We start from the raw sequence: 127,221 nt of genomic DNA, 5'->3' as shown, positions 1-127,221 counted from the left end.
GAGATATGATTTAACTGAATTATGGATGACAGATGGATGACGGACGCCACGCCATGGCAACAACTCATCAGATTTACGGCCAGATGCGCTAATGATTTAATTATACTTAAAAAAAGTTCTGCTACAGTGAATCATGTACTCAAGTGCTGTAATGAGAGTACATGTAGTTTGTTCCATTCCTATAATAGTATATCAGAATGATCCGATCATCCAGCTTTTATAAAACGGCAAAGTTCTCCTATTCCTGCTTGTTTGATTCATTTGTCTCAGCTATAAAGATATACACATTAACACAGGACGGCTTAACTTCATCTGTCTTTTAGTACACCTCTGGCTGCTCAATGGCATCACGAATCGAGCATCTTGCCCAGCCGAAACCCAACCTACTCAAATTCCCTGACAGGTAGGACTCCCTAACAGGTCATATACCTTGAGAATAAATACAGTAAACTTACAGGGCATGCACACTTGTCGTTATAACCCTGGTTATGAGGAGGAGCTTGTTTCCTTCGGAGGCAGAAAATCAAGACAAGAGGAGCTCCTCGTGAGACTTAACTGCATTAGCCAGGTTGTTATATTGTAACATTGGAATATTGGCACTGAATTATTTAACAGTTATTCCATGAAATCGAGTCGTACATGAGCTGGTAGTTGACGAGGCGCATAGCACCGAGTCGGCTATAAGCCACGTATGACGAGATTGAACGGAATAACTGTTTTATTCTGTCCACGTTCACTGGATTTTGAGAAGCAGAGCATTTTTATTTTTACTTTTTGCAAATTCGATAAATAAAAACTTTATACAAAACGTCCGACAAATCATTTCCGCTTAGAATGTAAACAAACCGGCGAAATGACAGCAGCAATTTGTGAAAAATGCTATGATAATAATTCCTTAAAAAAAAAAAAGATGGGGTGGCACGGTGGTGTAGTGGTTAGCGCTGTCGCCTCACAGCAAGAAGGTCCAGGTTCGAGCCCCGTGGCTGGCGAGGGCCTTTCTGTGCGGAGTTTGCATGTTCTCCCCGTGTCCGCGTGGGTTTCCTCCGGGTGCTCCGGTTTCCCCCACAGTCCAAAGACATGCAGGTTAGGTTAACTGGTGACTCTAAATTGACCGTAGGTGTGAATGTGAGTGTGAATGGTTGTCTGTGTCTATGTGTCAGCCCTGTGATGACCTGGCGACTTGTCCAGGGTGTACCCCGCCTTTCGCCCGTAGTCAGCTGGGATAGGCTCCAGCTTGCCTGCGACCCTGTAGAACAGGATAAAGCGGCTAGAGATAATGAGATGAGATGAGAAAAAAAGATGCGCTCTTACCATCAAATACTTTCATTCCAAATTTTGTTACTTTCTTTTTTTTGTATTTTTGGGGTTTTATTTTCAAATATTTTTTATTTCGTCCTCGGTTTGTTCAGCAAAACGCTCCGCCATTTTGTTTTTCTCTACTCACAGTATATGAGCTGATATCCTAGTAGTAGAGTAGCCAATCAGAGCACGTGATTGCTCATATAGAGTGAATGTCTCATCTCATTATCTCTAGCCGCTTTATCCTGTTCTACAGGGTCGCAGGCAAACTGGAGCCTATCCCAGCTGACTACGGGCGAAAGGCGGGGTACACCCTGGACAAGTCGCCAGGTCATCACAGGGCTGACACATAGACACAGACAACCATTCACACTCACATTCACACCTACGGTCAATTTAGAGTCACCAGTTAACCTAACCTGCATGTCTTTGGACTGTGGGGGAAACTGGAGCACCCAGAGGAAACCCACACGGACACGGGGAGAACATGCAAACTCCGCACAGAAAGGCCCTCGCCGGCCACGGGGCTCGAACCCGGACCTTCTTGCTGTGAGGCGACAGCGCTAACCACTACACCACCGTGCCGCCCCTTAGAGTGAATGTGGATAGAATAATTTCAGATACCTGTTGTTGACTGACAGCACTGGAACTTGATGTGGTTGTGTGTTCTGAGATGCTTTTCTGCTCACCACGGTTGTAAAGAGTGATTACTTGAGTTACTGCAAAACTGCCACTCAGTAGTTTTTTTTTTTTCATCTCATCATTCTGTATAAACTCTAGAGACTGTTGTCTCATCTCATTATCTCTAGCCGCTTTATCCTGTTCTACAGGGTCGCAGGCAAGCTGGAGCCTATCCCAGCTGACTACGGGCGAAAGGCGGGGTACACCCTGGACAAGTCGCCAGGTCATCACAGGGCTGACACATAGACACAGACAACCATTCACACTCACATTCACACCTACGGTCAATTTAGAGTCACCAGTTAACCTAACCTGCATGTCTTTGGACTGTGGGGGAAACCGGAGCACCCGGAGGAAACCCACGCGGACACGGGGAGAACATGCAAACTCCACACAGAAAGGCCCTCGCCGGCCCCGGGGCTCGAACCCGGACCTTCTTGCTGTGAGGCGACAGCGCTAACCACTACACCACCGTGCCGCCTAGAGACTGTTGTGTGTGTGAAATTCCCAGATCAGCAGTTTCTAAAATACTCAAGCCAACCTTTCTAGGACTAACATCCATGACACAAAGACACTAAGATCACATTTTCCTTATTCTGATGTTTGATACGAATGTTAAGTGAAGCCCTCGTCCTGTAGCTCCATTCATTTACGCATTGTGCTGCTTCCACGTGATTGGCTGATTAGCTGGAATGACCAGGTGTCCATGTGTTCCTATTAAAGTGTCTGGTGATTGTATGTCTGTATTGGTCTTGTGTTTGCAGGCGGTCTGTATACTGGTTGGATGAACTTCCAGCAAAATCAAAGCGCTCCACCACTGCATTTGGTAAAAACATTTCTTTTAAGAAATGAAGACTTTCCTATGCTATATTGTACTCAATTATACTGAAACAATTTGTCAATTGTTCTTTTAACAGTCATATCGAACTAAAAGGGGATCTTATCACCGTCATTAGGTTCATGTGCCAGTTTTTCCAGATCATTTAAACGTAGCTTACAGGCTTAAAACATAACAAATGACTGGTTTTCACTTTAGAAACCTCATTAAATTAAGTGTGTGTCTGGGAAATCATCTTTAATCAGATTATTGCTGAATAAAAATAATGGTTAAACTGTAATGTGTGTGGTTTTTTTTTTTAAGTGTTGTCTGTGTCTCACGGCAGAGCTCACATCACGTTGGTCCCAGCTGTCAGAGAGGAAAAAGATTATTACTCACTATGAGGACAACAGGTAACTGTACAGCATACTGTATAATACATGCATGGCATAGTTTGTCTAATTTCCAGAATCAACATGAGTTTAATTGAATTTCAAGGATGGATTTGACTTGGCAGTTGCTAAGGAGTGGAATAGGAAAAAGAGGAGTAAGGAATAAAACAAATGGGTGTGCTTTAATCAGAAAACCTACAGTGGTGCTTGAAAGTTTGTGAACCCTTTAGAATTTTCTATATTTCTGCATAAATATGACCTAAAATATCATCAGATTTTCACACAAGTCCTAAAAGTAAATAAAGAGAACCCAGTTAAACAAATGAGACAAAAATATTATACTTGGTCATTTATTTATTGAGGAAAATGATCCAATATTACATATCTGTGAGTGGCAAAAGTATGTGAAACTCGAGGATTAGCAGTTAATTTGAAGGTGAAATTAAAGTCAGGTGTTTTCAATCAATGGGATGACAATCAGGTGTGAGTGGGCACCCTGTTTTATTTAAAGAACAGGGATCTATCAAAGTCTGATCTTCACAACACATGTTTGTGGAAGTGTATCGTGGCACGAACAAAGGAGATTTCTGAGGACCTCAGAAAAAGCGTTGTTGATGCTCATCAGGCTGGAAAAGTTTACAAAACCATCTCTAAAGAGTTTGGACTCCACCAATCCACAGTCAGACAGATTGTGTACAAATGGAAGAAATTCAAGACCATTATTACCCTCCCCAGGAGTGGTCGACCAACAAAGATCACTCCAAGAGCAAGGCGTGTAATAGTCGGCAAGGTCACAAAGGACCCCAGGGTAACTTCTAAGCAACTGAAGGCCTCTCTCACATTGGCTAATGTTAATGTTCATGAGTCCACCATCAGGAGAACACTGAACAACAATGGTGTGCATGGCAGGGTTGCAGGGAGAAAGCCACTGCTCTCCAAAAAGAACATTGCTGCTCGTCTGTATTTTGCTAAAGATCACATGGACAAGCCAGAAGGCTATTGGAAAAATGTTTTGTGGACGGATGAGACCAAAATGCAACATTTTAGTTTAAATGAGAAGTGTTATGTTTGGAGAAAGGAAAACACTGCATTCCAGCATAAGAACCTTATCCCATCTGTGAAACATGGTGGTGGTAATATCATGGTTTTGCTGCATCTGGGCCAGGACGGCTTGCCATCATTGATGGAACAATGAATTTTGAATTATACCAGTGAATTCTAAAGGAAAATGTCAGGACATCTGTCCATGAACTGAGTCTCAAGAGAAGGTGGGTCATGCAACAAGACAACGACCCTAAGCACACAAGTCGTTCTACCAAAGAATGGTTAAAGAAGAATAAAGTTAATGTTTTGGAATGGCCAAGTCAAAGTCCTGACCTTAATCCAATCGAAATGTTGTGGAAGGACCTGAAGCAACCAGTTCATGTGAGGAAACCCACCATCTTCGGTTGGTTCAGCAAAACACACCGCGATTTTGTTTTTCTCTACTCACAGTATATGAGCTGATATCCTAGTAGTAGAATAGCCAGTCAGAGCGCATGATTGCTCATATCCAGTGAATGTGGATCGAATAAATGTGCATTTTTCATGACCAGACATTAGTATGTTTGAGTAATTGCGCTTGAGGGAATAATAACAGCTGTTGTAAAAAAGTAACTGTTGAGCATGAATAGAGTTTGAGGGGAGAAACGGTGTCTGTGTTTTCAGGAAGAGGAATGAAAGTGAATAAAAAATACAGTAATGGGAGGGATCATGAAAATCATATCTGCTCCAGAGCTCATGCACATTAAGAGTTGAACAATCTATCCAGCTCTCTAACCTCCTCATCTGGACAATCTGCTCACAAAGATCAGCTTCCAATGTTCAACTTTCATGTCTCGAGTAAAGTAAAGCTCTCTCTCTCTCTCTCTCTCTTTAGAGAGTCTCCTGAATGGAAGGTGAGCACAGCTGCATTGAAGGCTCATCCCTCTGAAAGAGTGTGTTCACTCGCTCAACCCCGTCCACCTGCAGCTGGCTGGCAGCCTGATCGCCCCCTGTTGTCCACAGTGAGTCTTCACAGTTCTTTATACTTCTCCGTACACACAGTATTGTAACTTTTCACCTGCTTCTACCCCCCCCCCCCCCCCCCCCCCCCCGATTAAGGATCCACACAATATTGCTGTGCTGCTTCCAAACGAACCTTAATTACTGCCTCACAAGAGCTGAAAAAATAACGAACATTTCCAACTATTTACAATTAATATTTACAAAATAATGATAACAATCCTAATCATAAACATGATCTACAAACAGAGACCCTCCACAGCATTTCTTCTCTTTTTTATTTAATTTATTTGTGTTTGTGTTTTTTTTTTTTTGCATTTGTAATGACATTTTTTTTTTTAATTTCAATTATGGTTTTGTTTACAGGCAGCAGTACCGCAAGGTGCAAACAGTCTCCTAACATACAGTGGTGCTTGAAAGTTTGTGAACCCTTTAGAATTTTCTATATTTCTGCATAAATATGACCTAAAACATCATCAGATTTTCACACAAGTCCTAAAAGTAGATAAAGAGAACCCAGTTAAACAAATGAGACAAAAATATTATACTTGGTCATTTATTTATTGAGGAAAATGATCCAATATTACATACCTGTGAGTGGCAAAAGTATGTGAACCTTTGCTTTCAGTATCTGGTGTGACCCCCTTGTGCAGCAGTAACTGCAACTAAACGTTTCCGGTAACTGTTGATCAGTCCTGCACACCGGCTTGGAGGAATTTTAGCCCGTTCCTCCATACAGAACAGCTTCAACTCTGGGATGTTGGTGGGTTTCCTCACATGAACTGCTCGCTTCAGGTCCTTCCACAACATTTCGATTGGATTAAGGTCAGGACTTTGACTTGGCCATTCCAAAACATTAACTTTATTCTTCTTTAACCATTCTTTGGTAGAACGACTTGTGTGCTTAGGGTCATTATCTTGCTGCATGACCCACCTTCTCTTGAGATTCAGTTCGTGGACAGATGTCCTGATATTTTCCTTTAGAATTCGCTGGTATAATTCAGAATTAATTGTTCCATCAATGATGGCAAGCCGTCCTGGCCCAGATGCAGCAAAACAGCCCCAAACCATGATACTACCACCACCATGTTTCACAGATGGGATAAGGTTCTTATGCTGGAATGCAGTGTTTTCCTTTCTCCAAACATAACGCTTCTCATTTAAACCAAAAAGTTCTATTTTGGTCTCATCCGTCCACAAAACATTTTTCCAATAGCCTTCTGGCTTGTCCACATGATCTTTAGCAAACTGCAAACGAACAGCAATGTTCTTTTTGGAGAGCCGTGGCTTTCTCCTTACAACCCTGCCATGCACACCATTTGCTGTTCAGTGTTCTCCTGATGGTGGACTCATGAACATGAACATTAGCCAATGTGAGAGAGGCCTTCGGTTGCTTAGAAGTTACCCTGGGGTCCTTTGTGACCTCACCGACTGTTACACACCTTGCTCTTGGAGTGATCTTTGTTGGTCGACCACTCCTGGGGAGGGTAACAATGGTCTTGAATTTCCTCCATTTGTGCACAATCTGTCTGTCTGTGGATTGATGGAGTCCAAACTCTTTAGAGATGGTTTTGTAACCTTTTCCAGCCTGATGAGCATCAATAACGCTTTTTCTGAGGTCCTCAGAAATCTCCTTTGTTCGTGCCATGATACACTTCCACAAACATGTGTTGTGAAGATCAGACTTTGATAGATCCCTGTTCTTTAAATAAAACAGGGTGCCCACTCACACCTGATTGTCATCCCATTGATTGAAAACACCTGACTCTAATTTCACCTTCAAATTAACTGCTAATCCTCGAGGTTCACATACTTTTGCCACTCACAGATATGTAATATTGGATCATTTTCCTCAATAAATAAATAACCAAGTATAATATTTTGGTCTCATTTGTTTAACTGGGTTCTCTTTATCTACTTTTAGGATTTGTGTGAAAATCTGATGATGTTTTAGGTCATATTTCTGCAGAAATATAGAAAATTCTAAAGGGTTCACAAACTTTCAAGCACCACTGTACTTTATAAGCTGTTCTTCATACTTCATATGACCCTACAACATATAATATGCATGTACAAGTCTTGTTTTTAACCCATTCAATTCTCGCAGTGATCAGGGTTGGGTTTTTTTTTTTCATTTATCTTACGTGCTTTTTTTTTTCAGGAAAAGTCACCTATAAACTAAGTAGGATTCATAACAAGATTTTAATGTAGGTGCTGCAAGCACCAAGCATGCCCTTGAGAATGAAGACGTCTGCCTCAGAGCTGTATAAATGATGCAGCTATCATATTTGGTCCATAAATTTTTTAATAGGCTTATTATTGATTTTTCTGACATTTTAATTAGCTTTTATTGGTATGTTTATTATTCTCACACAAGATATAAGCATCTAACCACAGTAGCTTGCTTGCTTGCTTGCTTATTTATTTATTTATTTATTTATTTATATTTGTCAGGGGCCATGTACAACAGACATGAGAAAAGATGTATTGCACCAGAGTATAGCGTTTAGCTAATTTCCATCCGTAGTCCCTGCAGCAAGTAGACACAAGAACAATAGGTAGGGGAGGGCAGGTAGACACAAGCAAAATACTACACTCGGAAAGGGAGGTAAACATCAAACAGCATACACAAAAAAAAACAACAACAACTCAAAGCAACAACATAAAGTACAATAGAAAAGATAGACAATATGACAAATTATTATACACAGGTGCCACTTTTTCCATGGAATAAAAACACGAATTCTATTCCCTTCTAGTGGGTTTACTGATGGCATGTGATATTGTTATTATATCGCTTATCCTCCATGTATTACGCCACTCTACCCAATGGAGAATGAGCGTGCAATATTCTTACAATATTGCACGTTGTTAAGACAACATGACGTCACACATTGGAGCTCATGCAAAGATCCAATGACAAAACTTTGCTGCTGCGCATGTGCACAATAATTTCTTTGTCGGCTGGGAAAGAGAGAAGACGAGACTAATCCAGTACTAGGTTTAAGCACTAAATAAATAAACTGAAAATTGCAACTGAAGACGTGCTGAACACCCAAAAGGCTACCAAAACTTCATTAGATATTCTTCACACATATTTACAAGAGAAAAACAGACCAACGGACATCGAAAAACTGGAAAAGAGACACGTCAGAGATGTAAAACTTCTGCACTAGCGACTGACTGTGACAGTTTGTAAACAAACATGGCCGCCAGGTTTGCGTCGTTAAAAATGGAAGATTTTGAGAGAATTTTGGCTGCTAGGTCGCTCCGTCGTATGTAGTTCTCTATGTTGATTTTAAAAGTTACTAAGTAAATTACACAGGAAAGATAATAATAATAATAATAATAATAATAATAATAATAATAATATTCAGCTTGACTACGCTAGCATTGGCCTGCGTTAACACTACACCGGCGAGAAGATAACTGGACTGCCACAATAACAGCACCGAGTCGCGGGTAAGCTCGCGTTGGCCTTCGAGAATGCTGATATGAAGAGTGTGTGTATGTATAATAATAATAATATTGGCTGGCTTTTTTTCATGGTCTATCAGATATATTCCATTCAGCTATTCGTCTTCAACTCATTCAATATCATGCTAGCTGAATGGAATATATCTGATAGACCACTCAAAGCCAGCCAATATTATTTAAACAGCATAACAATACCCGTGACCCTATTCCCATTTCCTAACTACTCCACCCACCCTCCCTCCTCACTCAAAAGAGCACATTTCTAATCCTACACCCCCCAGCCTCCCTTGATACCCCGCAAGGTGCAAACAAAAATGCAGAGTATTTAAAAAGTGTGTGCCGTGCGTTTATAAAAATGTGCATCATATAAAAATGTACAGTACATCATTAGATTAGATTAGATTAGATTAGATTAGATTAGATTAGATTAGATTAGATTAGATTAGATTAGATTAGATTAGATTAGATTAGATTAGATTAGATTAGATTAGATTAGATTAGATTAGATTAGATTAGATTAGATTAGAACTTTACTGATCCCTTTGGGAGGGTTCCCTCAAGGAAATTAAGATTCCAGCAGCATCATTACAGGATAAACAGAGAATAGAAAATAGAGAAAAAACTTCTAGATAAATTAAATTAAGTATTTACATATACAAATATAAAAATAAGATATGGGGAAGAGGGGAAAAAGGAAATAAAAAAGGGGGGCCAGTAGGAGAGATATTGCACTTTATATTGCACATTTATATTGCACATTGTCCAGTATTGCTTATTGTTAGGCTAGGCTACTGCTTCTTCCCGTCCTCTGTCCTCCTGTTACCCCTCCTCCTCCCCCCAGAGAGGAGCTGTACAGTATGATGATGTGAGGGACAAAGGATGTTTTAAGTCTGTTCGTCCTGCGCTTGGGAAGGAGCATTCTGTCACTGAACAGGCTCCTCTGGTTGCTGATGACGGTGTGCAGAGGGTGACTGGCATCGTCCATGATGTTCAATAGTTTGTCCATAGTCCTTTTCTCTGCCACCATCACCAGAGAGTCCAGCTTCATGCCGACCACAGACCCGGCCCGCCTGATCAGTTTGTCCAGCCTGGATGTGTCCTTCTTGGATGTGCTGCCCCCCCAGCACACCACGGTGTAAAACAGGACACTGGCAACCACAGACTGATAGAACATCCACAGGACTTTCCTGCAAATGTTAAAGGATCGCAGCCTCCTAAGGAAGTATAGCCTGCTCTGTCCCTTCCTGTATAAGTGATTGGTGTTGCAAGTCCAGTCCAGCTTGCTGTCCAGCCACAGCCCGAGGTACTTGTAGGAATCCACAGCCTCCACCTCGACTCCCTCGATCAGAACTGGTCGTGACCTTGGTCTGGACCTCCCAAAGTCAATGACCAGCTCCTTGGTCTTCGAGGTATTGAGCTGCAGATGGTTCCTGTTGCACCACACAGCAAAGTCCCTCACCAGGCTCCCATACTCCTCCTCTCTGTCGTCACTGATACACCCAACGATGGCTGTGTCATCTGCGAACTTCTGAATGTGACACAGCTCTGAGTTGTAGCAGAAGTCCGCAGTGTACAGGGTGAAAAGAAGAGGGGCCAGCACCGTGCCCTGGGGTGCTCCGGTGCTGCTAATCACAGTGTCAGACGTGATGTCCTTCAGCCTGACGTACTGTGGCCTGTTGGTGAGGTAGCTGGAGATCTAGGTGACCAGGCAGGGTTCCACTCACATCCTGTTCAGTTTGTGTGAGGGACAAAGTGTATAAGTGATTGGTGTTGCAAGTCCAGTCCAGCTTGCTGTCCAGCCATAGCCCAAGGTACTTGTAGGAATCCACAGCCTCCACCTCGACTCCCTCGATCAGAACTGGTCGTGACCTTGGTCTGGACCTCCCAAAGTCAATTGGCTCCTGAAGGCGGCCTTCTTCATGTTGAGGACAGCTTTGACTTCCTGTGTTACCCATGGCTTGTTATTAGGGTAACACCATACAGTCTTAGCGGGGGAAACCACATCTGCACAGAAATTGAGATAATCCGTCAGACAGTGTGTCAGCCCCTCTATGTCCTCACAGTGTGGGCTAAGCAGCACATCCCAGTCCATGATGTCATAGCAGTCTCTGAGGGACTAGTTGTTGCAGGCTGCCTTTGGATCAGGGGGGTGTACTTTGACTGTAGACAAACCAGGTTGTGGTCAGACTTCCCTAGTGGGGGCAGAGGTGTGACTCTGTATGCATCCCTCACATTAACATACAGCAAGTCAATTGTCCTGTTGTTCCTTGTTGGACAGTCCACAACCTGGTAAAAAGCAGCCAAAGTAGAGTCCAAAGTAGCGTGATTAAAGTCCCCAGAAATGATCATAAATGTCTTAGGGTGCTGTGTCTGCAGCCTTGCTGTGACAGAGTGAATCCTCTTACATGCAGCGGCTGCGTCAGCCCTCGGAGGGATATAAACACAGATGGTGATCACATGACTGAGCTCCCTCGGCAGATAATATGGCTGCAGGCTAACGGCTAGCAGCTCCAAGTCCAGGCAACATAGAACTGTCTTTATGGAGATATGTCCCGGGTTACACCAGCGGTTGTTCACGTAAATGATGAGTCCCTCACCTTTGCCTTTCTTGCATGCTTTAGTGTCTCTGTCAGCTCTCACAGCAGTGAATACCCGCAGGTCCAAGTTAGCATCCGGTACAAGGTGTGTTAGTCATGTCTCCGTAAAGATAAATAAGCTGCTCTCCTGATAAATCCGCTGGTTGTTCAGTGTGGATAGCTCGTCGGCAGCGAGTTCACATTCCCCATGATAACGGAGGGAATGGATGGTTTGTAGCGCCACCGGTTGTCTGCTAGCCTAGCCTTTAGCTTAGCTCCGGCTTTGTAGCCCCTGGGTTTCCTCCTCAGCTCCGCTGGGATGGGGTGTTGTATTCTGGCTCGGCCCATTGTTTTCAGGGCCAGCAACTCCTCTCTCGAATAAACGAGAGTGGGCTAAGCAGCACATCCCAGTCCATTATGTCATAGCAGTCTCTGAGGGACTAGTTGTTGCAGGCTGCCTTTGGATCAGGGGGGTGTACTTTGACTGTAGACAAACCAGGTTGTGGTCAGACTTCCCTAGTGGGGGCAGAGGTGTGACTCTGTATGCATCCCTCACATTAACATACAGCAAGTCAATTGTCCTGTTGTTCCTTGTTGGACAGTCCACAACCTGGTAAAAAGCAGCCAAAGTAGAGTCCAAAGTAGCGTGATTAAAGTCCCCAGAAATGATCATAAATGTCTTAGGGTGCTGTGTCTGCAGCCTTGCTGTGACAGAGTGAATCCTCTTACATGCAGCGGCTGCGTCAGCCCTCGGAGGGATATAAACACAGATGGTGATCACATGACTGAGCTCCCTCGGCAGATAATATGGCTGCAGGCTAACGGCTAGCAGCTCCAAGTCCAGGCAACATAGAACTGTCTTTATGGAGATATGTCCCGGGTTACACCAGCGGTTGTTCACGTAAATGATGAGTCCCTCACCTTTGCCTTTCTTGCATGCTTTAGTGTCTCTGTCAGCTCTCACAGCAGTGAATACCCGCAGGTCCAAGTTAGCATCCGGTACAAGGTGTGTTAGTCATGTCTCCGTAAAGATAAATAAGCTGCTCTCCTGATAAATCCGCTGGTTGTTCAGTGTGGATAGCTCGTCGGCAGCGAGTTCACATTCCCCATGATAACGGAGGGAATGGATGGTTTGTAGCGCCACCGGTTGTCTGCTAGCCTAGCCTTTAGCTTAGCTCCGGCTTTGTAGCCCCTGGGTTTCCTCCTCAGCTCCGCTGGGATGGGGTGTTGTATTCCGGCTCGGCCCATTGTTTTCAGGGCCAGCAACTCCTCTCTCGAATAAACGAGAAAACTGGCTCCTGGTTGCGTGTTAAAGTTAAAAATATCCATGTGATATAAGTAAAACAGGCGGCACGGTGATGTAGTGGTTAGCGCTGCCGCCTCACAGCAAGAAGGTCCGGGTTCGAGCCCCGTGGCCGGCGAGGGCCTTTCTGTGCGGAGTTTGCATGTTCTCCCCGTGTCCGCGTGGGTTTCCTCCGGGTGCTCCGGTTTCCCCCACAGTCCAAAGACATGCAGGTTAGGTTAACTGGTGATTCTAAATTGACCGTAGGTGTGAATGGTTGTCTGTGTCTATGTGTCAGCCCTGTGATGACCTGGCGACTTGTCCAGGGTGTACCCCGCCTTTCACCCGTAGTCAGCTGGGATAGGCTCCAGCTTGCCTGCGACCCTGTAGAACAGGATAAAGCAGCTAGAGATAATGAGATGAGAATGAGACTTTATCATTTGAAGGGATATTTTAATGATCTGTAGCCAGTGTTTGTTTTGAATATCTATGATAAAGATGATTTATAATGTCTGTTCCCAGAATAAAGCCGTTTGGAGAGAAGCAACAGGTACCAACCAATAATCAGTTGCGGGTTGTCAACACACAGACAAACCACATACTTTTCATTTCCGACGCAAACTCGCCTCTGGCATGTTACACCCCAAACGTTTCCCAATGCTTTTTGTAATATTTGGCGAGATTCTCCTTACGTCTGCCAAAGTCAATAAAATGTGTGCTCAGAGGAGGAACACCAGTTTGTGTGGCCAAAGCTTATAAACAGGAGCAAAACAAAAAAATAATTGGCCCAATGCCATCTCTATTCACCTGTTCATATTGTTGCGTGATAGTAAAGCAAGCTCCCCATCTGGCACTAGCATTCAGGTGTTCGAGTGTACACAGGTTTTGGAGGTGTAGCTGGCAACAGATAATAATCAGCCGACAACTATGCAATAACCAAATGGACTGTGCTGCTCCGTGCATCTTTTGCAAGAAACTGAACATTAGAAGTTTTGACTCTTGATGTAAAAAAGCACTGTGAAAGTATTTTGAAGTGCTTTGACATTATTCAGACATACAGTGGTGCTTGAAAGTTTGTGAACCCTTTAGAATTTTCTATATTTCTGCATAAATATGACCAAAAACAACATCAGATTTTCACACAAGTCCTAAAAGTAGATAAAGAGAACCCAGTTAAACAAATGAGACAAAAATATTATATTTGGCCATTTATTTAATATTTATTTAGTAGCTCTGTAAAAAAAAAAAAATTGTGTGATTTTTTTTTTTTTTTTGAAATGTTGTTTTATGGAGCTAAGAAGAATAGTGTTTAGGTTGAAAAGCAAACAATAACGACAGAAAAAAAGAATAGCGTGCCTCATCCACATCATGTTAATCTGCTCAATCTGAATATTCTCTGGTGGAAAGGGCAGCACTCTGAGTATGATCTGTAAATTATGACTGACATTTCCATATCACTACACCCAGAGTTCATATCTGGTCTCTCTCGCACACTGAATTTTTTTTTTTACAGAGCTACTTCTCCACATAACCCACAAAATGCATACACTGTGCACAGAGCAGACTATCTCTGCAAGGATCTTGAAAACATTTAAATAATTAAGTTATTCCACAAAATCGAGTCATACATGAGCCGATAGCCGACGAGGTATGTAGCACCGAGTCGGCTATCCTTGACTTGCAAGTGACATCAAAGCAAAATAGAAACCTGGATGTCAGCCATGTTGGTGGATATACAAACGAGGGGTCAAGCGACATTCCATACACAACATAGTCACACGTGTGCAACTCTCTTTGTTTTTCCACTGCTTTTGCGTTCTTTTAGCTATGCCATATCTTTGTGCAGTATATGGTTGTGGTCACAACGGTACTCATGACCGTGGCACACTCCGATTTTTTAGAATTCCGTCCGTGATTCGGAAAGAGGGCGAGGAAACTCTGAGGCTTAGTACGGAGAGGAGACGACACTGCATTTTATTCAGTGCATTTTCCAGATGTTATTAGATCAATTAGATACTAATTACTTTATTTGTATTTATATGTAGAAAGTGTTTTGATTTTATTTTTATTGCTTTTTTAAAATCTTCTGGCACTTTTATTTTCATAGATTTCGGTGACTTGACATTCAAAGCACAATAAGATTGTATTATTGACACAATAAAGATACAAAATAGTTCAAGACACAGCTCATACAATCATCATATCTTGTCATACCAATGTCTAATCCATGCGATGGCAGCACTGTTGCAAGATTTAAAGTCCTCTTCTGAACATATAGGTCCTTGGGGGCAATCATGGAGGATGTGATGCATGGTCTGAGGAGTTATGCCACGTGGGCACCCAGCGTCTGTGGAGAAACCCCATCTGTGGAGGGAGTCCCCAGTCTTCCCCACTCCTGCTCGTGCCCTATTTAAGGTCACCCACTCCTTTCTTCCTAGGACTGACCCACCAGTTGAGGGGCAGATCCCAAAACCTTGAGGCAAACACCTCTAACACTCTGCTATTCCACTGCAGAAGATTGCTCACCAGTCTGGGCAAGGACGTGCCATGCATACAGAACTGAACAAGTCATGCAGGACAATCAGTGGGACACTGAAAGCGACACCAACATCAACATTATATAGATTCGCTGGGATACCACCACCAAACATTCGACTTGAACCCATCATGAAAGTCGAGAAATGCAAACTAATTACAAAGAAGCGCAGGACGAACTATTCATAAGACCCGGAAGCTGAATAAAACACTGCAAATTATATTAGACCTTAACTATTATGAGTAAAAGCCTCTGAATGTTGCTGACTGAGAGATAAATAACTGTTGGGCCATGTGTCACTGGTGTCCCGGATGTGGTTAGAGATTATCTTTGTCTCTCCTGGAGACTGCTTTATCTAATCTCAGGAAAATATTATGGGTTGTCAGCTTGGCAGCGATGATCTTGAAGACAGTACCATTGTGTATGCACTTGCTACTAAGCCACCTTAAGTATCAGCCTCCTTGCGCTGACCTGGTTCCTTCAGTTCAGGTTGTCACTTGGTTCAGAGCCTGTTTTGGCACATTTGAACAGTGGCCTAGATGTTGATATTAGCATTAACAGATGTGGTTCAGGTAGGCAAAGTAGGCATATAGTGCAGCCTATTATACAGTATGGATGTTGGTGTAAACAAATTCCAGTGTGTTCAACCCACAAGTCACAGCTCTCTTTCCTAACCACTGACTTCATACAACCCCGATTCCAAAAAAGTTGGGACAAAGTACAAATTGTAAATAAAAACGGAATGCAATAATTTACAAATCTCAAAAACTGATATTGTATTCACAATAGAACATAGACAACATATCAAATGTCGAAAGTGAGACATTTTGAAATTTCATGCCAAATATTGGCTCATTTGAATTTTCATGACAGCAGCACATCTCAAAAAAGTTGGGACAGGGGCAATAAGAGGCTGGAAAAGTTAAAGGTACAAAAAAGGAACAGCTGGAGGACCAAATTGCAACTCATTAGGTCGATTGGCAATAGGTCATTAACATGACTGGGTATAAAAAGAGCATCTTGGAGTGGCAGCGGCTCTCAGAAGTAAAGATGGGAAGAGGATCACCAATCCCCCTAATTCTGCACTGACAAATAGTGGAGCAATATCAGAAAGGAGTTCAACAGTGTAAAATTGCAAAGAGTTTGAACATATCATCATCTACAGTGCATAATATCATCAAAAGATTCAGAGAATCTGGAAGAATCTCTGTGCGTAAGGGTCAAGGCCGGAAAACCATACTGGGTGCCCGTGATCTTCGGGCCCTTAGACGGCACTGCATCACATACAGGCATGCTTCTGTATTGGAAATCACAAAATGGGCTCAGGAATATTTCCAGAGAACATTATCTGTGAACACAATTCACCGTGCCATCCGTCGTCGCCAGCTAAAACTCTATAGTTCAAAGAAGAAGCCGTATCTAAACACGATCCAGAAGCGCAGACGTCTTCTCTGGGCCAAGGCTCATTTAAAATGGACTGTAGCAAAGTGGAAAACTGTTCTGTGGTCAGATGAATCAAAATTTGAAGTTCTTTATGGAAATCAGGGACGCCGTGTCATTCGGACTAAAGAGGAGAAGGACGACCCAAGTTGTTATCAGCGCTCAGTTCAGAAGCCTGCATCTCTGATGGTATGGGGTTGCATTAGTGCGTGTGGCATGGGCAGCTTACACATCTGGAAAGACACCATCAATGCTGAAAGGTATATCCAGGTTCTAGAGCAACATATGCTCCCATCCAGATGACGTCTCTTTCAGGGAAGACCTTGCATTTTCCAACATGACAATGCCAAACCACATACTGCATCAATTAAAGCATCATGGCTGCATAGAAGAAGGGTCCGGGTACTGAACTGGCCAGCCTGCAGTCCAGATCTTTCACCCATAGAAAACATTTGGCGCATCATAAAACGGAAGATACGACAAAAAAGACCTAAGACAGTTGAGCAACTAGAATCCTACATTAGACAAGAATGGGTTAACATTCCTATCCCTAAACTTGAGCAACTTGTCTCCTCAGTCCCCAGACGTTTACAGACTGTTGTAAAGAGAAAAGGGGATGTCTCACAGTGGTAAACATGGCCTTGTCCCAACTTTTTTGAGATGTGTTGTCATGAAATTTAAAATCACCTAATTTTTCTCTTTAAATGATACATTTTCTCAGTTTAAACATTTGATATGTCATCTATGTTCTATTCTGAATAAAATATGGAATTTTGAAACTTCCACATCATTGCATTCCGTTTTTATTTACAATTTGTACTTTGTCCCAACTTTTTTGGAATCGGGGTTGTATTTGCATGGATGAAAAAGCCTGCAGGGTGCCCAGTGTGGCACCAGGTTGACCGACAGAGATCACACAATAATGCCTTTGTCTTCTGTTGTGATTGTCCTCTGCCCTGATGAAGGCTGAGTCATCTGCATAGTTTTTATCTTAAGCACAGCTAAATAAAACAAGTGACGTAATATTCAGCCAATCCCTGGTTTGATCCTGAGCTCAGGTTAATATTTGTGTGGTGTCTCACATGTTCTTCCAATGCCTCTGTGGGTTTCCTTCAGGTTTTCTGGTTTCTTCCCATTTCCCAAAAACATACATGTAGGTAGATTGGTGACTCTAAATTTCCCATAGGTGTGAATGAGTGTGTAAATGTGTGAGCATGCTGCTCAGAGATGGACTGGTATACGACTGTTGGCCTGTGGGTCTGCACTGACTACTTAAAAAAACAAAACAAAACAAAAAATTAATATAACCCTTTAAACTCACTTTAAAAAAAAATAAGATTCTGTCTAATTGAACATTTTAAAACCTTTTAAAACATTTTAACCCCATTAATATCTATTTGGATAAGATCAAAAATGCAAAAAAAAAATACAATTTGTTCATTAATAATAATAATAATAATAATTATTATTATTATTATTATTATTATTATTATTATTATTATTATTATTATGGAAAAGGTTGGAAGAGCAGACAAATTTATTTTGAATAAAATATAAATCCAATTTTATTCAAAATAAAATTAATGAATAAATAAAATAATGACTAATTAATAAAAATAAATAAACATAATAATCTCATCTCATCTCGTTATCTGTAGCCGCTTTATCCTGTTCTACAGGGTCGCAGGCAAGCTGGAGCCTATCCCAGCTGACTATACGGGCGAAAGGCCGGGTACACCCTGGACAAGTCACCAGGTCATCACAGGGCTGACACATAGACACAGACAACCATTCACACTCACATTCACACCTACGGTCAATTTAGAATCACCAGTTAACCTAACCTGCATGTCTTTGGACTGTGGGGGAAACCGGAGCACCCGGAGGAAACCCACGCGGACACGGGGAGAACATGCAAACTCCACACAGAAAGGCCCTCGCCAGCCACGGGGCTTGAACCCGGACCTTCTTGCTGTGAGGCGACAGCGCTAACCACTACACCAGTGGTTTTCAAAGTGGGGGCTGCCAGGGGGCGCTAGGGGGACCTCAGAAAATTGGAGGGACGATGATAAAAAAATTGCGGAAAAAATATACTTTTTAAAAATAATAATTATTAAATATATTGTAATTAGTTTTTTAATCATTATTATAAAATATAATTATTAATAATAATACATCATATCGAAACATTATTTCCCATGCTCATCTCTCCGATTGCCTGTGACGTTGCGGTTTGCGCCATTTATCAAGCTGCTTTGCTCCTCAAACTAGCGTATTGCTAGCGCAAAATGGACAGGTTTTTGAAGAAGAGACCGAAGGAACAAACCAACAGCCCTGCTGTGGAGGACACTGCTGCGAAAAAAACTAAGAAGTCCTGGCCAACTAAAATCCGAAAATATGAGGCAGCATACATTAAGTATGGCTTTACAGCCATACAGAAAAATGGCCATGATTGCCCGAAATGCGTCCGCTGTCTGGAGACCCTGTCGAATGAGTGCTTAAAACCTTCGAAGCTTCAGCATCACTTGGTACAAAAACATCCGACAGATGCCGAAAAAAACCAGTAGATTTCTTCAGACGCAAAGAAGAGCATTTGGTCAGGCAATCTGCTGCATTCACCCAGCAAGCTACTGTCCCCGAGCGGGCCCTGAAGGCATCATTTTTAGCCTCGTACCACATTGCTCGTGCTAAAAAACCTCACTCAATTGGAGAAGATTTGATTTTACTAGCCACCAAAGACATTGTCCGAGAATTGCTTGGTGAGGATGCTGCCAAAAAAAATCGATGCTGTCCCACTCTCTGATAACACCGTGAGCCGACGGATTGGTGACATGACTCAAGACGTATCTGCTCAGCTGTTGGAGCAGGTGAGAGCCAGCGAATACTTCGCACTTCAGCTGGATGAGAGCACAGATTTATCCAATGAGGCCCAACTGCTTGTGTCCATCAGATTTATTTCACAGGAAAGATTTGTGGAGGAAATACTATTTTGTAAAGCACTTGAAAGAAGAACTACTGGGAAAGACATTTTTCAAGTTTTGGACGATGACATCGAGTCTAACGGATTGGACTGGACCCGTTGTGTGTGTGGGTGTTCGGACGGAGCCGCGGCAATGACCGGGAAGATCAGTGGAGCGACCGCTCTCATTAAGCAGAAGGCCCCGCATGTAGTGGCCACACACTGCATGCTCCATCGCAAGGCACTGGTCGCAAAAAGGATGGATAACGAGTTGAATCAGGTACTACAGGAGGTTATACAGTTTACTGTTCAGTGCGAAAATATTTTTTTGTTGAAAACATGTTAGTTAATAATATTCTTATGCTAAACAAATGTAACAATTATTGACTATTGAATAAAAGTAAGAGAAAACATTCTAAAAGTTGATGTTTCTTTACATATTTTGTAGCATTGCCTGTGGGTTTGCAAAGGGGGTCCCCGGCTAGAAGCTAATGCTGTTTGGGGGGCCTTGGCATGGAAAAGTTTGGGAACCCCTGCACTACACCACTGTGCCGCCCCATTATTATTATTATTATTATTATTATTATTATTATGGAAAAGGTTGCAAGAGCAGACAGAAATCCTTGGTAGGTTTTAAAATGATATTCAAAATAAAATTAATGAATAATTACAATTATGACTAATTAATCAAAATTAAAAAATGAATAATTTTATTATTATTATTATTTGTATTTATTTATTTATTTAGATTAGTCATTAAATTACTTATTAGTCATGAAATTAAAAATAAAATTACTGAATAAATAATAATCATAATAATATAATTTTGATTAATTATTTTATTTATTCATTAATTTTATTTTGAATTTCATTTTAAAACCTACCAAGGATTTCTGTCTGCTCTTGCAGCCTTTTCCGTGGCTGTCTATGTTACTTGTTCATCCAGGATGATGTTTGTCTAATAAAATATTATGAAACAAAGTACACTGTAAAAAATAGAATTACGCTTTGTTCAAGTAATTCCATATTCACAGTTGAATGGACAAGAAAATATGAATAATTATTAACGAACAGAAAAATCCACATCAAACTGATAGGGTGCACCTCAATGATGTGTAAATATACAATAGTGAATAATCTGAATTGAAAATACATAATTGTCACAGGTGTTTATTCAGCGCATGCTCTTAATGACCAAGACATGTGGTTTCCTCTCCCAAATGCAAGGGCTGGGCAATGTGGTTCTCTCCGCTTGAAGTTCATGTTGTCGTGGCTCAGGTGGATAAGGCGCCATACCATAAATCCGGGGGCCTGGGTTTGATTCTGACCTGAGGTCATTTCCTGATCTCTCTCTCTCCTGTTCATTTCCTGTCCCTACACTGTCCTATAAAGGTAAAAAAAATCTAAAAAAAAAATTTGTGATAACCTCAATTGCCTTTTTGTACTACTGTGAATGCCACTGTTCAGCAAAAAGAGAAATCTATGTTGGCAGAATGAGGAATTGAAAATTGACTTAATTAAGAATTCTTAATAAAGATAACAGTGTTATCATAGTTTGGATTATCATGGGCACATCGTTGGCAAAACATAAAATTCTTAATGCAGACGGTTGCCTTGAAATTTCAAGTATTCTCAACTATTCTTTTTTACAGTGTACACCTGTGATTTTTTTTTCCCCAGAAATTAGACTGATATCTTTTGACATTACTCTCCTGTGGGATTTCTCTTAAAGTATGCTCCAGTGATGAACTGTATATGGTTAACTGTCCCTTTTTTTTTAAATTAAAAAATAATGCTTTTTAAGCTTTAGTGTCTGTTTTGGTCTAACATTTACAAGGAGCAGATCCACAAGACTAACAGCAGCACTAATTTTCACTTTTTCACTCAGCTGTTGCTCTCTCTCTCTCTCTCTCTCTCTCTCTCTCTCTCTCTCAGTTTGGTATGGGAGTGAGAACTAAGGCTAAAGCGAGTCCCCGGATCTGCCAGCTTGCTCATCCAAAAAAGACAAGAATGGCATTGGCTCCATCATTCAACAGCACTAATAGCAATTTGACACTTCCTCCACAAGCCAAGCCTTCTTCTCGTATACATCTCCTGGCCAGTGAGTTCCTGTCGTGTGAATCCTGATCATGCTGTTTAACCGTTTACAGAATTAATTATTAAATATACATAAAATTAATGTGTTTTCTTACTTAATATGGTTTCATTTATAACTTTTTTTTATTTAAATAGGGTGGTTGGTAATCGATGCCATATGGCAACAATGTGCAATGGTGGAAAGTGCTGTGAAATCAAAAATTTTCTTAAAAATCTTAATTGTACTCAATGAAATTCCTAACCAAATATTTACACTAGGCAGCACGGTGGTGTAGTGGTTAGCGCTGTCGCCTCACAGCAAGAAGGTCCGGGTTCGAGCTCCGTGGCCGTCGAGGGCCTTTCTGTGTAGAGTTTGCATGTTCTCCTCGTGTCCGCGTGGGTTTCCTCCGGGTGCTCCGGTTTCCCCCACAGTCCAAAGACATGCAGGTTAGGTTAACTGGTGACTCTAAATTGACCGTAGGTGTGAATGTGAGTGTGAATGGTTGTCTGTGTCTTTGTGTCAGCCCTGTGATGACCTGGCGACTTGTCCAGGGTGTACCCCGCCTTTCGCCCGTAATCAGCTGGGATAGGCTCCAGCTTGCCTGCGACCCTGTAGAACAGGATAAAGCGGTTAGAGATGATGAGATGAGATATTTACACTAGTTAAATAATATAAATCCATCTGTAATTTGGGGTGTGTGGCAATAATAACATGGTAATAACACAATGACAGTTCCAATCTGGACCACAGTTTATTTGCAAACTGGCAAACAGTTACAATGTCATAGAAGACTAAAAAATGTCTAAAAGTACAAACACAATATACAATTATAAATAATGCTTTTTTTAACTTAAAAACATTATCAAAAGTTGTAAATATATTCTTACAGTATCCTTGTTCTATACAAGTCTATTATAATCGGCGTCAAGCATCTCCTGAATAGGGAAGTGCTACAAGCATTTCCTGGTCATGTAACCTGACAAATATTTTTCATAGCAAAAGGAAGGTCCCCATTTTCACAAATAATAAGAAGAAACCTTTATTTGTCACATGCACACTTCAATTCATCCTCTGCATTTAACCCATCTGAAGCAGTGAACACACACACCCAGAGCAGTGGGCAGCCACACTACAGCGCCTGGGGAGCTACCTTGCTAAAGGGCACTTCAGCCCAAGGTCACCCCACGTCAACCTAACCGCATGTCTTTGGACTGTGGTGGAAACCGGAGCACCCAGAGCAAACTCACGCAGACACAGGGAGAACATGCAAACTCCACACAGAAAGGCCCTCGACGGCCACTGGGTTCGAACCCTGAACCTTCTTGCTGTGAGGCGACCGTGCTAACCACCGTGCCAACCTTTACTACTTAAAGTAGTAAAACAAAGGTTTTCAGGTACTGCCTATTAGAAAAATGAGTAATTGTTGCCATATGGCAACATCATGCAGCTCTGTCACTTTATTAAACATGTCTGTGAAGGTTCCCCGTCATCCAGGTCATAGTAAACTGGAGGTGCTAAAGAAGGCAACTTGACTTGCTTGAAATTCTTGAAGACGTTTCACCTCTCATCTGAAAGGCTTCTTCAGTTCTGTCTGACTAGTGAGGAGTTCCAACCTGGAACGACCATCGCTGAACAGAGGAGGTGGTCTGAGACACCACTTATGAGCCACCTACAATGCAGCCTTTGGCACACTTCCCAGAAAACTGAATACACATCCACACCAAAACTCAGCTGACTTCAATGACTCACATGATGGCAGAGAGAGCAAACAACCCACAAATCACCCTAACGACTTTCTAGGCTGCTAACACAGTTCACACCCAGCACCCAGTGACTCAGGCTACATCCACATGACAACGGCAACGAGATTTTTTTTTTTAAATATCGCGTCCACATGGGCAACGGATCAGTAAAATATCAGGTACATATGGTAATGCAACGCTTGCTGAAAACGATGCAATACACATGCCACACCTCTACGTGCGCTGTAAGACGGTCCCATCGGAGACACCAGAACAATAGAAGAAGTAGACGCATGCACATAAACCCCTTCTTCTGTAGCATCAGCCACATAAAGTTTTGATTATTAATCAGTAGCGTAAAACGAAAGACGTGGAAAAAGGAATGAATGGGGGTAGATGGAAGCCGGTACGCCAACATTCCGATATCCTCCAGAATTCTTTAATGGTCCAAAATAAATTGAATGCTACACGTTGATGGATTACTTTGTTCTTCTACGCCCTTTTTGAGGAATGTATTGTCGGACTTAAACCAACATCTGAAGAGGTGAGATCGCTCTTTTTTTTTTTTCCTATTTTTGCTGGCGGAATTGTTTTTGGAAAGCAGTGAAAATATTTTGTAAGCGCGTTTCATGAACCAAGTTATAGGATTTGTTGACAACTCGCATCGAGTTCATTACATTTCTACCCGGCGTGAAGCACTCACAGTCATGTGGTTGTGACATCATCGTAAACAAATCCGTTCTACTCATCCAGACGACTTCGCAACGGCGCCGTTGCCAGATTTTTCCACTCTGGAACCTGTTCTCAAAAGATTTCGTTTTGGGGCACCCAAAACGCCGGTGCCGTGTGGACGCCAGGCCGAAACGATAAACAATTTTATCAGATTCACCTGAATCCGTTGCCGTGTGGACAGGGCCTTACACCTACAGGATGACTCAATGACGCAGGTGTCCTCAACAACTCTCCTTAGGGTGGCTTTTGATCCACTAGAGGAGAAAAACCTGGAACTCCCCATGAGTCAGACAGAACTGAAGAAGGAGATGAAGCGTCTTCAAAGATTTCAAGCAAGTCCAGTTGCCTAATTAAGCACCTACAGTTCACTCTATTAAACATATAAACTTCTCAGACAGGTTTATATATTTGACAACAGTATTAAACTTTGAAGATGAGTCAGCGTATTTTGCAACTGGGAGAATAACGCGACCATCAATGACGGCGTAGCTCGCTCCGGCCCCATCTAGTCCAGAAGGAAAGATCTAAAGTGGGCCACCTTGCGCAATAAATGTCGCAAGCTATATACACTATATACAAGCTATATACAGTGGTGCTTGAAAGTTTGTGAATCCTTTAGAATTTTCTATATTTCTGCATAAATATGACCCAAAACATCATCAGATTTTCACAAAAGTCCTAAAAGTAGATAAAGAGAACCCAGTTAAACAAACGAGACAAAAATATTATACTTGGTCATTTATTTATTGAGGAAAATGATCCAATATTACATACCTGTGAGTGGCAAAAGTATGTGAACCTTTGCTTTCAGTATCTGGTGTGACCCCCTTGTGCAGCAATAACTGCAACTAAACATTTCCACTAACTGTTGATCAGTCCTGCACACCGGCTTGGAGGAATTTTAGCCCATTCCTCCGTACAGAACAGCTTCAGCTGTGGGATATTGGTGGGTTTCCTCACATGAACTGCTCGCTTCAGGTCCTTCCACAACATTTCGAATGGATTAAGGTCAGGACTTTGACTTGGCCATTCCAAAACATTAACTTTATTCTTCTTTAACCATTCTTTGGTAGAACAACTTGTGTGCTTAGGGTCGTTGTCTTGCTGCATGACCCACCTTCTCTTGAGATTCAGTTCATGGACAGATGTCCTGACATTTTCCTTCAGAATTTGCTGGTATAATTCAGAATTCATTGTTTCATCAATGATGGCAAGCTGTCCTGGCCCAGATGCAGCAAAACAGCCCCAAACCATGATACTACCACCACCATGTTTCACAGATGGGATAAGGTTCTTATGCTGGAATGCAGTGTTTTCCTTTCTCCAAACATAACGCTTCTCATTTAAACCAAAAATTTCTATTTTGGTCTCATCCATCCACAAAACAATTTTCCAATAGCCTTCTGGCTTGTCCACATGATCTTTAGCAAACTGCAGACGAGCAACAATGTTCTTTTTGGAGAGCAGTGGCTTTCTCCTTGCAACCCTGCCATGCACACCATTGTTGTTCAGTGTTCTCCTGATGGTGGGCTCATGAACATTAGCCAATGTGAGAGAGGCCTTCAGTTGCTTAGAAGTTACCCTGGGGTCCTTTGTGACCTTGCTGACTATTACACGCCTTGCTCTTGGAGTGATCTTTGTTGGTCGACCACTCTTGGGGATGGTAATAATGGTCTTGAATTTCCTCCATTTGTGCACAATCTGTCTGACTGTGGATTGGTGGAGTCCAAACTCTTTAGAGATGGTTTTGTAACCTTTTCCAGCCTGATGAGAATCAACAATGCTTTTTCTGAGGTCCTCAGAAATCTCCTTTGTTCGTGCCATGATACACTTCCACAAACATGTGTTGTGAAGATCAGACTTTGATAGATCCCTGTTCTTTAAATAAAACAGGGTGCCCACTCACACCTGATTGTCATCCCATTGATTGAAAACACCTGACTCTAATTTCACCTTCAAATTAACTGCTAATGCTAGAGGTTCACATACTTTTGCCACTCACAGATATGTAATATTGGATCATTTTCCTCAATAAATAAATGACCAAGTATAATATTTTTGTCCCATTTGTTTAACTGGGTTCTCTTTATCTGCTTTTAGGACTTGTGTGAAAATCTGATGTTGTTTTGGGTCATATTTATGCAGAAATATAGAAAATTCTAAAGGGTTCACAAACTTTCAAGCACCACTGTATAGAAGCTATATGCACCCTAGGAATACCGACCTATTTGCCAGAAAGAATCCAAAATGGCGAGGAATTGACTGAGAAGAAGTGATTTTTGTTGATCTACTCATTAAGGCTTAATTAGTCCATAACTTCATTAATAATTGTAATTCAGCAAATCTGGGTAGAAGTTATATACCTCCTAGGTACCTTCATGCCAGAAAGAATCAAAATCAGTGAAGAATTGAGGGAGAAGATGCGATTTGTGTGGAAACTGCTCATTAGGGTTTAATTACTCCATATCTTCATTATTAATTGCAATTATGCAAATCTGGGTAGAAGTTGTATGCACCCCAGGCAGACCTACCTTCCTGCCAAAAAGGATAAAAATCGGTGAAGAACTGAGAAAGAAGAAGCGATTTTCGTGAAACGTGGACGACACCGGATGGAAGATACATGATGACATCAGTTCATTGGACTGTTGGCTGGATGAGCTAATAATGTTTCTTTTTAATGTCTGAAGGAAAATATTACAAACTATGAAGTCACATGTTTTGTGTGTTTTCAAGTCTTGGTGATATCACTGATGGAGGTTCTCCCTGTAAGAGAGCAAGGCTTGTGTGTGCATGGTTGTGTGTGTTAAGGTTTGTAAATGCCTGCAAGACAAAGCACTGTGCACCACCATTTCATTTGCATGAAATTCATTAACACACACACCCAGCTGTTAGCAATCCAAGTGGTGCAATTCACATTGAAATTGACCCACCTCAAAGCTGGGTTAGACAACATGAACCACAAATCAGCATGGGTATAACCCTAGTTGGCCACTCAGAACGAAAGCGGTATTAATCAAAGCACTATTAGTCAAAGGTTTAGATCTGGAAAGAGTGGATGGCTTGGAGTTTAATGGTTAGAAAAGCAGCTTTGGGACCAAAAGGTTGCTGGTTTGATTCCCTGGACCAGCAGGAATGACTGAAGTGCCCTTGAGCAAGGCACCTACCTAACTCCAAACTGCTCCCCAGGCTGCTCTGGGAATGTTGTACATTGCTCTGGATAAGAGTGTCTGCTAAGTCGAGTTTATTTGTGTAGCGCTTTTAACAATAAACATTGTCGCAAAGCAGCTTTACAGAATTTGAACGACTTAAAACATGAGCTAATTTTATCCCTAATCTAATCTATCCCCAATGAGCAAGTCTGTGGCGACGGTGGCAAGGAAAAACTCCCTCAGACGACATGAGGAAGAAACCTTGAGAGGAACCAGACTCAAAAGGGAACCCATCCTCATTTGGGCAACAACAGACAACATGACTATCACGTTAACAATTTTAACAAAGTCAGTTTTGTTGATGTTATAAACTCTTCATTGATGGAGTGCAAAACTGTTCATGACAACTGCAGTCCTAAAGTTAGCAAGTCAACTGTAGTCCTCAGGCATAAAAGCATTACTGTAAGAGTCCAGAGCGTCCTCCAGGTGTGACTTTCAACTGTCCACATGGGGCCGTCCTCCATAGGAGCGATGCGATGAAGCTCCAACCAGACATAGGGCACCAGGATGGATCAGGTAGGTCCGAGGAGCAGAAGAGGTCAGCATCTTGATCCCAGGACCGACATGTAACTCAGAGGGACAGATGGGGGGGGGGAGAGAGAGAACACAGGTTGTTAGGTATGCCCCATGTCACCTGAATAAGTAGGAACAGTATACATATTGCTCTGAGTACAACCAGGGACTCCGGCAAAACTAACTATGACAGCATAACTAAAAGGGGAGAGCCAGAAGGTAACACAGGCATGAGGGAGCCCCGGGACATAAAGCAGCCAGCCACTACACCGTCAACAAACTCGAGTGAGCAAGCGAGTGGGGACTGACAGCATCCACACATCCCAGTTTACCAAAACACTCTGTCTGAGGACCCTCCAGATCTACACCTTTACCTCATAAACACCATTAACAAAAGGCTTGACTAAACAAATGTGTTTTCAGCCTAGACTGAAACGCTGAGTCTGTGTCTGATTCCCAAACATTACTTGGAAGGCTGTTCCATAACTGTGGGGCTTTGTAAGAAAAGGCTCTGCCCCCTGATGTAGCCTTCACTATACGAGGTACCAGCAGATAGCCTGCACCTTTTGATCTAAGTAGGCGTGGCGGGTCATAGAGGAGCAGAAGTTCACTCAGGTACTGTGGTGCGAGACCATTCAGTACTTTAAAGGTCAATAGTAGTATTTTATAATCAATACGGAATTTGATTGGGAGCCAGTGCAGTGTGGATAAGACAGGAGTGATGTGGTCATATTCTAGCAAGAGTCCTTACTAGAACTAGAAAATATGACCACATCATGCCTGTCTTATCCACACTGCATTGGCTCCCAATCAAATTTCATATTGATTATAAAATACTACTATTGACCTTTAAAGCACTAAATGGTCTCACACCACAGTACCTGAGTGAACTTCTGCTCCTCTATGACCCGCCACGCCTACTTAGATCAAAAGGTGCAGGCTATCTGCTGGTACCTCGTATAGTGAAGGCTACATCAGGGGGCAGAGCCTTTTCTTACAAAGCCCCACAGTTATGGAACAGCCTTCCAAGTAATGTTTGGGAATCAGACACAGACTCAGCATTTAAGTCTAGGCTGAAAACATATCTGTTTAGTCAAGCCTTTTGTTAATGGTGTTTATGAGGTAAAGGAGTAGATCTGGAGGGTCCTCAGACATGGAGTGTTTTGGTAAACTGGGATGTATGGATGCTGTCAGTCCCCACTCGCTTGCTCACTCGAGTTTGTTGACGGTGTAGTGGCTGGCTGCTTTATGTCCCGGGGCTCCCTCATGCCTGTGTTACCTTCTGGCTCTCTCCTTTTAGTTATGCTGTCATAGTTAGTTGCCGGAGTCCCTGCTTGTACTCGGTGCAATATGTATACTGTTCCTACTTATTCAGATGACATTGGGCATACCTAACAACCTGTGTTTTCTTTCCCTCCCCCCCACCCCAAATCTGTCCCTCTGAGTTACATGGAGTCAACAGGAAATCTTTTGGTGGAGACCTCGACTGGCTATCGTAGCCTGCAGGGAATCGGCCATCAGACATTCTGTCGCATGTCCCAGACCTGGTGAAATGTAACTGAATTGTCTTGGCCAGCCCTAAGGGTTCCATCTGCATCTCATCATTGCTGAGGAGTGTGCTCCCATCACCCAATCAAGCATCCAGCCAGAGCAGGTCATGATATATTTTACCATATTAACATGCCATTGTTGTGTGTTATGCCTGATGTAAAGACTCTCGTCTCTGCGAGCCTACCACACAGATTTAATACTTGTCATTTTTAGGGCATACCTAACAACGTGTTTTCTTTCTCTCTCTCTTCCCCCCCCCCCCCCCCCCCCCCCCCCCATCTGTCCCTCTGAGTTACATGTTGATCCTGGGATTGAGATGCTGGCCTCTTCTGCCCCTCGGACCTGCTTGATCCATCCTGGTGCCCTGTGTCTGGTCGGAGTTTTATCGCACCGCTCCTGTGAAGGACGGCCCCATGAGGACAGTTGAGGGTTATACCTGTTAAAACTGTTAATATTATAGTCAGGCTGTCTGTTGTTGCCCAAATGAGGATGGGTTCCCTTTTGAGTCTGGTTCCTCTCGAGGTTTCTTCCTCATGTCGTCTGAGGGAGTTTTTCCTTGCCACCGTCGCCACAGGCTTGCTCATTGGGGATAGATTAGGGATAAAATTAGCTCATGTTTTAAGTTGTTCAAATTCTGTAAAGCTGCTTTGCGACAATGTTTATTGTTAAAAGCGCTATACAAATAAACTTGATTTGAAACTTGATTTGATATTTTCTAGTTCTAGTAAGGACTCTTGCTGCTGCATTTTGAACTAACTGGAGCTTGTTTAGGCACTTATTGGAACATCCAGACAGTAAGGCATTACAATAATCCAACCTGGAGGTAACAAAAGCATGAACTAGTTTTTCCGCGTCATGTAGTGACATTAAAGTTCTTATCTTAGCAATATTTCTGAGACGAAAGAAAGCTATCCGGGTGATGTTATCAATGTGAGTTTTGAATGAAAGACGGGTCAATAATCACTCCGAGGTCTTTTACTGCTGCACGTGAAGAAACAGAAAGGCCATCCAGAGTTACTGTGTAATCAGAAAACTTACTTCTAGCTGCATGTGGTCCTAGTACAAGTACTTCAGTCTTGTCAGAGTTAAGCAGAAGGAAGTTAATAAGCATCCAATGTCTAATGTCCTTCACACATTCCTCAATTCTATTAAGCTGGTGTCTCTCATCAGGTTTTGCAGAAACATACAGCTGTGTGTCATCAGCATGTAATGTAATACATGAATCTAAAAATATGATTAGTAACTACAGTGTAAATCAGATAATATACTGTATGTGATATAATTATGTAATAATCAATTTACAGTAGCGATAATTATACATCCAATAACTGATATCAGTGAATATCAATGTTTATTGAGAGAGTTCTGTGTGTCAATTTATATACAAAGGCAGGTTGTCACATGTGACAACATATGGCAACTTACCCCAAAGCCTTTGTGACTGCTTTCCCCAAACTGACATCTGTGCTAATAATAATAATAATAATAATAAGTTAAATTTATATAGAGCCTTTCAAGAAACCCAAGGACGCTTTACAATAGTAGACAAAGAAAAAATAAATAAATATATAATAAGGAAAATAAATAAATAAATAAATAAATAAATAAATAAAAAGTCCACCAAGTAGGGTCAGGATGTAATTCCCGTGGTGTAGCAGCCACAGTCCCACCAAAAGGCACACGAAAACAAGTCCCACATCTCCAGCACCGCCGCTGCGACGCCATCAGCAACATCGCTCAGAACACCACGCCATGGATCCACAAAGCGAGCAGAGACACTCCGCCACGCAAAGCGCTGGTGTGTCCCAAACCGCCTGCACAGCTGCCGCGACACCACTAAGCAACATCGCTCAGAACATCACACCAAGCGTTAAAGCACAGAGCACTGGACAACCAAGATGTAAAATGAGCAACGAGCTCACTGCAGTCCATAGCTGGGAGCGCAGGCATCACCCACGGCGAACCAAGGCCTGGAGGGAACCGACACCCAAAACTAGGTCCGGAGCTACACCACAACCGGCGGACAAAACACTCAAACAAACATCAAACTACACAAACACACAGAAAAAAAATAGAAAAATAAATAAAATAAAACAAAAAAGCTCCGGTGAGAAGCGGCAGCCAGAACGCGCACGACGTACTCTCAACCGGAAACGAAAAAAAATTTATTCTATCCACATTCACTGGATATGAGCAATTGCCTGCTCTGATTGGCTACTCTACTGCCAGGATATCAGCCGTGAGTAGAGAAAAACAAAATGGCAGAGCGTGTTGCTGAACCAACCGAGGACGAAATAAAAACTCTACTCGAAAACAAAACCCCAAAAAATACACACAAAAAAAGCAACAAAATATGGAATGAAAGTATTTGAGGGTAATAATGGATCTTTTTTTTTTCAAGAATTATTATTATCGCGTTTTTCACAAATTGCTCCTGTCGTTTCGCCCGTTTGTTTACATTCTAAGTGGAAATGATTTTGTTGGACGTCTTGTATAAATTTTTATTTGTCGAATTTGCAAAAAATAAAAATGCTCTGTTTCTCAAAATCCAGTGAATGTGGATAGAATAAAACAGTTATTCCACTCAATCTCGTCATACATGGTTTATAGGCGGCTTATAGCGGCTATCGACTCATGTACGACTCGATTTCATGGAATAACTTTTAACTATATCTTAAGGCTAACTTAATATAGGACTGCAACTAAAATATCATGTTAGTAAAAATAGCAATTTGAACATTTGAAAGTCACAACTTGTGCTCACCTCAGATTAGAGTGACTGACCACATTTGAACAGGAAATTGACCTCAGAACATGACGTCATGCAAAACGTTTGAGTTAGAGGTATGGACAGTGTGACAACTTGCCCTGCTCTCCCCTATTGATGAGACAATTTCAAAAATTTCCCATCAATAGCTTCACAATTTCTGTTTCTTTTTTTCTCTTATGTTTTGTTAGTTCCTAAAAAGGAGCATCCTCATTACCGTCCAGATCGACCTGTGAGCTCACACGTGCCAAAGTCCGTCCTGGAGGCTGGAGCCAGTGAGAGGCTGCAGGTGCTGGCCAGACCAAAGCCGCGCAAACCTCTTATTGAGGGATTCGACCCCTATAAAGTGAGCTCAGCTGCTCGTGCTGCTACTGCATCCCCAAGAGTACAGGAACTATCACTGCCCGTGGCACGCAGATGCAGGACGAAATCAGTCCAAGACTAATAGAAGCATAAACGTGTGTAATATCAATGCAATTAATGCATTCGTCTCTGTTATATTAATCAGTGTCAAAGCAGCTATTATTATAAGAGCAATAAATGTATGAAATATTACCACCAGGTAATTCAGTCTTCATATTCATTAGTGACTAAAGCAACACTCACATCACTGTCTAGGCATGATTTTAATTTATACTTTGGATTTATATACACAAATTAATTATAACCATGCATCATGGCTTTGCCAAGTAAGAGGAACGACGAGATTAATTTTTTTTTCTTTTGACTGGAATTGGTTTTAAGAGAGGGCAGCACGGTGGTGTAGTGGTTAGCACTGTCACAGCAAGAAGGTCCTGGGTTCGAGCCCAGTAGCCGACGGGGGCCTTTCTGTGTGGAGTTTGCATGTTCTCCCCGTGCCTGCGTAGGTTTCCTCCAGGTGCTCCAGTTTCCTCCACAGTCCAAAGACATGCAGGTTCGATTAATTCGTGGCTCTAAATTGACCGTAGGTGTGAATGTGAGTGTGAATGGTTGTTTGTCTCTATCACGGGCGCAGATAGAGGGGGGGACGGGGGGGATTCGTCCCACCCAGATTTAAATTCACCTCGTTCGGTCCCCCCCACTTATAGGGAGGAAAAAACGTCTATGCTGTCTTTCTTTGCATAAGGCAAACCTCACGGAAAAATCAAAAGACTAATTACCATTCGGTTTATTGAGGTGCACAGCAGTGTATACATAGTTGCAACTGCGCAGACTGCACAGGTTGCGAGCTCGAGCTTGGTTGCTATGGTTACCCACAACAAGTTTGACAGGCATATCGGGGACAGCTCCAAATTCAGGACCCCAACACGGCATGATAAAGGGTGCCAAAAGGCAGAAAACGATTGCATCGTTTTTAAAAAAAAAAAAAAACTGTAAGTAAACTGTGCCTTACTTTATCATATCACCTTGCAATTTTTTGATAGTCTGTTCAAAGTAATGTCGTAGTGAAAGTAAAATCATACGGAGTAGAGATGCCTTTCTGGTAGCCCCTTCTTTCGGTGGTAGCCTGTAGATACAGTGCTCAGAAGGCAGTTTTAATGTTTAATCTGGCGTTCCCTGCCATAATTTCAGCGAGCATATTGCTTCATAAGGAAACTTTGCGAAGAGTTGTTGACTGACTGCCGCTCACGCAACACACAGGCATAGTTAGAAATTCAGGATGCACTGGTTTACACTTTACACACACACACGTAGCCCAGCCTCTCGCTATGTTTAACAGTTGGAACTTAGCGGTTTTAAAACTAGTTTTGCAATTTCTGTGCGTGATGATAATGTGTAAACTTTGGATTTCCATAGGCTATGTTAAAATGTTATCATTGTCCTGGCCTGCAGGTAGTTCCTGGTGATGGCAGTGAGGGAGGTGAAATAACATGTATACACACTACCGTTCAAAAGTTTGGGGTCACCCAAACAATTTTGTGTTTTCCATGAAAAGTCACACTTTTATTTACCACCATAAGTTGTAAAATGAATAGAAAATATAGTCAAGACATTTTTCTGGCCATTTTGAGCATTTAATCGACCCCACAAATGTGATGCTCCAGAAATTCAATCTGCTCAAAGGAAGGTCAGTTTTATAGCTTCTCTAAAGAGCTCAACTGTTTTCAGCTGTGCTAACATGATTGTACAAGGGTTTTCTAATCATCCATTAGCCTTCTGAGGCAATGAGCAAACACACTGTACCATTAGAACACTGGAGTGAGAGTTGCTGGAAATGGGCCTCTATACACCTATGGAGATATTGCACCAAAAACCAGACATTTGCAGCTAGAATAGTCATTTACCACATTAGCAATGTATAGAGTGGATTTCTGATTAGTTTAAAGTGATCTTCATTGAAAAGAACAGTGCTTTTCTTTCAAAAATAAGGACATTTCAAAGTGACCCCAAACTTTTGAACGGTAGTGTGTGTGTGTATATATATATATATATATATATATATATATATATATATATATATATACACACACACACACACACATATATATACACAAAATGGAATCATTTGCTGACAGCTCAGTCCCCCCCAGTTCAAAAATCCTATCTGCGCCCCTGGTCACTACGTATGTGTCAGCCCTGTGATGACCTGGTGACTTGTCCAGGGTGTACCCCGCCTTTCGCCCGTAGTCAGCTGGGATAGGCTCCAACTTGCCCGTGACCCTGTACAGAATAAGTGGCTACAGATAATGGATGGATGGTTTAAAGAGAGCACTATTCATTAATTTGCAGTTTGCAGTCTTTTCAGTCTCATCTAGGCTTTAGTGCAAAAAGATATGGTCTCAATAAATCAGTTCATGAAAAGGAGAATGAAATGGAGGCCATGGATTTGATCATCATGTTACTGTAAGTGTGAATTATTAAACATATATTATTTAACATTATTTTACAGCAAGATCCTAATCTTTGGTCATCTTATTTAATGGATCAAATCCAATACTATAGGCTATAATAATCACCTGAGTATAATTTGCCAATAATCGTGACGTCAATACACATGACCTATAAGATAATTTGTAATTAATATGATGTGAATATTGTAATAGTGGCCTTCTGTGCAATTCTGTGAATAATTTACCTTTTAGGTTTATTTATAAAGAAGCAGTTCACACACTTCTGAATTGTACCAGTTATACCATTATATCTGACAGCACTTGGTGGAGCACAAAGTGGAAGACAAGCATCAAAACAGATAAGAAATCTAGGTCATGTTATTAATGTGCAGGATGAGTCTGTATTCATCCAACTACAGTAGAAAACATACCAAAATAAACCCATTAAACTCCTGGGAGCTGTATCTGGGTCCAAATTCACTCTTTTAACTAAAAACGTTTCTTATTAGCGTCACTGAAGTTACTGAATAATAGGAATAGTAATAATAGCTGCGGGGCGGCACGGTGGTGTAGTGGTTAGCGTTGTCGCCTCACAGCAAGAAGGTCCGGGTTTGAGCCCTGTGGCCGGTGAGGGCCTTTCTGTGCAGAGTTTGCATGTTGTCCGCGTGGGTTTCCTCCGGGTGCTCCGGTTTCCCCCACAGTCCAAAGACATGCAGGTTAGGTTAACTGGTGACTCTAAATTGACCGTAGGTGTGAATGTGAGTGTGAATGGTTGTCTGTGTCTATGTGTCAGCCCTGTGATGACCTGGTGACTTGTCCAGGGTGTACCCCGCCTTTCGCCCGTAGTCAGCTGGGATAGGCTCCAGCTTGCCTGCGACCCTGTAGAACAAGATAAAGCGGCTAGAGATCATAGCTGCTGCTTTAAAGAGAAAAAAAATCTACCCTGGAACTTAAATACATGCATATTTAATGAAATTGATTCGTATGTGAGCTGATAGCTGACGAGGGGCGGAGCACCAAGTTGGCTATAAGTCATGTACGACAAGATTGAGTGGAATAACTGTTTTATTATATCCACATTCATTGGATTTTGAGAAACAGCACTTTTATTTTTTGCAAATTCGATCAATAAAAACTTTGCACAAAACATCCGACAAAATCGTTTCCGCTTAGAATGTAAACAAACCAGTGAAATGATGAGCAATTTGTGGAAAATGCTATAATAATAATTCTTGAAAAATTTAAAAACGATGCGTTCAATATTTTTATTCAATATTTTGTTGCTGTTTTGTATTTTCTGGGGTTTTCTTCTTCTTCTTTAGGGTTTTTTGATGGTTGGCAAATCAACTTAAAGGTCCATTAGTGCCACTGACTGGGCTGGAGTGTAGAACAGGAGATATGGGGGGGGGGGGGGGGGGGGGACAATATTCTTTTAGCTATTTCTGTATCTTTTAAATACTTGATGATAATTTTTTGGGTTTTGTTTTTGAGTAGAATTTTTATTTCATCCTTGGTTGGTTCAGCAACATGCTCTGCCATTTTTTTTCTACTCACGGTATATGAGTTGATAGCCAAGTAGTAGAGTAGCCAAAGAGCATGCGATTGCTCATATCCAGTCAGAGGTGGACAAAGTACCCAACTTCATTACTTAAGTCAAAGTACAGATCCCACCGGTCAAATGTTACTCTGATACAAGTGAAAGTTGTCCAGTCAAATTTTTACTTAGTACTGAAGTATTTGCTTTTAAAAATACTTAAGTATTAAAAGTACATTTTCTGTCAATGCATCATTGTATTATTGCCACAACGCTTACAAAACCTAATGCCGTTACCAAAGACAGAAATGTGAATTCAGAAAATGAACGCATGCCGTGCCATCATGGTGGTTTAATGTTAAGTCAGGGATGCTCCAATTGACACGCTAGCAAACTCTTTTCAAACTCGGAATCATATTGGATAGCTAATGCTCTTGGAAAAGAAAGATTTCTACATTCTGTTTATTTGGCAAGATTATGCTAAAACATATTTCTGAAAGGACTTCAGATAAGTTAACATTATTCGTGTTAGCGTAACTCCGTTTTTACATGCTAACTAACGGTGTCCAAGTTAACTAGCTATGTGTAAACGTTAGCTGTGGACAAGGCGATGGTAACTTGGTGGGCAAATCCATAGAAAGTCATTTGACGAACCAGACTGCATAGCTACGTTTGCAATGTTATCGCTAGCTCTAAAAGCACAGACAACTTCATTCCAAGCTTTCTTTTGGAATAAAACTTTTATATACCTCAATATGTTTCTGCAGGTTGGACAGCGAGTTTTTGTAGGCCGTGATGTGGTTCGGTTTCAGCAAACAAAGCAAACATTTAAAACGAAACATATCTTTAATCCTTTCTGAAAACTGAAACATGGGTTCATGGGCCATGGGTGTGTGTGCATTCCCCAGAAGAACCGCCTCCTTCCATTCTGCCATCAACTGATCGTGTTCAAATAATACTGTTGAGAAATCATTGAACTAGATTTCATCCAGTCTATGGATGTGACGTGACCCTAGTGATTGCTGATCAGCTGTCTCAGTGTCACCTGCAAAAAAAAAAACAATCGTCTTTTCGAAAAGAAAAGAAAAAACATCCACTTTCAAAGCTGCTTCATAGTAACGAGGACCTTGATAGAAATGTCGTGGAGTGAAAAGTACAATATTTGCCTTTCAAATGTAGTGAAGTTAAAGTCTCATCTCATTATCTGTAGCCACTTTATCCTGTTCTACAGGGTCGCAGGCAAGCTGGAGCCTATCCCAGCTGACTACGGGCGAAAGGCGGGGTACACCCTGGACAAGTCGCCAGGTCATCACAGGGCTGACACATAGACACAGACAACCATTCACACATACGGTCAATTTAGAGTCACCAGTTAACCTAACCTGCATGTCTTTGGACTGTGGGGGAAACCGGAGCACCCGGAGGAAACCCACGCGGACAACATGCAAACTTCGCACAGAAAGGCCCTCGCCGGCCACGGGGCTCGAACCCAGGACCTTCTTGCTGTGAGGCGACAGCGCTAACCACTACACCACCGTGCTGCCCTGAAGTTAAAGTCATAAGTTAAAAAAAAATACTCAAGTAAAGTACATATACTCAAAAAGTGTACTTAAGTACAGTACTCAAGTAAATGTACTTCGTTACTGTCCACCTCTGTATCGAGTGAGTGTGGATAGAGTAATAATCTTTAATAATTATAGTGTGATCTTCAGTAGCATCCAAGATTTATTTTGTAATTACTTTTTTAGTTTAAACTTTTTTGGATAATGGAACTTTGGATAATGGTTTTCTGTGCTGATTTAGGGATTTAGCCGTTGCTTCATCTTTCCTTAACCCTTTGGTGACTGACCCCTTGAAAATGGTTCCTCCAGGAACGATGACATTTCAGTTGTCAAGACAACGGAAAAACTAAAATACAAAAACAGAAAGATACGTCACAATGCTCTTGTGCACAAAACAAAATGCTCTTGTATTTGTATTTTAGTTTTTCCGTTGTCTTGACAACTGAAACGTCATGGTTCCTGGAGGAACCATTTTCAAGGGGTCAGTCACCAAAGGGTTAAAGTGGTTGATGCAGCAGCGCTTTAGTCCTTTACTCTGTCCAGCTCTCTCACCTCTTCATATACACTCCGATCATACAGATATGGTTCCAAAGCTTCAAATTTCATGCATTCCCAACAGCACCATATTTGTCATCTTATAGAAGTCTAACTAGAGCTATAGAAGATGCTGGTCATTTGGAAGAGAAATCAAAATACATATGAAATTTACTGAACATTTTTCAAATTATTAGTCTATTCGGGCGGCACGGTGGTGTAGTGGTTAGCGCTGTCGCCTCACAGCAAGAAGGTCCGGGTTCGAGCCCCGTGGCCGGCGAGGGCCTTTCTGTGCGGAGTTTGCATGTTCTCCGCGTGGGTTTCCTCCGGGTGCTCCGGTTTCCCCCCCAGTCCAAAGACATGCAGTTTATGTTAACTGGTGACTCTAAATTGACCGTAGGTGTGAATGGTTGTCTGTGTCTATGTGTCAGCCCTGTGATGACCTGGCGACTTGTCCAGGGTGTACCCCGCCTTTCGCCCGTAGTCAGCTGGGATAGGCTCCTGCGACCCTGTAGAACAGGATAAAGCGGCTAGAGATGAGATTAGTCTTATTCATTTGCCAGAGTGTCTTTCCTTTTTGGTCATTATCAAGCCAATGGTGAATTGTTGTCTTGTTTAGAACATGGCAAATGGAGAAGAAGAAAAAAAGAAAAGCCAGGTGGGCACAAATCTTTTAAACTTCTGGATCTCAAGGCTGTCACAACAAAATCAAAAAGTAAGCTATCTATGTGCTAAAAAAAAATCGTAATTGCCTCAGGTACAATATTCACAAGGACTAGCTCTAACAAAGGACCAATTGTGCTGTGAATTAATGGCTCTCAAATGGGTGAAAACACCATATGCTCCCATTATATGACAGTGAATGAGATATTGTGAAAAGTAGAATAATCACACTTTTTCTCAGAACACTGTGCCAGTACTCTGAAATAAAATGTCAAACTTGATGCCAAATCAATGAAACAGCGATAATACAGTTTTTATGTACAGTATACAGTTTTAGTTCTTTGCTTGAATGCTTGTACTGAGCTGTGAAACAAAAGTATCACTTCATTTATAATAGCATAAAGTTTAAATTGGCACATGAAGTTAAAAAACCGGTTTTGTATTCCCCTAAAATAGTCACATGAGCAATATAAGGAGCAAAAAAACAAAGAGCTCTATTACGGTAATTTGCACAACACAAAGAGAATCTAGATAATATTAGATATACCATTATGCATTGCGTTTTCTTGTATTTTATTCGAAAGCAGTGAACAACTCTAACTGCGTAATCAGTTACAATCCTGTAAAATAATAAAACATCCATCTATCCACCATCCGTAACCGCTTATCCTGTGTAGGGTCACAGGCAAGCTGGAACCTATCCCAGGTGACTATGGGCGAGAGGCAGGGTACACCCTGGACAAGTCGCCAGGTCATTGCAGAAATAATAAAACAGTATTTGTAAATTGACTGCAATTTTCAGAGTGGAAGAGCATGACATTATGACATTATCTCATCTCATTATCTCTAGCCGCTTTATCCTGTTCTACAGGGTCGCAGGCAAGCTGGATCCTATCCCAGCTGACTATGGGCGAAAGGCGGGGTACACCCTAGACAAGTCGCCAGGTCATCACAGGGCTGACACATAGACAACCATTCACACTCACATTCACACCTACGGTCAATTTAGAGTCACCAGTTAACCTAACCTGCATGTCTTTGGACTGTGGGGGAAACCGGAGCACCCGGAGGAAACCCACGCGGACATGGGGAGAACATGCAAACTCCACACAGAAAGGCCCTCGCCGGCCCCGGGGCTCGAACCCAGGACCTTCTTGCTGTGAGGCGACAGTGCTAACCACTACACCACCATGCCACCCCATTATGACATTATAATTGCTCATAAAGAAGCATAGTGCAGCATGGTGGTGCTTTGGATAGCATTATGGCTTCAGGGGCCTGGGTTCAATCCTGAGCTTGGGTAGTACCTGTTCAGAATTTTGCATGTTCTCCCCATGTTCGTCTGGGTTTCTTAGAAAATGTCTAAGTTGCTAGATACTCAGTATTACAATATAACTGCTTTTCTAAATAGTATCACAACAGCCCTAAATGGTCTGGCATACGCCATAGATATTAGAAAGAATAGACCAATTTGCTCATGACTAATATATATTGAGTATTTGGGGTTTTTTTTTTAAAGGAAAAAGAACAGTGCATCACCACTCGTTCATATTTTAATGTGTATTTATAATTACACATTATATAATATAATTGTATATACACATACAGTGGGCGGCACGGTGGTGTAGTGGTTAGCGCTGTCGCCTCACAGCAAGAAGGTCCTGGGTTTGAGCCCCGGGGCCGGCGAGGGCCTTTCTGTGTGGAGTTTGCATGTTCTCCCCGTGTCCGCGTGGGTTTCCTCCGGGTGCTCCGGTTTCCCCCACAGTCCAAAGGCATGCAGGTTAGGTTAACTGGTGACTCTAAATTGACCGTAGGTGTGAGTGTGAATGGTTGTCTGTGTCTATGTGTCAGCCCTGTGATGACCTGGCGACTTGTCCAGGGTGTACCCTGCCTTTCGCCCATAGTCAGCTGGGATAGGCTCCAGCTTGCCTGCGACCCTGTAGAAGGATAAAGCGGCTAGAGATAATGAGATGAGATGAGATACACATACAGTACTGTGCAAAAGCCTTAGGCACCCTATTTTTAGGACAAACTTTGTTATAGATTTTCAGTTTATCACGTCTACTGTACATGATCAAGGGAGTGCAAAAACATTTTCTGTAACCACCGATGTTTTACAGGAGTGGGTGGTTAACCCTCTGCCCAACCCCTAACCTGGAGGACCAGTGACTGCTCTTCATCTAGCTTCTCTCTCTCGACCAATCCAGCGAGATTGGACCTACCAGGAGCATAAGCCCCCGCTGGTATAGCTCTTAGGATCCTCGAGACACACAAGCTTCACCACCACGACAAGGTGTCAGTCACGGCGAAGAGTTGGAGCGAGGCGGCAGTAGCTGCAAAGGACAGAAAGGAATGGAAGATTTTTGCAAATGCCCCAAGCGACACTGTTGGTGCAATAGGAATTAAAGAACGTTATTTTTTTAGATTTCAAAATATTAGTGGTGGCACGGTGGTGTAGTGGTTAGCACTGTCGCCTCACAGCAAGAAGGTCCTGGGTTCATGGCCAGCGAGGGCCTTTCTGTGCGGAGTTTGCATGTTGTCTGCGTGGGTTTCCTCCGGGTGCTCCGGTTTCCCCCCCCAGTCCAAAGACATGCAGGTTAGGTTAACTGGTGACTCTAAATTGACCGTAGGTGTGAATGGTTGTCTGTGTCTATGTGTCAGCCCTGTGATGACCTGGCGACTTGTCCAGGGTGTACCCCGCCTTTCGCCCGTAGTCAGCTGGGATAGGCTCCAGCTTGCCTGCGACCCTGTAGAACAGGATAAAGCGGCTAGAGATAATGAGATGAAAATATTAGTTTTCCAGCACAAAATTAAACATTACAAAAATATGGTTGCGTGTCCATAAAGAAAGCAGCATATTGTGTAAGAGACCACTTTTTCAGGCAATAAATTAAATAAAAATAAAGGCTGCTAAGAGGCAAGTGTGACCGTCAAAACCTCTAGAAGAACTGTGGCTGGTTTTGCAAGATGCTCAGTAAAACCTATTAGCTCATTTCCTTATAACACTAATTGAACCTGAGACGACTATTTGTTTGAAAGAAACTGGATGTTTCTACGTTAAAAATACTATATGGAGCAGTAAACAGTACTAAATGAAATAAAGCCAGTATTTGGTGTGACAACCCTTTGCTTTAATAAAAAAAGAAAAAGAAATAGATTGTACTCTGGAACAATTAGTGTACTTTTATAAGGAAATTAACTGGCAATAAGTTACTGAGCATCTTATAGAACCAGCCAAAGTTCTTCTGGACATTATGCCTTTCACATTTGCTTCTTATTTTTCCAGCAAAACTCAGCAGCCTTCATGATATTTTTGTCTTTCTTTCCTGACCTACAGCCATTGTTTTATGTAACATTTAATTTTGTGCTGGGTGTTTAGGTGGTGTAGTGGTTAGCACTGTCGTCTCACCGCAAGAAGGTTCTGGGTTCGAGCCCAGCAGCTGACAAGGGCCTTTCTGTGTGGAGTTTGTATGTTGTCTGCGTGGGTTTCCTCACACAGTCCAAAGATGTGCAGGTTAGGCTAATTGGTGGCTCTAAATTAACCGTGAATGGTTGGTTGTGTCTCTGTGTGTGTCAACCCTGCAATGAGCTGGTGACTTGTCCAGGGTGTACCCTGCCTCTTGCTCATGGTCAGCTGGGATAGGCTCCAGTTTGCCCTGTGACCCTGCATGGGACAAGCAGTTACAGATAAGACAAAACAAACTAAGGTTTGGAAGTCTAAAATGTTTTGTACCAACTCATTAATGGAGAAGTTTGTACTAAAAAATAGCGTGCCTAAGACTTCTGTACAGTTGGACTGTATGAGGATAATTGTAATCATACACTACAATGTGAGATGATTCAGTGGTGGAAGTGATTGAATCAATGAAAGCTAGTTAAGCTTGTGGTGATGGTGGTTATTTAAACAAGGTTTTGAGTTACAGGTCAGAGGGTTGTGTTTTCACGTTCCAGCACTGGCAAGCTGCCATGGTTGGGTCCTTGAGCAAAACCCCTTAACCTTCTGCTTAGTATTTATCTTGACTCAATTGTACGTTGCTTTAAAAAAAAGCATCAGACAAATGAGTAAATGGATGTGTTATTCGATACTGTGGAAGATATTGCAGTAGTTTGTTCTAAATACAGTGGTGCTTGAAAGTTTGTGAACCCTTTAGAATTTTCTATATTTCTGCATGAATATGACCGAAAACATCATCAGATTTTCACACAAGTCCTAAAAGTAGATAAAGAGAACCCAGTTAAACAAATGAGACAAAAATATTATACTTGGTCATTTATTTATTGAGGAAAATGATCCAATATTACATACCTATGAGTGGCAAAAGTATGTGAACCTTTGCTTTCAGTATCTGGTGTGACCCCCTTGTTCAGCAATAACTGCAACTAAATGTTTCCGGTAACTGTTGATCAGTCCTGCAACACCGGCTTGGAGGAATTTTAGCCCATTCCTCCGTACAGAACAGCTTCAACTGTGGGATATTGGTGGGTTTCCTCACATGAACTGCTCGCTTCAGGTCCTTCCACAACATTTCGAATGGATTAAGGTCAGGACTTTGACTTGGCCATTCCAAAGCATTAACTTTATTCTTCTTTAACCATTATTTGGTAGAACGACTTGTGTGCTTAGGGTTGTAGTCTTACTGCATGACCCACCTTCTCTTGAGACTCAGTTCATGGACAGATGTCCCAACATTTTCCTTTAGAATTCACTGGTATAATTCAGAATTCATTGTTCCATCAAATGATGGCAAGCCGTCCTGGCCCAGATGCAGCAAAACAGGCCCAAACCATGATACTACCACCACCATGTTTCACAGATGAGGTAAGGTTCTTATGTCATAATGCAGTGTTTTCCTTTCTCCAAACATAACGCTTCTCATTTAAACTAAAAAGCTATTTTGGTCTCATCTGTCCACAAAACATTTTTCCAATAGCCTTCTGGCTTGTCCACGTGATCTTTAGCAAACTGCAGACAAGCAACAATGTTCTTTTTGGAGAGCAGTGACTTTTTCCTTGCAACCCTGCCATGCACACCATTGTTGTTCAGTGTTCTCCTGATAGTGGACTCATGAATATTAACATGAGCCAATGTGAGAGAGGCCTTCAGTTGCTTAGAAGTTACCCTGGGGTCCTTTGTGACCCCAAAAATCTCCTTTGTTCGTGCCATGATACACTTCCACAAACGTGTTGTGAAGATCAGACTGTGATAGATCCCTGTTCTTTAAATAAAACAGGGTGCCCACTCACACCTGATTGTCATCCCATTGATTGAAAACGCCTGACTCGAATTTCACCTTCAAATTAACTGCTAATCCTAGAGGTTCACATACTTTTGCCACTCACAGATGATATGTAATATTGGATCATTTTCCACAATATATAAATGACCAAGTATAATATTTTTGTCTTATTTGCTTAACTGGGTTCTCTTTATCTACTTTTAGGACTTGTGTGAAAATCTGATGATGTTTTCAGTCATATTTATGCAGAACCATAGAAAATTCTAAAGGGTTCACAAACTTTCAAGCACCACTGTATGTTTCATTATTTTACTGTAAACTTAAAGTATTTTACTGGATGCAGAATCACTGTACATTTTACTGTAAATGTTTTACAGTGTGGATTTTAAAAAAAATGTTTGGAAAAAATATTGGGTCCTGGATGATATGAATAACTACGTCCAGAATCCCTGAGAACTTGCTTGTTGGCTTGCTATGGTTGGTATTGATGGGAATTTGAGCTCTTTTCAGCTTTTCAGTGAGTCGAATCATTTGGTTCAGCTTGCCATTAAGAGCAGACTCTGGCCTCCTAACCAGTTAATTACCATTAAAAAAAACTGGATAAAGTTTGTGATATTATTGCATAGTTCCCAGTAAATTGTTTCATGACCCTTACTGTAACATTAACCTACTTTGCATTAAAATCTATCTCAGCAGGGCGTAACAAATGTTCCTGACTACAAGTACATTGCATTAATGGTATTTAGCAGACACTTTTCTCCAGAGTGATGTTCTACATACCCTGGGTAGCAGTTGGGGGGCTAGGTGCCTTACTCAAGGGCACTTCAGCCATACCTGCTGGTTTAGGGAATTGAACTGGTGTCTTTTGGGACCCAAAGCTTCTTCTCTAACTATTAGGCCATGGCTTCCCCAAAATACTACAAGTACTTATACAAGTGTACTTGTATAAGTACTTGAACCTTCTTGCTGTGAAGCGACAGTGCTAACCACTACACCACTGAGCTGCCAGAATGGAAAAAAAACAACCAGAAGAACTAACCACTACACCACCCCAAGTCTTTGAATTGTGAAGGAAACCAGAGCACCTGGAAAGAACATGCAAACTCCACACAGAAATACCCCTGTCAGCCACTGGGCTCAAACCCAGAACCTTCTTGCTGTGAAGCAACAGTGCTAACCACTACACCACCAAGCTACCAGAATGGGAAAAAAAATAACCAGAAGAACTAATCACTCCAAGTCTTTGAACTGTGAGGGAAACCAGAGCACCTGGAAAGAACATGCAAACTCCACACAGAAATGCCCCTGTCGGCAACTGGGCTCAAACCCAGAACCTTCTTGCTGTGAAGCAACAGTGCTAACCACTACACCACCAAGCTGCCAGAATGGAAAAACAACAACCTGAAGATCTAACCATTATGCCACCCCAAGTCTGAACTGTGAGGGAAACCAGAGCACCTGGAAAGAACATGCAAACTCCACACAGAAATGCCCCTGTCGGCAACTGGGCTCAAACCCAGAACCTTCTTGCTGTGAAGCAACAGTGCTAACCACTACACCACCGAGCTGCCAGAATGAAAAAAAAAAAACACCCTGAAGAACTAACCACTACACCACCCCAAGTCTTTGAACAGTGAGGGAAACCAGAGCACCTGGAAAGAACATGCAAACTCCACACAGAAATGCCCCTGTCGGCAACTGGGCTCGAACCCAGAACTTTCTTGCTGTGAAGCAACAGTGCTAACCACTATACCACCAAGCTGCCAGAATGGAAAAAAAACAACCTGAAGAACTAACCACTACACCACCCCAAGTCTTTGAACTGTGAGGGAAACCAGAGCACCTGGAAAGAACATGCAAACTCCACACAGAAATACCCCTGTCAGCCACTGGGCTCAAACCCAGAACCTTCTTGCTGTGAAGCAACAGTGCTAACCACTACACCACCAAGCTACCAGAATGGGAAAAAAAATAACCAGAAGAACTAATCACTCCAAGTCTTTGAACTGTGAGGGAAACCAGAGCACCTGGAAAGAACATGCAAACTCCACACAGAAATACCCCTGTCAACCACTGGGCTCAAACCCAGAACCTTCTTGCTGTGAAGCAACAGTGCTAACCACTACACCAAGCTACCAGAATGGGGGGGGGGAACCCAGAAGAACTAACCACTACACCACTCCAAGTCTTTGAACTGTGAGGGAAACCAGAGCACCTGGAAAGAACATGCAAACTCCACACAGAAATACCCCTGTCAACCACTGGGCTCAAACCCAGAACCTTCTTGCTGTGAAGCAACAGTGCTAACCACTACACCAAGCTACCAGAATGGGGGGGGGGGGGGGGGGGGGAAACCCAGAAGAACTAACCACTACACCACTCCAAGTCTTTGAACTGTAAGGGAAACCAGAGCACCTGGAAAGAACATGCAAACTCCACACAGAAATTCCCCTGTCAGCCACTAGGCTCGAACCCAGAACCTTTTTGCTGTGAAGTGACAGTGCTAACCACCCCAAGTGTTTGAACTGTAAGGGAAACTGGAGCAAACATGCAAACTCCACACAGAAATGCCCCTGTCAGCCACTGGGCTCGAATTCAGAACCTTCTTGCCATGAAGCAACAGTGCTAACCACTACACCACCAAGCTACCGAAACGGGGGGAAAAAAACCAACCAGAAGAACTAACCACCCCAAGTCTTTGAACTGTAAGGGAAACCAGAGCACCTGGAAAGAACATGCAAACTCCACACAGAAATGCCCCTGTCAGCCACTAGGCTCAAACCCAGAACCTTCTTGCTGTGAAGCGACAGTGCTAACCACCCCAAGTGTTTGAACTGTAAGGGAAACTGGAGCAAACATGCAAACTCCACACAGAAATGCCCCTGTCAGCCACTGGGCTCGAACCCAGAACCTTCTTGCTCTGAAGCAACAGTGCTAACCACTACACCACCAAGCTACCGAAACGGGGGGAAAAACCAACCAGAAGAACTAACCACCCCAAGTCTTTGAACTGTAAGGGAAACCAGAGCACCTGGAAAGAACATGCAAACTCCACACAGAAATACCCCTGTCAGCCACTGGGCTCGAACCCAGAACCTTCTTGCTCTGAACCGACAGTGCTAACCACTACACCACCAAGAACGAAAAAAACAACCTGAAGAAAAAATAAAACCGCACTGTCTCTGCTTCATTCATTAAATGTCAATTTTAACTCCCTTTCTCTCTCTCTCTCTCTCTCTCTCTTATATATATTTCTGTGCTGCCAAAACGGGGGAAAAAACAACCTGAAAAACGCTTTCTCTAAATTTCCCACTACTTAAAAAATATGGAACTGGCAACACTAGTCAACACGTGCAAGTCAGTGAGACTGACCAATCACTGATCAGTATGCAAATATCCTCCCTCTCTCTCTCTCTCTCTGAATTGTAAATATTATAAATACTGCATTAAGCACTTAAAATGCAGTGCACATGGTGATGTTTTGAACTTAATTTACTTCTTAACTTAACACATTCTGAGCGTCTTTTCGGAAAGCCAGTCTTCCTCAGGTAATGTTTTGTTATGCAAATGAGAACTAAGTAGCTTAATTAATATACATATGACCCAAGGTGAGGTAGGGAGTTGGAGTGAGTGTGTGAAACAGCTTAATTCAGTGAAAGTGTTCTGTTCAGAAGAAGGCAATGTGTTCTCAGAGGATCATGAGGATTTCTGCAGCCCCTGCTCGCCCCCCAGCCCGCTGTCTGTGACCGGAAACACCGCACTTCTCTTTCTTTATTCTTTAAGTAAGCTGTGTGAGATGCGACGCATGCTTACTCATAACAAAGTTCTGCGGATGTGACAAGAAACCTCCTGGCAAGGCGAATTGCTCTGTGTGGGTTTAAATGAAAACCCACCCTTTTCTTTTGAACTAGACTATTACAGAAAGTTCTGCAACCCTACACAGCTTTTTCTTTCTTTCTTTCAGCTTGTTTTTTTCTGTTTTGGCAGCACAGGAAGGAGAGAGAGAGAGAGAGAGAGAACTCATACCTAGAGGTGGAATGGAGAGAAAGAATCACACCTGTGAGACCATTTTTTCCTGGATATGCAAGTTCTCCATGCTTTTGTTTACAGGTAAGAAACTGCCCAGTACTCCAGGTAAATATACTGTTCCAGACCAATACAACATTTAAACAATATCAGCTGTTTTTTTTTTTTTTTTCATGGTATATCAGGTATATTCCATTCAGCGAGCATGATATTGAACAAGTCGAAGACGAGTTCAATATCATGCTCGCTGAATGGAATATATCAGCATGCAAAGCTGTGGAGGACCTGCCTCCAGTAGGTCCGGGGATGACCTGGAATTTTGTAGATATAAACACAATTCATGTACGGGCCCCAGAGAGGTCCCTGGGGGCGCACAACATCCACCCATCCCCTCCCTCAATGCCTTTCGTGTTACATTTATCAACACAAGTTCTCGACAGATCTTCACTAAACTTGGCACAGGAGATGGCCACAATTTGGCAGAACTCAGAAATTCCATATTTGGGCCTCAGATGGTCCCCGGTGGGCCGTTGGGTGGTGGGTGTTTGGATTTTTGTTTGTCTTGGGTTAACGTCACCATTTCTCGATGGATCTTCACCAAATTTGACATGGAAGTCTGGGGCCGGGCGGCACGGTGGTGTAGTGGTTAGCGCTGTCGCCTCACAGCAAGAAGGTCCTGGGTTCGAGCCCCAGGGCCGGCGAGGGCCTTTCTGTGTGGAGTTTGCATGTTCTCACCATGTCCGCGTGGGTTTCCTCCGGGTGCTCCGGTTTCCCCCACAGTCCAGAGACATGCAGGTTAGGTTAACTGGTGACTCTAAATTGACCGTGAGTGTGAATGGTTGTCTGTGTCAGCCTTGTGATGACCTGGCGACTTGTCCAGGGTGTACCCCGCCTTTCGCCCGTAGTCAGCTGGGATAGGCTCCAGCTTGCCTGCGACCCTGTAGAAGGATAAAGCGGCTAGAGATAATGAGATGAGATGAGAAGTCTAGGGCCAACCCAGAATTTTGCAAAACCCTAGCAATGCTCGGGTAACCTGCTAGTATAACATAAGGGCTATAGAATGGAATCCTTTTGATTCATTAGTTGGGGTTTAACCCAAGGTAACTGGCAGCACGAGTTTGTGATCTCAGAATCTGAGACTGAAATGTGCATAAACCTGTGCTTGTTGCTTGTTTGCAAGCTCTGGCTGTGACTTAATTGTGTGAAAGTTCATATTCAGAGGTACAGTACTGTCCAAAAGTCTTAGGCCCATGTAAAGAAATGCTGTAGACTAAAAATGTTTCAGTATTAAAAAATACTGTAAACAGCAGTAAGCCATAAGAAATGAAACAAAGCCAATATTTGGTGTGAGACGACCCTTTGCTTTAAAAAAAAAAAAGTAGTCTCAGGTACAATGTGTGCAGTTTTATGCGGAAATGAGCTGTAGGTTTTACTGAGCATCTTACAGAACCAGCCACAGTTCTTCTGGACACTTTGACTGTCACACTCGGTTCTTCATTTTGCACCAAAACCCCAGTAGCCTTCATTATGTTTTCTTTTTCAATCGGAAAAATGCTGTCTTATGTAATATGCTGCTCAGATACAAAAAAAAAAAATTCCTGTAACATTTAATTTTGTGCTGAAAACCGAACATTTGGATTGTAAAATATTTTTGTACTGACTTGATAATGTAGAAGTCATAAAATAGAAATTTATAAAGTTTGTATGAAAAAAAAAAAGGGGGGCCTGAGATTTTTGCACAGTACTGTATGTTTACGTAGGCCGGCTTGTGAACCTTACACTTATATCCTATGCACTGACTATCTCGCCTTGTGTAACACAGAACGGCATTGTTACTGTCGCAGAGTGGGTACTGCATATGTATGTACATGTGTGTGTACGCGTGTCGGGGTGTTACACTAGAAATTAGAGGTGCACTTGGAGAGTGCAGACCTCCATCATGGACAAATGCTGCAACGTTAGCAAAAGTGAAACTTCAAGCCGCACTGGGAGTCGGAGCCATTCCAGAATTGATTTGGTTCTTCCTTGGCTCGTGCTACATTTTTTTTTCTTCAAGATTAATGCAACTCAGACTGGTAGTTTTTGCGCAATCCTGTTTACAGTCTGACAACCAAACTGAAAGCGTAATCTCCTTAGCGGAGGTAATTAAACTGCGGTGACGAGCACATTAACGGGCAACCCTAAATTTCAGAGCACCCTGACTGAAAAGTCAAGAGACCCAGGGGCGCAGATACGTTTTTTGAACTGGGGGGGACAAAGCTGCCAGCAAACCACCCCCATCCCCAACATGTGTTGTGCGAGGAATATACTCTGATGCCCTCAGGGCGGCGACATTACTCAGCTAAGACAAAAAAAACATCACTCCTTCATCCCTGCAACCGTTAGCCTAGGCCTACTAATAAATAAAGAGTAGGATTAGAGCACACCTGTGATGTCTGGTGCTCTCATGTGCTATTTACCACTGACACAACAGGATGTCATGTGGGTTGAATGTGTGTGTTAAACATAGCGAGAGGCTGGGCTACGCGTGTGTGTGTAAGGTGTAAACCAGTGCATCCTGACTTTCTAACTATGCCTGTGTGTTGCGTGAGCGTCAGTCAGTCAACAACTCTTCGCAAAGTTTCCTTATGAAACAATATGCTCGCTGAAATTATGGCAGGGAACGCCAGATTAAACATTAAAACTGCCTTCTGAGCACTGTATCTACAGGCTACCACCGAAAGAAGGAGGCTACCAGAAAGGCATCTCTACTCCATACGATTTTACTTTCACTACGACATTACTTTGAACAGACTATCAAAAAATTGCAAGGTGATATGATAAAGTAAGGCACAGTTTACTTACAGTCGTTGTTTTTTGAAAAAAATAAAGATGCAATCGTTTTCTGCCTTTTCGGTTTGGCACCCTTCATCATGCCGTGTTGGGGTCCTGAACTAGGAGGAGCTGTCCCCGATATGCCTGTCAAACTTGTTGTGGGTAACCATAGCAACCAAGCTCGAGCTCGCAACCTGTGCAGTCTGCGCAGCTCAACCAACCGAATATCAGTCTTTGTTTTGTTTGATGTGAGTTGTTGCAACTATGTATGTACTGCTGTGCACCTCAATAAACCGAATGGTAATTAGTCTTTTGATTTTTCCGTGAGGTTTGCCTTATGCAAAGAAAGACAGCATAGACGTTTTTTCCTCCCTATAAGTGGGGGGGACCGAACGAGGTGAATTTAAATCTGGGTGGGACGAATCCCACCCGTCCCACCCTCTATCTGCGCCCGTGAAGAGACCCCATAGCACCAGCAAAAGAAAATCTCTGGTGCTGCTTTTAGTTGTTGCCATTTTATGGAAGGATATTTGTAGTAGAAAGAGGTTATTCAAAACCTTACAACAGTCTTTCTGTTTTGAAGTACAACCTCATAAACCACATATGTAACGATTCAAAGAACTCTTGAGAAACTTCTTTTCGAAGAAGGAAACTTTTAAAATCCCTGTATCAAGCTCTAAAAATCTACAGACTTTATTGAGGGTCAAATCTGTAAGGCTTAATATGTACAAATAAAAAATCACAGAATTGTCCAAGTGAATCATATAATTCTGTGGTCATGGATGTACAGTATATGTATGTTGTTATTTGGTTTGCTTAAAAATCCCCCTGTATGAATTTTCTTTTATTTTTTGCCTTTTCCAGTCTCCGCTCCAGAGCCCAAAATTACAGGCTGTGAGCTCCTGGAGCACGCGAACATCACCTGTTATTGGACTGCGCACAATTCGGAGAACATCAGTTATGTGATGCGGGTTAACACGTAAGAGTCCATGTTCCCCTTATCCATGAAATGATTTCATTTTACAATTATCGAAGTGTATGATATACATTTATAATCTACATGTTCATACAAAACTACAAAGCTTCACAATCTAGAGAGCATTGGTTTGGTTTAAGACTCATAAAATTTGTCCAGCTTAATTGTGACATGCTTGGTGTGGAAGAAGCAGAAATCTGGTTTGGCAGCATTCTCTGTCAAAGGGAAACAGGCTCTCACGAAGGAGTGTCTGTAACGCTTGTTTTGTCTTTGATAAGCACATGATGTGGAAGCCTTGTCTCTTTGGTTCATCTCAAATTGAAATTGAACTTATTTGAAGTCCGATCTCCAACATTACACTCAAATCATCCTCAAAATGAACTCCGTTAACTGATATTTAATACAGGCCAGGATCAAATTTTGAAGTTAATTCAGAATTGCATCTTATTTTCAAATAATTGATTCCAATAATTGCACGCAGAGCACGAGGGAATTAAGCAGTAAAACGCATGGAGGCATGTTTTAGGACAGTAAGCAATGACCGAGTGGTATCATGCAACCTGACACAAAGTGGAGTTTCTGTTAGCATCCAAAAGTTGATTATTTTCCATGTATGTGCTGCAGTGTTTTATTCCTCTTATACCATAGCCAGAGGTGAGTAGAGTCATTAATAATGATGATGATGAAGATGACTGAAGTAGAAGTAAAAGTACTCATCAAAGTAACTCATCAAAAATTACTGCTCAAGTAGTGAGTAACTGCATATACAACCCCAATTCCAAAAAAGTTGGGACAAAGTACAAATTGTAAATAAAAACGGAATGCAATGATATGGAAGTTTCAAAATTCCATATTTTATTCAGAATAGAACATAGATGACATATCAAATGTTTAAACTGAGAAAATGTATCATTTAAAGAGAAAAATTAGGTGATTTTAAATTTCATGATAACACATCTCAAAAAAGTTGGGACAAGGCCATGTTTACCACTGTGAGACATCCCCTTTTCTCTTTACAACAGTCTGTAAACGTCTGGGGACTGAGGAGACAAGTTGCTCAAGTTTAGGGATAGGAATGTTAACCCATTCTTGTCTAATGCAGGATTCTAGTTGCTCAACTGTCTTAGGTCTTTTTTGTCGTATCTTCCGTTTTATGATGCGCCAAATGTTTTCTATGGGTGAAAGATCTGGACTGCAGGCTGGCCAGTTCAGTACCCGGACCCTTCTTCTACACAGCCATGATGCTGTAATTGATGCAGTATGTGGTTTGGCATTGTCATGTTGGAAAATGCAAGGTCTTCCCTGAAAGAGACGTCGTCTGGATGGGAGCATATGTTGCTCTAGAACCTGGATATACCTTTCAGCATTGATGGTGTCTTTCCAGATGTGTAAGCTGCCCATGCCACATGCACTAATGCAACCCCATACCATCAGAGATGCAGGCTTCTGAACTGAGCGCCGATAACAACTTGGGTCGTCCTTCTCCTCTTTAGTCCGAATGACACGGCGTCCCTGATTTTCCATAAAGAACTTCAAATTTTGATTCGTCTGACCACAGAACAGTTTTCCACTTTGCCACAGTCCATTTTAAATGAGCCTTGGCCCAGAGAAGACGTCTGCGCTTCTGGATCATGTTTAGATACGGCTTCTTCTTTGAACTATAGAGTTTTAGCTGGCAACGGCGGATGGCACGGTGAATTGTGTTCGCAGATAATGTTCTCTGGAAATATTCCTGAGCCCATTTTGTGATTTCCAATACAGAAGCATGCCTGTATGTGATGCAGTGCCGTCTAAGGGCCCGAAGATCATGGGCACCCAGTCTGGTTTTCCGGCCTTGACCCTTACGCGCAGAGATTCTTCCAGATTCTCTGAATCTTTTGATGATATTATGCACTGTAGATGATGATATGTTCAAACTCTTTGCAATTTTGCACTCTCGAACTCCTTTCTGATATTGCTCCACTATTTGTCAGCGCAGAATTAGGGGATTGGTGATCCTCTTCCCATCTTTACTTCTGAGAGCCACTGCCACTCCAAGATGCTCTTTTTATACCCAGTCATGTTAATGACCTATTGCCAATTGACCTAATGAGTTGCAATGTGGTCCTCCAGCTGTTCCTTTTTTGTACCTTTAACTTTTCCAGCCTCTTATTGCCCCGTCCCAATTTTTTTGAGATGTGTTGCTGTCATGAAATTTCAAATGAGCCAATATTTGGCATGAAATTTCAAAATGTCTCACTTTCGACATTTTGATATCAGGGTTCTCGCCAGCGCTTTATATGGTTGCGGCCCGCTACGCTAAAATTTCAGACCGCAACGGTAATTTCCCCCCGCTACGCTAAATTTTTAATATAGCGTAACGGTTGTTTTCAGTTGTTCATCACCATCGCCAAAAGTTTTTTTTTTTTTTCCTGCGCACTTGAGCAGTTTTCAAGGTGTCAAAATCAGCCTACGTTTGTTAGGAAACCCATGCCTGGAAATCAGTTCCGAGAGAGAGAGAGAGAGAGAGAGAGAGATCCTGGCGATAACTTTCTCTTGAACTGGACTTCGGTGAATGACAATGGATGACGGACCCCCTCGCAAAAAAAGAGACATTCGCTCTTTCTTCACAGTTAGAAATGTAAGTGCACCACTTCTACAGGTTTTCCATCACGCTTGAAAACTTAACCCAAAGCCCTTTGATGAATGAAAACGTCTACTTTGTAAGCAGGTTTAGCAATATGACAGGGCGCACGTATCGGATGATTAGCGCTAATTTACTGGATCCCACTGTGGCTAACATTAACACACTGGTAATCTGCCTGCATGCCATCCATCGTTATATTTCTATAAGGAGACAGGCACAAGAGAGGTTGGAGGAGATGAAGGAAAGGACATAGGAGGCAGAGGAAAGGAGGTAGCAGATAAACGGGCAGAGGATGGAGGGAATGGCTAGGAGGAGATTAAATGTCATTTAATAGTTTTAGATTATATATTAATTATTTATTAAGGGGGCTGGGTGTATGTTATGCCTGAATGAAAATGCAATTTGTTTTTTTTTTATTTTTATGTGCTCAGGCATTTCTTAATTTCTTAATACAATAAAACATTCATTATCTCTTTGGTTGTGTCTGAGTTTACATATCTTTTGACAACACCCTTTGTAGTTCAGTGAAATACAACAGTAGGTAACACATTGCCAAGATCCAAAGATGTAACAATTTTCCATCAAGGATATACAACATAAAAAATGCAATTTATCCCCTCCAGGAACGTCAAATATGGCCAATTTTGGGCATGATTTTTCAAAATCTCCGCACCATCCCCCCGCTCGGTCGCTACGCTCCCTCGCCATAACCCATTACGCTAAAAAAAAATCCTGGTGAGAACCCTGGATATGTTGTCTATGTTCTATTGTGAATACAGTATCAGTTTTTGAGATTTGTAAATTATTGCATTCCGTTTTTATTTACAATTTGTACTTTGTCCCAACTTTTTTGGAATCGGGGTTGTATTATATTTACCAGCTGGGAGGTCCGTATCGTGAAATACTGTGACCGAGGTCTTGAAAGTACTGAGCGAGGCCCTCTGGGCTGAGGTCAGTATTCAAGGCCGAGGTCACGATATTTCACCATATGGACCGACCTTAATCTGGTAAATAATTTTTTTTCCTTTACCAAATTCGAACAGAAAACGAGAGCGCCCGAAAGGGAAAACCGAGCCGAGGTGAGATGCCATTTTGAATCCTCATTCACAGCTGTAATGCAAATGGCTTCCTCCTCGGTATACAAGTGCACTTCCATGGCAGGAAAAAAAACTACATTTTGCCACCTATGTAGTCCCCTATTTATACAAAATTGAGTCATTTAGGATTCAGCCATGTTTTTGCTCGGTATTAGCAACAGTTACAGGTTTTTAGCTTTCTCCTGAAGTGTTTTCTTTTATTTCTTCTTTCTCAGGGTAATAAAACGTGCTTTCGCTGTGAACACTGTCGTTATCACTATCCATGCTGTAAAATTAATGCTATTCTCTTGAGAAATGTGAAAATAAATGTTGACAAAAATTGCTACTATGTTTGTTGTTGTTGTGAACGAGCGAGTCACCAGAGGTCCATAACTGGGGTCCGTATCATAGGATACAGACCTGCTCACCAACCAAGCAGAGCACAGGATTTGATGGAAACCAGACCACGAAAAAAATATGATATATAATATACAGACACGAGTGTTTTTTGGGAAATACGCCACTCGTATTTGTCATACAAGCTACATCTGGGACATGGAGAACCAAAACTATGGCATAAATCTATATATGTCAGTTGCGAGGAACTCGATGAATTGTTTTGATAAATTTGGGTACTTTTTGTTTGTGAATGTGTCTATATAATAAAAAGAACATCACTCGTTGGCTTGAAGATATGAAGTTTATCTTCTCATGTAAAAAAACTTCTCGTGTTAAACTCACATTTTTTCATACAAAATACATCATGGATCTGAGTGAAATATTTTCCGCTATTTCACTCCGATGACATCACTCCCAGTGTTTTCCCGCTGACTCGACGCGCATTGTCAAAATGGTGAACCGGTTCAAAATTAAACTTCTTTTGATTAACTTGCGTATTTTTGGGATATAAAGAATATTATATGGTGGTGTGAAGATATGAAATTTATCTTTTCATGTTGAAAATATTTTCACTTATTCGCTTCGCTCACTCGTGATATATCCATTCACCTCTTGAAGATAAACTTCGTATTTTTGTGCCACCATGTAATATTCTTTATTACATTCAAATGTATCAGAACATCAGTTATGCTTGCCTAATGAGCACAACATAAAATCTGCTCGTTCAAGTACTAAATCATATTCCTAATGAAAATAATAATTAAATGTTAAAAATAACACATTTTACATTTACCAAATGTCATAAATTTAGGCAATTTTGCCACAGGTTAGTTTCATAAATCTTCCAAACGAGCTGAATGGTAGTAGCAGCTCTTCCATTTTTTTCTGACTGCAGATAAACACCCCCCAACCACTGGCCTGAAATTACTGTTGTAACACACTGGATATCACACTTTCTTTTGTTTATCATAGAGAATGTTAGGCTAATCGACATTTCCATCTGTGGCAGCGGGGGCGTGGTCAAGCGCCGGTCTGTGACAGGAGGGCGGAGTCAGGGAAGGTAAGTGGCAGAATCACTACACCTGACATGAATTAACCTGTTTGTGTGTGTCTTCCCAGTGACTGCGCCCTATTTAAGGAGAGAGAGCGAGAGCAGAGGGAGCTCTCTCCCCAACCAGACGACTTGAGTGTGTGCGTGTGTGGCTGAGAGAGTAAAATTTGCACTGAAAAGTGAAAATAAAAGAGTTTTGTGAACTCAGTTCTGGCCTGCCGTCCTTCTGTGCTCCACCCACCCATACGAACTGCCACAGTGGTGCTGAAACCCGGGACCACTGTGGCAGTTCGTATGCGTGGGTGGAGCACAGAAGGACGGCAGGCCAGAACTGAGTTCACAAAACTTTTATTTTCACTTTTCAGTGCAAATTTTACTCTCTCAGCCACACACGCACGCACACACTCAAGTCGTCTGGTTGGGGAGAGAGCTCCCTCTGCTCTCGGTCTCTCTCCTTAAATAGGGCGCGGTCACTGGGAAGACACACACAAACAGGTTAATTCATGTCAGGTGTAGTGATTCTGCCACTTACCTTCCCTGACTCCGCCCTCCTGTCACAGACCGGCGCTTGACCACGCCCCCGCTGCCACACCATCATTTTAGGCTCTTTGGGTCATTAAGATAAAGGTGACGATATCTCTTCCTGAATGATAATACACATGGTGACACATACAACCAGCACCAACAGTCACTGTCTACAGTGGTGCTTGAAAGTTTGTGAACCCTTTAGAATTTTCTATATTTCTGCATAAATATGACCGAAAACATCATCAGATTTTCACACAAGTCCTAAAAGTAGATAAAGAGAACCCAGTTAAACAAATGAGACAAAAATATTATACTTGGTCATTTATTTATTGAGGAAAATGATCCAATATTGCATATCTGTGAGTGGCAAAAGTATGTGAACCTTTGCTTTCAGTATCTGGTGTGACCCCCTTGTGCAGCAATAACTGCAACTAAACATTTGCGGTAACTGTTGATCAGTCCTGCACACTGGCTTGGAAAAATTTTAGCCCATTCCTCCGTACAGAACAGCTTCAACTCTGGGATGTTGGTGGGTTTCTTCACATGAACTGCTCACTTCAGGTCCTTCCACAACATTTTGATTGGATTAAGGTCAGGACTTTGACTTGGCCATTCCAAAGCATTAACTTTATTCTTCTTTAACCATTGTTTGGTAGAATGACTTGTGTGCTTAGGGTCGCTGTCTTACTGCACGACCCACCTTCTCTTGAGATTCAGTTCATGGACAGATGTCCTGACATTTTCCTTTAGAATTCGCTGGTATAATTCAGAATTCATTGTTCCATCAGTGATAGCAAGCTGTCCTGGCCCAGATGCAGCAAAACAGGCCCAAACCACAATGTTTCAAAGATGGGATAAGTTTCTTATGCTGGAATGCAGTGTTTTCCTTTCTCCAAACATAACGCTTCTCATTTAAACCAAAAAGTTCTATTTTGGTCTCATCCGTCCACAAAACAGTTTTCCAATAGCCTTCTGGCTTGTCCATGTGATCTTTAGCAAACTGCAGATGAGCAGCAATGTTCTTTTTGGAGAGCAGTGGCTTTCTCCTTGCAACCCTGCCATGCACACCATTGTTGTTCAGTGTTCTCCTGATGGTGGGCTCATGAACATTAACATTAGCCAATGTGAGAGAGGCCTTCAGTTGCTTAGAAGTTACCCTGGGGTCCTTTGTGACCTCCCCAACTATTACATGCCTTGCTCTTGGAGTGATCTTTGTTGGTCGACCACTCCTGGGGAGGGTAACAATGGTCTTGAATTTCCTCCATTTGTACACAATCTGTCTGACTGTGGATTGGTGGAGTCCAAACTCTTTAGAGATGGTTTTGTAACCTTTTCCAGCCTGATGAGCCTCAACAGTGCTTTTTCTGAGGTCCTCAGAAATCTCCTTTGTTCGTGCCATGATACACTTCCACAAACATGTGTTGTGAAGATCAGACTTTGATAGATCCCTGTTCTTTAAATAAAACAGGGTGCCCACTCACACCTGATTGTCATCCCATTGATTGAAAACACCTGACTCTAATTTCACCTTCAAATTAACTGCTAACCCTAAAGGTTCACATACTTTTGCCACTCACAGATATGTAACATTTTTGGATAATTTTCCTCAATAAATAAATGACCAAGTATCATATTTTTGTCTCATTTGTTTAACTGGGTTCTCTTTATCTACTTTTAGGACTTTTGTGTGAAAATCTGATGTTTTCGGTCATATTTATCCAGAAATATAGAAAATTCTAAAGGGTTCGCAAACTTTCAAGCACCACTGTCCATGGCACAATTGTGCAAGTTGGCAGGTTCACCCGATGCCCTACTGCAAATGAGTTCAATGCCACTGGTCTGAAAAAGCTGTTGTAAATCTGCAGCTCTGCAGTCAGACCCTTCTCAATGGATTTGGGAATTTGATCCCACACACTTCCGTGCTGATGTAGCCATCGTAGAAGCTGTGAGCGTGTGAATAAAAGCAATTTAATAAATTACTTAAAAGTAGCACAGAAGTGTGTGGTCTATCATAACTGAGTTTAAGCACATTTTTACAGTTGTATAAGTACTCGAGTAAGAGAGTGAAATGTATTATGCGTTAAACTACTCCTATAAGTACAATTTACTGGAAGAATTTACTTAAGTACAGGGCGGCATGCTGGTGTAGTGGTTAGCACTGTCACCTCACAGTAAGAAGGTTTTGGGTTCTAGCCCAGCGGCTGGCGAGGACCTTTCTGTGTAGAGTTTGCATGTTTTCCCCATGTCTGTGTGGGTTTCCTCCGGGTGCTCCAGTTTCCCCGACAGTCCAAAGACATGCAGGTTAGGTTAATTGGTGGCTCTAAATTGACCGTAGGTGTGAATGTGAATGGTTGTTTGTTTCTATGTGTCAGCCCTGTGATGATCTGGCGACTTGTCCAGGGTGTACCCCGCCTTTCGCCCGTAGTCAGCTGGGATAGGCTCCAGCTTGTGCGTAACAGGATAAGCGGTTACGGATAATGGATGGATAGATACTTAAGTACATATAAAGGAGAAACATAGCATGTTACTACCCACCTCTGACCATAGCAAAAATACTTTCCTCAGAAAACTTAAACTTACAGCTTTACCTCTGACTGTTACAAAGCACTGACACTGGAGACTCCTTCCAAAAAGATCTGAGTAAACATCTCCTCACAGAAAATTTCACCTATTAACAATTACACACTGTTTAAAAATCTGAACAAATTGTGTGTAAATTGTTACGATAGAAACTATAATGTATTAGAACAAGGGCATTAATATAAAATTTGCAGCAGCAAATATTGTCAGAACCACTGTTCTGTATGGAATAATACACGACATACTATGCAGCACGGACTGGAGTGTGTTATTCAACTTATACCACAGCAATTTGCCAATGATAACATTGTTTAATTTATTTATGTATGATACTAAAGCGGCTAGAGATAATGAGATGAGAGAGACGTCACACAGTTTAATGGGTTACAGTTAGATTTAACGTTATGGAACATCCGAGAGACAAGTTAGTTCCTGTTCTAACTTTTGTTATAGCAGCAATAAACTTTTCTTCCCTAATCAGTCTCTTTTTTTTTTTTTTTTTTCTCTCTTGCATGCTCAAACATTTGTCATTTTACCGACAAACTGGAAAGCACAAGCTCCTTTGTCTTGAAGACTTTCTTATGCTGTGAAACTTTGTAAAGCACTGTATTACACTCCAGTCTTCTCACAAAAACGTCACTATATCAACAATTATACACCCATCACTTATAACATTATGACCAATGACAGGTAAAGTGAATAATGAACAATTATTCCATGAAATCGAGTCGTGCATGAGCTGATAGCCGACAAGACACGTAGCGCCGATTTGCCGATAAACCATGTACGACGAGATTGAGTGGAATAACTGTTTTGTTCTATCCGCATTCACTCGATTTTGAAAAACACAGCATTTTTATTTTTATCTCATTATCTGTAGCCGCTTTATCCTGTTCTACAGGGTCGCAGGCAAGCTGGAGCCTATCCCAGCTGACTACGGGCGAAAGGCGGGGTACACCCTGGACAAGTCGCCAGGTCATCACAGGGCTGACACATAGACACAGACAACCATTCACATTCACACCTACGGACAATTTAGAGTCACCAGTTAACCTAAAGGCCAATTTATGCTGACAACGCAGTCCTCGCAGATGGCGTCGCAGATGGCGTCTGCGTAGCCCCCCCCTCGCAGACGCTCTGCACGCACCTCCCAAAAATTGTGACCACCGCAGAAGCCTCGCAGACAGCGTCTCAGACAAGAGGGCTCTGATTGGTCCACTCTACACCCGCTGTACACGCACTTCCGCTTCCCTACTTTCCCGGTTTGTTTTGTTTTCACTACCGCCATTTTTAAAAACACGAGCGAAGATGGAGCAGCACGAAGAGCGGTTGATCGAGGACGTGAGGAAGTACGTACATCTATACGACTCCAGTTCTAGTCATTATAAGTAACCGGAGGATAAACACTCCACTAACCACACCCACCAACTACTCCTAGCGATTTCGCGACTTCGCGCCCCCTTGCGTTGTGGCGGTGAATAACATCGTGCACGCCTATTACTCCCCGCTCAACGATAAATTACAACTGTCTGCAAAAAGCTATCTGCGAAAGCCTTGTCGCAAGAGCATGCAGAGGCCCTAACCTGCATGTCTTTGGACTGTGGGGGAAATCGGAGCACCCGGAGGAAACCCACGCGGAGAACATGCAAACTCCACACAGAAAGGCCCTCGCCGGCCCCGGGGCTTGAACCCGGACCTTCTTGCTGTGAGGCGACAGCGCTAACCACTACACCACCGTGCTGCCCTTTATTTTTATTTTTTGCAAATTTGATAACTAAAAACTTTATACAAAATGTCTGACAAAATCATTTCCGCTTAGGCGGACTTCTTAAAAACCTATCAATAGCTGCATGAATTGACTTTAGTGTTGTTATTTTGTCGAAAGTGCCGTCTTGCTGTCGTGCCGAAGTATAGAATAGCTTTAGACATTTATTTAATTCTTCCTTGAACATTTCAGTTATGTAATTTTCAAACTTCTTTGAGCTTTTGAACCAGTCTAAAAAAAATTCAACAAATTTTAATGCTTAAAGATGATGAATGTAAATAAACCGGCAAAATGACTAGCAATTTGTGAAAAATGCTATTATAATAATAATAATAATTATTATTATTATTATTATTATTATTATTGAAAAATGGAAAAAAAATACGTTCTCACCATCAAATACTTTTATTCCATATTTTGTTACTTTTTTTGGATTTTGTTTTCGAGTAGTTTTTATTTCGTTCTCGGTTGGTTCAGCAACATGCTCCGCCATTTTGTTTTTCTCTACTCACGGTATATGAGCTGATATCCTGGTAGTAGAGTAGCCAATCAGAGCGCATGATTGCTCATATCCAGTGAATGTGGATAGAATAGCATTGATTATCTCCTGTCAAGGGGTGGGATATATTAGGCAGCAAGAGAAGAGTCAGTTCTTGAAGTTGATGTGTTGGAAGCAGGAAAAATGGGCAAGTGTAAGGATCTGAGTGACTTTGACAATTGTGATGGCTAGATGACTGGGTCTGAGCATCTCCAAAATGGCACATCTTGTGGGGTGTTCCTGGTATTCAGTGGTTAGTACCTACCAAAAGTGGTCCAAGGAAGGACAACCGGTGAACCGGAGTGTCGAAGGCACATTGGTTCACATGGGGCACGAAGGCTAGCCCATATGGTCCAATCCCACAGTCACACAAACTGCTGAAAAAGTTAACGCTGGCTAAAACAGAAAGGTAAAATGATAACCTATTAGAAAAAACATGCTTTAATATTAACTGATTGTTCCTATTACAGCCGGAACTACTTTCCATGCTACGTTGTTATGCAAAAACGCTGCTCACCTTTGACCAATCAGAATCTGATCATTCAGCTACACTGTGGTATAAAAAATCAATCACCACTTTCTGACTGATCAGAATCACGAATTGAACAGTGCTGTGGTATAAAGAGAGAATGATACTTTCACTCATCTTCTGCAGCGTAGAAGCGAGTGAGTGTATACATGACTGAAGAGCAGAATTAATCATGTTGCTCTGTTTTGTTGTTTTTTTATCAGGTCCAATTGTATGAACAATAAAATCTCTATGGATTCCTGTCATACCACGTACACCCAGTGCTCGGTGAAAATCGGATCGGTGTCTCATTGCTTCTGTGTGGACCTGCTGGTGTTCACTAACTCCACATCCATCAGATTACCACCTTACTGCTTCAACGGGATTAATGAAGGTATTAGCTCAATTCTTACAGACGTCAATTATTTCCTGAACTTTGATCTTATCTGTATAGTTTCTAGTCACTGAATGTCTTTTGTTTGTCCTGTTATGCATCATCTTTCTCTCTTTCTTTCTTTCTGCCTTCTGTAACTGACACTTCATTCATGTAATCATCACATCTACCCACCCACATGATTTCATTGGAATTCAAAGCTTAAGTTACTTTAAGTATGTTATGTCATTCTTCTTTCACCTCATGACACAGTCAGTTGCAAATTTTCCGCAATATATACAGGTAGTCATCGACTTACGACCTATGCGACTTACGACCGATCGAATTTACGACTGTCTGGTTATGACTGGCAAGTGTTTCCCAGCTGAGCGTACGACAGTTTCCGCCCCAGCTCCCGGCAGCGCCTCTCGCCGCGTACAACAGTTTCCGCCCCAGCTCCAGGCACATGCGCAGTCTCTCTCGCGCTCCCTCGCACACTCTGTCATATAGTTTCCGCCCCAGCTCCTGGTTTATGAAACGAGCAAATGCTCCCGCCAGCCCGAGCGCTGCAACAGCTGATGATGACGTAGACGACCCACAGCCGAGCACCAGTGATGCCAGCGGTCACTAAATTTTGTATTTTGCTACTGTATGTTTTACATTTGTATTTTGGTATGTTTCAAACTAAAATGTTTTCTATTTTTCATACCTGTATTTCGTATTTTTTGTTTTGCACATATTAAATTAATTGTACTGTACGCAGTGTAGTACGCAGTGTTTGACTTAAACCAAATAATGAGCCAAGATAATGAAATAAGAAAATGTTGATAAAATAAGACTTTAAGATGATTACAATATCATTACACATCACAATATACTTACGTTCATTTAACATAGGCCGACTTACGACCAGATCGGTTTACGACCGGTCGGTTGTAACCAAACGCAGTCGTAAGTCGACGACTACCTGTATTGTTATGCTAGGAGGAGGGATTTAACAAACCATGCATTATCTCTTATCATTTTAATTTTGCGCAGTGAAGATGTACACACCGCAAATCACAACGCTTGCCACATTGCCGGAAAATTCCACGTGTCTGAGGCTGGAGTGGAAAGAGCCGCGATCTGAATATGTGCAGTCCGAGAGGAACCAACGTATCCTACAGATAGAGTACCATACTCCTCAACAGGTAAGAACAGCCAAGAGGTATTTGTTCAATGGAAAAATAAATCCGAATTTGAAATTTATGTCTATATTCAAAGGTGTACAGTGGGGCAAAAAAGTATTTAGTCAGCCACCAATTGTGCAAGTTCTCCCAGTTAAAAAGATGAGAGAGGCCTGTAATTTTCATCATAGGTACACTTCAATTATGAGAGACAGAATGGGGGAAAGAATCCAGGAAATCACATTGTAGGATTTTTAATGAATTAATTGGTAAATTCCTCGGTAAAATAAGTATTTGGTTACCTACAAACAAGCAAGATTTCTGGCTCTCACAGACCTGTAACTTCTTCTTTAAGAGGCTCCTCTGTCCTCCACTCGTTACCTGTATTAATGGCACCTGTTTGAACTCGTTATCAGTATAAAAGACACCTGTCCACAACCTCAAACAGTCACACTCCAAACTCCACTATGGCCAAGACCAAAGAGCTGTCAAAGGACACCAGAAACAAAATTGTAGACCTGCACCAGGCTGGGAAGACTGAATCTGCAATAGGTAAGCAGCTTGGTGTGAAGAAATCAACTGTGGGAGCAATTATTAGAAAATGGAAGACATACAAGACCACTGATAATCTCCCTCGATCTGGGGCTCCACGCAAAATCTCACCCCGTGGGGTCAAAATGATGACAAGAACGGTGAGCAAAAATCCCAGAACCACACGGGGGGACCCAGTGAATGACCTGCAGAGAGCTGGGACCAAAGTAACAAAGGCTACCATCAGTAACACACTACACCGCCAGGGACTCAAATCCTGCAGTGCCAGACGTGTCCCTCTGCTTAAGCCAGTACATGTCCAGGCCCGTCTGAAGTTTGCTAGAGAGCATTTGAATGATCCAGAAGAGGATTGGGAGAATGTCATATGGTCAGATGAAACCAAAATAGAACTTTTTGGTAAAAACTCAACTTGTCGTGTTTGGAGGAGAAAGAATGCTGCGTTGCATCCAAAGAACACCATACCTACTGTGAAGCATGGGGGTGGAAACATCATGCTTTGGGGCTGTTTTTCTGCAAAGGGACCAGGACGACTGATCCGTGTAAAGGAAAGAATGAATGGGGCCATGTATTGTGAGATTTTGAGTGAAAACCTCCTTCCATCAGCAAGGGTATTGCAGATGAAACGTGTCTGGGTCTTTCAGCATGACAATGATCCCAAACACACCGCCCGGGCAACGAAGGAGTGGCTTCGTAAGAAGCATTTCAAGGTCCTGGAGTGGCCTAGCCAGCAGCAGCGCCTACTATACGTCTAAAGCCCATAAAGTCTATCATCAAGTTTTTGATGTAAAGGCCAACAAAGTTAAAATCACAGAAATGGAGTGCTATTTTCTCAATCCTTTAAAATGGACCTAAATAGTAGCATTTAGTAACCAGCTCTGTCAATTTCAGTTCCTTCTGTGCATTATTCCAGGAGAAAGAAGCAGCATATTTAAAAGCGGCGGCACGGTGGTGTAGTGGTTAGCGTTGTCGCCTCACAGCAAGAAGGTCCGGGTTCGAGCCCCGTGGCCGGCGAGGGCCTTTCTGTGCGGAGTTTGCATGTTCTCCCCGTGTCCGCGTGGGTTTCCTCCGGGTGCTCCGGTTTCCCCCACAATCCAAAGACATGTAGGTTAGGTTAACTGGTGGCTCTAAATTGACCGTAGGTGTGAATGGTTGTCTGTGTCTATGTGTCAGCCCTGTGATCACCCTGGACAAGTCGCCAGGTCTACCCCGCCTTTCGCCCGTAGTCAGCTGGGATAGGCTCCAGCTTGCCTGCGACCCTGTAGAACAGGATAAAGCGGCTAGAGATAATGAGATGAGATATTTAAAAGCTTTTTTGCCTAATTCTGTTCTGAACAAACACCTGTAGAATAGTGTGAGAGTGCAGGCCATACTGATTTTGGTCAGGGTCGAAATGATCCCGGGAACTCTGGGCAAAACGTAGGAAAACATCCAGGATGGAACACCAGACTGCAGGGCAACATGCAGACATACTGTACAATCACACACTTATTCACACCAAGGGGAATTTCAACATCGTCATTCCGTCTACTGGCATGTTTTGGGAGGTGGGAGGAAACCTGGGACACGGGGAGAACGTAAACAGACAGTAACTCAAGCTCAGGATCAAATTTGTGCAGCAGAAATGCATTCGTAATATCATATTTATATATTTAACAGTTATTCCGGGCGGCACGCTGGTATAGTGGTTAGCGCTGTCGCCTCACAGCAAGAAGGTCCGGGTTCGAGCCCCGTGGCCGGCAAGGGCCTTTCTGTGCAGAGTTTGGATGTTCTCCCCGTGTCCGCGTGGGTTTCCTCCGGGTGCTCCGGTTTCCCCCACAGTCCAAAGACATGCAGGTTAGGTTAACTGGTGACTCTAAATTAACCGTAGGTGTGAATGTGAGTGTGAATGGTTGTCTGTGTCTATGTGTCAGCCCTGTGATGACCTGGCGACTTGTCCAGGGTGTACCCCGCCTTTCGCCCGTAGTCAGCTGGGATAGGCTCCAGCTTGCCTGCGACCCTGTAGAATAGGATAAAGTGGCTAGAGCTAATGAGATGAGATGAGACAGTTATTCCACAAAATCAAGTCAGACATGAGCTGATGGGCAAGTTGTACATGAGCCATGTACGACAAGATTGAGTGAATAACTGTTTTATTCCATCCACATTCACTGGATTTATGAGAAACTGAGCATTTTTATTTTTATATCTTGCAAATTCGATAAATAAAAACTTTATACAAAACGTCCGACAAAATAATTTCCGCTTAACAAACCAGCGAAATGACAGTAGCAATTTGTACAAAATGTGATAATAATAATTCTTGAAAAATAAAAAAAGAATTATTCTTACCATCAAATACTTTCATTCCATATTTAGCTTTTTTTTGTATTTCTTGGGGTTTTGTTTTCAAGTAGTTTTTATTTCATCCTCGGTTGGTTCAGCAACACGTGCCGCCATTTTGTTTTTCTCTACTCATGGTGTATGAGGTGATATCCTAATAGTAGAGTAGCCAATCAGAACGCACGATTGCTCATATCCAGTGAATATGGATAGAATAATTAATTATATATTTAATACTGGTGGCACGGTGGTGTAGTGTTTAGTGCTGTCGCCTCACAGCAAGAAGGTCCGGGTTCGAGCCCCGTGGTCGGCGAGGGCCTTTCTGTGCGGAGTTTGCATGTTCTCCCCGTGTCCGCGTGGGTTTCCTCCGGGTGCTCCGGTTTCCCCCACAGTCCAAAGACATGCAGGTTAGGTTAATTGGTGGCTCTAAATTGACCGTAGGTGTGAATGTGAGTGTGAATGGTTGTCTGTGTCTATGTGTCAGCCCTGTGATGACCTGGCGACTTGTCCAGGGTGTACCCCGCCTTTCGCCCGTAGTCAGCTGGGATAGGCTCCAGCTTGCCTGCGACCCTGTAGAACAGGATAAAGCAGCGAGAGATAATGAGATGGGAATGAGAGATGAGATTTAATACTGCCCATAAATGGCCTTCTGGTTTTTTAGTTTATATAATTTGCCTCAAACGGGTACAGTATGTCAGGGTGAAATATTGTGGTTGCAGCAAATTGTCAGACAGTGACACTAAATTGTACAATCCAGAACAGTTCCTCATTCATTTGAACGTTGCACAAGAAAACCTGACTTCTGTTCAAAGTCAGAATCAGCACATAAACTTTCCAGCAGCACTGGAAAGTCTGTAGTTAATTCTATGTTCTGAATATGACCGTGCATAATTTCAGTATGTGTAATTAGCTCCGATTACAACTCTTTTCAAAGTTTTTAAAAAGCTAGAAATGAACATGATTTAAAGAACACAGTCTTCACGATCTTATCAGCCGTGTTGCGTAACTGGCACATGGTGAAATGTCACTTGGTTTTCATGTCTTGTTATGAGTATGTAATGTTTATAGTCCTTGCAGTGCAATGGAAAATGCAAAACCCAAACTTGCCCGGGATATGTACAGGTCATGTTTCGAAAGGTTTGTGTTTTGAGTGAAACAACCCAAGTATAAATAAGATTTTTAAATCTCGGCAGTTGAGTTTGGTTATACGCAAGTACTTGAGTTGAAGCCTGATCATCTTATCACTTATCTCAGATTGTTGATGTTCATGGAAATGATAATAAGTTGTAGATAATTTGCTTCTCTAATTTAGAGAGAAGTTAAAACGTCTCTGTGCACCAGACCATCCCATAAGTCACTAACCAATAAAATCAGCACATAATTAATCTTACTGATTATATTCATGTAGGTAAAATTCCCAGTATTGTTTCTTCATCTTATTAATGTCTCCCACCTTCATAACAAAAAGAAACCATCAATTCGTGCTTTCAAGAGTCGTAAACTTTGCTGTCCATTTCAGGTCTACTTTCCCAAAGTGGACGTTGTTCTTCATGACTGGCAGAAAAACTTGTGTGACTTACATCCAGGAACGAAGTACTTGGTCAGGGTTCGAGCTCAGGACTCGAGGGCAAAGAAACACTGGAGTTCCTGGAGTAGCTTTGCAGAGGCCACCACAGCAGAGGCTGGTGAGGAGCAGATAGATGGTGATCAAGCAAGGTGTGTGCTTATAAAAAAAAAAGAGAGAGAGACCGAAAGAGAGAGTGATAATCTATGTATTTGTTTGTATCTCTCAGCCCCACTGGCTGCCCCAGAGCTGTGGAGACACATCCAGCCAGGAAATAGGCGTGGACAAAGACGTATCACATTGCTCTGGAAGGTAAACCCATATTGTCATCACTGCACATCTTGAAAAGGAAAATTTACCGACATTTTCTTATTAGGAATTGTCAAAAAAGTATAATCCATAATCATTACATGTAAGTGATAACGGGAACCAAGTTTTTTCATGGGTATTACGCAACATCAAATGTAACTAATAAACAAATAAAATGTGATGTCATTTACACATCTTTAAGAAAATATTGTAATCATTGGCAAATCCATCCGGTATAAGGAGAATCAAACACTCTGGGATGTGCTGTATTTGGAAAACAATAATCAATTTTAAGTTGGTAATGCCTTCCTATAATAATATACCCCCCAGTATACACTACCGTTCAAAAGTTTGGGGTCACTTTGAAATGTCCTTATTTTTGAAAGAAAAGCACTGTTCTTTTCAATGAAGATCACTTTAAACTAATCAGAAATCCACTCTATACATTGCTAATGTGGTAAATGACTATTCCAGCTGCAAATGTCTGGTTTTTGGTGCAATATCTCCATAGGTGTATAGAGGCCCATTTCCAGCAACTATCACTCCAGTGTTCTAATGGTACAATGTGTTTGCTCATTGCCTCAGAAGGCTAATGGATGATTAGAAAACCCTTGTACAATCATGTTAGCACAGCTGAAAACAGTTGAGCTCTTTAGAGAAGCTATAAAACTGACCTTCCTTTGAGCAGATTGAGTTTCTGGAGCATCACATTTGTGGGGTCGATTAAATGCTCAAAATGGCCAGAAAAATGTCTTGACTATATTTTCTGTTCATTTTACAACTTATGGTGGTAAATAAAAGTGTGACTTTTCATGGAAAACACAAAATTGTCTGGGTGACCCCAAACTTTTGAACGGTAGTGCATTTTATTTCTTTCTTATGGATTATTATAATAAAAAATAAAAAGGAGCATATTTCTGTATGCACATTCACTGGATATGAGCAATCACACGCTCTGATTGGCTACTCTATTGCCGCTTTTCCACTACAAACGCGGCTGAGTTGGGCTGAGCCGTGCCGTGCTGAGTCGAGCTGAGCGGGGCTGTTGGAGTTGCATTTCGACTACAACCGCGCTGAACCGTGCTGGCTGGAAGTGGGTGGACACATTGGGTGGAGTTAGCGAAAGTGGGTGGACGTCACGTGATGTCGTTAAGCAGCGCAAACAGTGACATCAGTGATCTTTTAAGCGGTAGTCTCACGACCCGAATAGTAAACAATAAACATGGAGGACATGGAGTCGTTCGTGTTGCTGGTCTTGGTGCTGTGGCTTGTTGTCACCGACAACGCCAACTGATACTGGCAAGAGCGTATAGATGAGGCGAGGCGCATAAGGCTTCAGAAATTCTCGTAATTCGTAATTCTTCTTCTTCCGGGTTTACGGTGTTTACAGATCCCAGCGTGCTCGCGGGGCGTGTGTGGGCATGTGAGGACACTCCTCCTCACCAATCAGTGCACAGGGGAGTGTCTCCTCACGCCCCTAGCCTCAGTCGGCACGGTTTGGCTCGCTTCAGCCCCACTCCAAAACGGTGCGAGTTTTAGGGGCTAAGCAGGGCTGAAGCGAGCTGAGTCATGCTGGTTTTTGGTAGTCGAAACGCGAGCCGTGTCGGGCTGAAGTGAGCTGAAGCGAGCTGAAGTGAGCTGAAAAAGGGTAGTGGAAAAGGGCCATATTACTAGGATATCAGCTCATATACCGTGAGTAGAGAAAAACAAAATGACGGAGCGTTTTGCTGAACCAACCGAGGATGAAATAAAAACTCTATTCGAAAACAAACACCCCCAAAAAAGCAACAAAATCTGGAATGAAGGTATTTTGATGGTAAGAACGTATCTTCTTTATTTTTCAAGAATTATTATTATTATAGCATTTTTCACAAATTGCTCCTGTCATTTCGCCGGTTTGTTTACATTCTAAGTGGACTTTGCAAAAAATAAAAATGAAAAATATTCTGTTTCTTAAAATCCAGTGAATGTGGATAGAATAAAACAGTCATTCCACTCAATCTCATCGTACATGGCTTATAGCCGACTCGGTGCTACGTGCCACGTCGGCTATCAGCTCATGTACGACTCGATTTCATGGAATAACTGTTAATCAAACACTCTGGGATGTGCTGTATTTGGAAAACAATAATCAATTTTAAGGTGGTAATGCTTTCCTATAACAGCACCCCCTGGTATATTTTATTTCTTACTCATGGATTATTATGTAACAAATTAAAAATAAAAAGAAGGAGCATATTTCTATGTATTTTGACTTTTTTTCCTAGCTTGACGTTGTCTTCTTCAACTAGCAGATAATTTTACTTGTTTCAAGCCTTTATTTCTAAACAGAAAACTATTATCTATCAGTAGCAGTTTTTGTCGTAGCTAGTAGCTCCTTTCTAACAATGCCAAGCTTGAAATGAGTGAAAATGTCTTTTTTTTTTTTATGATACAGTAAGGTATTTCAGCAGGCAGATACTCCACTCGCAGGATGCTTTTTTTTTTTTTTTTTTTTTTCGCACCATTCTGTGTAAATTCTCGAGAATGTTGTGTGAAAATCTCAGATCAGCAGCAGCCAACCTGGTACCAATAACCATGACACAGTTGAAGTAATAAAAATCACATTTTCCCTCATTCTGATGTTTGATGTGAAAAATCTGCAAAGATCTTGACTTGTACCCGCCTGATTTGCTTTTGCATTGCTGCCACGTGATTGGCTGATTAGATAGCGTCACGAATGTGCAAGTGTACAGGTGTTCCTAATAAAGCGGACGATGAGTGTATAGTACAGTACTGGATATTCACTTGCTAAAATAATCTTTTGCAGTGACACTAAACTAAACGTGACTATATCACACAGTTCTGGATAGGAATGGCAGCGTATATGAAGTTAGTACACCTTGGGTATATATATTTTAAATTAAACAGACACATAAATGTGAAAGTGCTAATATGGAAGATGGGTTTAAAAATCTTTAAACCTATGTGGGCAGACAGCTTCCATAAATGGAGTTAAAAAGCATGGCAAGCTTTTTTTTTCTTATTTTTCTTTTTTACTTTTGGCTTCCTGACCTTGTTGATAGTTTGGAAACTTGTAAGCCACTTCCGTCGCTCGAAACCACATTGGCATATCAGACCTTGATGAGGCAGTGAATTAAACTGGGGACAGAAACAGAGCAAATGCGCTGCACTTTTAATATATTTTGAAATAGATGAAGCATTTGGACTAAACGTAGGGTAAAATTGCACAAACGATACACCATTGCTGACAATGCATGCCTTAAAAACATCACATTGCATGACATGGCACTTAAAGATAGCTGCAGAGCTCAGACTTGCTCATCCTTCTATCTTTTCTTTGCTGTTTAATCTAACTATCCCCTCTTGTTATCAGTATAATGAGCACTGTAAACAAGTTTGCTGATTCTTTCATATAGGCGTAATTACCTGTGCAGTTGACTCATCTCTTTAGTGACTCCCATGAATAATAACACCTCAGTTCTCATGTAATAAATGTTTAATGAGGCTGGGTGCAGAGTTGTATTTTGTTAATCTATGTTGATAATTGGTATTATTATTATTATTATTATTATTATTGTGAAGTCAGTTTCTGAAGGAAACATGAACATGAGGTGAGGTGAGGCATCAGGAAACAGGCCCTGCGATGCATACTAGTTTATGTGGGGTGCAGAAACCAAAGAAATGCCCCCCCGCAACGTAGTCATTTCTGCAGCCAAAAAAGCCAGCAGATAAGTCATAAACCTTTCTTGGTTTTTGTGGCATGGCCTCATTATATAGTATGAAGCTTGTAGTAACGTAACAAACTGGATAAAGGGACTAATTTTAAGACTTGACTAATTTTCTACATTGTGGATAGATTTAATATCACTACCCTTTCTTTATTTATTTTTTTCTTTTTACTGATTTTTACACTGTGGTCTGTGTCGTAATACAGTGACCACATTCCTTCCCTTTTTTTCGTCTTCTTTATTTCTTTTAAGCATGTATCTTTATTCAGAGTGTGTACTGGTTGGGACACACACACACACTTTTAAAACATTCAATGAAAGAATACTTCTATCATTAGGATTAAAATTAGTTTGATTTTAGATTGGCCAAATAAGAATTTGATGGAGACACTCATAAAAACCAACAAAAAAAATAAAATTTAAATAATGATGAATTTTTCTAAATGTACTAAATCAGTAAAGTTTGGACACACACTCCTCATTCTTTTTTTTTTTTCTCTGTATGCTGAATAGTTTCTGCATTGTAGAACAATACTGAAGACATCGAAACTATGAAATAACTTATGGAAGGTATACAGAATTATGTGGTAAACAAAAAAAAGTGTTAAAAAAAAACAAAATACGCTTTATATTTTAGATTTTTCAAAGTAGCCACCGTTTATCTTGATGACGCGTCGCACACTATTGGCATTATCTTAACCAGCTTCATGAGCACCTGGAATGCTTTTCAGTTAACAGGTGCCTCGTCAAAAGTTAATCAGTGTAATTTCCTGCCTTCTAAAACAGTAAATAGTAAACAGTAAATAGTCCTAATTGATAACTGCAGTAATCCGTATTATGTCAAGAATCGCTCAACTAAGTAAAGAGAAATGGCATCCATCGTTACTTTAAGACATGAAGTGTCTTTTTAATTAATACAAATAAATGTAAAAAAAAATCATTAAATTAGAAGGCGTGTCCAAACTTTTGACTGGTACTGTATACTATATTGTATGTTTTTAAAGAATAGATTAGTATGTAAGGATTGACACACACAACAATTGTGCTGTTATACAAAAACAATTTATTCCATGTAACAGCACGGCCCAAAGCATGATTTTCCTGTTCAGCACCATCTGATTTGAGATTTTAGCCATGCTGTGGTATACACTACCGTTCAAAAGTTTGGGGTCACTTTGAAATGTCCTTATTTTTGAAAGAAAAGCACTGTTCTTTTCGATGAAGATCACTTTAAACTAATCAGAAATCTACTCTATACATTGCTAATGTGGTAAATGACTATTCTAGCTGCAAATGTCTGGTTTTTGGTGCAATATCTCCATAGGTGTATAGAGGCCCATTTCCAGCAACTCTCACTCCAGTGTTCTAATGGTACAATGTGTTTGCTCATTGCCTCAGAAGGCTAATGGATGATTAGAAAACCCTTGTACAATCATGTTAGCACAGCTGAAAACAGTTGAGCTCTTTAGAGAAGCTATAAAACTGACCTTCCTTTGAGCAGATTGAGTTTCTGGAGCATCACATTTGTGGGGTCGATTAAATGCTCAAAATGGCCAGAAAAATGTCTTGACTATATTTTCTATTCATTTTACAACTTATGGTGGTAAATAAAAGTGTGACTTTTCATGGAAAACACAAAATTGTCTGGGTGACCCCAAACTTTTGAACGGTAGTGTAAATACCAACATACTGAACAGAATAGAATTTTATACAGTATACTCCAAATTGGGGATCAGATCATTGTATTTGATTGTACTGGGTAATCTTTCTCTTTATCAAATTATCGGATTTAAAAGGGAATTGGGCAATACAAATCATTTTAGTTTATATCTGTAGTCTTAAAGCCATGAAAACTGAACTTTTTAGACACCGGTCTAGTCTGGTCCTGGATATGATCATACACTGAGGTGATTTTGGATCGATTAGGTCTTTTGAGGGTGGTGCAGTGGTTAGCACTGTCACCTCACAGCAAGAAGGTTCTGGGTTCAAGCCCAGTGGCCGACAGGGGCCTTTCTGTATGGAGATTGCATGTTCTCCTCATGCCTGCGTGGGGTGCTCAGGTTTCCCTACAGTCCAAAGACATACAATTAGGTTAACTGGTTGCTCTAAATCGCCCATGAATGTGTAAGTGCGCAGAAAGGAACTAGCCACCCTACTGCTACAATTCTAGTCAAGTCAACCAAACATGGTTCACCTCAAGCCTGGATTGGGTTCAGCGGTGATGACGATGAGGTCTTTTAAAAAGACAGGCTTTATTGTCAATATACACTGTATTTTCTCACTGAGCACTTTATTAGGAATACTATACTAAGACTGGACAGGGCCTCCCTTTCCTCCCAGCCTCAATTCTTCATGGCATGGATTCCACAAGATGCTGGAAATCTTCCTTTGAGATTCTGGTCCTGATTGTATCAGGTAATTCCTGCAGATTTTTCAGGTGCTGCGAATCTCCCATTCTACCACATCCCACAGGTATTCCCAGTGACTGGGAAGGCCACTGAAGAACCCTGAACTCATTCTCATGTTCATGACACCAGTTTGCGACAACTCTTGCTTTGTGACATGGTGCAATATCATGCTGGAAGTAGACATTAGAAGATTGGTAAATTGTAGCCATGAAAGACTGGTATTAACAGGCCCAAAGTGTGGCAAAAATCATTCCCTGCATCATTACACCACCTCCACCAACATGGACTGTTGACAGAAGGCAGGTTGGATCCATGGATTCATGCTACTGGCACCAAACTCTGACCCTACCATCTGTCAGAATTTTCAGACCAAATTCATCACATTTTTCAAGTCTTCAGCTCTTCAGTTTTGGTGAGCCTGTACCCACTGAAGAATTAGTTTTGTGGTGTTGGCTGACTGAAGTGGAACCTGATCTGGTCTTCTGCCATTGAAGCCCATCTGCCTCAATAATTGGAATCTTGTCTTCTGAAATGCTTTTCTGCTCATCACAATTGTACAGAGCGGTTATCTGAGTTACTGCAGCCTTTCTGTCAGCTCAAAAAAGCCTGTGTGTGAATTAATATTCAGTACTACATTTTCTTTATCAGTGCATTTCTTTGTTTCTTTAAATTCATTTTATACTGTGGTTTATTTCATAATACAATGACCACATCCCTTCCCTTTTATTTTAGTTTCCTTTCTGTCTTTTTACGTCAACAAGGTATTTCTGTCTAAAGAACTGCCACTTACCAGATGTCTTTTCTTTATTGCATCATTTCCTAGAGTATGTTGTGTGCGAAAATTCTGGGGAATCAGAATTTACACTCACCAGACACTTTAATAGGAACTTGTACTTGATTCTAAGATTCCTGTTCTTGGGTGGCAGGAGTGGAACCCAGTGTGCTCTTCTGCTCTTACACTACCGTTCAAAAGTTTGGGGTCACCCAGACAATTTTGTGTTTTCCATGAAAAGTCACACTTTTATTTCCCACCATAAGTTGTAAAATGAATAGAAAATATAGTCAAGACATTTTTCTGGCCATTTTGAGCCTTTAATCGACCCCACAAATGTGATGCTCCAGAAACTCAATCTGCTCAAAGGAAGGTCAGTTTTATAGCTTCTCTAAAGAGCTCAACTGTTTTCAGCTGTGCTAACATGATTGTACAAGGGTTTTCTAATCATCCATTAGCCTTCTGAGGCAATGAGCAAACACATTGTACCATTAGAACACTGGAGTGAGAGTTGCTGGAAATGGGCCTCTATACACCTATGGAGATATTGCACCAAAAACCAGACATTTGTGTTAGGGTTTTGCTGGGATTCAAACTTGGGTTCCAAGTTCCCAAACCCCCACTAGGCCACCAGGGGGATGACTCAAGTGCAGAGGCGTAGGTAGAGTATCAAAAAACAGTTTATTTACAATATTTACAATCCGATGGAAAAAACAAAAAGAAAATCCAAAAGCTCAGATGATGACCAAAAATAAAAATATCCAAAGGTTCAAAGTCCAAAAAACAAAAAGAAAGGCAAAAATGCTGAACGCTCAGAAGATCAAAAAATACAAAAACATCAAAAACACAAGGGCACAGGCAAGATACGTGGGACAGAGGAAACTAGCACTAGACAACATAGCATAAAGACTCTGTGACTAGGGGAACAAACAGAGGGGTATTTATACACAAACTAATTAAGGAACAGGGCGGGGCAGGAAACAGGCAGTCAAGACAAACACAAAACACAGTGGCGGCCTCTAGAGGCCAAAACAACCATGACAAGATAAACATAACAGCGGCCTCTAGAGGCCAAAACAGTCCCAGTCCTAACAATTTGCAGCTAGAATAGTCATTTACCACATTGCTAATGTATAGAGTGTATTTCTGATTAGTTTAAAGGGATCTTCATTGAAAAGAACAGTGCTTTTCTTTCAAAAATAAGGAAATTTCAAAGTGACCCCAAACTTTTGAACGGTAGTGTACATGCCAAGATGCTTTTCTGCTCACCATGGTTGTAAAGAGTTGCTGTGAGCTGCTGTATCCTTCCTGGCAAAAAAGCTTGAACCAGTCTGGCCATTTTCCTCTGACCTCTCTTATCCACAAGACATTTCCACCCACAGAACTGTCGCTCGTTCAGTGTTTTTTGTTTTTCGCACCATTCTGTGTAAACTCTAGAGACTGTTGTGTGTGAAAACCGCAGGAGATCAGTAGTTTCTGAGATACTCAAACCAGTCAATCTGGCACCAAAACCCATGCCGCAGTGAAAGTCACACTTTGAGATCACAATTTTTTCCCATTCTGATGTTTGAACATTGTGAACATTAACTGAAGCGCTTGATTTGTGTCTGCATGGTTTTATGCATTGTGCTGCTGTCAAGGGACTGGCAGATTAGATCACTGAATAAAACAGCAGGTGGATGGGTGTACCTAATAAAGTGGCCTGTGAGTGTATAATCTCATCTCATTTCATTATCTCTAGCTGCTTTATCCTGTTCTTGTCCAGGGTACACCCTGGACAAGTCGCCAGGTCATCACAGGGCTGACACATAGACAACCATTCACACTCAGATTCACACCTACGGTCAATTTAGAGTCACCAGTTAACCTAACCTGCATGTCTTTGGACTGTGGGGGAAACCGGAGCACCCGGAGGAAACCCACGCGGACACGGGGAGAACATGCAAACTCCGCACAGAAAGGCCCTCGCCAGCCACGGGGCTCGAACCCGGACCTTCTCGCTGTGAGGCGACAGCACTAACCACTACACCACCGTGCCACTCAGTGTATAATACTACTGTAATAATAAAAATAATTATAGAAATACTAAAGTGCTCAGTGAGGGTACAGATGCCGCACATGAGCACAGTTGTCTTTTTAGTCCGAGTTTTGAACTGAAGGTTTTTTTTTTTTTTTTTTTTTTTTGTCAGCGTGACTGAAACTGCCCACAAATTAGATGTTTTGGTTTCAGTGGCTTGGCGATGTTTGTATAAATGAGAGCTGTCCAACAAATCACAGTGGTTTTCAGTAAAGTTTACTATGTGCAGCTAAATGTCTCTTCTGTCTCAGCCTGTCCAGTGGCCACACACTAATGGCGTGATCCTACGCTATGCCGCATCATGCTGGGACGAGCGGGACTACTGGGACTGCGGTCATCTTGATTCTTGCAACACTTCTTGCATCCTTTTTGTCTCTCCTCGTGCCTGTAACTGCAACCTGACTGCATCTAATTCAGCCGGGACATCACCATCAGCTCACATATACATACCTGGAGACAAGGACGCAGGTACGGTATGGTATACTGTCATCAGGAACTCAGAGAGGTGTAACATAAATGTTCTGCTATCTAATTATGGCTAAAGAAATCAGCTGCCCATTGGTGGAAATTGGTCTTAAAATCAGGGTGTGCGCAGGTCCAAAAAATTCTTAATTTTTCCGAAATTACATTTTATAATATTAAGGCTTCAGTAGACCCCTTCGCAGTAAACGTCATTCATACGTAAGCGGAAATTGCGCGCGCAGCCTGGACCCAAAAAAGACTCGGAAATGCCTAGTTGTTGTGTTGTCGGGTGTCAGAATCGTAGCAGTGATGGGGTTAAAATGTTCAGAATTCCAGCAGGATCTCACCCATTCCAAAAAAATCGCCGATGTCTATGGCTACAAGCCATCAAACGTGTAGACTGGGATGAAAGCACTATCAAAAATGCGCGGGTTTGCAGCGCCCACTTCATCACAAGTAAGATCAGGCTATTTATTAAATCTTTCTTTTTTATTCTTTCTAGTCTTCGTTTATTGATGTAGCAAAATACTTTGGTAACGTTTGTCTGATTAGCTGGGTCATAGTTACACAATGTAATGAATATTGTTAGCATGTTAACTTAGCTTTGCATGCAGTTCTGTTTGTAGGAGAGGTCTCGCTTGACTCAAGCAGTCCAGATTTTGTGCCATCGTTATTTGTGTATGCCGAAAATCACAATTTTAAAGCAAGGATGGAAAGGTAAAATTGTGTGCCCTCACTCTAAATGCCAACTTACAGTACGTTGACTGCTCTAACCGAGCTCCCGCCCCGTTCAGTTTCATTTCTGCTCTCTGCCTCTCGCTTTTTACGCAGCTCTGATTTCTCTTAGCTGCACTCTTTACACTATCATTCCTTTCATGCCATTACCTCCTGCAAATTGCTGTTTAGTGTTGGTATTTGCTGTTGTAGCTAAAGCCACATTGCCATCACATCACTGGCATAATTTGATTAAAAGAAAATGAATATGAATGTCCCATTGTTAATCAAGTTGTACATGCCCGCACATAACATAATCATATGCGTCTAAAGACTTGTAGGCACGAAGTTTTTCGTGGGTGTACACTGAAGCCTTGTCAATAAGGTACGAGTATATATCTGGCCATTGTATACCAGGGAACTTACTAACATCATCCGTCCACTCTTTAATTAAATACGGATCCGGTAGGCGATGTCCACTTGTTAGAGTTAACTTATTTATGTAGCATTCTCGATCTTGTAACGACAATTGTTTGGCTTAATCTGACAGCTCATAATGCCGGTCTATGGGCAGCGCCATTGTTTCTGGGTCCAGGCTGCGCGCGCATCCTGGCAACGGTCGGTTTTTTTACAAACATGCGAAGGGGTCTATAGGTCTTAAACTGTCTTAAATGTGAAATTGTTTGGTCATGAATTTTACGCTTTGGACAGGTGTCTCTTACTTAACTTTCCTTCGTGTCGTTTATGTAAAAAACAAACAAACAACAAACCAGCTGGTCGCTCATGCAGCACAGAGACGTGTAGCTGAGCTAAAGTCGGTGTGCACAAACACAGTCCACATGGCTAAAGGCAAATTTAATGTAAATTGGCTGGAGAAAAGCGAACACTTGTGCTAGCTAAGACCAGTGTCGGCAAATGACTCTGAAACCCACTGCATACTGTGCCGTAAAATATTTAAACTCTGTGCAATGGGTATCAATGCAGGCAAATTGCATATGCAAAGCAAGAAGCACAGAAGCAATGCTAACACAAGTCAGTTTTCTAGTGCCGAATTTTGCTGGCCAGTTTATACAGATAAGTCTACTTTACCTTGTGCTAATGCCATGAGAAAACATTCACAGCCGTCATTATCATCATCATCAGCAGCAGCATCTGACATTTGTACTATTTGTGATTAGACACCGACACTAAGAGCAACCATTTCTCATACAGATCAAATGGAACTGATGATATACTGTATTTTAAGCAGTGTCCCAGAGTTGGAGTGTTTTAAGCACAAGTTTCCATGAGGAAGAGATAAGACGTTATTTATTATTTATGATTTATTATCTGAGTGTGTTTAACCACTCAGAAAAATGGCATCAGTCTCCATGCATGGACCCAGTATAAACTGGAAGTTTCTAGACCTTTTACAGCAGAAACAGGCGAAGCAATTTCATGGAATTTTAAGAGCAGGGGTTCTGCTTTGAAAGAAGATTGTTTCAAACACACAAATAGCATGTACACTACCGTTCAAAAGTTTGGGGTCATTTTGAAATGTCCTTATTTTTGAAAGAAAAGCACTGTTCTTTTCAATGAAGATCACTTTAAACTAATCAGAAATCCACTCTATACATTGCTAATGTGGTAAATGACTATTCTAGCTGCAAATGTGTGGTTTTTGGTCCAATATCTCCATAGGTGTATAGAGGCCCATTTCCAGCAACTCTCACTCCAGTGTTCTAATGGTACAATGTGTTTGCTCATTGCCTCAGAAGGCTAATGGATGATTAGAAAACCCTTGTACAATCATGTTAGCACAGCTGAAAACAGTTGAGCTCTTTAGAGAAGCTATAAAACTGACCTTCCTTTGAGCAGATTGAGTTTCTGGAGCATCACATTTGTGGGGTCGATTAAATGCTCAAAATGGCCAGAAAAATGTCTTGACTATATTTTCTATTCATTTTACAACTTCTCATCTCATCTCATTATCTGTAGCCGCTTTATCCTGTTCTACAGGGTCGCAGGCAAGCTGGAGCCTATCCCAGCTGACTACGGGCGAAAGGCGGGGTACACCCTGGACAAGTCGCCAGGTCATCACAGGGCTGACACATAGACACAGACAACCGTTCACACTCACATTCACACCTATGGTCAATTTAGAGCCACCAGTTAACCTAACCTGCATGTCTTTGGACTGTGGGGGAAACCGGAGCACCCGGAGGAAACCCACACGGACACGGGGAGAACATGCAAACTCCGCACAGAAAGGCCCTCGCCAGCCACGGGGCTCGAACCCGGACCTTCTTGCTGTGAGGCGACGGCGCTAACCACTACACCACCGTGCCACCCCATTTTACAGCTTATGGTGGTAAATAAAAGTGTGACTTTTCATGGAAAACACAAAATTGTCTGGGTGACCCCAAACTTTTGAACGGTAGTGTATAATGAAGCAATATTGCACAAGCAAGAGTGCTGGTGGGTAATATCACTTTCACAAAATCGTTCTATAAATAATAAATGAATTTCGAGTAACTAAGTTCATTCACAGTATGGACAAATTTTGATTATTTGTGCTCTGATAGTGAAAATAGTTCCCACAGAAGCCACAGCCGGACGCGTTGCCATTTCATGAATTTTATGTAGGAAACACAGAGTAGCCGAGTGAGAAATGATTCTCTTCATCCAAGCTTTCTGTTGAAATTCTGATGCTTTCAATACTTTTGGTGCTTCATTTAAATAGGCCAGTTATTTTGTTTCTTCGACTTGTATGAAAGTTGCACTCAGCGCTTGACATTTGGGCATAATTGCTTATCTTGTTAGCAGGAATATTTGTCCTCCAATTAGCAAGATAGATAACAATACGCTAGAGAACTTCTGTAATTATGGAAGTATTTTATTGAACAGTTTTTGCCTCAGGGATATTGCCTTAGGTTAGTGACTCATGGAACTTGTGACTCAGAGTTAGCATGAATCACTGAATGAGTTATCTAGCCCAGTTTTTTTTTTAAAGCATGATCAATAAAATATCTTCAAAATAGAGCTCCAAGCCCCTGAAAGCATCAGTTTCAATGCTTTGGATGACTTCCAGCTGAAGGTGGAATGGACAGCGACAGCGAACCAATCAGAGTCCAGATTTGTGGTCGAGTGGTTTCCAATCCCAAACACCACAGTGGTTGGTTTATACTGGAAAATCCTGAACGGCTCAGAAAAAAGCTTTATCATTACAGGTGTGTAATTCAGTATATAGATTAGAGTCTGAATACTGATATATTTTATTTCATATTTATATTATATAAGTTAAAAAAACATGATTCTGGATCGCTATTTGTATGTATGTATGTATGTATGTGTGTTTTAGAAGGAGTTCATCCTGAGATCCCGTATAACGTTTCTGTTCGAGTTCTTCATAATAACACAGCTGGAGCGGCAAGATTTGGCATTGCCTTTACCAGACAAGGAGGTTTGTATTAGACTTGCACAAAACGTGCACAAGACAGGATTTATGACATTAAAGCTCGGGCAACGGTTTTAATTTTATGCACATTTGAAACTTTATATGTTAAAAAACCCTCTGTAATTTTCTTCTGGTCCCAAGAAGTATTGTTAATAAGTAATAATTAAAATAAGTTAGCGCGGATCATGGCGAATTTCTGTTCGGGTATTTTCATGACCACTCGGCGCGTGACGTCATTTAAAACAAACAAACCGCTTGAGTTGAGTCCACTTCCGTTTACTTACATTGCTGTTCGGCTTGAGTGCAGACGTGCGTTCAGGAATTTCCAAAGAAAAACCATGCCTTATTGTTGTGCAGTGAACTGGAACAACGGGACCGGTTCAGGAAGAAGTTTTTTCCGAGAGAGGTGAAGAGGCGGAGAGAGTGGATTGGCTTTTTCTGAAAAAGAAGAGGCGGAGAGAGTGGGTTGGCTTTTTCCAAAAGAGGACACGAGGCGGAGAGAGTGGATTGTGTGCGTGAAGCCAGAGGGTTGTTTTTTTCCGGAAGAGGAGACGAGGCGGAGAGAGTGGATTGTGCGCGTGAAGCCAGAGGGTTGTTTTTTTTCCGGAAGAGGAGACGAGGCGGAGAGAGTGGATTGTGCGCATGAAACAAAATCAAGCTGTCAAAGAAGAAACGGACCAGCAACGCTCAAGCAAAAAGGAGAAGATTGGAGGTAAACATTTTTACTTTTGCTTGCAATTGACAAGTCAAGAATCCTGAGGGATCCTGTACAGGTAGTCGTCGACTTATGACCTATGCGACTTACGACTGATCGAGTTTACGACCGTCTGGTTATGACTGGCAAGTGTTTTCCAGCTGAGCTAGCTGAGTGTATGACAATTTCCGCCCCAACTCCCGGCAGCGCCTCTCGCCGCGTACAACAGTTTCTGCCCCAGTTCCAGGCACATGCGCAGTCTCTCTCGCACGCCCTTGCGCACTCCGTCATACAGTTTCCACCCCAGCTCCTGGTTTATGAAACGAGCAAATGCTCCCGCCAGCCCGAGCGCTGCAACAGCTGATGATGACGTAGACGACCCACAGCCGAGCACCAGTGATGCCAGCGGTCACTAAATTTTGTATTTTGCTATGTTTTACATTTGTATTTTGGTATGTTTCAAACTAAAATGTTTTCTACAGGGTGTCTCAAAAAAATGTACTCACACTTTAACTGTCCCTAACATGCTGCCTTTTTTGTGTTGCAGGTGTAATTAATTAATCACAGCATGGACTTCTTTTTGTGGGGATATCTCAAAGACAAAGTTTATCGCACCAAACCAAGAACAATTGATGCATTGAAATTGGAAATTGAAAGACAATGTCGCGATATTCCTAATGACCTGTTTCGTGACGTTTGCGAATCCCTTGGTGCGCGTTATCAGCATTGTCTGGACAATAATGGTCATCAATTTGAACATTTGCGAACATGATTCTTCAATTACATTTGTCTTCTGTATTCGAAGCTATTCCATTTCACTCTATGTTCATAAATAAAGGTTTTCTCGTCATTCAAAGTGTGAGTACATTCTTTTGAGACACCCTGTATTTTTCACACCTGTATTTCGTATTTTTTGTTTTGCACATATTAAACGAATTGTACTGTACGCAGTGTAGTATGCAGTGTTTGACTTAAACCAAATAATGAGCCAAGGTAATGAAATCAGAAAATGTTGATAAAATAAGACTTTTAAGATGATTACAATATCATTACACATCACAATATACTTAGGCCGATTTACGACCAGATCGGTTTACGACCGGTCATTCGGAACCAAACGCAGTTGTAAGTCGACGACTACCTGTACAATCATTGTGGAAATGAGACAAAGGGATATTTCCTCGCTTAGAGTAGGCTATAAATAGTATAATGCTGCTAATGTGGCCTACCGGCGCACTAAGTAATCGTTACCTATATCCACTAGGGAGGGCGGTTTAATTATTCTTCAAAAGGGCTCTTATTTAGTATTACGATGAAAGTAAGAATTTATCATAATTACCAGGATAAATCGTTTGGGTGCGAGTCTTGTTGAGGTCCGGGGTCACCGCGATCAGAGTCGGCCGAGTCGCTGTCTGATTCCAAGGCTGCACGGTCAAACCAGTGAGCCACATTCACCGATTGCTTCGCAATGGCCATAGGTTCATACATGTATGGCTTCACCTCTCGATATTCAATTTGGAGAGTTCCTACTTCAAAATCGCTCTCGCTTTCAGACATTTTACACAACCTCTCACGACCAAAGTCTGTACACGTGTGCTCAGTTCGCAAGTAAACCCAGAACTGCTCCCAGTCTGTTTGGCTTAAATGACGTCACGACGACTGTCCCCTGGTGGTGAAAGTGCGCATAAGTGAGATGTAAACAAACCTTCAGAAATTGGGCAAAACAGTATATTTTAACCATTTTATTCAATTTTAGGGTGCAAATTAGACACTAGGAAAATTGAATTCGCCTTTTGGGTCGTTCTTCTAGACAATGTTGTGCTGCTGTGACACTGTAATTTCCTGTAAAGGATTATTAAAGTATCTATCTATCTATCTATCTATCTATCTATCTATCTATCTATCTATCTGTAAAGTTGATATTCTACGTTTCACATCCGACCCTTGCCTATTACCTTTAAACGAGAGAACAGTATGTGTTTCATGGTGAGGTGAAAGGATAAAAATGTGTGAACTAAATTTCCAATTTGTGACTCATCATGCTTCATCTGGCAGTCTATACAAGATTATTCTGACATTTAGAACGCGTGAAAATGCTTGTTTTTACTGAATATCTCATCTCATCTCATTATCTCTAGCCGCTTTATCCTGTTCTACAGGGTCGCAGGCAAGCTGGAGCCTATCCAAGCTGACTACGGGCGAAAGGCGGGGTACACCCTGGACAAGTCGCCAGGTCATCACAGGGCTGACACATAGACACAGACAACCATTCACACTCACATTCACACCTACGCTCAATTTAGAGTCACCAGTTAACCTAACCTGCATGTCTTTGGACTGTGGGGGAAACCGGAGCACCCGGAGGAAACCCACGCGGACACGGGGAGAACATGCAAACTCCACACAGAAAGGCCCTCGCCAGCCGCTGGGCTCGAACCCAGAACCTTCTTGCTGTGAGGCGACAGCGCTAACCACTACACCACTGTGCCGCCCTTTACTGAATATACAGTGGTGCTTGAAAGTTTGTGAACCCTTTAGAATTTTCTATATTTCTGCATAAATATGACCTAAAACATCATCAGATTTTCACACAAGTCCTAAAAGTAGATAAAGAGAACCCAGTTAAACAAATGAGACAAAAATATTATACTTGGTCATTTATTTATTGAGGAAAATGATCCAATATTACATATCTGTGAGTGGCAAAAGTATGTGAACCATTGCTTTCAGTATCTGGTGTGACCCCCTCGTGCAGCAATAACTGCAACTAAACATTTCCGGTAACTGTTGATCAGTACACCGGCTTGGAGGAATTTTAGCCCATTCCTCCGTACAGAACAACTTCAACTCAGGGATGTTGGTGGGTTTCCTCACATGAACTGCTCACTTCAGGTCCTTCCACAACATTTTGATTGGATTAAGGTCAGGACATTGACTTGGCCATTCTAAAACATTAACTTTATTCTTCTTTAACCATTCTTTGGTAGAACGACTTGTGTGCTCAGGGTCATTGTCTTGCTGCATGACCCACCTTCTCTTGAGATTCAGTTCATGGACAGATGTCCTGACATTTTCCTTTAGAATTCGCTAGTATAATTCAGAATTCATTGTTCCATCAATGATGGCAAACAGTCCTGGCCCAGATGCAGCAAAACAAGCCCAAACCATGATACTACCACCACCATGTTTCACAGATGGGATAAGGTTCTTTTGCTGGAATGCAGTGTTTTCCTTTCTCCAAACATAACGCTTCTCATTTAAACCATAAAGTTCTATTTTGGTCTCATCCATCCACAAAACATTTTTCCAATAGCCTTCTGGCTTGTCCACGTGATCTTTAGCAAACTGCAGACGAGCAGCAATGTTCTTTTTGGAGAGCAGTGGCTTTCTCCTTGCAACCCTGCCATGCACACCATTGTTGTTCAGTGTTCTCCTGATGGTGGACTCATGAACATTAACATTAGCCAAAGTGAGAGAGGCTTTCAGTTGCTTAGAAGTTACCCTGGGGTCCTTTGTGACCTCGCCGACTATTACATGCCTTGCTCTTGGAGTGATCTTTGTTGGTCGACCACTCCTGGGGAGGGTAACAATGGTCTTGAATTTCCTCCATTTGTACACAGTCTGTCTGACTGTGGATTGGTGGAGTCCAAACTCTTTAGAGATGGTTTTGTGACCTTTTCCAGGCTGATGAGCATCAACAACACTTTTTCTGAGGTCCTCAGAAATCTCCTTTGTTCGTGCCATGATACACTTCCACAAACGTGTTGTGAAGATCAGACTTTGATAGATCCCTGTTCTTTAAATAAAACAGGGCGCCCACTCACACCTGATTGTCATCCCATTGATTGAAAACACCTGACTCTAATTTCACTTTCAAATTAACTGCTAATCCTAGAGGTTCACATACTTTTGCCACTCACAGATATGTAATATTGGATCATTTTCCTCAATAAATAAATGACCAAGTGTAATATTTTTGTTTCATTTGTTTAATTGGGTTCTCTTTATCTACTTTTAGGACTTGTGTGAAAATCTGATGATGTTTTAGGTCATATTTATGTAGAAATATAGAAAATTCTAAAGGGTTCACAAACTTTTAAGCACCACTGTATAATTTATAATTTTTCTAAAGAAATTTTCACCGACTTTAAATGTAGTGCTTTTAATGGCTTTGAATGTATTGCTACAATGCAGTGTTTCATCATGCCTATGACTCCACAGGCCGTGTGTGTGTGTGTGTGTGTGTGGGGCAATAATCATGATCAAGTGATGAAGAGAGAAGTAATACTAACACTTAATCAGAAAGCCACAAACCTGCACTTAAAATACTAGTATATTGAAATATATTAAGATATATTAAAGAGTGTTTCTCATCACTGCTTTAGTGGGCTGGGATTAATTTCGATGTTTTGCTCTTTTGATCACTGTAATTTTGATATCCACACCAAGCCACAGAATCAAATGGACTATCTAGCTAATAACAAATGTTATACAGAGAGAGGGTTTTGTTGTTGTTGTTGTTTTGCCTACACTCCCAAACTAATTGGATGTTCACAGCAAGCCTAGTTTATTCTTTGATGTCCACGGATTGTCCACTAGGGAGCAGAAGCCAAGCCTTTATTTGTTACATGTACACTCAAGCACAGACTTAAAGCAGGCACGCAGAACCTTTATTTTTAAATAACTTTCTGAGTGGATAGTATCTCCATCCTTGACTCTTGTATGCTGCATAAATGGGAATAACAAATATATATTTTCGAGAGTTAAAATCGACCGCAAAGTTGCCATTCGAGCTGCCCCACTGAGCCAGCCAGCCCTGAGTGTGTGACGTCCCAGCGGTAACCGGTTTTAAAGCCGAGGCCTTTTACAGCTATAGACCAAAGTCATATAAATAAAAATTAATGATGAAAGTAAGTGTGGCAGCGGGGGCGTGGCCAAGTGTCGGTCTGTGAATGGAGGGCGGAGTCAGGGAAGGCAAGTGGCAGAATCACTGCACCTGACGTGAATTAACCTGTTTGTGTGTCTCCCCCAGTGACCGCACCCTTTAAAAGGAGAGAGAAGGCAGAGAAAGGGAGCTGTCCCCCAACCTGGACGCTTGTGTGCGTGTGTGAGAGTGAATAGAAAAGCTGAAAAGCTAAATAAAAGAGTTTTTGAGAACTCAGTTCTGGCCTGCCGTGCTTCTGTGCTCCACCCACTTAGAACCCTTGCTACAGTGGTGCCGGGACTCGGAGTACAGAAGAGAACAGCCCCATGGAGTCCTCCCCCTTCAAGGACCTGGTCCATGCCCTCGCCATGGCCCAACAGAGCCAACACCAGGCGCTGGTCGCCCTCCGGAAGGAGCAAGAACAACGGTTCAAGGTGCTGGCGCAGCAGGAAGCTCACCAGGCATTCCGGCACCTGCTCGCATTGGCAGGGTCTGCCATCACCACCGGCGTGGACCCTCCCCACCTCACCCTAATGAAGATGGGCCCGCAGGACGACCCCGAAGCCTTCCTCGCTCTTTTTGAGCAGGCAGCAGAGGCGTGGGGTTGGCCGGTGGAGCAGCGCGCGGCGCGCCACCTCCCCCCTGCTAACGGGCGAGGCGCGGCTGGCCGCGCTACAGCTCCCTGCCGACAGCCGGCTGGTCTACGCCGACCTCCACAGGGCTGTCCTCCAATGTGTGGGGCGCACACTGGAACAGCAGCGGCAGCGCTTTCGCGCGCTGCGCTTGGAGAAGGTCGGACAGCCGTTCGCGTTTGGCCAGCAGCTCCAGGATGCCTGCCGGCGGTGGCTGAGGGCCGACAACCGCGACGCCGAGGGAATCATCGACCTGGTGGCGCTGGAACAATTCATCGCCCGACTTCCGGGAGGAACCGCGGAGTGGGTCCAGTGCCATCACCCGGCGTTGCTGGGTCGGGCCATCGAGCTGGCGGAGGACCATATGGCGGCTGTTCTGGCGGCAGGACAGCGTGTCTCCTCCCCTCTCTTCTCTCTTTCCCTCTCCCCCTGTTCCTCGTCCTCACCCCATTCCCCCACCGGGGAGGCGGGGGCCGGCTCCACCCCAGCCAGCCTGCTGCACCCGCGGTGCCCTACTGTTTCCTACTTCCGTGTCTGTGTCTCCCCCCCCTCAAGTGAGTGAGCTCCGAAACACCGGTGCAGAGGGAGAGCCTGGGCCGGTATGCTGGCGCTGCGGGGAGCCGGGGCACCTCCAGCATCAGTGCTCGGCAATGGAGGTGGGCGTGGTGGTCCGGATCTCCGACGCGCCAGAGACCGCCCTCCACACCCTCATGCACTTAACCCAGAAGAATTTGCAGCAGGCCCAAGAACGTCAAGTCCATCTGTACGACAGGGGCACGCGCCTTAGGGAGTTCACACTGGGAGATAAAGTACTCGTGTTGTTGCCCACGTCGAGCTCCAAATTGATCGCCAGGTGGCAAGGACTCTTTGAGGTCACACGGCGAGTTGGGGACGTCGACTATGAGGTGAGGCGAACGGACAGGGGTGGGGCGTTACAGATTTACCACCTCAATCTGTTAAAACTTTGGAACGAGGAGGTCCCCGTGGCATTGGTGTCGGTGGTTTCAGAGAAGGCGGAGCTGGGGCCGGAGGTTCAAAAGGGAAAATTGACCTCGCCCACCGCTCCGGTCCCCTGTGGAGACCACCTCTCTCTGACCCAACTCACGGAGGTCGCCAAGTTGCAGACAGAATTTTCTGACGTGTTCTCGCCCCTGCCCAGCTGCACCCACCTCATAGAACACCACATTGAGACGCCCCTGGGGGTAGTAGTGCGCAACCGCCCTTACAGACTGCCTGAACACAAAAAAAAAAAGTGGTTCAGGAAGAACTCGAGGCCATGCTCAAAATGGGCATCGTCGAGGAGTCCCACAGTGACTGGAGCAGCCCGGTGGTCTTGGTTCCCAAGGCCGACGGGTCGGTCCGGTTCTGTGTGGACTATAGAAAAGTCAACATGGTGTCTAAATTCAATGCGTACCCAATGCCTCGTATTGACGAGTTGCTCGATCGACTAGGCATGGCTCGTTTTTATTCGACACTGGATTTGACAAAGGGATATTGGCATATCCCCTTGACTCCGCTATCCCGAGAGAAAACGGCCTTTTCCACACTGTTTGGCTTACACCAGGTCGTCACACTTCCTTTCGGGTTGTTTGGGGCGCCCGCTACGTTCCAGCGGCTTATGGATAGGGTCCTCTGCTCTCACGCCACCTACATGGCCGCATACTTGGACGATATAATTATTTATAGTAATGACTGGCTGCGGCACTTACCACCTAAGGGCCGTCCTTAGGTCGCTGAGGCGAGCGGGTCTCACAGCCAACCCGAAGAAGTGTGCGATTGGGTGGGTGGAAGTACAGTATCTGGGCTTCCACTTGGGCAATGGGCAAGTGCGTCCCCAAATCAATAAGACAGCAGTGATTGCGGCCTGCCCGAGGCCCAAGACCAAAAAGGGGGTGAGACAGTTCCTGGGGCTGGCTGGTTACTATCGTAGGTTTATACCTAATTATTCGGACGTCACCAGCCCGCTGACTGATCTCACTAAAAAGGGGGCTCCAGATCCGGTCCAGTGGACGGAACAATGCCAGCGGGCTTTCTCTGAGGTAAAGGCTGCATTGTGTAGGGGGCCACTGTGACACTCCCCTGACTTTTCTCTCCCCTTTGTTTTGCAGACGGACACGTCGGACAGAGGGCTGGGGGCTGTTCTGTCCCAGGAGGTGGAGGGGGAGGACCGTCCAGCACTGTACATCAGCCGGAGGCTGTCGGTGCACGAGGGCAGGTATAGCACAATAGAAAAGGAATGCCTCGCCATCAAGTGGGCGGTCCTCGCCCTCCGCTACTACCTGCTGGGGCACCCTTTCACCCTCTGTTCGGACCACGCGCCCCTGCACTGGCTGCACCGCATGAAGGATGCCAACACGCGGATCACCCGTTGGTATCTGGCACTCCAGCCGTTTAAGTTCGAGGTGGTCCACAGGCCGGGGGCGCAGATGGTTGTGGCGGATTTCCTCTCCCGTCGGGGGGGGGAGTCAACTGCAGACCGGACGGCTCCTCGGCCTGAGTCGGGCGGTGGGGGTATGTGGCAGCGGGGGCGTGGTCAAGCGTCGGTCTGTGAATGGAGGGCGGAGTCAGGGAAGGTAAGTGGCAGAATCACTGCACCTGACGTGAATTAACCTGTTTGTGTGTCTCCCCCAGTGACCGCGCCCTTTAAAAGGAGAGAGAGGGCAAAGAAAGGGAGCTTTTCCCTAACCTGGATGCTTGTGTGTGTGTGTGTGTGTGTGTGTGTGTGTGTGTGTGTGTGTGAGAGTGAATAGAAAAGCTGAAAAGCTAAATAAGAGTTTTTGAGAACTCAGTTCTGGCCTGCCGTGCTTCTGTGCTCCACCCACTTAGAACCCTTGCTACAGTAAGAAATACCGTTACCGACTTGCTCAACTAAGACTGATTTGACTTCATTGATTGTGGGTTGACTCTCATTAAAACAGGATACAGTGGTGCTTGAAAGTTTGTGAACCCTTTAGAATTTTCTATATTTCTGCATAAATATGACCCAAAACATCATCAGATTTTCACACAAGTCCTAAAAGTAGATAAAGAGAACCCAGTTAAACAAATGAGACAAAAACATTATACTTGGTCATTTATTTATTGAGGAAAATTATCCAATATTACATATCTGTGAGTGGCAAAAGTATGTGAACCTTTGCTTTCAGTATCTGGTGTGACCCCCTTGTGCAGCAATAACTGCAACTAAATGTTTCCAGTAACTGTTGATCAGTCCTGCACACCGGCTTGGAGGAATTTTAGCCCATTCCTCCGTACAGAACAGCTTCAACTCTGGGATGTTGGTGGGTTTCCTCACATGAACTGCTCACTTCAGGTCCTTCCACAACATTTTGATTGGATTAAGGTCAGGACTTTGACTTGGCCATTCCAAAACATTAACTTTATTCTTCTTTAACCGTTCTTTGGTAGAACAACTTGTGTGCTTAGGGTCGTTGTCTTGCTGCATGACCCACCTGCTGCTCTTGAGATTCAGTTCATGGACAGATGTCCTGACATTTTCCTTTAGAATTCGCTGGTATAATTCAGAATTCATTGTTCCATCAGTGATGGCAAGCCGTCCTGGCCCAGATGCAGCAAAACAGCCCCAAACCATGATACTACCACCACCATGTTTCACAGATGGGATAAGGTTCTTATGCTGGAATGCAGTGTTTTCCTTTCTCCAAACATAACACTTCTCATTTAAACCATAAAGTTCTATTTTGGTCTTATTCATATATTCAGGAATGTAATTCCTCCACTGTTCTCACTCTCTCTCTCTCATATATATAAACTAATCCTGAATGTAGACTTTGCTGCCACTTAACATCTGTTTGTAGCAGGCCCAGTATAACTGTATTACATTTAACATTACTAACCTGGGGTGGGTTTCCCGAAAGCCTCTTAAGGCCAAGAGAGTCTTAAATTACCTCTTAAGATCCATCTTCAAGCTAACGTGGTTTTCCCGAACAACATCGTAGCCTAAGTAGTCCTTTAGTTTGCTCGGAATTTAAGAGAGACCCAGACCATTCGTTCAAAACAAAGAGCAATTCGCTCACAGCCAAACACACAGAATGCACTGCGCCTCCGAGGGACTTTCACAATCAACAGGGGAAACGTGTTGAATCTGCTGCCCGTGTTCAATTATTTTTCTTGTACATTGCAAGTACACTGAGTTAATTATTAAATAAATATAGGCAAAACATTATGAATATATTTCAATATGTTATGGAATTACGTATGAATATTGTAACGCCACATTAAATAATCAAATTTAACTCCTTTAGGCGAGCGATTATCTCATTTAATGTCATAGATGAGACATTCCTGCACCTCTAACGTGTGTGTGTGTGTGCATGAGAGAGAGAGAGAGAGAGAGAGAGAGGTTTTGATCTGTGTGTAGTGTGTACCTAAGGAGGTTGAATTGTTGACTCTCAAGGTCAATTCAACCTCCTTAGGTACACACTACACACAGATCAAAACCTCTCTCTCAGTTATAAGGGAGAACATTGCCCACTTGGCGCTGTGGATAACATCTGAAATAATCCTGACTGCATGATCAGGGGGTAACAGTGAAATGAACGGGCATGGGGAACACATTAACTTAATAATTTAGCTTATTATTTGCTCATTCTTTTGTGTGAAGTTTGTTCATTTAATTAAAAACACACTTGGAATACCAAAGACCATCATAAAAATGGTACCTACTGCTGTCTGGCAAGGCACGCTGCAATACAGATGCGAGTGGGGAGTCAAACTCTCACGGTTACCAGAGGACTAGCCCCCCACTGTAACCCTAGCTATGTAATAGGCGAGAGGCCGAAGGCTACGGAAACGGAGATTGGCGCCACCCTATGCGCCACATGGTGTGGGAAGGACTTTGACTTGCACTTGGAATAAAAATAAATTGCCCAAAACCGTAAAATAGTTTAATTAACTAATGACTACATTATATATGTAATGCTTCCAGATGATACAATATATTATCTTATTTTAAACACTTTATATTTGATTAGATTTTGATTAAAAACGAACACCATGTGACCTTATCGACTGGATTTAGCAACTACTAATGCCTTCAGCAACTACTAATGCCTATATCGGGGATGTGCGTTGCAAAGACACTCTTCGTCCTGTTGCTCTTTAGACTCCTTCTTACGAGTGAGTTCGGGAAAATCACGTACAGAGACAATGTTTGTTCCTTAAGAGTCTCTCAACTCGCTCTTTAGTTCTAAAGGGCAACGTTATCGCGAAACCCACCCCAAATTAATGCAATATTATTAAAAGAAAATGCACCATGCTGAATGCTGACGTTACAGCAAAAATTCAGGCAGCTTTGATAAGTCCAGCGACAGGTTTCCACATTCAAATAATCAGCTGATTTGTGCAAAAAAAAATTTAATGCATGAAACTTATTTAAAAGAGAAGTTTGAAAGATGATAAAGGATTCATTAGTGCAGACGTCAGTGTTGATCTAATAAATTTAACTTTGATCATCTCGTCTCATTATCTGTAGCCGCTTTAGCCTGTTCTACAGGGTCGCAGGCAAGCTGGAGCCTATCCCAGCTGACTACGGGTGAAAGGCGGGGTACACCCTGGACAAGTCGCCAGGTCATCACAGGGCTGACACATAGACACAAACAACCATTCACACTCACATTCACACCTACAGTCAATTTAGAGTCACCAGTTAACCTAACCTGCATGTCTTTGGACTGTGGGGGAAACCGGAGCACCCAGAGGAAACCCACGCGGACAGCATGCAAACTCTGCACAGAAAGGCCCTCGCCAGCCACGGGGCTCGAACCCGGACCTTCTTGCTGTGAGGCGACAGCGTTAACCACTACACCACCATGCCGCCTACTAGCTTTGATCATATGTCTGTATTTTGCACAAATGACTAACATGGTGCATTGGGATTGTTAGTTTTAATTGATATTACCGCGAAATTTAATATTAGAGAATATAGATCTGTAAGTGATCATCACCTAAAACAAGATCATCGGCCAAATATAGACCAGTGGTTTTCATTTAGATTTACTGCTGTAGTTACACACACACACACTGGCCACTTTAATAAGAACTTGTTCTTGATTCTAAGATTCCTGTGTTCTTGGCTGCAGAAGTGGAAGCCAATGTGGTCTGCTGTTGGATGCTGAGATGTTTTTCTGTTGTGTGTGAAAACCACAGGAGATCAGCAGTTTCTGAAATGCTCCAACCAACACTCATGCCACAGTGAAAGTCACGCTTTGAGATCACAGTTTTTCTCATTCTGACGTTTGACGTGAACATAAACCGAAGCTCTTGATTTGTATACATTGTGCTGCTGTCATGGGATCGGCTGATTAGATACCCGCATAAAACAGAAGGTGGATGGGTGTACCTAATAAAGTGGCCAGTGAGTATATTTAGGCATGGCCTAAAAGTGGAGTTCCTGATTATCGTGTTCGCAAAATATTTGTAAGGGCACAAAATCAACCTGAATAAAATAATAAAAATCATATTAATAAATAAGCTTAAATAATCCAGTTTCCCTGTGATGACCTGGCGACTTGTCCAGGGTGTACCCCGCCTTTCGCCCGTAGTCAGCTGGGATAGGCTCCAGCTTGCCTGCGACCCTGTAGAAGGATAAAGCGGCTAGAGATAATGAGATGAGATGAGATATTAATAAATAAGCTTAAATAATCCAGTTTCCCTGTGATGACCTGGCGACTTGTCCAGGGTGTACCACGCCTTTCGCCCGTAGTCAGCTGGGATAGGCTCCAGCTTGCCTGCGACCCTGTAGAACAGGATAAAGCGGCTAGAGATAATGAGATGAGATAATCCAGTTTCTCTACAAGACTTGAAAGTTGTGTAAGCTTAATTCATACACAGGCATCGAGAATTCTCGCATTGTAATTTCAAAGGATAAAAAAGTGATAACTCAGTGTTGCAATTTTTCCTCAAGCAATTCCAAAATGGTTATGGACTTTTATTCTGTTGTATCGTTGTGAGTGTAAGAAAGCAAGATACTGTACTATAAGTATTTTAGTACCAAGCTTATAAGTACAAAAACAAAAAGTAGCACAAACACTCAAAACTAATTTTGTTAGTGACCTGGATGCACGTGTGTGTCGGGAAATCCCACCAAAACCACAGAGAGTTTTATTTTTTCCGCCAGCATAATATCTTGGAAATTCGTGAAAGAAAAACTGAAACTGTCGTGAATATTTTCTGTAAAATATGTTGGCAAATAATCCCATGTTATTTTTTTAACACAGCAGGGAGCTCTGCCAATAAGACAATATGGTCGCCTGAGCGTGACAATGTCACACACTAATAGTGTGCTGTGATTGTGTCAACATTCTTTACTTTCACTGCAAGTCAGCAATTTGTTAGTACTTGTTCGGGTGCACTTTGTTTCTGTGGTGGAATGTACCATCAAGGGCACTGTTACAGTGGGGCAAAAAAGTATTTAGTCAGTCACCAATTGTGCAAGTTCTCCCACTTAAAAAGATGAGAGAGGCCTGTAATTTATCATAGGTATACCTCAACTATGAGAGACAAAATGAGAAAAAAAATCCAGAAAATCACATTGTCTGATTTTTAAAGAATTTATTTGCAAATTATGGTGGAAAATAAGTATTTGGTCAATAACAAAAGTTCATCCAATACTTTGTTATATACCCTTTGTTGGCAATGACAGAGGTCAAACGTTTTCTGTAAGTCTTCACAAGGTTTTCACACACTGTTGCTGATATTTTGGCCCATTCCTCCATGCAGATCTCCTCTAGAGCAGTGATGTTTTGGGGCTGTCGCTGGGCAACACGGACTTTCAACTCCCTCCAAAGATTTTCTATGGGGTTGAGATCTGGAGACTGGCTAGGCCACTCCAGGACCTTGAAATGCTTCTTACGAAGCCACTCCTTCGTTGCCCGGGCGGTGTGTTTGGGATCATTGTCATGCTGAAAGACCCAGCCACGTTTCATCTTCAATGCCCTTGCTGATGGAAGGAGGTTTTCACTCAAAATCTCACGATACATGGCCCCATTCATTCTTTCCTTTACACGGATCAGTCGTCCTGGTCCCTTTGCAGAAAAACAGCCCCAAAGCATGATGTTTCCACCCCCATGCTTCACAGTAGGTATGGTGTTCTTTGGATGCAACTCAGCATTCTTTCTCCTCCAAACACGACAAGTTGAGTTTTTACCAAAAAGTTCTATTTTGGTTTCATCTGACCATATGACATTCTCCCAATCCTCTTCTGGATCATCCAAATGCTCTCTAGCAAACTTCAGACGGGCCTGGACATGTACTGGCTTAAGCAGGGGGACGCGTCTGGCACTGCAGGATTTGAGTCCCTGGCGGCGTAGTGTGTTACTGATGGTAGCCTTTGTTACTTTGGTCCCAGCTCTCTGCAGGTCATTCACTAGGTCCCCCTGTGTGGTTCTGGGATTTTTGCTCACCATTCTTGTGATCATTTTGACCCCACGGGGTGAGATCTTGCGTGGAGCCCCAGATCGAGGGAGATTATCAGTGGTCTTGTATGTCTTCCATTTTCTAATAATTGCTCCCACAGTTGATTTCTTCACACCAAGCTGCTTACCTTTTGCAGATTCAGTCTTCCCAGCCTGGTGCAGGTCTACAATTTTGTTTCTGGTGTCCTTTGACAGCTCTTTGGTCTTGGCCATAGTGGAGTTTGGAGTGTGACTGTTTGAGGTTGTGGACAGGTGTCTTTTATACTGATAACGAGTTCAAACAGGTGCCATTAATACAGGTAACGAGTGGAGGACAGAGGAGCCTCTTAAAGAAGAAGTTACAGGTCTGTGAGAGCCAGAAATCTTGCTTGTTTGTAGGTGACCAAATACTTATTTTCCTGAGGAATTTACCAATTAATTCATTAAAAATCCTACAATGTGATTTCCTGGATTCTTTCCCCCCATTCTGTCTCTCATAGTTGAAGTGTACCTATGGTGAAAATTACAGGCCTCTCTCATCTTTTTAAGTGGGAGAACTTGCACAATTGGTGGCTGACTAAATACTTTTTTGCCCCACTGTATGAGTAGACTGCATATAAATTTTGGCATGGCATTGGTATTTGAGGGCAGGGCGCAAGTTCTGGTAAAATAAACTGGCTAGAAATAAACTGTATATTTAAAGTATTCAAATATGTTTCAACACACAAGTATAAACCAGCCTTTAATGAAGCACGTGGATTGAAATACTTGTTAAAATGAGCGTGACTCTACGTTCAGACTGGTATGTGACATAGCGACGTTCATGGTTTTATGTGCTTGTGTGACACGGAGCTGCTATTTCTGTGACAAGCGATAATTTAATTAAATTGTGTCTAATTATATACAAATTAGGTATTATGATACAATAATGTGACCAATCCAGTAAAGTGATTTGTCTTTAATCCTATGGCATGTGGTCTGATGTTTATTCAGTTCCCTACTCAGAATGATAGTTTTCTGAATTTTTATAGAGACTGAATAGTCCGTGTCTTTTGTTTTATTAATTGAGAATCGACTCTGGAAAAACAGCTCTATCAAAAGAGTAACTTTCCCTCTTTTTAGAGAGGGACCAAATGTTATCTGGCGTAGAGTAAAATTTTCTTCAATTTGAGTAAATTTTACTCAGGCAAATTTCCTGTGTAATCTTTGCCTTCTTCTTGAGTAAATAAAACGCGCACCGTCACTTGTTTGCTCTCTTTTCTTCTTTGTCTTTTTCTGGCACTAATGATTTTGGCATGCTCTGATGTTGTTGTCAATGTCAACAAATCTAAGCCATATTTTCAAAATCATATGACTTTTTTTTTGTATTCAGCACAAGTTCAGCTACAATAATATCTATGTCGTATGTATGTCACGATTGTACTTTTAAAAAATAACAGATAAATGAAGATGTTGTAAAAAGCAATTTTAGAACTGCGTTGGAATGTGTGAAAAGCATTACCTTACCCATTGTGATGAACTGTTTTGATCACTTGAGGTGATAGGATTAAGAGTTGGCAGTAGGAGGGGTTTTCACTCTTCTCATTGAATGGAATGGATTTTTTTACTCTTCTCATTGAATACCCCTCCCACTGCCAACCCTTTATCCCAAAACAATAGGACATAAATTTTTTGATGGCCAGTTAATTGTCCAAATCAATGGAGCAGATTTAAGTTTCTGTGCTTGATCCATTCCTAAGACTAAACAGAATCACCTCAAGTAATCGAAACGGTTCATCACAATGGGTTCGTCATGTTTTTTCACACATTCCAACACAGTTCTAAAACTGCTTTTTACAACATCTTCATTTATCTGTTTGTTTTTTTTAAGTACAATCATGACATACAAAAATACGATATTATTGTGGCTGAGGTTGTGCTGAATACAAAAGAAAGTCATATGACTTTGAAAATACTGCTTAGATTTGTTGAAATTGACGACAAAATCAGAGCATACTAAAATCATTAATGCCAGAAAATACCCTCAGAACCCAGAGGGTTAAACATGTTTCAGACATGTATGGTTGAGCAGAATTTCAAAAGAAGTGGTTTTTCTAAAACCGAAACCCACATTTCATGTCAACATGCCGAAAAGCATCATATCAGCACTTCAAACACTGTTTGCTATTGATTGCTGTTGACTGTCAGATGGAAATTTCTGTGTCTGTGTTTCACAGCCCCCTCTGTTGGCCCAAAACTGGATGTGCTACAGACGTCAAGCAATGATGTGACTCTGAAGTGGAGCCCTGTTCCTCTCGAGAAACTGCATGGATTCATCCAAAACTATACTGTTTTATATGAATACAATGGCGAAGTGAAATGTAAGTATTCCCTTTTATATTTCAATGCTTATGCAATATTTTAAAGTATTTTCCATCGGTAGAGCTGAGGCCAAGTTCCAGTTCAGGTTATATAGACATGATTTAAAAAGACTATCACGAGTTTTGAGATCCCTGGTAGTGGATTTGAGCAGAAAATCATCTCATCTCATTATCTCTAGCCGCTTTATCCTGTTCTACAGGGTCGCAGGCAAGCTGGAGCCTATCCCAGCTGACTACGGGCGAAAGGCGGGGTACACCCTGGACAAGTCGCCAGGTCATCACAGGGCTGACACATAGACACAGACAACCATTCACACTCACATTCACACCTACAGTCAATTTAGAGCCACCAGTTAACCTAACCTGCATGTCTTTGGACTGTGGGGGAAACCGGAGCACCCAGAGGAAACCCACGCGGACACGGGGAGAACATGCAAACTCCGCACAGAAAGGCCCTCGCCGGCCCCGGGGCTCGAACCCGGACCTTCTTGCTGTGAGGCGACAGCGCTAACCACTACACCACTGTGCCGCCCGCAGAAAATCATTCTGATGTTAATTCTGTTTAAAAGAATGTATAAACATAAATGTGTCTAACATCAGTTCTCCAATATTGTTGCGCAGTTCATGTGCTAAGTGGCGACGCTGAGCAGTTGTCTCTAAACGGTCTGTCTCCTGGACAGTATGCCATGTGTGTGAAGGCCTACACACTGGCAGGGGGCGCTGAAAGCCCATGGGTCACTGTGACTGTAGGTAAGTTGTGATTTTCAATCAGAAATACAGTATCTCTCAGTGTTGACCTGTCCATTATTATTGCACAGCTCCATTGTGAAATTGTGTGTCTGTGTTTACAGACAGTGTTCACATACCAGTGATGGCCATAGTGTTGTGCACCACAGGGACTTTGTTGGTTTTAGTCATTTTGCTCAGCCAGGCTGAAAGGTAAGTCCGTGACTTCACAGTGTTTGTTGAATATGTAAATAGAAATGCTTATTAAGCACAAACATTTTATGAAAGTTACATATTTATGTTGATGCAGATTTTTTTTAAACTTATAATTTGCTTTACTTTCCGATTTGAATCCCAACCCAAAAGAAGAAAAAAGTACTCTTTATAAACAGCATAAAAAGGAAATGTGCTGTACGCCACCTTCAATTTATTAAGAATGTTGTTGCTCATCAGGATTCAGCAGTGTCTCTATCCAGTCGTCCCTGACCCATCTAAGAGCAGCCTGTCCACCTGGCCTCCCGTCTCTCGGCATCAGGTAACAACAGAAAGGTTTCCTAGATTTTCTGAAATTAAATACAATTTAGACAACATGTGTATGAATTAAACAGCCTTGATACACTTTGTCTAATACATTTACTTACAGGAATTTAAAAACAGCTTTGCAGTAGAGGGTGACACGGGAGTGGACTTTCACTCCCATCCCATCCCACTCCTACAAAAGACTCCTGTCCCATCCCAATCCTATAACAGAATAAAAAAATTCCTGTCCCATCCCGATCCTGTGTTCGTAATAAAGACAAATATTGCTTATTCATATTAGAACTTCATATTTATTAGCTCATCCGGCTGACAGGCAATGAGCTTATCCCATCATGTGTTGTCTGGCATCCGTCCGGCGTCGTCCACTTTTCATGAAAATTGCTTCTTCTCTCTCAATTCTTCACCACTTTTTATTCTTTTTGGCAGGAAGGTCGGTCTGCCTGGGGTGCATATGGCTTCTACCCAGATTTGCTTAATTGCAATTATTAATGAAGTTATGGACTAATTAAGCCTTCAACAAAAATCGCTTCTTCTCGGTCAATTCCTCGCCATTTTGGATTCTTTCTGGCAAATAGGTCGGTATTCCTAGGGTGTATATAGCTTCTGTATATAGCTTGTATATAGTGTATATAGCTTGCAGCATTTATTGCACAAGGTGGCCCACTTTAGATCGTTCCTTCTGGACTAGACGGGGCCAGAGTGAGCTACGGCGTCATTGACAGTCTCGTTATGATTCCCATCCTGCCTGCTCAAGTTGACCTTTTTTCCTGTCTGGTCCCAGTCACGTGATTAATAGTGAAATTGACTCCCATCCCACAGGAATCCTGTGACCTACAGAATTCCTGAAAAGATGTCAGCTTCTATTGGACAGGTTATGGTCATGGCCATCAGAGGAAATAACATAATCAGATGCTGATTGAATACATATAATGATTCAGTGATCTGGAAGGATTTTTTCATCATCACGATCTCAACTGTGTCACTTACGTAGATGTCTGTTTGAGCAGTTTACATACAGTGGTGCTTGAAAGTTTGTGAACCCTTCAGAATGTTCTATATTTCTGCATAAATATGACCCAAAACATCATCAGGTTTTCACACAAGTCCTAAAAGTAGATGAAGAGAACCCAGTTAAACAAATGAGACAAAAATATTATACTTGGTCATTTATTTATTGAGGAAAATGATCCAGTATTACATGTCTGTGAGTGGCAAAAGTATGTGAACCTTTGCTTTCAGTATCTGGTGTGACCCCCTTGTGCACCAATAACTGCAACTAAACGTTTGCGGTAACTGTTGATCAGTCCTGCACACCGGCTTGGAGGAATTTTAGCCCATTCCTCTGTACAGAACAGTTTCAACTCTGGGATGTTGGTGGGTTTCCTCACATGAACTGCTCGCTTCAGGTCCTTCCACAACATTTCGATTGGATTAAGGTCAGGACTTTGACTTGGCCATTCCAAAATATTAACTTTATTCTTCTTTAACCATTCTTTGGTAGAACAACTTGTGTGCTTAGGGTCGTTTTCTTGCTGCATGACCCACCTTCTCTTGAGATTCAATTCATGGACAGATGTCCTGATATTTTCCTTTAGAATTCGCTGGTATAATTCAGAATTCATTGTTCCATCAATGATGGCAAACCGTCCTGGTCCAGATGCAGCAAAACAGGCCCAAACCATGATTCTCCCACCATCATGTTTCACAGATGGGATAAGGTTCTTATGCTGGAATGCAGTGTTTTTTCCTTTCTCCAAACATAACGCTTCCCATTTAAACCAAAAAGTTCTATTTTGGTCTCATCCGTCCACAAATCATTTTTCCAATAGCCTTCTGGCTTGTCCACGTGATCTTTAGCAAACTGCAGACAAGCAACAATGTTCTTTTTGGAGAGCAGTGGCTTTTTCCATGCAACCCTGCCATGCACACCATTGTTGCTCAGTGTTCTGATGGTGGACTCATGAACATTAACATTAGCCAATGTGAGAGAGGCCTTCGGTTGCTTATAAGTTACCCTGGGGTCCTTTGTGACCTCATCGACTATTACACGCCTTGCTCTTGGAGTGATCTTTGTTGGTCGACCACTCCTGGGGAGGGTAACAATGGTCTTGAATTTCCTCCATTTGTACACAATCTGTCTGACTGTGGATTGGTGGAGTCCAAACTCTTCAGAGATGGTTTTGTAACATTTTCCAGCCTGATGAGCATCAACAACGCTTTTTCTGAGGTCCTCAGAAATCTCCTGTTTTTGTGCCATGATACACTTCCACAAACATGTGTTGTGAAGATCAGACTTTGATAGATCCCTGTTCTTTAAATAAAACAGGGTGCCCACTCACACCTGATTGTCATCCCATTGATTGAAAACACCTGACTCTAATTTCACCTTCAAATTAACTGCTAATCCTAGAGGTTCACATACTTTTGCCACTCACAGATATGTAATATTGGATCATTTTCTTCAATAAATAAATGACCAAGTATAATATTTTTCTCATATTTGTTTAACTGGGTTCTCTTTATCTACTTTTAGGACTTGTGTGAAAATTTGATGATGTTTTAGGTCATATTTATGCAGAAATATAGAAAATTTTAAAGGGTTCACAAACTTTCAAGCACCACTGTATAAACATGGAGATAGTATAATCCTATAGAGGAATTGATAAGTAATTAGATATCTCTCTCTCTCTCTCGTAGCCTAAGCTGCCGATCGTGAACTTCAAACCATCTCCCCTTCTCTTTGAGCCTATCTGCATGGAAGCAGAAGTAACAAGCGATCATCATGACCACTACCATGAGGACAGCAAGTTCCAGGCTTTCAGCCAACTAACAAGTAAACCAGCCTGTAAAGAACTTTTACGAGTGCCTGAGCAAACGTTCAGCGAACCAAATGCTGAAGAACTCACCGAAGAGCTAATCACTGACCTCAGCTATCAGAATGGTGTCATGGGAACACCACAGTGCTGTCATCATGTATCTTCTAGTTGTCAAGAAGTTCTTGACCTTGGAATAGCTACAGTAGATTCAGTTTTCTGTAAAAGTAACATCAAGCCGAGCTTGTACTCCAGTTATATAAGATTAGAGTCCGGTTCTGAAACTCCTGTCTCTTCTGACTGTCCACCACTCTCCAAGTCTTGTCTCAGAGTGGACACGCTGGACTCGGATGATCTTTTCTTCGGAAGGAACACTAGCACTGTGTCCAAATTAAAGACTTTTTGCTACACCCATGTATCTACTAGTTATCTCCCAGGTGATGATTCCTATATTGACTTTAGACCAGCAGCGGAAGATTCGACTCATCTTATTGGAAAAAATTGCTACTTTTCAAGACTGGAGTCCAGTTGCTACAGCCATGTTTCAGCTAGTTATCTTCCTATCCCTGAGCCTTCACTAGCTTACGCTGATTTTGTGACCGTGAACACTGCTGATGTTCTCCATCAGAAGAGCTGTATGCCAAAAAAGGGGGCTGGTGGTTACATTCACCTATCTACAAGTTATCTACCGCTCCCCTTGACTCATTCCACAAGAGACTTTACTAATAGTGTTCGTGAAAATAATTCGATGTCAGGATTAAAGTCTTGCATCTACAAGCAGATACAGATTAGCTATCAAAAATCTTGTCCTGATTTTGAAATAGAGGAAGTATACAGGCCACTGAGTCCTGAGGAATGCCCTCTTTCTTTGCAGTTTTCCATACAGAAGCAGTACTAATGGCATCACAGAGCTGCTCAAAACATGAACATGTACACTTGCTCGTGTCATGGTTGACCAGGCGTTGCATGCTTGTGTGTGTTTTTTTTTTTTTTAGTGGCACTCCAAGAATGCTTGCTTTTATTTACCATCAGCAACTGATTAGTATTTAACAAGTCCATCAAGCAGAGGCCATTCGTCACAATGCTGAGTGGCAAACACACAATGGTTATGTTACAGCCAAAAATCTCACCTCTTTTTTATTATTTATTTCTTTATTTATTTTGAGAGCCCAGTCCAGGTTTGCCAGAGGGTTATGCTGCATTTGGGTGCTCATGAGAAGATCACACAAACTGGATCATTTCGTAAATACGGTTTTACATTAAGATAGGTGTCGCAAGCTATGGATAAAAGAAGGAAAGATGTTTTTCACTGCTAAATAGAAACAAGTAGAAATATTTGTGCTTATTGCAATGATGCACAAATACAGACTGAAACGCACTAGCTGTTTGTTTGTTTTTTTCACTTTTAGCTTCATCTACCTCACTATAACCTGCTTAAATGTCATTTTTTATTTCAATATCAAACACCTATTCAGAAACATCCGTACATGCTGGCATGTTTACTCATTTTCATTGCCGGAAAAACGGAAGACGTTACGTTAAAACGTGATATCTTGTGAACTAATTTCCACGTACTCGTTCCCAGTTTCCATTGCCACTCAAATACAGGGTTAGTCTCAGCCCCAGATGCTCCACCCATGGGCCACACACCATCTGGCGTCTTTTGTACACTTTCTGGACAAAAGCTGCAGGATATTTAACAGTTATTCCACGAAATCGAGTCGTACATGAACTGATAGCCGACGAGGTGCATAGCACCAAGTTGGCTATAAGCCATGTACGACGAGATTTTTCTGGATTTTGAGAGAAACAGCATTTTTATTTTTTGCAAATTCAATAAATAAAACCTTTATATAAAACGTCCGACAAAATCATTTCCGCTTAGAATGTTAACAAACCGGTGAAATGACGGATGCAATTTGTGAAAAATGCGATAATAATAATAATTCTTGAAAAATAAAAATAGTTACGTTCTTACTATGAAATATCTCATCTCATTATCTCTAGCCGCTTTATCCTGTCCTACAGGGTCGCAGGCAAGCTGGAGCCTATCCCAGCTGACTACGGGCGAAAGGCGGGGTACACCCTGGACAAGTCGCCAGGTCATCACAGGGCTGACAAATAGACACAGACAACCATTCACACTCACATTCACACCTACGCTCAATTTAGAGTCACCAGTTAACCTAACCTGCATGTCTTTGGACTGTGGGGGAAACCGGAGCACCCGGAGGAAACCCACGCGGACACGGGGAGAACATGCAAACTCCGCACAGAAAGGCCCTCGCCGGCCACGGGGCTCGAACCCGGAACCTTCTTGCTGTGAGGCGACAGCGCTAACCACTGCACCACCGTGCTGCCCACCATGAAATATTTCATTCCATATTTTGTTGCTTTTTTTTGTATTTCTTGGGGTTTTTATTTCGTCCTCTGTTGTTCAGCAACACGCTCCGCCATTTTGTTCTTCTCTACTCACGGTATATGAGCTGATAGCTTAGTAATAGTGTAGCCAATCAGAGCACGCGATTGCTCATATCTATTGAATGTGGATAGAATAATAATAAAGGATGTAATGTATGCTGTCTGTGTATCACAGTGAGAAAACAAATGAGCTCCCCGTGACACAGTGAACTTTTTCGCTGTGCATTACCGCAGAAATTTACCAACGGTTACGATTTTTTAATTAATGAAATAATGAGGTACTTTTTATTCATTCTCTCTCTTATAAAATGCAGCTTGTTATATAACAGAGAAACTGCAAAGCACAATATCCCATGTTTGGAAGACTTTCCTTGTGTGCAAACAACTAAAACGGAACAGCTTTAGTTCAAAGTGCTGACTCTAACTAAAGTCTGCTTTCCTGATTATTAAACATCTTACAGAAAGCTTCACCAGAGTAACAATTATGTGGGATTTTTTGTTTTTGTTTTTGGGGTTTTTTTTTCATGTAACCCTTTCAAATTATCTGAGCATCTCCCTTACAAATCCTGGTTAATTAGCTGTTCCTATAAAAGCAAGAATGTGTTAGAACAAGCACATTAATATAAACATGATTTGCCTTGGAAATTATTCTACTGTCTGAGCTATTTTTATAGAAAATTAATCAAGACCTTCTGACCAATCAGAATCCAGAGTTGTGCCATGGTTTAAAATGTATGCTTGGTAATTTTTTAATTGGCTACCTGGCACGGTGGTGCAGTGATGAGCACTGTTACCTCCCGGCAAAAAGGTTCTGGGTTTGAACCTTGCAGCAGACTGGGGCCTTTCCGTGTGGAGTTTGCATGTTCTCTTCGTTCCTTTGGGTGCTCTGGTTTCCTCCAACAGTCATGCAGTTGAGGTCAACTGACTACTCAAAATTTCCCAAATGTAAGAGTGAAGAGTTTTTGTCTCCATGTTAGCCCTGCAATAGATTGGTGACCTGAATTCAGCTGGGATTGGCTCCAGCTTCCCATGTGACTATGATGGATAAGTGGTCTAGATAATGAATGTCTGCAATGTCAGTTAAAGAGCCTCCTGGCCACATTTAGTCATGAGAAGTACAAGACGTGAGTAGTCCAGCTTGTGAGGCCACTACTCCAAGGTCAATGTGTGTAAGAATTAATTTGTGTACATATTGTACAGTGTCTGTTGTGTTGTTAGGTGTTGCATAAGTCTGCATATCTAAACTAGCAAATGAGTAGCCTGCCTTTAATTATTTATCTTATTTCTTGACGTAAAGAATGTGGCAGTGTCTGCTCTGTGTGAGCTATCTTGAAACACTGGACTCGTTCGTGCTTGCTGCTACATGCCAATGTGTACATTTAGACCATGTTGTTTTGAGTATCTACTTTTATGGCTTCTCTGCTGTGACAAAGAACACATCGAGATGCTCACTGTGATGTCATCACGCAAGGATGAGTTCAATTTGCTGAATGACAAACTTTCTGAATGATGAAGATAACTTCACCTGTTGTGACTTGGTCCAGTGTGAAGGGATGATGTCTATGATCCTGACCGTTCGAACTCTGAAGCCTGCTTCAAAAAAAAAAACCTGTAATAACTGTTGTACTGCCTTGTCCTTCAGAATGAACTTAAAATGCCAGTAATTTATCGGTTGCACAATCACTACCACTTTTTACAAAAACAGAAGCAAGTATTGTACATGAATTATGTGGACAAAGTTAATTTAAGTTTACTGTAAGTTAAAGTTCACTCAAACAGAACCGAGCAGGGTATTTTTTTTTTTTTTTAAGTAAGTTACTTTACAAATTTAAAACCGTGTAATTCTGTGACTGTTTGTTACCATATGACTTTGTATGACGTGTTTGTGTGTTTTATATGGTTGTTGTGTAATACTACTTTTTTCTGTATTCTGGAGCCTACATTAAAATTAAGAATACAGACAGAAACAGCTGTGTTAAGTTAGATTTATCCATAGAATTACCCACTACGAGATGCAATGCATTGTTACTAAATGTAACATCAATATGATTTGTCACCATCATTTTTCCATTCAGAGTAATAATACAACCAGGAGTAATGGTAGCAAAGTATCTATCAGTTGCTACCTTCAGTAATGACAATTCAGAAGAACCATTTGAGGTTTGTCAACAGTTCAGTTTAGTATAACCCTATGAATGTCTGCTATGGATGTTCACCCTTCAAAATCTGTAGCCTTCAAGAGGCTACGGTTATTTTCCTTGGCCTGAACTCTAGGTATCATTTCTGTTTGACTATAGATCTGTTCAAGTTTGGGGGCGTCGTGGCTCGGGTGGTTGAGGCGCCGTGCCGTGAATGCGGGCGACCTGGGTTCGATTCCGGCCTGAGGTCATTTCCTGATCCCTTCCCGTCTCTCTCTCCCGCTCGTTTCCTGTCTCTACGCTGTCCTGTCCAATAAAGGTGCAAAAAGCCCCAAAAAAATATCTTTAAAAAAAAAAAAAGATCTGTTCAAGTTTGTTTGGCTGGTTCTTCACTCACTCCCTTTCAGTAACACTTTTTATCCTGGTCTGGGTCACGGTGGATCCGGAGCCTAGCCTGGGAATACTGGACGTGAGGTGGGACTACACTCTGAACGGAATGTCAGTCCATTGCAGGGCACTATGCACACACATTCATGCCTAAGGGCAATTTAGCACATCCAATCCACCTACTGGGAGGAAATTGGACAACCCAGAGGAAACACACATGGACATGGGAAAAACAGGCTAGTGGTAGCTCAACAGTTAAGGCTCTGGGTTACTGATCAGAAAGTCAGGAGTTCAAGCCCCAGCACCACTAAGCTGTTGCTGTTGGGCCCTTGAGCAAGGCCCTTAACTCTCTTCTGTACCCTCTGACCCCAGCTTCCTAACAAGTTGGGATATGTAAAGAAAAGAATTTCAATGTGTCTGTGAGAAAGGATTCTTCTTCTAAACATGCAATAAAATTCTACCAGCTGTGCTGCCCAGATGGTTCCTTTCAGTTCATACACTGGTTTGTAGGCTGATGGGATCAGCTTACATGCCTTTCTTTGTTTTTAAGGGGTGTACTGTTTTCGGATGTTTGTTGTGATCAGGTTGGTGCACTTGTCTAGTTCAGCCCAACATCCTTAGAATAAAGGATTCTGCAAGCATTCTCTTGATAGGGTTCTTCAACCTTTCCAAAGATTCCAATTGAAAGACAAAAGAAAGTATTCTGTTATAAAGGTTCTACATTACATTAACATCATTTAGCAGACACTCTTATCCAGAGAGATGTACAACATACCCAGAGCAGCCTGGGGAGCAGTTGGGGGTTAGGTGCCTTGCTCAAGGGCACTTCAGCCATTCCTGCTGGTGCAGGGAATCAAACTGGTGACCTCTTGGTCCCAAGGCTGCTTCTCTAACCATTAGTCCATGGCTACATAAAACGGGTTATTGAACATTGCTCAAGCCTGTGGTTCCCAAGAGGAACATAAGCCACTGATAATCTTCCTCCACTCTATCTTGTTCTGTGCTTCTTTCTCCAACTGCTTCCAGGTGTAGCCAGCTGTCTGGATCTCTGCTGTTGTGTTCCGTCTCCAGGTATTCCAGGAGTGACCTCTCTTTCTTTTCCCCTGGGGGTTCCACTGTAATGCCTGTCTTGTGATGTTATTCTTAGGTTTCCGTAGGGTATGGCCAATCCACCCCCATTTTCTTCGCTGTATTTGGGTTACCATGGGTGTTTCTTTTGTTCTTGTCAGCAACTTGTCATTGGTAATCTTTTCTGGCCACCGTGTCCTTAGGATCCTACATAGGCATCTGTTGACAAAAGCCTGGATCTTCTTTAGGAGTGTTTTTGTTGTTCGCCAAGTTTCTGCCCCATACAACAAAACTGATTTCACATTTGAGTTGAAGATCCACAGTTTTGGGAGTGGCACGGTGGTGTAGTGGTTAGCGCTGTCGCCTCACAGCAAGAAGGTCCGGGTTCGAGCCCTGTGGCCGGCGAGGGCCTTTCTGTGCAGAGTTTGCATGTTGTCCGCGTGGGTTTCCTCCGGGTGCTCCGGTTTCCCCCACAGTCCAAAGACATGCAGGTTAGGTTAACTGGTGACTCTAAATTGACCGTAGGTGTGAATGGTTGTCTGTGTCTATGTGTCAGCCCTGTGATGACCTGGCGACTTGTCCAGGGTGTACCCCGCCTTTCGCCCATAGTCAGCTGGGATAGGCTCCAGCTTGCCTGCGACCCTGTAGAACAGGATAAAGTGGCTAGAGATAATGAGATGAGATGAGATCCGCAGTTTTGTGGAGGCTGAGATGTTGCATGCCTTCCAGATGTTACCCAGCATTACAAAGGCTGTCTGGGCTTTTCCCATTGTGGCTCTTACATCTTTTTCTGTTCCTCCTGTGCTGTCTATGATGATGCCAAGGTAGGCGAAGTCCTCGACTTCCTCTATGATGTTACTGAACATGCATCAGCCCAAATTCCAAGATGGAAGACTCCTCACCTTCTTCAACATTAAATATACTGAAACTGTACACTAAATACTACATTTTATGTTAATCAGGATTTTATCTTTGTTACCAGGCCATATCAGTTTATAGTCAGTGTAAATAACATGTAAATAATACAGCTTTATTTTTTAGAATATAAGAAACTGAATTTGGAAAATTGTATTTCTTTTCGTGGCTACTGCCTCATAGAGGCGGAGCGAGGCAGTAGTCACTGTCATCGTGTTGTAAGAACGAGTGTACCAATAGCACATACGCATAAGCATTACAATCACCAGAACGGTGAATCATGATCTCGCTATACAAACAGTTACTCTTTCGTTATCAAAGATACACAAGAACAAATGAGTTGTGAAGCCACGATGTCATGGTGTTGTAAGAATGTCAGAATGAGTGTAACAATAGCGAAACTTTGTAACCAATCAGCACTTATCCTGATCAAGATTGATTACCCGTTCTACTTCTTGATAAACTTCAGAACCAGAAACGAAATAAGAGAAACCTCATTATAACTTCGTAGTATCAGAAGATAATCGGCAGATAAAAAGATAAATGAAATTCACCTCGTGGTTCGCCAAGGTGACTGATTCGATATCAAGTAGGTGGTGTTTATTTTAAGAAAATGTACCTTTTTATTATCACAGCTTTTGTTTGGTCCTTCTGAAAGGTCGAATGAAAGGTTTAAGGGTTTTTTTTTTTTTTAGCTTTTTGGCAGATATTTACGCCAAGAATTCCAGCCATTCAACAAAAACTCGAGAAGACAGCGAAGACAATGTCGGAATCTTTTGAGCAATCTGCTTGGTTTGCAATTACAAAAGTCCCATGTGGGTATAAATCAGCTCCTTCGTGAAAACTAAGAGTAAAAGTTAAAAGTATAATTGGTCGAATTTCTGCTATTCGCTTTAATTTTTTAATTTTACTTTTTATTTTAGAGTCTTTACACTACACTTGTGAAACGAAATTTGCTCATTAGTACTAAATAATGCTTCTAAGACAATTAATGAACAAATCCTTTCTTACTATTTTGAAAATAGATATAGTTCACAGGGCAGCACGGTGGTGTAGTGGTTAGCACTGTCGCCTCACAGCAAGAAGGTTCTGGGTTCGAGCCCAGCGGCTGGTGAGGACCTTTCTGTGTGGAGTTTGCATGTTCTCCCCATGTCTGTGTGGGTTTCCTCCAAAGACATGCAGGTTAGGCTAACTGGTGGCTCTAAATTGACTGTAGGTGTGAATGGTTGTTTGTCTCTATGTGTCGGTCCTGCCATAACCTGGTGACTTGTCCAGGGTGTACCCCGCCTCTCGCCCATAGTCAGCTGGGATAGGCTCCAGCTTGCCTGCGACCCTGTAGAACAGGATAAGCGGCTACAGATAATGGATGGATGGATATAGTTCACAGCACTGTATTTTGAACAAAACACAGTAAACAAAATACTACAAGCTTGGTGATACTTGCAAGAGATGAGGCGAGTATCATTGATAACATGTTGTGGTACTTAGAACGGGTGGGTGGAGCACAGAAGTACGGCAGGCCAGAACTGAGTTACAAAAACTCTTTATTGTGACACTTTTCAGTCGTCCACAAACTCCCAGCCGCACAGACACGCACACACACATCAGTTGTCTGGTTGGGGAGAGAGCTCCCTTCCTCTGCTCTCTCTCTCCTTTTATAGGGCGTGGTCACTGGGGAAGACACACAACCACAGGTTAACTAACATCAGGTTTAGTGATTCTGCCACTTACCTTCCCCGACTCTGCCCTCTGTTCACAGACCGGTGCTTGACCACGCCCCCGCTGCCACATACCCCCACTGCCCAACTCAGGCCGGGGAGCCATCCGGCCTGCAGCCGACTCCCCCTCCCCCTTGACAGGAGAGGAAGTCTGCCACGACCATCTGCGCCCCCGGCCTGTGGATCACCTTGAACTTAAATGGCTGGAGTGCCAGATACCAACGGGTGATCTGTGTGTTGGCATCCTTCATGCGTTGGAGCCACTGGAGGGGCGCATGGTCCGAACAGAGGGTGAAAGGGCGTCCCAGTAGGTAGTAGCGGACGGCAAGGACCGCCCACTTGATGGCAAGGCACTCTTTCTCTATAGTGCTATAGCGGCCCTCCCGCACCGACAGCTTTCTGCTGATGTACAGCACGGGACGATCCTCCCTCTCCACCTCCTGGGACAAAACAGCCCCCAGCCCCCTGTCCGACACGTCCGTCTGCAAAACAAAGGAGAGAGTGAAGTCAGGGGAGTGTAACAGTGGCCCCCCACACAGTGCAGCCTTTACCTCTGAGAAAGCCCTCTAGCATTGCTCCGTCCACTGGACCGGATCTGGTGCCCCCTTTTTAGTGAGATCAGTCAGCGGGCTGGTGACGTCCGAATAATTAGGTATAAACCTACGATAATAGCCAGCCAGCCCCAGGAACTGTCTCACCCCCTTTTTGATCTTGGGCCTCGGGCAGGCCGCAATTGCTGCTGTCTTATTAATTTGGGGACGCACCTGCCCATTGCGCAAGTGGAAGCCCAGATACCGTATTTCCACCTGCCCAATCGCACACTTCTTCGGGTTGGCTGTGAGACCCGCTCGCCTCAGCAACCTAAGGATGGCCCTTAGATGTTGCAAATGCCGCTGCCAGTCATTATTATAGATTATAATGTCATCCAGGTATACGGCCGCGTAGGTGGCGTGGGGGCGGAGGACCCTATCCATAAGCCGGTGGAACGTAGCGGGTGCCCCAAACAGCCCAAAAGGAAGTGTGACAAACTGGTGTAAGCCAAACGGTGAGGAAAAGGCCGTTTTCTCTCGGGATAATGGAGTCAAGGGGATCTGACAATATCCCTTTGTCAAATCCAGTGTCGATTAAAACCAAGCCGTGCCTAGTCAATCGAGCAACTCATCAATACGAGGCATTGGGTGCGCATCGAATTAGACACCGCGTTGACTTTTCTATAGTCCACACAGAACTGGACCTACCCGTCAGCCTTGGGGACCAAGACCACCGGGCTGCTCCAGTCACTGTGGGACTCCTCGACGATGCCCATGTCGATCATGGCCTCGAGTTCTTCCCGAACCACCTTTTTCTTGTGTTCGGGCAGCCTGTAAGGGCGGCTGCACACGACCACCCCCAGGTTTCGGCACCACTGTGGTACTTAGAGCGGGTGGGTGGAGCACAGAAGTACGGCAGGCCAGAACTGAGTTACAAAAACTCTTTATTGTGACACTTTTCAGTCGTCCACAAACTCCCAGCCACACAGACATGCACACACACATCAGTTGTCTGGTTGGGGAGAGAGCTCCCTTCCTCTGCTCTCTCTCTCCTTTTATAGGGCGCGGTCACTGGGGAAGACACACAAACACAGGTTAACTAACATCAGGTGTAGTGAGTCTGCCACTTACCTTCCCCGACTCCGCCCTCCGTTCACAGACCGACGCTTGACCACGCCCCCGCTGCCACACATGTATATATGCTATAATTACTGTATGGACATGGGATCAGAAAACAATTTTATTTATAAGCAGTTACCACATGTACCCATAGGGTACCTATTTATTTATTTTTTTTTTTAATGTGCAATCTTGTTTAAATTCCACAGACTTTAAACACTTTGATTTAGAAACTGAAAAGAGAATAACAAAACATGTCTCATCTCATTATCTCTAGCCGCTTTATCCCGTTCTACAGGGTCGCAGGCAAGCTGGAGCCTATCCCAGCAGACTACGGGCAAAAGGCGGGGTACACCCTGGACAAGTCACCAGGTCATCACAGGGCTGACACATAGACACAGACAACCATTCACACTCACACCTACGGTCAATTTAGAGTCACCAGTTAACCTAACCTGCATGTCTTTGGACTGTGGGGGAAACCGGAGCACCCGGAGGAAACCCACGCAGACACGGGGAGAACATGCAAACTCCACACAGAAAGGCCCTCACCGGCCACGGGGCTCGAACCTGGACCTTCTTGGTGTGAGGCGACAGCGCTAACCACTACACCACCGTGCTGCCCAACAAAACATGTATAACAGTTATACTTCATAAAAAATAAATGCCTCAAGAGTGTTTATTCTTCTTCTTAGGCTCACTAATGTATGCTGGTAAAACCCTGGTAGTGTTACTGCCGCTTACTGGTGACAAGTGGTATGGCATTAAAACTCAAACAGGATACACTGGAAAACAAAATGATGGAAAATTCCTTTCAAACAGTATTTGAATGTCTATGTACAGGGTAATGTTCTGGGGTAAAATTAATGGTTTCTGAAGATACCATTGGTACTTATGTTTCGTTAGGGAAGGTTGCGTTCTTTCTTTTAGTTCCCCATCCTCTGTTTTTTCTGATCTTCTTGTTTCTTTCATTGTCATGCAACTTGAATGGAATGACAGTTCATACACTACTGTATTATGTTTATTGCTTGTCTCTATCCTGTGTGTGTTGGATATATGGAGAGCATGGACAGAACCAGTTTCCTGCCCACAATCCGGACATGTTCCTTTCCATCTGTCTGTCACCGTCCATATATTTCTGTTAGCACCTGCATTCGAAGGGCCAAAACATCCACAAAGTCTCATTATCATCTCATCATTATCTCTAGCCGCTTTATCCTGTTCTGCAGGGTCGCAGGCATGCTGGAGCTTATCCCAAAAGTCATTACACACATTAAACCTTAACATCTTTGAAATAAGATCAAAGTTGCTTCTGTATGACATGTGGTTTAAAAAAAAAAAGCATGTTGTATGTAGCACGGTGGTGTAGTGGTTAGCGCTGTCGCCTCACAGCAAGAAGGTCTGGGTTCGAGCCCCGGGGCCGGCGAGGGCCTTTCTGTGCGGAGTTTGCATGTTCTCCCCGTGTCTGCGTGGGTTTCCTCCGGGTGCTCCGGTTTCCCCCACAGTCCAAAGACATGCAGGTTAGGTTAACTGGTGACTCTAAATTGCCCGTAGGTGTGAGTGTGAATGGTTGTCTGTGTCTATGTGTCAGCCCTGTGATGACCTGGTGACTTGTCCAGGGTGTACCCTGCCTTTCGCCCATAGTCAGCTGGGATAGGCTCCAGCTTGCTTGCGACCCTGTAGAACAGGATAAAGCGGCTAGAGATGATGAGATGTAGCACTGTAATCAAGACTGCCATCGTGAAGTCCAAGAAAAGTCCAATACTAGGACTTGGTGTTTTAAGACGGCTCAAGGGGGTCGAGTCCAAGTCAAAAACGAGTCCAAGATCAAGACCAAAAACTAATAAATCCTTTTCGAGGCCAAGCCTTTAATTCAACTAGTTGGCTTTACTCATGCATTGTGTGTTTACAAGAAGAAGTTGAGACCAACGCCATATTTAGTGACTCCAATAATCAAGACTGAGACAACAAGTACAAATGACAATAAATCAGAAACAAGTACAAGTTAATATAAAACATCTCAAGACTAGAATTGATTCCTACAGCTCTAGTTGTATGTGATTTTGTATTTTTTTCCATTTTGCATGAAAAGACGTCCAAGAATGCCCGGAAAATGATTAAGTTGAATGGAAACAGTGGTTTTGTGTTTTAGTACAGAAGCTGAGTGAGCTGAGAAAGGCAGATAAACAAGCATGAGGAAAAGCAAAGGTCATCATCTTTTCCTGTGCCTGGAATTCCTTCTTTGTTTGGACAGACGTGCTGCGACCCTGGTGTCACACACATATCCATCCGCTCAGATAGGGGCCACACAGTCAAATGTTAGAGTGGCAGTTCTTTCCTATAAGAACTACAGATGGACTATACTACAAAACCTGATATTCTATATAAAATATTCTATGTTCCTTATTTGGTATTTTTCATCCATCCATCCATTATCTGTAGTCACTTATCCTGTGCAGGGTCACAGGCAAGCTGGAGCCTATGCCAGATGACTATGGGCAAAAGGTGGGTTACACCCTGGACAAGTCGCTAGGTTATCGCAGGGTATTTTTCATCTGCTATAATATTTTTAAACTTTATCACTTCTGGAAATTCTGTATTTCCTTGGATAAATTATTAGTCACTAAACCAGAATGTGTGGCTTGACAACGCACCCAAAAACAATATTTATGTTCTTTTCCCATGTCCATGTGAACTTTTCTTTGCTTAAAACACTCGTTTCAAACACAAAGTATAGGCATTGCTGTGTGAATAAGCCTCAATGAGGTGCTTTACAGTGATTAATGGTCTATTAATTGTTTCATGGTTGATTTTTTTTCTTTTGATCAGCTTATTTCTAAGTGAGTGAGTGAGTGTGAGAGAGAGAGACTCAGTAACACACAATCACTCATTCACAAATCAATCAAACGACAGCACAGCTGCAGTGACAATACATCATTAATTTGGGAAATATACAACATTGTGTGAAATGCAGTTAATTTCAGCCCTAGAAAGACAGTATGAAAGACAGGGAGCCAGCTTGAAAACTGCCACTCGGTAAGTTAGTCTTTCTGCCACTCAGTGGGTGTAACCACGGCACATGCATACCCTCTATAATGTAAATGATAAACTTCTTTTGAAGGAATTCAACATTATTAAATGTAATGATGAACAAATAGAAATATGACGTTCTTTAGTTAACAAAAATGCTCAATTTTTGTCAGATCATCATCAAATAAGAGGAAGAAAGCACTTCGGTATTAGACGATAATCAGCTTTACAGTGTGGCAGGCTGCTGGAACACAGTGAGTGATTGAAAACTGAGAACCAAACAGATTGAATACAGACTCTGGAACAACAGTCAGTAAAAACCAGAAATCAGTAATGACTGGGCAAACACACACAATTGTTTATAAAATGTTTGGTCTTTTACAGTTTTACAAACATTCATAAGCATTTCTTCTTCTTCTTCTTCTTCTTTTTCTATTACTACAACTACTACATTCTAGGACCCAAACTCTGGCAGCGTACCCTTGTTTGGCATGCCAATAAAGCACACTGTGTTGAAATAAATTGAAGCAAATTGACCTGAATTGAACTGCCAAGCGCATGTGTGTTCAGGTTTCCACTGCAGCTTTTTGCAGAATAGAACTGAGATTTAAAAAAAAAAAAATTCAACAAAACCCAATTGTACATGTTTTGTGTTTGCACTGAGTGATGTTGTGTGTTATGTGATTAACGCTGGGTTCCTCCGATCTTTTTTTCAGAAAGGTAGCATTTCCATTTGCTCTTCATGCCATGTCATGTGTAAATTGTTTCCATTTCAAATTTGCGAAATATCACTTTATTGAATCATCTGAATGAAAAACCACCTCATGAGAGCATAAAAACTTTTTTTGTGTGATTTTTGAATGGTTTCAAAATTCACTTGTTTCCATTACTCTTTTTTTTTTATTCACAATTTCAAATTGCACATTAAGCAGGAAACAGGGCGTGTGATCTATCTATCTATCTATCTATCTATCTATCTATCTATCTTTCTCTGTCTGTCTATATCTATCTATATATCTATCTGTCTGTCTGTCTGTCTGTCTGTCTCTATCTATCTATCTATCTATCTATCTATCTATCTATCTATCTATCTATCTATCTATCTATCTATGTCTGTCTCTATCTGTCTGTCTGTCTGTCTGTCTTTCCATATTAAAAACTGTCTATTCAGTTTTACAGTTTTTAAATTTTAAAACATTCTAATATTTGTTTGAACAAAACTATACTATACTCTTCTTCTTCTGATGATGATGATTATTATTTTTTAATATTACATTTTGTGACTCGTTTTAGAACCGTACTGTTGTTTGTCATGCCAGTAAAGCACCCTGAATTGAACAGAATTGAATTGCAGTGTGTCTGTGATCGAACCCTCTATTATGCATGTATCTGCATATAGAGCGCTAGATCTCACAGACACACTGCAGTTCAATTCAATTTGTAAAACAGTTAACTTGACTGTTTTATAAATGATCTATTCAGTTCATGTTCACTTACTTGTCAGCAAAACAGCTTGAAATGAACTAAATGGATGCTGAAATTCACTGTTCTCCCTCCTGCCTGCCGTCTGGCAGAAGGTACTGAAGCATCTGAACCTTCGGTGCCAGACACTGCAACAGCTTCTTCCCCCAGGCACTCAGAGTCCTCGACCCACTGTTACCCCTGAAGAACTGACCGTGATCAAACTGAAACTCCAGTTTCTAATCCACTTCTCATCCATTTGCACTACGCTGCCCATTTGCACACACATGCACAATGCTCACACAGCACTTATCTTGTTGTAATATCCTGGTAAAAACTTGAAGTTTGAACTCTTCACACTGAACTGCATATGATCTGTCTCTTGTATGTTTTGCACTAAAATGAACATTTGCACACACATGCACAATGACACTTTGCACCTGTATTTGTCATTTATGTTTATTGGACTTAGACAGCCAGATGTTTAGAAAGCTATAGATCATGGGTCTCAAACTCACGGCCCATGGGCCAATATTTTGTGGCCCCCTACTTGACATCAAAGTTTAGTGTTAATGCGGCCCGCACATTTTTCTCAAATGCACCTTTTTGCCGAGTCGTTACGCGTGCCGCGCTTGCCCTAGGCTTTTTTTTTTTTTAATCACACCATAGCTCAGGCTCGTGACAGCTTCCGGTGGCGTTTGCTGTCAAGTTAGCCAACACGAATTAGCAACATTAGTCACTTGGTTGAAAAGTGATTCCGGAGTGACACCAAGTGGAAGGAAAATATATCCTGTCACCCAGCCCCAGTCATGTCTTTCTCAAAACCTGCCGTGAAGAGAAAGGTTGGTGACGAGCACAGACAATTTCAGGGAAAAGTAGGAGACAGAATATTTTTTGTTGAGCACAGGGGCATCCTGACGTGTCTTATATGCACAGAGAAAGTTGCAGTGTACAAGGAATACAACATCAGACCTCATTACTCAGCTAGACATGCTGAGGAGTATGCAAAATACCAGGGAGATGAGAGAGAGAGAACCGGGTCGCCAATTTTAAAACATGTCTACTGAGGCAATAAGATTTCTTCAAGAAAGCAAGCAAAGAGAATGATGCAGCAGTCGAAGCTAGCTACATGGTGAGTGAGATGATTGCTAAGGTGGGAAAGCCATTCAACGAAGGCGAGTTCGTCAAAAAGTGCATGTTACAGGCTGCAGGTATAGTCTGTCTGGAAAAGAAGGGTCAGTTTAGCAACATTAGCCTTTCAGCCAACACAGTGGCAGAGCGCATTTCTGACCTGTCAGGTAACATATATGATCAACTGCGTGAGAAAGCCAAACGTTTCCGTACATACTCAGTCACTCTTGATGAGAGCACAGACATCACTGACACTGCGCAGCTCGCAATGTATGTCCGTGGTGTTGATGACAGTTTTGAAGTGATGGAGGAGTTGCTCACAGTGATTCCAATGCATGGCCAGACCACCGCTCAGGAGATATTCCACCAGCTGTGTGATGTCATTGTGGATGCCGGTTTGCCATGGAAGAGGTTTGCTGGAATAACAACTGACGGAGCGCCATCAATGACAGGGAGGAGAAATGGACTGGTAGCACTTGTTCAAAGAAAACTGGAAGAGGAGGGTGTGGAGGAGACCATTGCTTTGCACTGCATTATCCATCAGCAGGCCCTTTGTAGCAAATGCCTGAAGTCTGTTGTTGTGAAATGCATCAACCATATCAGATCCAGGGGCTTAAAGCACCGGGAGTTCCACGCCTTTTTGGAGGAAATAGAGTCAGCATATGAGTATGTGCTCTACTTCACCAAGGTACGTTGCCTCAGCAGGGGAAACATCTTGAAAAGGTTTTTTGAGTTGAGAGCAGAAGTGAAAGCCTTCATGGAGAAGGATGGGATGGCTGTTCCTGTGCTAAGTGATCCCAAATGGCTCATGGACTTAGCTTTTCTTGTTGACATCACACAGGAACTGAATGTACTGAACAAGAAGTTACAAGGCCAGGGGCAGCTTGTCAGTGCTGCCTATGACAACGTGAGAGCATTCTCCATAAAACTTGTTGTGGCAGCGGGGGCGTGGCCAAGCAGCAGTCTGTGAATAGAGGGTGGGGTTGGGGAAGGTAAGTGGTTAAGTCATTCCACCTGCTGTCAATAATGTGTGTGTGTGTGTGTGTGTGTGTGGTTGTTACAGGGATGGAGCATAAAAGGAGAGAGAGAGCAGAGAAAAGGAGCTCTCTCCCTGACCACAACACATGTATGAATGAATGAGTGAGTGAGTGAATGAATGAGAAAGAAAGAAAGCTGAAAAGCTAAATAAAGTGGTTTGGCTAACATCAACCCTCGCCTGCTGTGCTTCTGTGCTCCACCCACATCAGGAATTGTTACAGTGGTGCTGAAACCCGGGAGCACAGAAGGGAACCACCCCATGGAGTCCTCCCCATTCGAAGAGCTCATCCTTGCCCTCGCTACCACCCAGCAGAACCAGCATCAAGCGCTGATCACCCTCCGAAAGGAGCAGCAGCAATGCTTCGAAGCCTTGATGCTGGCCCAGCAAGAAGATCACCAGGTGTTCCGGCATCTGCTTGCGTCAGCAGGGCCATCGGCCACCACTGCCACCACCCTCACAAAGATGAGACCACAGGACGATCCGGAAGCGTTCCTTGCTCTCTTTGAGCAAGCAGCCGAGGCATGGGGGTGGCTGCAGGAGCAGCACGTGGCGTGCCTCCTCCCGCTCCTGACTGGCGAGGCACAGCTCGCAGAGCAGCAGCTCCCTGCTGACAGCTGACTGGTCTATGCTGACCTAAGGAAAGCCATTCTGCAGCGGCTCGGCCGCTCCCCGGAGCAACATCGCCAGCACTTCCAGACACTGTCACTGGAGGTCGTCGAGTGGTCGTTTGCATTCGGCCAGCAACTCTGGGATGCCTGCCGGCGGTGGCTGAGGGCGGAAGACCGCGACACCGATGAGCTCATCGATCTGGTAGCACTGGAGCAGTTTATCTCTTGACTTCCGGAAGGAACGGCAGAATGGGTCCAGTGTCACCACCCGGCGTCGCTGGAACAAGCCATCGAGCTGGCGGAGGATCATCTGGAGGCGGCTCCGACGGCAGGCAGATGAGGCATCTCCCCTTGCTTCTCTTCTCTCTCTCTCTCTCTCTTGCCCCCCTCTCCACCCCATTCCCCTGCCACGGAGGCAGCGGCTGGCTCCTCCCCAGCCGGCCCGTCGCACCCGTGGTGTCCCCCCATCTCCCTCTTCTGTGTCTGTGTTGTCTCCCCCTCAGGTGAGTGACACCCATAACACCAATGCAGAGGGAAAGCCTGGGCCGGTGTGCTGGCACGGCAGGGATTTGGAGCATCTCCAAAGTCAGAGCTCCTCAAGGGAGGTGGGTACTGTAATCCGGATCCCCGACGCGCCAGAAACCGCCCCCGATTGGGCCGGAGCGTATCGCATACTGGTGAATATTCAAGGGGATACATATCACGCTTTGGTGGATTCCGGTTGTAATCAGACCTCAATTCACCAATGCCTGGTGCAAGGTGAGGCACTGGGGAGAGCACAAGCGGTGAAAGTGTTGTGTGTGCACAGGGATGTTCACCATTACCCTTTAGTGTCTGTCCATATTCTATTCCGGGGCCAAATGCATAGAATAAAGGCAGAGGTTAGTCCCATCTTACTCACTCATTGATTTTGGGTACTGATTGGCCGGGATTTAAAAAACTGGAATATTTAACACGTAATGGGTCCTGCCCTAGTAGGTCACAGGAAGATCCTGGTGTGGCATTGGCGGGAGAAGCTGTCACAGAGCCGTCTACGTCAACACCATGTCAGAGTGAGGAGCAGCCCGCTCCTCCTCCCTCTCTCAGGGATTCCCTTGGGGATTTCCCGTTAGATCAGTTGCGAGACGAGACTCTGCGGCATGCGTTTGACCAAGTGAGAGTAATCGATGGTCAAACTCTTCAGCCAAGCGCGGCACTGACCTTCCCCTATTTTGCCATTATTAAAGATAGATTGTATCGAGTGATGCAGGACACTCAAACTAAGGAATGAGTAACCCAGTTGTTAATCCCAAAGAGCTGTAGGGAATTCGTATTCCATGCGGCTCACTTTAATCCCATGGCTGGACACTCGGGGCAAGACAAAACACTAGCCCGAATAATGGCCCGGTTCTATTGGCCAGGGATTCGCAGGGATGTCCGTTAGTGGTGTGCGGCATGCCTTGAATGCCAATTAGTAAATCCCGCGTCCACTCCAAAAGTGCCATTGCGCCCTCTTCCTCTAATCAAGACCCCGTTTGAGCGAATTGGGATGGATCTCGTCGGGCCATTAGATCTGTCAGCATGGGCATATCGCTTTATTTTAGTTCTAGTGGACTATGCAATGTGATATCCGGAAGCAGTGCCTCTCCGCAATATCTCAGCAGGCAGTATTGCAGAAGCACTCTTCCACTTTGGGATTCCGAAAGAAATCCTGACAGACCAAGGCACTTCGTTTGTGTCACGCACACTGCGCGAGCTGTATGGGTTACTGGGGATTAAGTCTATCCGCACCAGCGTCTATCACCCACAAATGGATGGCTTAGTAGAGCGATTTAACTAAACACTCAAAAACATAATCCGGAAATTCGTAAGTGAAGATGCGCATAATTGGGATAAGTGGCTCGACCCCCTGTTGTTCACAGTACGAGAGGTCCCACAAGCCTCCACGAAGTTTTCTCCCTTCGAATTATTATATGGGCATAAGCCGCGTGGCATTCTGGACGTGCTACAGGAAAATTGGGAGGAGGGACCTTCACCAAGTAAAAATGAACTTCAGTACGTTCTTGACCTGCGCACAAAACTCCACACCCTCATGCACCTAACCCAGAAGAATTTACGGCAGGCACAAGAACGTCAAAGCTGGCCGTATGACAGGGGCATGTGCCTTAGAGAGTTCATGCCAGGAGACAAAGTGCTCGTATTATTGCCCACGTCGAGTTCTAAACTAGTCGCCAAGTGGCAAGGGCCCTTTGAGGTCACACGGTGAGTCAGGGACATCAACTATGAGGTGAAGCGAACAGATGGGGCGGGGCACTGCAAATCTACCACCTCAACCTTTTAAAACACTGGAATGAGGGGGTCCCCGTGGTGTTGGCGTCAGTAGTCCCAGAGAAGGCAGAGCTGGGGCCGGAGGTAAAAAAGATAACATCTTGGACCACTCTGGTCCCTTGTGGAGACCACCTCTCACTGGCCCAACTCACGGACGTAGCCAAGTTGCAGAAGGAATTTTCCGACATGTTCTCGCCCCTTCCTGGTCATACCCACCTCATAGAACACCACATCAAAACACCCCCAGGGGTGGTGGTGCGTAGCTGCCCTTACCGATTGCTAGAACACAAAAAAAAGGTGGTTCGGGACGAACTCAAGGCCATGCTTGAAATGGGCATAATCGAGGAGTCCCACAGTGACTGGAGCAGCCCAGTGGTCCTGGTTCCCAAGACCGATGGGTCGGTCCGGTTCTGTGTAGACCAGGGGTTCTCAACCTTTTGCAACCTGGGCCCCACCAAAGCTGGTTCATTGCAGTTGGGGGCCCCTCTTCTCACCCCGCTCCCATCCCCCCCCCAAACACACTCACCCGCAGTGACGCCACCCGACCTACAGCACCTTATATCGACCGATAGATAGATAGATAGATAGATAGATAGATAGATAGATAGATAGATAGATAGATAGATAGATAGATAGATAGCCCTGGGCTAGATTATTATTATTAGTAGTAGTAGTAGTAGTAGTAGCAGTAGCAGCAGTAGTAGCATTATCCATAGTAGACTAGCAGTAAGAAAACAACAAAAACAACAAATTATTTGGGTAGAGCTGAAATGGGGAAAGCAAAAATACAGTGTGGGGTAGTAGTCTTTAAAAAGACTGTTTGGGTTTTGCGCTGTATCGATGGATTGATGATAGTAGACTAGCGAGAGTCGGCACGAGTTAACTCGGCAAGAAACCAGACTAGTGTGTGTGTGGCAAGCACTCACACGGTGGCCACGGTATGCAGACTCACTCACGTGACGTTGCGTCATGTTCGCGTCACGGGCTTAAAATAACCTACACACAAGATTTTATGATAGATTGATGATAGATTTTATAATAGTATTGATTTGTATGTAATAGTCCAATGTCCTGCATTTTGACATGGGTAAATGTGTTGCATCTGCTTAGCTACTATAGCCTGTTAGCCCCAGATTTTTTTTTCCTCCATACATGAAGCCTACTCGCGACCCCCCTGGAGTACCTCCGCGCCCCCCCGGTTGAGAACCACTGGTGTAGACTATAGAAAGGTCAACGCGGTGTCTAAATTTGACGCATACCCAATGCCTCGCATTGATGAGTTGCTTGATTGGTTAGGCGCTGCTCGCTTTTATTCGACACTGGATCTAACAAAGGGATATTGGCAGATCCCCTTGACTCCTCTATCCCGAGAAAAAACGGCCTTTTCCACACCGTTTGGATTACACCAATTTGTCACGCTCCCTTTTGGGTTATTTGGGGTGCCCACTACGTTCCAGTGGCTTATGGACAGGCTTATTGGCCGCGGCACCTGGAACACCTGAGGGGGCCTCACAGCTAACCCAAAAAAGTGTGCGATTGGGCGGGGGAAGTATGGTATCTGGGGTTCCACTTGGGCCATGGGCAGGTGCGTCCCCAAATTAACAAGACCGCAGCGATTGCGGCCTGCCCGAGGCCCAAGATCAAAAAGGAGGTGAGATGGTTCTTGGGGCTGGCTGGCTATTATTGTAGGTTTATACCTAATTATTCGGACGTCACCAGCCCGCTAACCGATCTCACTAAAAAGGGGGCTCCAGATCCGGTCCAGTGGACGGAGCAGTGCCAACAGGCCTTCTCTGAGGTAAAAGCTGCACTGTGTGGGGGGCCAATTTTACACTCCCCTGACTTCTCTCTCCCCTTTATTTTGCAGACTGATGCATCAAACAGAGGGCTGGGGACCATTTTATCCCAGGAGGTGGAGGGCGAGGAGCGCCCCATGCTGTACATCAGCCGGAAACTCTAGATGCGTGAAAGCAGGTACAGCACAATCGAGAAGGCGTGTCTTGCCATCAAGTGGGTGGTCCTCGCCCTTCAATACTGCCTGCTGGGGTGCCCTTTCACTCTCTGTTCGGACCACGCGCCCCTCCAATGGCTCCACCGCATGAAGGATGCCAATGCATGGATCACCCGTTAGTATCTCGCCCTCCAGCCATTTAAGTTCGAGGTGATCCACGGGCCGGGGGCGCAGATGGCGGTGGCGGACTTCCTGTCCCATTGCGGGGGGGGGGAGTCAGCTTCAGGCCGGATGGCTCCCCGGCCTGAGTCGGGTGGTGGGGGTATGTGGCCAAGCAGCAGTCTGTGAATGGAGGGCGGGGTCAGGGAAGGTAAGTGGTTAAGTCATTCCACCTGCTGTCAATAATGTGTGTGTGTGTGTGTGTGGTTGTTACAGGGATGGAGCATAAAAGGAGAGAGAGAGCAGAGAAAAGCAGCTCTCTCCCCGACCACAACGCATGTATGAATGAATGAATGAATGAATGAATGAATGAATGAGTGAGTGAGTGAGAAAGAAAGAAAAGCTAAATAAAATGGTTTGGCTAACATCAACCCTCACCTGCCGTGCTTCTGTGCTCCACCCACATCAGGAATTGTTACACTTGTGTTATGGAAAGCCCAGCTCTCTCAGACAAACCTCTGCCATTTCCCAGGCACTCATGGATGCAGGCACACCATTCAGTGGTAAGAAGTATGCTGATGCCATTGTGAAGCTACAGGAGGAATTTAATCACAGGTTTGCAGACTTCAAGACACACAGAGCCACTTTTCAAATGTTTTGCTGACCGCTTCTTCGTTGTGCAAGATGCCCCTCCTGTGCTTCAAATGGAGCTCATTGACCTGCAGTGCAATTCTGAACTCAAAGCCAAGTTCAGAGAGGTGAGTGGAAAAGCAGACAAGCTTGGACAATTTTTGAGAGAATTGCCCCCCACCTTCCCTGAGCTTTCCAGGATGTTCAAGCAGACCATGTGCCTTTTTGGGAGCACATATCTGCGTGAAAAGCTCTTCTCCACCATGAACTTCAATAAGTCAAAGTACAGGTCCAAACTTACTG

The 127,221-nt window shown here is 42.8% G+C and overlaps 2 protein-coding genes across 8 annotated transcripts; both read left to right on the top strand.

Annotated features, from left to right (window-relative positions):
* The first annotated feature begins 341 nt into the window (after window positions 1–341).
* On the top strand, window positions 342–32,538 carry spmap2 (sperm microtubule associated protein 2). Its single transcript, XM_060905415.1, has 6 exons — window positions 342–403; window positions 2,745–2,806; window positions 3,144–3,210; window positions 5,108–5,234; window positions 21,438–21,603; window positions 32,285–32,538. Exons 1-6 carry the CDS (start codon window positions 342–344, stop codon window positions 32,536–32,538), a joined length of 738 nt encoding a protein of 245 aa, XP_060761398.1.
* Window positions 32,539–47,870: 15,332 nt separating this feature from the next.
* On the top strand, window positions 47,871–106,521 carry LOC132871751 (interleukin-31 receptor subunit alpha). 7 transcript variants are annotated; one of them, XM_060906231.1, is made up of 16 exons: window positions 47,871–47,981; window positions 48,105–48,215; window positions 48,426–48,543; window positions 52,138–52,252; window positions 63,545–63,714; window positions 64,732–64,883; window positions 69,250–69,415; window positions 69,524–69,606; window positions 78,843–79,059; window positions 82,788–82,976; window positions 83,108–83,209; window positions 100,084–100,227; window positions 100,849–100,977; window positions 101,079–101,166; window positions 101,407–101,488; window positions 104,191–106,521. In XM_060906231.1, exons 3-16 carry the CDS (start codon window positions 48,471–48,473, stop codon window positions 105,202–105,204), a joined length of 2,724 nt encoding a protein of 907 aa, XP_060762214.1. In that variant the 5' UTR covers window positions 47,871–47,981; window positions 48,105–48,215; window positions 48,426–48,470; the 3' UTR covers window positions 105,205–106,521. The 7 variants fall into 7 exon arrangements, with proteins under 7 accessions (XP_060762214.1, XP_060762212.1, XP_060762213.1 ...); XM_060906229.1 differs by having other exon boundaries at window positions 48,105–48,304; XM_060906230.1 differs by having other exon boundaries at window positions 48,105–48,304; window positions 48,421–48,543.
* The last annotated feature ends 20,700 nt before the right edge of the window (window positions 106,522–127,221 follow it).

This window comes from Neoarius graeffei, chromosome 23, assembly GCF_027579695.1.
Source record: "Neoarius graeffei isolate fNeoGra1 chromosome 23, fNeoGra1.pri, whole genome shotgun sequence".
Taxonomy (NCBI): domain Eukaryota; kingdom Metazoa; phylum Chordata; class Actinopteri; order Siluriformes; family Ariidae; genus Neoarius; species Neoarius graeffei.
This window is presented reverse-complemented; position numbering and strand designations above follow the sequence as displayed.

What these genes read in the sequence shown, in the direction of transcription:
- spmap2 (XM_060905415.1), top strand. Translation starts at nt 342, where the DNA reads ATGGCATCACGAATCGAGCATCTTGCCCAGCCGAAACCCAACCTACTC. An exon ending in ACTCACTATGAGGACAACAG is followed by an intron (nt 3,211 to 5,107) that starts GTAACTGTACAG and finishes CTCTCTCTTTAG; the next exon opens with AGAGTCTCCTGAATGGAAGG. An exon ending in TCGTATACATCTCCTGGCCA is followed by an intron (nt 21,604 to 32,284) that starts GTGAGTTCCTGT and finishes ATGTTTTGTTAG; the next exon opens with TTCCTAAAAAGGAGCATCCT.
- LOC132871751 (XM_060906226.1), top strand. Translation starts at nt 48,032, where the DNA reads ATGACCCAAGGTGAGGTAGGGAGTTGGAGTGAGTGTGTGAAACAGCTT. An exon ending in ATACAATGGCGAAGTGAAAT is followed by an intron (nt 100,228 to 100,848) that starts GTAAGTATTCCC and finishes ATTGTTGCGCAG; the next exon opens with TTCATGTGCTAAGTGGCGAC. An exon ending in CTCCCGTCTCTCGGCATCAG is followed by an intron (nt 101,489 to 104,190) that starts GTAACAACAGAA and finishes TCTCTCTCGTAG; the next exon opens with CCTAAGCTGCCGATCGTGAA.